This window comes from Rattus norvegicus, chromosome 2 (assembly GCF_021556685.1).
Source record: "Rattus norvegicus strain SHRSP/BbbUtx chromosome 2, alternate assembly SHRSP_T2T, whole genome shotgun sequence".
NCBI classification, from domain to species: Eukaryota; Metazoa; Chordata; class Mammalia; order Rodentia; family Muridae; genus Rattus; species Rattus norvegicus.
The window spans coordinates 149,993,251-150,137,429 of NC_141535.1; the positions used below are offsets into that span (position 1 = coordinate 149,993,251).

General features: G+C 40.2%; 3 protein-coding genes and 1 pseudogene across 4 annotated transcripts in view; 1 reads left to right on the top strand and 3 right to left on the bottom strand.

Moving 5' to 3' along the window:
- Positions 1–1,928, bottom strand: part of Vom2r46 (vomeronasal 2 receptor, 46) — a 39,145-nt gene extending 37,217 nt beyond the window's left edge. The window contains exon 1 of one of the 2 annotated variants that reach the window (NM_001099502.2): positions 1,549–1,928. In NM_001099502.2, the coding sequence (NP_001092972.2) occupies positions 1,549–1,784 (236 nt within the window). In that variant the 5' untranslated portion in view covers positions 1,785–1,928. The remainder of the gene's footprint in view (positions 1–1,548) is intronic. The other variant, XM_087619476.1, reaches the window with a different exon arrangement.
- A 4,052-nt stretch (positions 1,929–5,980) lies between these two features.
- On the bottom strand, positions 5,981–76,200 carry LOC120101015 (vomeronasal type-2 receptor 1-like; annotated as a pseudogene).
- Positions 66,135–70,617, top strand: Spin1-ps3 (spindlin 1, pseudogene 3). The gene has a single exon (XM_087637457.1). It carries the CDS (start codon positions 66,354–66,356, stop codon positions 67,140–67,142), a length of 789 nt encoding a protein of 262 aa, XP_087493583.1. The 5' UTR covers positions 66,135–66,353; the 3' UTR covers positions 67,143–70,617.
- Positions 76,201–108,054: 31,854 nt separating the features above from the next.
- Positions 108,055–127,504, bottom strand: LOC120100835 (vomeronasal type-2 receptor 1-like). Its single transcript, XM_087640960.1, has 5 exons — positions 127,232–127,504; positions 123,312–124,181; positions 119,591–119,821; positions 110,441–110,564; positions 108,055–109,088 (listed from the first exon to the last, which is right to left on the bottom strand). The coding sequence occupies exons 1-5, from the start codon at positions 127,487–127,489 to the stop codon at positions 108,055–108,057; spliced, it is 2,517 nt and encodes an 838-aa protein (XP_087497086.1). The 5' UTR covers positions 127,490–127,504.
- Positions 127,505–144,179: the final 16,675 nt, after the last annotated feature.

Below are 144,179 nucleotides of genomic sequence, written 5' to 3' on the forward strand. Positions count from 1 at the left end.
CTTTTTTATAATTGATTTATTTTATTTGCATTGGTGTTTTGCCTTCCTCTATGTCTGTATAATGATGTTGCGGACAGTTGCGAGCTGCCATGTGGGTACTGGGAATAGAACTGATGTCTTCTTGCAGAGCAACCAGTCATCTTAACTACTGATCCATCATCTACCCAGATCCACCAAATTATTTGTAATAGACAAAGAATTAATATTGAAATACTTGAAAACCTAGAATATGATGTACATACTTCTAATCAAAGCATAAGGCAGAATGAGGAGGAATTTTATAATTTCTAGGTGAGCCTAGTCTACATTGTAATTTACTGGCACACTAGGGTTAATGGTAAGATCTATCTCTGCAAGCTAAATAGAAAAATAATATCAATAAAAAGGGATTATTGCATTTCACATGTGACCTTTTGATGAAAATAATCTTCCAAAGTTCTAATAAAAATTAGAGACTAAACCAAGTAATTCAAATCTTGGAAATTTAGTGTGGGGCATTATGGTAAAGAGGTGGCAGCTGTGATTAAGGGATGATCTGCTGCTGTGATATCAGAATCATCTCTCACTCCTTCTAGTTCCTTTCACTGTAAAATGGGAATCTTTTAGTGAGATGAGGAAAGTGTCAGCTAGGGACTCATCACAAATCTCACTTCTTTGGTTCTGAAAATTACTCCTTTTAATAATTACTTGGATTTGGAACATGTATGAAAGTAAAGGAGTTGTGATTGAAATAGATATAATGATGTAGGAAACTGCAATAGCTAAAATGACCACATAACATCATGGAAAGTTCTGCTATAAAATATACAATGTCCAATATAATTACTTACTCTAGTCCCCTCATACTATTAGCAATAATAACTTTATTCTTAAAAGATGCAAAAAAATGGATATACAAATAAAAATGCAGTTTTGTGATGGCCATGTTATTGGAGATTATTGTTTTCATTTTCTTTTAATTTCTGGCATTATTTATTATTATTTATGTCTAATTTGTATATGCTTGTATGTGTGTTAGATACATATAAAACAGACATATGGGCTGTCAATAATTGCTATATTTGAGTATTAGTAATTCCAGTTTTTTGATATGGTACAGCAGGAGACAGCAGTAGGGACAGATTTTCCTAAAGTCAGAATCCTATCATGAACCTTTCCTCAGACACAAGGCAGAGTTCCTGACTGCGCACTTGAACTTTATCTTGTAACAATGAACAGTGAAGCTGCAGCACCTCTGCTTCTCAGATCTCAGTGTTCACACACAACAGCAGAGGTCTGAATGTGTAAGTTTTCTTCTGCTAAGGAGGTATGCAATTCCTGGTTCTATGTGTCTAACAAGCTTTTAGATACTGCTGCTGCTGGTCCAAGAGAACCTCTGAGGAGCGAATTTCTGAGAACCTACCACAGCAAACCACTCTCCCTATAAACTGAGATAAAGGCAGATATTACCAAAGTGAGAACTTCAACTGAAATCTAGGTTTCAAGCAATCCATTCTTTTCTGCCCACACAAATTAATGTGAAAAAGGAAAGATTTAACAGTGACTTACCCCTCACACATGGGTGATTCTATTTCCTCATCAGAGTCACTTGTTGGCATGGTCCTATAGTGAACAGGAAATAGCCCTCCAATAACAACAGTATGGTTTTCAGCTTCTACGTATCCAGTCAAATTAAATTTGCGCAGCAACCTGCATGTCTCATTCTGGTTTACATTTTGAGCATACAATCCAAGCCACAAAAATACAGTTAATCCCAGAATCAAGCACTTCTTTCTGCTAGCCATCTTAATTTGGTGATCCTGAGGATAATGAAAGTGTTGAAGTGACACAGGTTTTAAGAAAGCACAGTAATGGAGTGTTGGAGTGTGCGTGTGCCTAACCTAGTGACCTGCTTGCTGCTCCTGAGGAAATCATTTCATGTTGTAGACACAGATGTCACAATCAGTTGCAATTTATGGATCTGGAATAGGAGCTGAGCAATCCTCTGAGAGGAGCTACCTGGTTATCCTGTATGCTTTGCAATGGTAGGGACGGACTCATGGGATTGAGTTTGAATGCTACTTTAAGTGGTAGAGACTGTTCCCACTTGTATGGTTTTGTCAGCCTCATCAAGTCTCACTGCAGCCAACTCCATGATCTTATGCTGGGCAGGCAATCCGGTGTGGAGCCACATCTCCAGCCATTTCTGCTCCCTTGCTTGCTATCCTCTCACTCAGAGGCAAATTTTTTGTTTCTAGGTCAATGTATCATGGTTCCAAGACTCCCAGTCTTCCTCTCTCCTCATTTTCAAACATTTCCCCTCTCCTTCTTAGAATAAAATTCATAGAATGTTATCAAAATGAAATTCAGTACAAGTTTTGGATCATGAAAAATGTGTGGAACATTTGATCACATGGTTTTTCTCCCAACAACATTTTAAAGAGCCAGTAGAAATCTAAGAAAAAAAAACCCTTGATGTATAAATTTTACATAGAATGTTGAATTTATGCACTGTACCATATGGAGCTCCGGGAGTCTTGTGGAATATTTGAGGGTTGTAGTGGAGGCTTACTGAGACTAAACCACCAACCAAAGTGAGAGTGTGGCCTGGACCTATGTTGCTTGCACACATGTAGAACCAGTGCAGTTTGGGCTTCATGTGAGTCAGTCGAAATCTGAATTGGAGTCTGACCTTGTATCTGTTACCAGCCTCTGCACCCTGTTTCCCTAACTGGACAACCTTGTCTGGCTTCTGTGGGAAAGGATATGCTTAATCCTGCAGTGACTTGATATGTGGCTGTGGGAATGGGGTGGGGTAAAAGGACTGAGAGGAACCTGATAAGAAGATGACCTGAGGGGCTCTTCCCCTTCTCTAAAAAGGGAGCAGGGAATGGGAAGATCAGTGTGAGGGGACACTGGGAGGAGAAGTAGGTGCTGATGTTAGGATGTAAGGTGAATGAATAAAAAAAATTTAAAAAATCCTTGTTGTGTAAGTTTTACTTATAATATTAATATTGATAATAAAATGAATGTACTACATAGAGAACTTAGAATCAGGTATAATCTAGTTACACACTAGGCTATAAGGGTCTTGTATCATACTCCTGAGTTCATTCACTGACTAAAGCATAACCCAATACAGTAAAAATAGAAAGAAAAGATAACAAAAGAACACTTAAAATTAAACTCCCAATTTCTCAAATTTACCCACATTTTCTACTTCTTCGCCTCTCTAGTATCTTTTTTAAAAAACAGACTCATTTATTTTTATGTAAGTACACTATAGTTCTTTTCAGACAGAGCAGACAAGGGCATCTAATCCCATTACAGATGGTTCTGAGCTACCATGTGGTTGCTGAGAATTGAACTCAGGACCTTTGGAAGAGCAGTCAGAGTTCTTACCTGTTAAGCTATTTCTCCAGCCCTCTAGTATCTTTATTAGGGGAAAAAAGCAGTCACCATGAGTAAGATGTTAAAAGTTGTGCCTTTCCTCTTTCTTATAGTTTTACAGCCAGTTACCTTGTGTTTCCATACTCATTTTAGTTATAATCAATGCTTACACAACACAATAGAGCTCTATATGTTATGCAAATTTTAACTATCTCATATTTCTCTATATTATCTCAATGAATAAGAGAACATGGCCTCTATTTCTATAAGGAATAAAAATATACTAGTGAATAAAATCCCTTCTCATTTTAAAAACAATTCTTTCACAAGTACTTTTCTTACTGTAACCCAACATGCATTTGTTTTCCACATGATATCGTCAGAATCATCAGTCATCCTGGCTACACCACACTATGAAGTACATTTACTTCACTATCCTCTTTGAAAGGTTTATTAGGTGTTGGTTAAGCATAGTTCATGTCCCACTGACTCCAGAGTTTCCCAAAGAGGGGATCTTATTTCTAACTTACTGGTGAATAGGAGTCTGTGCTCATTTCCCTATAGCTGGCTCAATCCTCAAAATCACCCTGAAGTGACACTCTTGCATTGACCAAGTGCTATCGGTGTGCCATGTGTCTACAGAGACTTTATTTTTCAAAGTGTGTGGGCCTCACATAATCTACCTTATACTTTCAAAGTATTGCTGACCAGACATAGTGAATAGCCTGAACCCTACATGATATTCAGAGTTCGGTTTCATCTAATCAAATGTCTCACTGGTTAGGGACCATTCCTCAGTGCTAATAGCATGAGAATCTCTACTGAGGTTTTGGGATCAGTCCATAACCTAACCAGAATACCTCAGAAAGATGTCTCACTCAAGTTGGCCTCTCTCTCTTCACAGAGGGCAGCTGTGTTGAGACAATTATCATTTGGTTGCCAAGGATACCTCTTGGCAAATTATGTTTATCATCCACAGTGACTTGTCCTAATCCTCACAGGAAATGGTGTCCTAGAGACGATAATATTAAGACATGCTGTTTAAGTTATATTGTTATTTTAAAATGACTATTTTATACTTTAAATTGGTATCCTCATGACTTAGTCTTTCTTGCATTGAGAATTAGATTCAGGTTGAAGAGGCTTCTGATTTTTGTAGCAGCATTTAGTATCCAATTTGAAACCCTTCAGAATACTGGTTTATTTCTATCAGAGGAACAGTAATTTCATCCTAAAGTCATAGAAGTCAACAAAGGTCAACAAAAGGTGACAAATGCTACCTCTGTACTCTCACAGGGAGGAGTTTTGTGAAATGTCCACTTATTAGAGCTTAATGCCTCATTCCAAGTATGCCACCTCAGGTGACTGTTTCGGTTTTCTTTTCATAGATGAGAAGACATACGTTTCCAAGTCAAATGCAAGCTAGGATAGGGATACAAAAGCCCATGTCTTCTTTTAGTCCCCAAAAATAAAGGACATGAGTGAATTCCAAGTACTTAGAATGTAGCTCTAGTCTCTTCAGTATTTGTCTCTCTTTTCTCCTCAATATCCCAGCACTCCTTCATTTTTACTCTGAGTGGCATGCATTCTCTGTCTTTGGGTGCATATTTCCAAGAGTCAAACTCAATGCTATACTATTATAAATGCTGCAGAGTTAGCAGTAGGAAACTTGTTTTATTCCCTATCAAGATGACATTGTTTCTCTCAAAGCATTTTGAACTTAGGTTTAAGAATCCCTGAACTCAGGCAAATGATGCCATATGGATGTTGATATAGTAACCATCATGATTAATTGCATATAAACACTCATAGCCTCCTGGGTCTGAGATGTGACTATGTGCTCCTCCAATGTCCCTTGCTGGGTTTCATCCTTGCAGGTTTCTAAGAGCCTGGCAGTAATCAGTTTGTCCTCTAAAAATAGGGAGAGATTCTGTCCAGACTTGTCTTTGCCAGTAAGCACGGAGAACATCTGAGCCCACTATACTCTACTCAACATATACAAAGAGTATTTAAAGGTTGTATGAATTTAGTGAAAGCTCATGACCCATGTACACTGCTGAAGAATGGTGTCGGGTTTTCTGAGAAGACAGACCTTCATATCTACCGTAGTGAACTCATAGTGGACCATATCCCTTGTCCAGTCACAGCTCATCAGACATCGCCTGTTATATTTCCCAATATAATTTCTGCAGGTTTTTACCAGTTTAAATCCCAGTTATGTTTTGAATACCAGGAAATGCTTGTGCTATGACAGTATATGGATGGACACAATAAATATTACCTTGTTTCCTATGCAGAACTTTCTGAATTGGTAAGGAAGTCAACACTGAACTTAGTTTCATGTATCCTGGGTACTCTTATTATTTAGGAAGATGTTGAGATCAGGTTTTCTCCTGCTCTAAGTCACTCCATACTCTGTAAAAAGAATGTTCTTTCAGACTTTGCTGTGCACCATGGTACTTCTTAGAAGCAACTTTTCTTTTCTTTTCTTTTTTTTTTTTTGACAATGGAAAATGTTTGTGTGCCTTGTTTGATTTTGCTAGAAAAAAGAGGGTATACCATTGGCTTGTTTGTACATACATGTAACAGAAATTTACCCTTTAGAAATTCATTACTTTAGGAGAGAAGGTCTTTCATCCTTGGGAGCCAAATCAGGCCTTGAAGGGAAAGAACAGAACACAGGGAGAATGTCCTGGTTAAGACATCACAGTGTGGCTTTACAGATATAGAGAACAAGGGAGGAGCTTCATTACAAAAATATTTTATTTACAGTAAAAAAAAGTTTGTCACAATAGACAGGGTATAACCTGGTAAGTTTTGCTATCTTGACACAAACTATTCTCACCCCGGAAGAGGGAATTACAAGCATGGAATTGCCTTCTTAAGGTTGTTTTGTGGTCATATCTTGTTGGGTAATCGACATAGGAGAGAGTCCAGCACATCATGGAAAATACAATCCTTTTACAAGTGCATATGGGGTGATTAAGATAGGTAGCTGAGAAATTCAGGGAGAGCAAGCTGGTAGTGGGCATTCCCTGTGGTTTCTAATTTATTCTGTATCTTCATATTGCTACTTTGGCTTATCTCAATGACAACTTGTATCATGTAAGACAAATCAACCATTTTCTTTCATTTGTCCTTTTTCATAGTGTTTACTAGTAAAGAGGGAACCAAATTAGAACAGGACAACATGGTATGGTAGATGAATGAAGCCTTTCACTATTCTTGCAGTGGACCCAGCTTTCCTCCTTCCTGCAGATACCCTCAGCCTGCTCTCATATCCCATTTCAGTATCTTTTGTACAAATGTCAATATCTACATTACTCTTTTCCTGGAAATTCAGGAAAATCAGGGCTGGAAGTAAGAGAGTTCATACATATCACCTTGAGTACTATAAAGTCAAGCTTTTGCCAAACTGGACCATTTACCCCTACTGGTAATAGAACATACTCTTCATATTAATCAGAGGACATCCGGTTACAAACACTTCTATCTACAGTGGTGACCTGCCTGCACAATATTTTAGTTCAACATTGTCCCAACATTTTTGAAGAAATCAAGCACTCTCTGGTAGTATTTAGGGTCTATACCATGAGATGGAAGCAAGGCCTGACAATGCTTGTGTGGTCAAGAACATAAAAGCAGATAGGGGAAGGTCAACTGTTCTGCTAAAGGAATGTAGGTGTAAATGATTTCTAATGAGACTCTTCTATACCCATAGATCAATGTGTGACTCAGAGAAGCTTGCTCCTGAAAATACATGGGAAGTCATAAAGTGACCCACAAAGGAACAATGTGCAGAATGTAAGAGATTTTGTAGCCCTCAGTACTAAGTGGGACGTTTCCATGTAATCCCTCCCCTTAGGGATATGGGAAGTATATGGATATTGCAATACAGAAGTTGTAATAGCCAGTGGGGATGGAAGCCAACAGAGAAATAATGCCTTGATTATTTTTGAGGGTACAAAGATATCTTCACAGGTTTTTTTTTTTTTTTTTTTTTTTTTTTTTTTGTAGAGAATTTTTTGTAGCAGGGAAGACTACTCCACAGGACATAACCTAAATGAGCAGAAATGGGTCATTGTTGGGATTCTAGTCACTAAGTGAAGCCGAAGAAGCAAATCCTCAGAGCTTCTTGGATACAGCTCAGCTAGCTCTTTGGCCTTAAGTCTATGGAGCTGAGTTACACTATGCTTTTCAAATACATAACAGAGGAAGTAGATAGAAAGTAAATAGGAAGGTTTTTATAGTGGCAACCAGTAAGGCAGTAATGAGTGACAAGCGACCTAAAATGTGCGTATAGTGATGAAATAACCTGGAAATCCTAAAGTAGTGGGTAATTAGAAATGTTTCAAGAAAACGATTGCATATCAAACTTTTCTTACTTTTGCTTTCCCTTTTTCTTTTTGGTTGTTTGTTTGATTCCATTTAGTTTTTCAGACAGAGTTTCTTTGTGTGGCCCTGGCTGTCCTGGAACTCACTCTGTTGCTCAGGCTGGCCCTGAGTTATGCCTCCCTCTCTCTTTCATTTAAAATCTGGGTCTCAGTGTATATCATGATATTGTGTTCCTCAGTTGATAAATCAAACTCAGAGATTCTCCCACTTCTGTCTTCTGAGTGCTAGAAAGAAAGGTGGCTGATCTTTTCCTTAAAAAAGTTTGTATGAAAGTGACGTGTAGGCTCTTGCCAAGTCAGAAAAGTACATAATGGAAATGAAATACTTTAAACCAATTTTTATTCAATTTTCATGATTTTAAGGATATATATTTTAGCGAAGTAAGTGAGAAATGGCATTGAAAAAATAAGTAATGAAATGTCATGACAGGGAAAGGCTTGGGCATTGTTAGAACTCAATAGGAGTGACTTCTTTCTAAATTCTTTGAACACAGAAAAGGGTGAACTGTTAATTCATCAGATTTTCAAGGACTTTCTTGTGTTTATACACGTCTGAATTTAAAAAATCTCTCTCTCTCTCTCCCTCTCTCCCTCCCTCCCTCCCCCTCTCTCTCCTCTCTCTCTCCCCTCTCTCCATATATATATACATATATATATACATATATATATATACTTTATATACTTTATATATATACTTCTCTCTCCATATATATATGTATATATATATATATATATATATATATATATATATATACTTTATCCATGTAGAGTGAAATAACAGACTTCCTGCTTCTTCATACATGTCTCTTTTGTATCATGGTTCATTTTCTACTATATTTATTTAATCAAGAGAAATTTTGTGCTTCCTCCCTTTATTGAATATTAGTAACACAGTTGTACAGTTGCCTGGGGTGTGTCGTCTGTCATGACTTAAATCCTGGAACACTGGCTAGTATTGATGTTAGAAGGAAGAAAAGACAGACACATAGACACATGTGTATAAAGTGACACTGATATCATGTTGAGTTTTGCACCACTACCTCTGCACCTGGGCCATCCTTATGATTACTAGCTATAGCATGGGTGGGGGAATCCATTATAGTAAGATCTCTCTTTTAGTGAGCAGTCTCAGGCTATAAATATGCACAAAGTGGAAGCTTCAGGTGCTAGTCTCTGCACACACAGATCAACTGTCCACAAACACACATACACGGCCTCCTGAGAAATAGTTATAATTTCTTTTGATACTGTGTTATTAATATGGCTAGTAACAAATGACTGAAACAGTTTGGTTAGATCTTGTCAAAGTGTGACATACATCCTAAGCTGGACATTAAAAATATTATGAAGAGGTTGCCTCATTTCTTCATTAAGGTTATCTGCCAATCAGACACTGTTTTAGCACTCCTCACTTACTGGTGATGGAGCAATGGTCATGCCAAGGCATCTGCAAGTAGACAGAATTTGCTTGATGTAGTTTGAGCAATCAGATTCTGTGATTTTTGACCAAATGCAGAATCACCTAGGAATGCATTTCTCACAATATATATGTCATCAGGTGGTAATTTCAAATGATGGCTTTAACTTCAAATGATGACCTGTGATTGGAGGCAGGTAGAAGCTACAGAGAAAGATGACATGATTATACATTAGAAATCTCCATGGTGCTTCCTGGTTGCTGCCGCCGCAGAGAGCCCTTGGGCAGCACCCCGCGAGCAAACTTGAGCCTGGGGACCACAGGTAAGACCAACTTGTCTGCTGCAAGAAAGCTGCCTGGTGAGAAAAAAAAAAGAAATCTACATGGTAACTATGTTAGCTTTTTTTTTTATAATTGAGGACTTTTTTATTGGTAGCAATGTATAGGAGGTAATTCTTAAATTCAATTCCTTTACACACACAAAAATTATTCTTGAACAGTTCAAGTAAGGTCAGTGCTAGACTAAACATCTATCAGATACTCATAAGAGAATATGAAAGAAAGTCAAACTTCAAAAGGGAAAAATTGTGTTATTACAAATAACTCCTGGTTGTGATAAGATGGTTGAAATACATAGCCTGATATATGTGAGGAACTTTAAAGTGATTACTCATGTCTAACAGAAAACTGTGCATACCCATAAACACACAAGCCTACCAGCCCAATGATGTATAAAATGTCAACAACTCCATCATTTGTGTTTTATTTCGTTTATCTGTATTCCTCATGTTAGCATCTTGAATGAGGAAAGATGATTCATCCTTTCAACCTCTATAAAATATGTACTTTATTTTCATACAGAATATACTATTGCTTAGTGGACAATAAATAGGTGTTTCAACCAAGACAGAATATTCTGTAACATCAGACTTCCCCCATTAGATAAGGTATTTGTAAAAACCCAACATTGATTTACATGTTAACTATGTTAGCTTTAAAGAGAACACCCGATACATGTGTCATAGTTCAAACCCTTTCTCACCTAAAGAGTCTGAACTAATAAAATGTAGGATCAATATAAAAAATTTAGTTCAGGACTATAGAGATGGATCAGTGGTTAATGGATATACTGCTCTTATAGAGAACCCGACTTTGATTCTCAGCACACATTTGTGCAGCTCATAAGCATCTGTAGGTCCACTTTATGTGAACTCAGTGGGTCTAGTGTCCTGGAAAACCTGCAATCATGTTTATATACACCTTACATAAACATATATTAAAGTATTTTATTAGTAACATGTCAATCTGTAAGAATCTTAGCATATTGACTTAAAAGTTAATTTCTTTAATTCTTTCTAATTCATTACTAAATGCATAAACTGCTAGAATCTTGCTTTGCATACCTCCATTGACATTGTAGTATGTTGTTTTATCTATTCTTAGGCACCTGGAAATTTCACTAACTATATAGGTCTCAGACATGAACTGACCAGGGAAATCCTGCCTCTATGCCCAAAACCACACTTCTGATCTCAGTTTGGGTTGTTTTTACATGCTTGGGGCACTAAATTCTTGTGTGCTTATGTCTGTCAGGAAAAGATGATTCCAAAGATGCCTTCATTTATATATAAAGAAATAGGCAATTATTTCCCCAATTACATAATTTATTATAATTATAATTTGTCCCTAAACTCCATTTGTAAGAATTCACATATTTTTTCCCAATTAGATTGTATTTAAAGGGTGCAGAGGACAGTGATCAATAGTCTTGTTTGATGTATACTTTCAGCTTTCTAACACATGTGGTCTGTGTTGAATCTCTGATGCCACCAAGTGGCAAGAAACTGCCATAGATGTGTAAATTATTAGGTATGGCCATATTCCAATGAGAATTCTTTGAAGGAAAAGACAGTGACTATTTTGGATCTGAACCTGCAGCTTTCTTTCATTAGAGAACCTATAAGGAAGGCAAAGGTCCTGGCCCAAATGTAGACATTGATTCTGATATACTAGGGCTGGAGTCCTGTATTCTATTTAAAGATATATCCTGGTGATTCTGGTATTCCAGTACAAATATTTGGATAGGCATTCCACACACATTTGGCCTGATGTCCACATGCACAGACCATGTTAAGGACCATTAATGAATAACTATTTTTCTGTACATGGGATGTGAGGATGGGTCTTGTGGTCCTAAGAACACAAAGCAGGTTTTGGGCAGGAAGTCCTGCGTTTTTCTCTAATTGAATCCTTTCTGGGGTCAGGAGTCCATAGAGAGAAATGAAAACTAGGTTATCATATGACTTTGGGGACTGTGGAGTCCAAATTGAATCACAATGGATTGTGTACAGATGATGATTTTATTTTGATTTTTGTGGGGAGTTTGTCTACTCACCCATTGCAGGTGTTCAAAAGAATGAAAGGTATTTGAGTCCCTTGCATGGAAGTAGGTGAGTGAACTGTATTATCTATTCTTTTTCTGGTATATTCCATTTTTCTGCTTGTCTTTTTGTGAGTGACTGGAATAAAGGGGTGTTTAACCAATGTCCAACAAATTTCTTTTTTTTTTCTGTTAATGTAAATTATTGTATCACCACATTTTATTTTATGTCATTTAAATTAAACTATTATGTACATATAATATGTTTCATTTTGATGTTTTCATGCCTGTCCAGTCATAGTTACCTGTTCATTTTCTCTTGTTTGTCTTTTCTATTTTCTACTTTGATATCTTTTCTGTCTCTCTCTGTCTTTCTTTCTGTTTAAGAGAAGAGAGAGAGAGAGAGAGAGAGAGAGAGAGAGAGAGAGAGAGAGAATCACCATTAGGGCTGTTTATAGGATACGTGGGGGTGAGAGTTTGTTTACAGAAGCATGGACACCTTACCACTGATTCATTACTGAAGAGTAAGCCTCTTTTCCTAGCAACCAGCAACTACATAAATATCCTTGGGAGAGATTAGGAGTGCATGGTCTTCTCTCCCTTTTATGAGGTAGGGAATTGTATAGCTTTGTACAAATAATATGTGAGTTCAAGTGTAATTAGCTATTTTTATATTGTGTTTCAAATGTGTCTTCTGATTTCAAAATTCTTTCATTGACAGGGCTACTGATGAAGGCTTTGTTCCCAGTACTGCTCAGTAAGGAGAATTTACACTGTTGAAACAGAAATAAAATAAACCCAGGACAGGTCTAGGAATAAAGCATGACATTGATGGCAGCCCAGTGATCCATTATCATAGTCATTAAACTAAAAACAGAAAAGCTACTAAGAAGTATGTTATAAATTAATAGTAATATTTAGGGCAGGTATGAAAATTGTAAATGGCTAGGTTATATAAAACAGGTTAGGGCCTGGAGAGATAGCTCATAGTTTAAGAATAGTTCCTGCTCTCCCAAATTTCCTGAGTTCAATTCCCAGCAACCACATCTTGGCTCACAACCATTTATGTGAGATTTTGTGCCCCTTTTGGTTGCTAGGCATCCGTGTAGGCAGAATACTGTATAAAAATGAAAAGAAAACAGCTGGGGCACGATCCTTGCTGATACTGGCCTACAGCTCCCTGCTCCCAAACCCCGTGGGAGAGAGAGCTCACTGCCCAGGCAGGTAGGCACTCCTGAGACTGCAGAGCGGGAGAGACCACCAGCAATACCCAACCCTGTCTACAAGCCTGGCCCAAGAGGAAACTATATAAGGCCTCTGGGAACAGTAATATATGGGCACTAAAACGCTGTGGTCCAGACACCACCCGGATCTGAAGGGACCCAATCAAACAGCTCCCTCACCCAAATCCCGTTGGAGGGAGAGCTACACCTTCAGAGGGGCAGACATGCCTGGGAAGTCAGAGGAGACTACTCTTTGCCCACATTTCTGACTCTACAGGAAAACGCCTAGTGCCATCTGGGCCCCCTGTGCACAGGGTCCTGAGTGATGGCAGGGCAGGCCCTTCTGGTTGCTGCCCTCATGGAGAGTTGAAACCCAGATCTGAGAAGTGACTCCAGGCTCTGGATGAGAGGGAAGACCAACTTTTCTGCTCCAAGTGACTTGCTTGGTGGACTTAGAACACACGCCCTGAAGACCAGGTGTAGACAGGAATGGCTACTCGCCGGAAAGCAGAACACTCTGTTCCCATAACTGGCTGAAAGAGAACAGGAAATCAGGTCTACAACATTCCTGAAAAACAGGCCTACAGGACGTTCTAACCACTGTCAGAAAGAGCAGAACAAGGTAACACCAGAGACAACCTGAGGCAAGTGCAGGAACCCAAGCATGGCATCATCAGAGCCCAACTGTCCCACCAAAGCAAACACTGACTATCCAAATACACCAGAAAAGCAAGATCTAGATTTAAAATATCATTTGATCATGATGATGGAGGACTTCAAGAAAGACATAAAGAACTCCCTTAGAGAAATGCAGGAAAATGCAAATAAGCAGGCAGAAATGTATAGAGAGGAAATGCAAAAATACCTGAAAGAATTCGAGGAAAACATAATCAAACAGGTGAAGGAATTAAAAATGGAAACAGAAGCAACAAAGAAAGGACACAGGGAAACAACGCTGGATATAGAAAACCAAAGGAAGAGACAAGGAGCCGTAGATACAAGCATCACAAACAGAATACAAGAGATAGAAGAGAGAATCTCAGGAGCAGAAGATTCCATAGAAATCATCAACACAACCGTCAAAAATAATGTAAAACGGAAAAAGCTACTGATCCAAAACATACAGGAAATCCAGGATTCAATGAGAAGATCAAACCTAAGGATAATAGGTATAGAAGAGAATGAAGACTCCCAGCTCAAAGGACCAGTAAATATCTTCAACAAAATCATAGAAGAAAACTTCCCTAACCTAAAGAAAGGGATGCCCACAAACATACAAGAAGCCTACAGAACTCCAAATAGATTGGACCAGAAAAGAAACACCTCCCGTCACATAATAGTCAAAACACCAAATGCACAAAACAAAGAAAGAATATTAAAAGCAGTAAGGGAAAAAGGTCAAGTAACATATAATGGCAGAAGAATCAGAATTGCAACAGATTTCTCACCAGAGACTATGAAAGCCAGAAGATCAAGGACAGATGTTATACAGACCCCAAGAGAACACAAATGCCAGCCCAGGTTACTGTATTCTGCAAAACTCTCAATTAACATAGATGGAGAAACCAAGATATTCCATGACAAAACCAAATTTACACAATATCCTTCTACAAATCCAGCCCTACAAAGGATAATAAATGGTAAAGCCCAACACAAGGAGGCAATCTACACCCTGAAAAAGCAAGAAACTAATCATTTTGCAACAAAACAAAAAGAGAAGACAAGCAGACAAACATAATCTCACATCCAAATATAACAGGAAGCAACAATCACTATTCCTTAATATCTCTCAACATCAATGGACTCAATTCCCAAATAAAAAGAAACAGATTAACAAAATGGATATGGAATGAGGAACTAACATTTTGCTGCCTATAGGAAACACACGTCAGAGACAAAGAGAGACAGTACCTCAGAGTAAAAGGCTAGAAAAAAACTTTCCAAGCAATTGACCTGAAGAAGCAAGCTGGAATAGCCATTCTAATATCCAGTAAAATCGATTTTCAACCAAAAGTCAACAAAAAAGATAAAGAAGAATATTTCATATCATTCAAAGGAAAAAATCCACCAAGATGAACCTTCAATCCTAAATATCTATACTCCAAATACAAGGGCACATACATACATAAAAGAAACCTTACTAAAGCTCAAAGCACACATTGCACCTCACACAATAATAGTAGGAGATTTCAACACCCCACTCTCATCAAAGGACAGATCATGGAAACAGAAATTAAACAGAGACATAGTCAGACTAAGAGAAGTCATGAACCAAATGGTTTTAACAGATATTTATAGAACATTCTGTCCTAAAACAAAAGGAAATACCTTCTTTTCACCACCTCATGGTACTTTCTCCAAAATTGACCATATAATTGGTCATAAAACAGGCCTCAACAGATACAGAAAGGTAGAAATAATCCCATGGGCCTTATAAGACCACCGTGGGCTAAAGCTGGTCTTCAACAACAATAAGGAGAGAATGCCCACATAGGGATGGAAGTTGAATAATGCTCCACTCAATGATAACCTGGTCAAAGAAGAAATAAAGAAAGAAATTAAAGACTTCTTAGAATTTAATGAAAATGAAGGTACAACATACCCAAACTTATGGGACACAATGAAAGCTGTGCTAAGAGGAAAACTCATAGCTCTGAGTGCCTGCAGAAAGAAACAGGAAAGAGCATATGTCAGCAGCTTGACAGAACACCTAAAATCTCTAGAAGAAAAAGAAACAAACACACCCAGGAGGAGTAGAAGGCACGAAATAATCAAACTCAGAGCCGAAATCAACCAAGTAGAAACAAAAAGGACTGTACAAAGGATCAATAAAACCAAAAGCTGGTTCTTTGAGAAAATCAACAAGATAGATAAACCTTTAGCCAGACTAATCAGAGGACAAAGAGAGTGTGTCGAAATTAACAAAATCAGAAATGAAAAGGGAGGCATAACAACAAAGCCAGAGGAAATTCAAAAACTCCTCAGATCCTACTACAAAAGCCTATATTCAACAAAACTTGAAAATCTGGAAGAAATGGACAATTTCCAAGACAGATACCAGGTACCGAAGTTAAATCAGGAACAGATAAACCAGTTGAACAACCCCATAACTCCTAAGGAAATAGAAGCAGTCATTAAAGTTCTCCCAACCAAAAAGAGCCCAGGCCCAGATGGGTTCAGGGCAGAATTCTATCAGACCTTCATAGAAGACCTCATACCAATACTATCCAAACTATTCCACAAGATTGAAACAGATGGATCACTACCGAATTCCTTCTATGAAGCCACAATTACTCTTATACCTAAACCACACAAAGACCCATCAAAGAAAGATGACTTCAGGCCAATTTCCCTTATGAATATCGTTGAGAAATACTCAATAAAATTCTTGCAAACAAAATCCAAGGGCACCTCAAAACAATTATCCATCATAAACAAGTAAGCTTAATTCCTTGGATGCAGGAATGGTTTTATATACGGAAAACCGTCAATGTAATCCACTCTATAAGCAAACTGAAAGATAAAAACCACATGATCATTTCATTAGATGCTGAGAAAGCATTTGACAAAATTCAATACCCCTTCATGATAAACGTTCTGGAAAGAACAGGATTTCAAGGCCCATACCTAAACATAGTAAAAGCCATATACAACAAACCAGTAGCTAACATTAAACTAAGTGGAGAGAAACTTGAAGCAATCCCACTAAAATCAGGGACTAGACAAGGCTGTCCACTCTCTCCCTACTTATTCAATATAGTTCTTGAAGTTCTAGCCAGAGCAATCAGACAACAAAAGGAGATCAAAGGTATACAGATTTGAAAAGAAGAAGTCAAAATATCACTATTTGCAGACGATATGAATGTATACTTAAGTGATCCCAAAAGTTCCACCAGAGAACTACTAAATCTGATAAACACCTTCTGCAAATTGGCGGGGTCTAAAATTAACTCAAATAAATCAGTAGACTTCCTCTACACAAAATGGCCATTTTTACTATGTTAATCCTGCCAATCCATGAGCATTGGAGATCTTTCCATCTTCTGAGGTCTTCTTCAATTTCTTTCTTCAGAGGCTTGAAGTTCTTATCATACAGATCTTTTACTTGCTTGGTTAAAGTCACACCGAGGTATTTTATATTATTTGGAACTATAATGAAGGGTGTCGTTTCCCTAATTACTTTCTTGGCTTGTTTTTCTTTTGTGTAAAGGAAACCTACTGATATATTTGAGTTTATTTTGTACCCAGCCAATTTGATGAAGCTGTTTATCAGGTTTACAAGTTCTCTGGTGGAACTTTTGGGATCACTTAAATATACTATCATATTGTCTGCAAATAGTGATATTTTGACTTCTTCCTTTCCAATATGTATCCCTTTTATCTCCTTTTGTTGTCTGATTGCTCTGGCTAGAACTTCAAGAACTATATTGAATAAGTAGGGAGAGAGTGGGCAGCCTTGTCTAGTCCCTGATTTTAGTAGGATTGCTTCTACTTCCTTTCCGGTTAGTTTAATATTAGCTACTGGTTTGCTGTATATGGCTTTTACTATGTTTAGGTATGGGCCTTGAATTCCTGTTCTTTCCAGGACTTTTATCATGAAGGGTTGTTGAATTTTTGCCAAATGCTTTCTCAGCATCTAATGAAACGATCATGTCGTTTTTATCTTTCAGTTTGTTTATATAAAGGATTACGTTGATGGTTTTCCATCTATTTAACCATCCCTGCATCCCTGGAATGAAGCCAACTTGATCATGGTGGATGATTGTTTTGATGGGCTCTTGCATTCGGTTTGCAAGAATTTTATTGAGTAACTTTGAATTGATATTCATAAGGGAAATTGGCCTGAAGTCATCTTTCTTTGATGGGTCTTTGTGTGGTTTAGGTATAAGAGTAATTGTGGCTTCATAGAAGGAATTCGGTAGTGCTCCATCTGTTTCAATTTTGTGGAATAGTTTGGATAGTATTGGTATGAGGTCTTCTATGAAGGTCTGATAGAAGTCTGCACTAAACCCATCTGGGCCTGGGCTCTTTTTGGTTGGGAGAACTTTAATGACTGCTTCTATTTCCTTAGGAGTTATGGGGTTGTTCAACTGGTTTATCTGTTCCTGATTTAACTTCGGTACCTGGTATCTGTCTAGGAAATTGTCCATTTCCTGCCGATTTTCAAGTTTTGTTGAATATAGGCTTTTATAGTAAGATCTGATGATTTTTTGAATTTCCTCTGAATCTGTAGTTATGTCTCCCTTTTCATTTCTGATTTTATTAATTTGGACACACTCTCTGTGTCCTCTCGTTAGTCTGGCTAAGGGTTTATCTATCTTTTTGATTTTCTCAAAGAACCAACTTTTGGTTCTGTTGATACTTTCTATGGTCCTTTTTGTTTCTACTTGATTGATTTCAGCTCTGAGTTTGATTATTTCCTGCCTTCTACTCCTCCTGGGTGTATTTGCTTCTTTTTGTTCTAGAGCTTTTAGGTGTGCTGTCAAGCTGCTGACACATGCTCTTTCCTGTTTCTTTCTGCAGGCACTCAGAGCTATGAATTTTCCTCTTAGCACAGCTCTCATTGTGTCCCATAAGTTTGGGTATGTTGTACCTTCATTTTCATTAAATTCTAAAAAGTCTTTAATTTCTTTATTTCTTCCTTGACCAGGTTATCATTGAGTAGAGCATTGTTCAATTTCCACGTATATGTGGGCATTCTTCCCTTATTGTTATTGAAGACCAGTTTTAGGCCGTGGTGGTCCGATAGCACACATGGGATTATTTCTATCTTTCTGTACCTGTTGAGGCCCGTTTTTTGACCAATTATATGGTCAATTTTGGAGAAAGTACCATGAGGAGCTGAGAAGAAGGTATATCCTTTTGCTTTAGGATAGAATGTTCTATAAATATCCGTTAAGTCCATTTGGCTCATGACTTCTCTTAGTCTGTCGACATCTCTGTTTAATTTCTGTTTCCATGATCTGTCCATTGATGAGAGTGGGGTGTTGAAATCTCCCACTATTATTGTATGAGGTGCAATGTGTGTTTTGAGCTTTAGTAAGGTTTCTTTTATGTATGTATGTGCCCTTGTATTTGGGGCATAGATATTTAGGATTGAGAGTTCATCTTGGTGGATTTTTCCTTTGATGAATATGAAGTGTCCTTCCTTATCTTTTTTGATGACTTTTAGTTGAAAATTGATTTTATTTGATATTAGAATGGCAACTCCAGCTTGCTTCTTCCAACCATTTGCTTGGAAAGTTGTTTTCCAGCCTTTCACTCTGAGGTAGTGTCTGTCTTTGTCTCTGAGGTGTGTTTCCTGTAGGCCTCAGAATGCAGGGTCCTCGTTGCATATCCAGTTTGTTAATCTATGTCTCTTTATTGGGGAGTTGAGGCCATTGATGTTGAGAGATATTAAGGAATAGTGATTATTGCTTCCTGTCGTATTCATATTTTGATGTGAGGTTAAGTTTGTGTGCTTTTCTTCTCTTTGTTTTGTTGCCATGACGATTAGTTTCTTGCTTCTTCTAGGGTATAGCTTGCCTCCTTATGTTGGGCTTTACCATTTATTATCCTTTGTAGTGCTGGATTTGTAGAAAGATATTGTGTAAATTTGGTTTTGTCATGGAATATCTTGGTTTCTCCATCAATGTTAATTGAGAGTTTTGCTGGATACAGTAACCTGGGCTGACATTTGTGTTCTCTTAGGGTCTGTATGACATCTGTCCAGGATCTTCTGGCCTTCATAGTTTCTGGCGAGAAGTCTGGTGTGATTCTGATAGGTCTCCCTTTATATGTTACTTGACCTTTTTCCCTTACTGCTTTTAATATTCTTTCTTTATTTTGTGTGTTTGGTGTTTTGACTATTATGTGACGGGAGGTGTTTCTTTTCTGGTCCAATCTATTTGGAGTTCTGTAGGCTTCTTGTATGTCTATGGGTATCTCTTTTTTTAGGTTAGGGAAGTTTTCTTCTATGATTTTGTTGAAGATATTTACTGGTCCTTTGAGCTGGGAGTCTTCACTCTCTTCTATACCTATTATCCTTAGGTTTGATCTTCTCATTGAGTCCTGGATTTCCTGTATGTTTTGGACCAGTAGCTTTTTCTGCTTTACATTATCTTTGACAGTTGAGTCAATGATTTGTATGGAATCTTCTGCTCCTGAGATTCTCTCTTCCATCTCTTGTATTCTGTTGGTGAAGCTTGTATCTACAGCTCCTTGTCTCTTCTTTTGGTTTTCTATATCCAGGGTTGTTTCCATGTGTTCTTTCTTGATTGCTTCTATTTCCATTTTTAATTCCTTCAACTGTTTGATTGTGTTTTCCTGGAATTCTTTCAGGGATTTTTGTGACTCCTCTCTATGGGCTTCTATTTGTTTAATTATGTTTTCCTGGAATTCTTTCAGGCATTTTTGCGATTCCTCTCTGTAGGCTTCTACTTGTTCTCTAAGGGAGTTCTTCACGTCTTTCTTGAAGTCCTCCAGCATCATTATCAAATATAATTTTGAAACTAGATCTTGCTTTTCTGGTGTGTTTGGATATTCCATGTTTGTTTTGGTGGGAGAATTGGGCTCCGATGATGCCATGTAGTCTTGGTTTCTGTTGGTTGGGTTCCTGCGCTTGCCTCTCGCCATCAGATTATCTCTAGTGTTACTTTGTTCTGCTATTTCTGACAGTGGCTAGACTGTCCTATAAGCCTGTGTGTCAGGAGTGCTGTAGACCTGTTTTCCTGTTTTCTTTCAGCCTGTTATGGCAACAGAGTGTTCTGATTTCGGGCGTGTAGTTTTCCCTCTCTACAGGTCTTCAACTGTTCCTATGGGCCTGTGTCTTGAGTTCACCAGACAGGTCACTTGCAGCAGAAAAGTTGGTCTTACCTGTGGTCCCGAGGCTCAAGTTCGCTCGTGGGGTGCTGCCCACGGGCTCTCTGCAGCGGCAGCAACCAGGAAGATCAAATTGATCTATTCTTATCTCCTTGTACAAAAGTCAAATCTAAGTGGGTCAAGGACCTCCTATAAATCCAGATATTCAGAATTTAATTGAATTGAAATCTGGAAATGTCCTCAAACACATTTGCACAGGGGAAAATTTCTCAACAGAACACCAATTGCTGAGGTTCTAAGATAAACTATAGACAAATGGGATCTTCTAAAACTGCAAAGCTTCTATAAGGCAAAAGACACTGTCAATAGGACAAAGGGCAACCTACAGATTGGGGTAAGGTCTTTACCAACCCTACATCCGATAAATGGCTAAAAATATAATATATAAATAAAGAATTTATCCTCTGGGGAACCAAATAGCCACACTGAGAATGGAATATAGAGCTAAGCAAAATATTCTCATTTGAGCAATCTCGAATGACTGAGAAGCACCTAAAGAAATGTTCAACATTCTTAGTCATTAGGGAAAGGCAATTCAAAACAACCATGAAAATGCATCTCACACCAGTCACAATGGCTTAGATAAAAACCTCAGGTTAGAGAAGATGCTGGCAAGGATCACTCCCTCCAAAGTTGGTGGGATTGAAAACTGGTTTAATTATTCTGGAAATCAGTCTGGTGACTCCTCAGAAAATTAGTCATAGTACTACCTGAGGACCCAGCTATACCACTCCTGGGCATACACCCAAAAGATGCTCCAACACATAACAAGGACACATGTTCCACTATGTTCACATCAGCCTTACTTATAATAGCCAGAAGCTGGAAAGAACCCAGGTGTTCCTCAACAGAGGAATGGATAAAGAAAAATGTAGTACATTTATACAATGGAGTACCACTCAGCTGTTTTAAAACAATGACTTCATGAAACTTGCAGGCAAATGGATGGAAATAGAAAATATCATCCTGAATTAGGTAACCTAGTCACAAAAGCACACATATTATATGTACTCACTGATAATTAGATATTAGACAAAAAGCTCTGAATAAGTATGATACAACTCATAGACCATATGATGCTGAAGAAAATTAAGACCAAAGTGTAGATGCTTCAGTTATACTTAGAAGGGGGAACAAAGTAATCACAGGAGGTAGAGTAAGAGAGGGATCTGGGATGGAGAGATGAGGGAGAGGGAAAGGGGGCAGGTTCAGGTGTGGGAGGAGGAATGGGGGAAGAAGTACAGAGGATCAGGAAACTGAATTGAGGTATGTAGTAGTGGGGGATGGGACATTGGGGGTAGCAACCAAAAAGTCCCAGATCCCAGGAAAGTAAGAGGCTCCCAGGACCCAACAGGGATGACATTAGTTGAAATACCCAACAAAGGGGAGAGAGAACCTATAGAGACCATATCCAACAGTTAGCACGTCCTCTGTTTAAAGGATGGGCCCACCCACCCTTTTCTAAAATATTAATCTGGAATTGCTCCTCTCTTAAAGAAAGGCAGGGATTTTTAGTAGAGTGAATGAAAGGCCATCCAGAGATTAATCCTCTTAGGGATTTATTCCACCTGCAGACACCAAACTCTGAGGCTATTGCTGATGCCAACGAGTGCATGTTGACAGGAGTCTGATATAATTGTCCCCTGAGAAGCGCTGCCAGAGCCTGACCAGTAGAGATGTGGATGTTTACAGCTAACCATCAGATTGAGCAGGGGACCTCATAGGAGGAGTTAGGGGATGTACTGAAGGAGCTGAAGAACATAGGAAGGAGAAAAATATCAAGCATCCAGAACCTCCAGAGTCCCAGGGACTAAACCACAAATCAAAGAGTACACATGGAGGGACTCATGGCTCCAGACGCATATGTAGGAGAGGATTGCCTTATCTGGCATCAATGGGAGGTGAGTACTTGGTCCTGTGGATGCTCAATGCTCCAGTTTGGGGGTTTTATGGTAGTGAGGCAGGAGAGAGTGGGTGTGTGGATGGGTGAGCACCCTCAGAGACACTGGGCCTGGTAACTAACAGATCCCACAGCTCCATGCACACAAATCCCCTGGGGGAGAGAGCTGTACATGCAAAGTACTGACATTTCTGAGACTACAGGACAGATCACGACTTCTGCCCACCTCTGCCCACATCGCTGGCCTAAGAAAGACCTGCACAGTTCCTCCTGATTCAAGAATATAGGAGCAGACAGAGGCAGGAACCTGCTGGTTTGAGCCTGCACCAGGAACTGAACCGAACTGGTCACACAGCTCCCTGTACCCAAATCCAATGTGGGAGAGAGCTGGACACTCAGAAGTGCAGACACTCCTGAGAAATCAGAGGAGACTACTCTCTGCCCACATTCCTGGACAAAGAAGATATTGCTTAGTGCCATCTGTGTGCCCTGGGCACGGGGTCCTACGAGTAATCAAGGGCAGGACCCTGGGTTTCTGCCTGTGCAGAGAGCTGAGAGCCAGTTGCCAGGATGGAAACCGGTGCAGGCTCAAATCCAAAGCGAAACATTGGGATGGGGGTGGGGGGCTCAGGAAATCCTGCACAAGAGGATGAAAGTAGAGATTCTAGTAGTTAGAGGGGTCAAAAACAACACATGAAACTCACAGAAGCGAGTAACCTGGGCTCTTAGGAACTCCAGCAGTCTGAATCAACAACCAGGTGGCCTGCCTGGGCCTGACTTAAACCCTCTCCATATATGCTAGAGTTGTATAGCTTGCTCTTCTTGTGGGAGTTCTAACAGTGGTATCAACTTCAGTCTAATTCTTTTGTTGCCGTTTGAGATTCTTTGTCTCATACTGAGTTGCCTTTCCAGCAGTAATACAAGTGGAGGTGTCTAGATTGACTGTTCTTTGATATGTCATGTTTAGTTGATATCCATAGGAGGCTTGCCATTTTCTGAGGAGAAAGAAAGGAGGAGTGGATGTGGGTTGGGCTGAAACAAGGTGGTGTTAGGGTAGGGGAAGGATAGAAGAACACTGCAGTTGGGATGTAAAAAAATCACATAAAAGGAAATGAATATGTTAAATAAATACATATTAATATAGTAAAAGTAAAAATTAGGGAATATATGAACCTTTTTTATTTCAGAAGATAATAAAATTACTATGTTCCATTGAAACATTCTCAAAATATCAAAATACTACTAAATCATATTAAAATCTTATGTGTTTTAATTTAACATGGAGTCTTTATATTCTATTTTTTTTTATTTTTTAAAATTATCTTTAATCTTTTTTTCTTTTTTCTTTTTTATTAACTTGAGTATTTCTTTTTATTTTATTTTATTTTTTTTTTATTAACTTGAGTATTTCTTATATACATTTCGAGTGTTATTCCCTTTCCCGGTTTCCGGGCAAACATCCCCGTCCCCCCTCCCCTTCCTTATGGGTGTTCCCCTCCCAACCCTCCCCCCATTGCCGCCCTCCCCCCATAGACTAGTTCACTGGGGGTTCAGTCTTAGCAGGACCCAGGGCTTCCCCTTCCACTGGTGCTCTTACTAGGATATTCATTGCTACCTATGGGGTCAGAGTCCAGGGTCAGTCCATGTATAGTCTTTAGGTAGTGGCTTAGTCCCTGGAAGCTCTGGTTGCTTGGAATTGTTGTACTTTTGGGGTCTCGAGCCCCTTCAAGCTCTTCCAGTTCTTTCTCTGATTCCTTCAATAGGGGACCTATTCACAGTTCAGTGGTTTGCTGCTGGCATTCGCCTCTATATTTGCTGTATTCTGGCTGTGTCTCTCAGGAGCGATCTACATCCGGCTCCTGTCGGTCTGCACTTCTTTGCTTCATCCATCTTGTCTAATTGGGTGGCTGTATATGTATGGGCCACATGTGGGGCAGGCTCTGAATGGGTGTTCCTTCAGTCTCTGTTTTAATCTTTGCCTCTCCCTTCCCTGCCAAGGGTATTCTTTTTCCTCATTTAAAGAAGGAGTGAAGCATTCACATTTTGATCATCCGTCTTGAGTTTCGTTTGTTCTAGGGATCTAGGGTAATTCAAGCATTTGGGCTAATAGCCACTTATCAATGAGTGCATACCATGTATGTCTTTCTGTGATTGGGTTAGCTCACTCAGGATGATATTTTCCAGTTCCAACCATTTGCCTACGAATTTCATAAACTCGTTGTTTTTGATAGCTGAGTAATATTCCATTGGGTAGATGTACCACATTTTCTGTATCCATTCCTCTGTTGAAGGGCATCTGGGTTCTTTCCAGTTTCTGGCTATTATAAATAAGGCTGCGATGAACATAGTGGAGCACGTGTCTCTTTTATATGTTGAGGCATCTTTTGGGTATATGCCCAAGAGAGGTATAGCTGGATCCTCAGGCAGTTCAATGTCCAATTTTCTGAGGAACCTCCAGACTGATTTCCAGAATGGTTTTACCAGTCTGCAATCCCACCAACAATGGAGGAGTGTTCCTCTTTCTCCACATCCTCGCCAGCATCTGCTGTCACCTGAGTTTTTGATCTTAGCCATTCTCACTGGTGTGAGGTGAAATCTCAGGGTTGTTTTGATTTGCATTTCCCTTATGACTAAAGATGTTCAACATTTCTTTAGGTGTTTCTCAGCCATTCGGCATTCCTCAGCTGTGAATTCTTTGTTTAGCTCTGAACCCCATTTTTTAATAGGGTTATTTGTTTCCCTGCGGTCTAACTTCTTGAGTTCTTTGTATATTTTGGAAATAAGGCCTCTATCTGTTGTAGGATTGGTAAAGATCTTTTCCCAATCTGTTGGTTGCCGTTTTGTCCTAACCACAGTGTCCTTTGCCTTACAGAAGCTTTGCAGTTTTATGAGATCCCATTTGTCGATTCTTGATCTTAGAGCATAAGCCATAGGTGTTTTGTTCAGGAAATTTTTTCCAGTGCCCATGTGTTCCAGATGCTTCCCTAGTTTTTCTTCTATTAGTTTGAGTGTGTCTGGTTTGATGTGGAGGTCCTTGATCCACTTGGACTTAAGCTTTGTACAGGGTGATAAGCATGGATCGATCTGCATTCTTCTACATGTTGCCCTCCAGTTGAACCAGCACCATTTGCTGAAAATGCTATCTTTTTTCCATTGGATGGTTTTGGCTCCTTTGTCAAAAATCAAGTGACCATAGGTGTGTGGGTTCATTTCTGGGTCTTCAATTCTATTCCATTGGTCTATCTGTCTGTCTCTGTACCAATACCATGCAGTTTTTATCACTATTGCTCTGTAATACTGCTTGAGTTCAGGGATAGTGATTCCCCCTGAAGTCCTTTTATTGTTGAGGATAGCTTTAGCTATCCTGGGTTTTTTGTTATTCCAGATGAATTTGCAAATTGTTCTGTCTAACTCTTTGAAGAATTGGATTGGTATTTTGATGGGGATTGCATTGAATCTGTAGATTGCTTTTGGTAAAATGGCCATTTTTACTATATTAATCCTGCCAATCCATGAGCATGGGAGATCTTTCCATCTTTTGAGGTCTTCTTCAATTTCTTTCCTCAGTGTCTTGAAGTTCTTATTGTACAGATCTTTTAGTTGCTTGGTTAAAGTCACACCGAGGTACTTTATATTATTTGGGTCTATTATGAAGGGTGTCGTTTCCCTAATTTCTTTCTCGGCTTGTTTCTCTTTTGTATAGAGGAAGGCAACTGATTTATTTGAGTTAATTTTATACCCAGCCACTTTGCTGAAGTTGTTTATCAGCTTTAGTAGTTCTCTGGTGGAACTTTTGGGATCACTTAAATATACTATCATGTCATCTGCAAATAGTGATATTTTGACTTCTTCTTTTCCGATCTGTATCCCCTTGACCTCCTTTTGTTGTCTGATTGCTCTGGCTAGAACTTCAAGAACTATATTGAATAAGTAGGGAGAGAGTGGGCAGCCTTGTCTAGTCCCTGATTTTAGTGGGATTGCTTCAAGTTTCTCTCCATTTAGTTTAATGTTAGCAACTGGTTTGCTGTATATGGCTTTTACTATGTTTAGGTATGGGCCTTGAATTCCTATTCTTTCCAGGACTTTTATCATGAAGGGGTGTTGAATTTTGTCAAATGCTTTCTCAGCATCTAATGAAAGGATCATGTGGTTCAGTTTTTTCAGTTTGTTTATATAATGGATCACGTTGATGGTTTTCCGTATATTAAACCATCCCTGCATGCCTGGGATGAAGCCTACTTGATCATGGTGGATGATTGTTTTGATGTGCTCTTGAATTCGGTTTGCCAGAATTTTATTGAGTATTTTTGCGTCGATATTCATAAGGGAAATTGGTCTGAAGTTCTCTTTCTTTGTTGTGTCTTTGTGTGGTTTAGGTATAAGAGTAATTGTGGCTTCGTAGAAGGAATTCGGTAGGGCTCCATCTGTTTCAATTTGGTGGAATAGTTTGGATAATATTGGTATGAGGTCTTCTATGAAGGTTTGATAGAATTCTGCACTAAACCCGTCTGGACCTGGGCTCTTTTTGGTTGGGAGACCTTTAATGACTGCTTCTATTTCCTTAGGAGTTATGGGGTTGTTTAACTGGTTTATCTGTTCCTGATTTAACTTCGATACCTGGTATCTGTCTAGGAAATTGTCCATTTTCTGAAGATTTTCAAATTTTGTTGAATATAGGTTTTTATAGTAAGATCTGATGATTTTTTGAATTTCCTCCGAATCTGTAGTTATGTCTCCCTTTTCATTTCTGATTTTGTTAATTTGGACACACTCTCTGTGTCCTCTCGTTAGTCTGGCTAAGGGTTTATCTATCTTGTTGATTTTCTAAAGAACCAACTTTTGGTTCTGTTGATTCTTTCTATGGTCCTTTTTGTTTCTACTTGGTTGATTTCAGCTCTGAGTTTGATTATTTCCTGCCTTCTACTCCTCCTGGGTGTATTTGCTTCTTTTTGTTCTAGAGCTTTTAGGTGTGCTGTCAAGCTGCTGACATATGCTCTTTCCTGTTTCTTTCTGCAGGCACTCAGCGCTATGAGTTTTCCTCTTAGCACAGCTTTCATTGTGTCCCATAAGTTTGAGTATGTTGTATCTTCATTTTCATTAAATTCTAAAAAGTTTTTAATTTCTTTCTTTATTTCTTCCTTGACCAGGTTATCATTGAGTAGAGCATTGTTCAATTTCCACGTATATGTGGGCATTCTTCCCTTATTGTTATTGAAGACCAGTTTTAGGCCGTGGTGGTCCGATAGCATGCATGGGATTATCTCTATCTTTCTGTACCTGTTGAGGCCCGTTTTTTGACCAATTATATGGTCAATTTTGGAGAAAGTACCATGAGGAGCTGAGAAGAAGGTATATCCTTTTGCTTTAGGATAGAATGTTCTATAAATATCCGTTAAGTCCATTTGGCTCATGACTTCTCTTAGTCTGTCGACATCACTGTTTAATTTCTGTTTCCATGATCTGTCCATTGATGAGAGTGGGGTGTTGAAATCTCCCACTATTATTGTGTGAGGTGCAATGTGTGTTTTGAGCTTTAGTAAGGTTTCTTTTACGTATGTATGTGCCCTTGTATTTGGGGCATAGATATTTAGGATTGAGAGTTCATCTTGGTTGATTTTTCCTTTGATGAATATGAAGTGTCCTTCCTTATCTTTTTTGATGAATTTTAGTTGGAAATTGATTTTATTTGATATTAGAATGGCTACTCCAGCTTGCTTCTTCTGACCATTTGCTTGGAAAGTTGTTTTCCAGCCTTTCACTCTGAGGTAGTGTCTGTCTTTGTCTCTGAGGTGTGTTTCCTGTAGGCAGCAGAATGCAGGGTCCTCGTTGCGTATCCAGTTTGTTAATCTATGTCTTTTTATTGGGGAGTTGAGGCCATTGATATTGAGAGATATTAAGGAATAGTGATTATTGCTTCCCGTTATATTCATATTTGGATGTGAGGTTATGTTTGTGTGCTTTCATTCTCTTTGTTTTTTTGCCAAGACGATTAGTTTCTTGCTTCTTCTAGGGTATAGCTTGCCTCCTTATGTTGGGCTTTACCATTTATTATCCTTTGTAGTGCTGGATTTGTAGAAAGATATTGTGTTAATTTGGTTTTGTCATGGAATATCTTGGTTTCTCCATCAATGTTAATTGAGAGTTTTGCTGGATACAGTAATCTGGGCTGGCATTTGTGTTCTCTTAGGGTCTGTATAACATCAGTCCAGGATCTTTTGGCCTTCATAGTTTCTGGCGAGAAGTCTGGTGTGATTCTGATAGGTCTCCCTTTATATGTTACTTGACCTTTTTCCCTTACTGCTTTTAATATTCTTTCTTTATTTTGTGCGTTTGGTGTTTTGACAATTATGTGACGGGAGGTGTTTCTTTTCTGGTCCAATCTATTTGGAGTTTTGTAGGCTTCTTGTATGTCTATGGGTATCTCTTTTTTTAGGTTAGGGAAGTTTTCTTCTATGATTTTGTTGAAGATATTTACTGGTCCTTTGAGCTAGGAGTCTTCACTCTCTTCTATACCTATTATCCTTAGGTTTGATCTTCTCATTGAGTCCTGGATTTCCTGTATGTTTTGGACCAGTAGCTTTTTCTGCTTTACATTATCTTTGACAGTTGAGTCAATGATTTCTATGGAATCTTCTGCTCCTGAGATTCTCTCTTCCATCTCTTGTATTCTGTTGGTGAAGCTTGTATCTACAGCTCCTTGTCTCTTCTTTTGGTTTTCTATATCCAGGGTTGTTTCCATGTGTTCTTTCTTGATTGCTTCTATTTCCATTTTTAATTCCTTCAACTGTTTGATTGTGTTTTCCTGGAATTCTTTCAGGGATTTTTGCGATTCCTCTCTGTAGGCTTTTACTTGTTTATTAATGTTTTCCTGTGCTTCCCTAAGTGTGTTCATGTCTTTCTTGAAGTCCTCCAGCATCATGATCAAATATGATTTTGAAACTAGATCTTGCTTTTCTGGTGTGTTTGGATATTCCATGTTTGTTTTGGTGGGAGAGTTGGGCTCCGATGATGGCATGTAATCTTGGTTTCTGTTGCTTGGGTTCCTGCGCTTGCCTCTCGCCATCAGATTATCTCTAGTGTTACTTTGTTCTGCTATTTCTGACAGTGGCTAGACTGTCCTATAAGCCTGTGTGTCAGGAGTGCTGTAGACCTGTTTTCCTCTCTTTCAGTCAGTTATGGGGACAGAGTGTTCTGCTTTCGGGCGTGTAGTTTTTCCTCTCTACAGGTCTTCAGCTGTTCCTGTGGGCCTGTGTCTTGAGTTCACCAGGCAGCTTTCTTGCAGCAGAAAATTTGGTCTTACCTGTGGTCCCGAGGCTCAGGTTCGCTCGTGGGGTGCTGCCAAGGGGCTCTCTGCAGCGGCAGCAACCAGGAAGACCTGTGCCGCCCCTTCCGGGAGCTTCAGTGCACCAGGGTTCCAGATGGTCTTTGGCTTTTTCCTCTGGCGTCCGAGATGTGTGTGCAGGGAGCAGTCTCTTCTGGTTTCCCAGGCTTGTCTGCCTCTCTGAAGGTTTAGCTCTCCCTCCCACGGGATTTGGGTGCAGAGAACTGTTTATCAGGTCTGTTTCCTTCAGGGTCCTGTGGTGTCTCTGGCAGGGGTCCTGCCGCTCCTGGGCCCTCCCCCTCGGGAGCCCAGAGGCCTTATACAGTTTCCTCTTGGGCCAGGGATGTGGGCAGGGTTGAGCAGTGTTGGTGGTCTTTTCCGCTCTGCAGCCTCAGGAGTGCCCACCTGACCAGGCGGTTGGGTCTCTCTCTCACAGGGTCTGGGAGCAGAGAGCTGCTGAGGGCCGGGATCCACGGGTGTGGGACTTCCGGTAAACACAGAACGTGCCCGGTCCTAGAGAAATTCTGCTTCCGGGTGTCCCAAGCTCACCAGGCAGCTTTCTTGCAGCAGAAAAGTTGGTCTTACCTGTGGTCCCGAGGCTCAGGTTTGCCCGTGGGGTGCTGCCCACGGGCTCTCTGCAGCGGCAGCAACCAGGAAGACCTGTGCCGCCCCTTCCGGGAGCTTCAGTGCACCAGGGTTCCAGATGGTCTTTGGCTTTTTCCTCTGGCGTCTGAGATGTGTGTGCAGGGAGCAGTCTCTTCTGGTTTCCCAGGCTTGTCTACCTCTCTGAAGGTTTAGCTCTCCCTCCCTCGGGATTTGGGTGCAGAGAACTGTTTATCCGATCTGTTTCCCGAGTATTTCTTATATACATTTCAAGTGTTATTCCCTTTCCCGGTATCCGGGCAAACATCCCCCTCCCCCCTCCCCTTCCTTATGGGTGTTCCCCTCCCAACCCTCCCCCCATTGCCGCCCTCCCCCCACCAGTCTAGTTCACTGGGGGTTCAGTCTTAGCAGGACCCAGGGCTTCCCCTTCCACTGGTGCTCTTACTAGGATATGCATTGCTACCTATGAGGTCAGAGTCCAGTGTCAGTCCATGTATAGTCTTTGGGTAGGGGCTTAGTCCCTGGAAGCTCTGGTTGCTTGGCATTGTTGTACATATGGAGTCTCGAGCCCCTTCAAGCTCTTCCAGTTCTTTCTCTGATTCCTTCAACGGGGGTCCTATTCTCAGTTCAGTGGTTTGCTGCTGGCATTCGCCTCTGTATTTGCTGTATTCTGGCTGTGTCTCTTAAGAGCGATCTACATCCGGCTCCTGTCGGTCTGCACTTCTTTGCTTCATCCATCTTGTCTAATTGGGTGGCTATATATGTATGGGCCACATGTGGGGCAGACTCTGAATGGGTGTTCCTTCAGTCTCTGTTTTAATCTTTGCCTCTCTCTTCCCTGCCAAGGGTATTCTTGTTCCCCTTTTAAAGAAGGAGTGAAGCATTCACATTTTGATCATCCGTCTTGAGTTTCATTTGCTCTAGGCATCTAGGGTAATTCAAGCATTTGGGCTAATAGCCACTTATCAATGAGTGCATACCATGTATGTATTTCTGTGATTGGGTTAGCTCAGTCAGGATGATGTTTTCCAGTTCCAACCATTTGCCTACGAATTTCATAAAGTCGTTGTTTTTGATAGCTGAGTAATATTCCATTGTGTAGATGTACCACATTTTCTGTATCCATTCCTCTGTTGAAGGGCATCTGGGTTCTTTCCAGCTTCTGGCTATTACAAATAAGGCTGCAATGAACATAGTGGAGCACGTGTCTTTTTTATATGTTGGGGCATCTTTTGGGTATATGCCCAAGAGAGGTATAGCTGGATCCTCAGGCAGTTCAATGTCCAATTTTCTGAGGATTCTCCAGACTGATTTCCAGAATGGTTGTACCAGTTTGCAATCCCACCAACAATGGCGGAGTGTTCCTCTTCCTCCACATCCTCGCCAGCATCTGTTGTCCCCTGAGTTTTTGATCTTAGCCATTCTCACTGGTGTGAGGTGAAATCTCAGGGTTGTTTTGATTTGCATTTCCCTTATGACTAAAGATGTTGACCATTTCTTTAGGTGTTTCTCAGCCATGCGGCATTCCTCAGCTGTGAATTCTTTGTTTAGCTCTGAACCCCATTTTTTAATAGGGTTATTTGTTTCCCTGCGGTCTAACTTCTTGAGTTCTTTGTATATTTTGGATATAAGGCCTCTATCTGTTGTAGGATTGGTAAAGATCTTTTCCCAATCTGTTGGTTGCCGTTTTGTCCTAACCACAGTGTCCTTTGCCTTACAGAAGCTTTGTAGTTTTATGAGATCCCTTTGTCGATTCTTGATCTTAGAGCGTAAGCCATTGGTGTTTTGTTTAGGAAATTTTTTCCAGTGCCCATGTGTTCCAGATGCTTCCCTAGTTTTTCTTCTATTAGTTTGAGTGTGTCTGGTTTGATGTGGAGGTCCTTGATCCACTTGGACTTAAGCTTTGTACAGGGTGATAAGGATGGATTGATCTGCATTCTTCTACATGTTGCCCTCCAGTTGAACCAGCACCATTTGCTGGAAATACTATCTTTTTTCCATTGGATGGTTTTGGCTCCTTTTCAAAAATCAAGTGACCATAGGTGTGTGGGTTCATTTCTGGGTCTTCAATTCTATTCCATTGGTCTATCTGTCTGTCTCTGTACCAATACCATGCAGTTTTTATCACTATTGCTCTGTAATACTGCTTGAGTTCAGGGATAGTGATTCCCCCTGAAATCCTTTTATTGTTGAGGATAGCTTTAGCTATCCTGGGTTTTTTGTTATTCCAGATGAATTTGCAAATTGTTCTGTCTAACTCTTTGAAGAATTGGATTGGTATTTTGATGGGGATTGCATTGAATCTGTAGATTGCTTTTGGTAAAATGGCCATTTTTACTAAATTAATCCTGCCAATCCATGAGCATCGGAGATCTTTCCATCTTCTGAGGTCTTCTTCAATTTCCTTCTTCAGTGTCTTGAAGTTCTTATTGTACAGATCTTTTACTTGCTTGGTTAAAGTCACACCGAGGTACTTTATATTATTTGGGTCTATTATGAAGGGTGTCGTTTCCCTAATTTCTTTCTCGGCTTGTTTCTCTTTTGTGTAGAGGAAGGCTACTGATTTATTTGATTTAATTTTATACCCAGCCACTTTGCTGAAGTTGTTTATCAGCTTTAGTAGTTCTCTGGTGGAACTTTTGGGATCACTTAGATACACTATCATATCATCTGCAAACAGTGATATTTTGACTTCTTTTTTTCCGATCTGTATCCCCTTGACCTCCTTTTGTTGTCTGATTGCTCTGGCTAGAACTTCAAGAACTATATTGAATAAGTAGGGAGAGAGTGGGCAGCCTTGTCTAGTCCCTGATTTTAGTGGGATTGCTTCGAGTTTCTCTCCATTTAGTTTAATGTTAGCAACTGGTTTGCTGTATATGGCTTTTACTATATTCAGGTATGGGCCTTGAATTCCTATTCTCTCCAGGACTTTTATCATGAAGGGGTGTTGAATTTTGTCAAATGCTTTCTCAGCGTCTAATGAAATGATCATGTGGTTTTGTTCTTTCAGTTTGTTTATATAATGGAACACGTTGATGGTTTTCCGTATATTAAACCATCCCTGCATGCCTGGGATGAAGCCTACTTGGCCATGGTGGATGATTGTTTTGATGTGCTCTTGGATTCGGTTTGCCAGAATTTTGTTGAGTATTTTTGCATCGATATTCATAAGGGAAATTGTTCTGAAGTTCTCTTTCTTTGTTGTGTCTTTGTGTGGTTTAGGTATAAGAGTAATTGTGGCTTCGTAGAAGGAATTCGGTAGGGCTCCATCTGTTTCAATTTTGTGGAATAGTTTGGATAATATTGGTATGAGGTCTTCTATGAAGGTTTGGTAGAATTCTGCACTAAACCCGTCTGGACCTGGGCTCTTTTTGGTTGGGAGACCTTTAATGACTGCTTCTATTTCCTTAGGAGTTATGGGGTTGTTTAGCTGGTTTATCTGTTCTTGATTTAACTTCGGTACCTGGTATCTGTCTAGGAAATTATCCATTTCCTGAAGATTTTCAAGTTTTGTTGAATATAGGTTTTTATAGTAAGATCTGATGATTTTTTGAATTTCCTCTGAATCTGTTGTTATGTCTCCCTTTTCATTTCTGATTTTGTTAATCTGGACGCACTCTCTGTGTCCTCTCGTTAGTCTGGCTAAGGGTTTATCTATCTTGTTGATTTTCTCAAAGAACCAACTTTTGGTTCTGTTGATTCTTTCTATGGTCCTTTTTGTTTCTACTTGGTTGATTTCCGCTCTGAGTTTGATTATTTCCTGCCTTCTACTCCTCCTGGGTGTATGTGCTTCTTTTTGTTCTAGAGCTTTTAGGTGTGCTGTCAGGCTGCTGACGTATGCTCTTTCCTGTTTCTTTCTGCAGGCACTCAGCGCTATGAGTTTTCCTCTTAGCACAGCTTTCATTGTGTCCCATAAGTTTGAGTATGTTGTATCTTCATTTTCATTAAATTCTAAAAAGTTTTTAATTTCTTTCTTTATTTCTTCCTTGACCAGGTTATCATTGAGTAGAGCATTGTTCAATTTCCACATATATGTGGGCATTCTTCCTTGATTGTTATTGAAGAACAATTTTAGGCCGTGGTGGTCCGATAGCACACATGGTATTATTTCTATCTTTCTGTACCTGTTGAGGTCCGTTTTTTGACCAATTATATGGTCAATTTTGGAGAAAGTACCATGAGTAGCTGAGAAGAAGGTATATCCTTTTGCTTTAGGATAGAATGTTCTATAAATATCCGTTAAGTCCATTTGGCTCATGACTTCTCTTAGTCTGTCTACATCTCTGTTCAATTTCTGTTTCCATGATCTGTCCATTGATGAGAGTGGGGTGTTGAAATCTCCCACTATTATTGTGTGAGGTGCAATGTGTGTTTTGAGCTTTAGTAAGGTTTCTTTTATGTATGTAGGTGCCCTTGTATTTGTGGGCATAGATATTTAGGATTGAGAGTTCATCTTGGTGGATTTTTCCTTTGATGAATATGAAGTGTCCTTCCTTATCTTTTTTGATGACTTTTAATTGAAAATTGATTTTATTTGATATTAGAATGGCTACTCCAGCTTGCTTCTTCTGACCATTTGCTTGGAAAATTGTTTTCCAGCCTTTCACTCTGAGGTAATGTCTGTCTTTGTCTCTGAGGTGTGTTTCCTGTAGGCAGCAGAATGCAGGGTCCTCGTTGCGTATCCAGTTTGTTAATCTATGTCTTTTTATTGGGGAGTTGAGGCCATTGATGTTGAGAGATATTAAGGAATAGTGATTATTGCTTCCCGTTATATTCATATTTGGATGTGAGGTTATGTTTGTGTGCTTTCATTCTCTTTGTTTTGTTGCTAAGACGATTAGTTTCTTGCTTCTTCTAGGTTATAGCTTGCCTCCTTATGTTGGGCTTTACCATTTATTATCCTTTGTAGTGCTGGATTTGTAGAAAGATATTGTGTAAATTTGGTTTTGTCATGGAATATCTTGGTTTCTCCATCTATGTTAATTGAGAGTTTTGCAGGATACAGTAACCTGGGCTGGCATTTGTGTTCTCTTAGGGTCTGTATGACATCAGTCCAGGATCTTCTGGCCTTCATAGTTTCTGGCGAGAAGTCTGGTGTGATTCTGATAGGTCTGCCTTTATATGTTACTTGACCTTTTTCCCTTACTGCTTTTAATATTCTTTCTTTATTTTGTGCATTTGGTGTTTTGACTATTATGTGACGGGAGGTGTTTCTTTTCTGGTCCAATCTATTTGGAGTTCTGTAGGCTTCTTGTATGCCTATGGGTATCTCTTTTTTTAGATTAGGGAAGTTTTCTTCTATGATTTTGTTGAAGATATTTACTGGTCCTTTGAGCTGGGAGTCTTCACTCTCTTCTATACCTATTATCCTTAGGTTTGATCTTCTCATTGAGTCCTGGATTTCCTGTATGTTTTGGACCAGTAGCTTTTTCCGCTTTACATTATCTTTGACAGTTGAGTCAATGATTTCTATGGAATCTTCTGCTCCTGAGATTCTCTCTTCCATCTCTTGTATTCTGTTGGTGAAGCTTGTATCTACAGCTCCTTGTCTCTTCTTTTGGTTTTCTATATCCAGGGTTGTTTCCATGTGTTCTTTCTTGATTGCTTCTATTTCCATTTTTAATTCCTTCAACTGTTTGATTGTGTTTTCCTGGAATTCTTTCAGGGATTTTTGCGATTCCTCTCTGTAGGCTTTTACTTGTTTATTAATGTTTTCCTGTGCTTCCCTAAGTGTGTTCATGTCTTTCTTGAAGTCCTCCAGCATCATGATCAAATATGATTTTGAAACTAGATCTTGCTTTTCTGGTGTGTTTGGATATTCCATGTTTGTTTTGGTGGGAGAGTTGGGCTCCGATGATGGCATGTAATCTTGGTTTCTGTTGCTTGGGTTCCTGCGCTTGCCTCTCGCCATCAGATTATCTCTAGTGTTACTTTGTTCTGCTATTTCTGACAGTGGCTAGACTGTCCTATAAGCCTGTGTGTCAGGAGTGCTGTAGACCTGTTTTCCTCTCTTTCAGTCAGTTATGGGGACAGAGTGTTCTGCTTTCGGGCGTGTAGTTTTTCCTCTCTACAGGTCTTCAGCTGTTCCTGTGGGCCTGTGTCTTGAGTTCACCAGGCAGCTTTCTTGCAGCAGAAAATTTGGTCTTACCTGTGGTCCCGAGGCTCAGGTTCGCTCGTGGGGTGCTGCCAAGGGGCTCTCTGCAGCGGCAGCAACCAGGAAGACCTGTGCCGCCCCTTCCGGGAGCTTCAGTGCACCAGGGTTCCAGATGGTCTTTGGCTTTTTCCTCTGGCGTCCGAGATGTGTGTGCAGGGAGCAGTCTCTTCTGGTTTCCCAGGCTTGTCTGCCTCTCTGAAGGTTTAGCTCTCCCTCCCACGGGATTTGGGTGCAGAGAACTGTTTATCAGGTCTGTTTCCTTCAGGGTCCTGCGGTGTCTCTGGCAGCGGTCCTGCCGCTCCTGGGCCCTCCCCCTCGGGAGCCCAGAGGCCTTATACAGTTTCCTCTTGGGCCAGGGATGTGGGCAGGGTTGAGCAGTGTTGGTGGTCTTTTCCGCTCTGCAGCCTCAGGAGTGCCCACCTGACCAGGCGGTTGGGTCTCTCTCTCACAGGGTCTGGGAGCAGAGAGCTGCTGAGGGCCGGGATCCACGGGTGTGGGACTTCCGGTAAACACAGAACGTGCCCGGTCCTAGAGAAATTCTGCTTCCGGGTGTCCCAAGCTCACCAGGCAGCTTTCTTGCAGCAGAAAAGTTGGTCTTACCTGTGGTCCCGAGGCTCAGGTTTGCCCGTGGGGTGCTGCCCACGGGCTCTCTGCAGCGGCAGCAACCAGGAAGACCTGTGCCGCCCCTTCCGGGAGCTTCAGTGCACCAGGGTTCCAGATGGTCTTTGGCTTTTTCCTCTGGCGTCTGAGATGTGTGTGCAGGGAGCAGTCTCTTCTGGTTTCCCAGGCTTGTCTACCTCTCTGAAGGTTTAGCTCTCCCTCCCTCGGGATTTGGGTGCAGAGAACTGTTTATCCGATCTGTTTCCCGAGTATTTCTTATATACATTTCAAGTGTTATTCCCTTTCCCGGTATCCGGGCAAACATCCCCCTCCCCCCTCCCCTTCCTTATGGGTGTTCCCCTCCCAACCCTCCCCCCATTGCCGCCCTCCCCCCACCAGTCTAGTTCACTGGGGGTTCAGTCTTAGCAGGACCCAGGGCTTCCCCTTCCACTGGTGCTCTTACTAGGATATGCATTGCTACCTATGAGGTCAGAGTCCAGTGTCAGTCCATGTATAGTCTTTGGGTAGGGGCTTAGTCCCTGGAAGCTCTGGTTGCTTGGCATTGTTGTACATATGGAGTCTCGAGCCCCTTCAAGCTCTTCCAGTTCTTTCTCTGATTCCTTCAACGGGGGTCCTATTCTCAGTTCAGTGGTTTGCTGCTGGCATTCGCCTCTGTATTTGCTGTATTCTGGCTGTGTCTCTTAAGAGCGATCTACATCCGGCTCCTGTCGGTCTGCACTTCTTTGCTTCATCCATCTTGTCTAATTGGGTGGCTATATATGTATGGGCCACATGTGGGGCAGACTCTGAATGGGTGTTCCTTCAGTCTCTGTTTTAATCTTTGCCTCTCTCTTCCCTGCCAAGGGTATTCTTGTTCCCCTTTTAAAGAAGGAGTGAAGCATTCACATTTTGATCATCCGTCTTGAGTTTCATTTGCTCTAGGCATCTAGGGTAATTCAAGCATTTGGGCTAATAGCCACTTATCAATGAGTGCATACCATGTATGTATTTCTGTGATTGGGTTAGCTCAGTCAGGATGATGTTTTCCAGTTCCAACCATTTGCCTACGAATTTCATAAAGTCGTTGTTTTTGATAGCTGAGTAATATTCCATTGTGTAGATGTACCACATTTTCTGTATCCATTCCTCTGTTGAAGGGCATCTGGGTTCTTTCCAGCTTCTGGCTATTACAAATAAGGCTGCAATGAACATAGTGGAGCACGTGTCTTTTTTATATGTTGGGGCATCTTTTGGGTATATGCCCAAGAGAGGTATAGCTGGATCCTCAGGCAGTTCAATGTCCAATTTTCTGAGGATTCTCCAGACTGATTTCCAGAATGGTTGTACCAGTTTGCAATCCCACCAACAATGGCGGAGTGTTCCTCTTCCTCCACATCCTCGCCAGCATCTGTTGTCCCCTGAGTTTTTGATCTTAGCCATTCTCACTGGTGTGAGGTGAAATCTCAGGGTTGTTTTGATTTGCATTTCCCTTATGACTAAAGATGTTGACCATTTCTTTAGGTGTTTCTCAGCCATGCGGCATTCCTCAGCTGTGAATTCTTTGTTTAGCTCTGAACCCCATTTTTTAATAGGGTTATTTGTTTCCCTGCGGTCTAACTTCTTGAGTTCTTTGTATATTTTGGATATAAGGCCTCTATCTGTTGTAGGATTGGTAAAGATCTTTTCCCAATCTGTTGGTTGCCGTTTTGTCCTAACCACAGTGTCCTTTGCCTTACAGAAGCTTTGTAGTTTTATGAGATCCCTTTGTCGATTCTTGATCTTAGAGCGTAAGCCATTGGTGTTTTGTTTAGGAAATTTTTTCCAGTGCCCATGTGTTCCAGATGCTTCCCTAGTTTTTCTTCTATTAGTTTGAGTGTGTCTGGTTTGATGTGGAGGTCCTTGATCCACTTGGACTTAAGCTTTGTACAGGGTGATAAGGATGGATTGATCTGCATTCTTCTACATGTTGCCCTCCAGTTGAACCAGCACCATTTGCTGGAAATACTATCTTTTTTCCATTGGATGGTTTTGGCTCCTTTTCAAAAATCAAGTGACCATAGGTGTGTGGGTTCATTTCTGGGTCTTCAATTCTATTCCATTGGTCTATCTGTCTGTCTCTGTACCAATACCATGCAGTTTTTATCACTATTGCTCTGTAATACTGCTTGAGTTCAGGGATAGTGATTCCCCCTGAAATCCTTTTATTGTTGAGGATAGCTTTAGCTATCCTGGGTTTTTTGTTATTCCAGATGAATTTGCAAATTGTTCTGTCTAACTCTTTGAAGAATTGGATTGGTATTTTGATGGGGATTGCATTGAATCTGTAGATTGCTTTTGGTAAAATGGCCATTTTTACTAAATTAATCCTGCCAATCCATGAGCATCGGAGATCTTTCCATCTTCTGAGGTCTTCTTCAATTTCCTTCTTCAGCGTCTTGTAGTTCTTATTGTACAGATCTTTTACTTGCTTGGTTAAAGTCACACCTAGGTACTTTATATTATTTGGGTCTATTATGAAGGGTGTCGTTTCCCTAATTTCTTTCTCGGCTTGTTTCTCTTTTGTGTAGAGGAAGGCTACTGATTTATTTGATTTAATTTTATACCCAGCCACTTTGCTGAAGTTGTTTATCAGCTTTAGTAGTTCTCTGGTGGAACTTTTGGGATCACTTAGATACACTATCATATCATCTGCAAACAGTGATATTTTGACTTCTTTTTTTCCGATCTGTATCCCCTTGACCTCCTTTTGTTGTCTGATTGCTCTGGCTAGAACTTCAAGAACTATATTGAATAAGTAGGGAGAGAGTGGGCAGCCTTGTCTAGTCCCTGATTTTAGTGGGATTGCTTCGAGTTTCTCTCCATTTAGTTTAATGTTAGCAACTGGTTTGCTGTATATGGCTTTTACTATATTCAGGTATGGGCCTTGAATTCCTATTCTCTCCAGGACTTTTATCATGAAGGGGTGTTGAATTTTGTCAAATGCTTTCTCAGCGTCTAATGAAATGATCATGTGGTTTTGTTCTTTCAGTTTGTTTATATAATGGAACACGTTGATGGTTTTCCGTATATTAAACCATCCCTGCATGCCTGGGATGAAGCCTACTTGGCCATGGTGGATGATTGTTTTGATGTGCTCTTGGATTCGGTTTGCCAGAATTTTGTTGAGTATTTTTGCATCGATATTCATAAGGGAAATTGTTCTGAAGTTCTCTTTCTTTGTTGTGTCTTTGTGTGGTTTAGGTATAAGAGTAATTGTGGCTTCGTAGAAGGAATTCGGTAGGGCTCCATCTGTTTCAATTTTGTGGAATAGTTTGGATAATATTGGTATGAGGTCTTCTATGAAGGTTTGGTAGAATTCTGCACTAAACCCGTCTGGACCTGGGCTCTTTTTGGTTGGGAGACCTTTAATGACTGCTTCTATTTCCTTAGGAGTTATGGGGTTGTTTAGCTGGTTTATCTGTTCTTGATTTAACTTCGGTACCTGGTATCTGTCTAGGAAATTATCCATTTCCTGAAGATTTTCAAGTTTTGTTGAATATAGGTTTTTATAGTAAGATCTGATGATTTTTTGAATTTCCTCTGAATCTGTTGTTATGTCTCCCTTTTCATTTCTGATTTTGTTAATCTGGACGCACTCTCTGTGTCCTCTCGTTAGTCTGGCTAAGGGTTTATCTATCTTGTTGATTTTCTCAAAGAACCAACTTTTGGTTCTGTTGATTCTTTCTATGGTCCTTTTTGTTTCTACTTGGTTGATTTCCGCTCTGAGTTTGATTATTTCCTGCCTTCTACTCCTCCTGGGTGTATGTGCTTCTTTTTGTTCTAGAGCTTTTAGGTGTGCTGTCAGGCTGCTGACGTATGCTCTTTCCTGTTTCTTTCTGCAGGCACTCAGCGCTATGAGTTTTCCTCTTAGCACAGCTTTCATTGTGTCCCATAAGTTTGAGTATGTTGTATCTTCATTTTCATTAAATTCTAAAAAGTTTTTAATTTCTTTCTTTATTTCTTCCTTGACCAGGTTATCATTGAGTAGAGCATTGTTCAATTTCCACATATATGTGGGCATTCTTCCTTGATTGTTATTGAAGAACAATTTTAGGCCGTGGTGGTCCGATAGCACACATGGTATTATTTCTATCTTTCTGTACCTGTTGAGGTCCGTTTTTTGACCAATTATATGGTCAATTTTGGAGAAAGTACCATGAGTAGCTGAGAAGAAGGTATATCCTTTTGCTTTAGGATAGAATGTTCTATAAATATCCGTTAAGTCCATTTGGCTCATGACTTCTCTTAGTCTGTCTACATCTCTGTTCAATTTCTGTTTCCATGATCTGTCCATTGATGAGAGTGGGGTGTTGAAATCTCCCACTATTATTGTGTGAGGTGCAATGTGTGTTTTGAGCTTTAGTAAGGTTTCTTTTATGTATGTAGGTGCCCTTGTATTTGTGGGCATAGATATTTAGGATTGAGAGTTCATCTTGGTGGATTTTTCCTTTGATGAATATGAAGTGTCCTTCCTTATCTTTTTTGATGACTTTTAATTGAAAATTGATTTTATTTGATATTAGAATGGCTACTCCAGCTTGCTTCTTCTGACCATTTGCTTGGAAAATTGTTTTCCAGCCTTTCACTCTGAGGTAATGTCTGTCTTTGTCTCTGAGGTGTGTTTCCTGTAGGCAGCAGAATGCAGGGTCCTCGTTGCGTATCCAGTTTGTTAATCTATGTCTTTTTATTGGGGAGTTGAGGCCATTGATGTTGAGAGATATTAAGGAATAGTGATTATTGCTTCCCGTTATATTCATATTTGGATGTGAGGTTATGTTTGTGTGCTTTCATTCTCTTTGTTTTGTTGCTAAGACGATTAGTTTCTTGCTTCTTCTAGGTTATAGCTTGCCTCCTTATGTTGGGCTTTACCATTTATTATCCTTTGTAGTGCTGGATTTGTAGAAAGATATTGTGTAAATTTGGTTTTGTCATGGAATATCTTGGTTTCTCCATCTATGTTAATTGAGAGTTTTGCAGGATACAGTAACCTGGGCTGGCATTTGTGTTCTCTTAGGGTCTGTATGACATCAGTCCAGGATCTTCTGGCCTTCATAGTTTCTGGCGAGAAGTCTGGTGTGATTCTGATAGGTCTGCCTTTATATGTTACTTGACCTTTTTCCCTTACTGCTTTTAATATTCTTTCTTTATTTTGTGCATTTGGTGTTTTGACTATTATGTGACGGGAGGTGTTTCTTTTCTGGTCCAATCTATTTGGAGTTCTGTAGGCTTCTTGTATGCCTATGGGTATCTCTTTTTTTAGATTAGGGAAGTTTTCTTCTATGATTTTGTTGAAGATATTTACTGGTCCTTTGAGCTGGGAGTCTTCACTCTCTTCTATACCTATTATCCTTAGGTTTGATCTTCTCATTGAGTCCTGGATTTCCTGTATGTTTTGGACCAGTAGCTTTTTCCGCTTTACATTATCTTTGACAGTTGAGTCAATGATTTCTATGGAATCTTCTGCTCCTGAGATTCTCTCTTCCATCTCTTGTATTCTGTTGGTGAAGCTTGTATCTACAGCTCCTTGTCTCTTCTTTTGGTTTTCTATATCCAGGGTTGTTTCCATGTGTTCTTTCTTGATTGCTTCTATTTCCATTTTTAATTCCTTCAACTGTTTGATTGTGTTTTCCTGGAATTCTTTCAGGGATTTTTGCGATTCCTCTCTGTAGGCTTTTACTTGTTTATTAATGTTTTCCTGTGCTTCCCTAAGTGTGTTCATGTCTTTCTTGAAGTCCTCCAGCATCATGATCAAATATGATTTTGAAACTAGATCTTGCTTTTCTGGTGTGTTTGGATATTCCATGTTTGTTTTGGTGGGAGAGTTGGGCTCCGATGATGGCATGTAATCTTGGTTTCTGTTGCTTGGGTTCCTGCGCTTGCCTCTCGCCATCAGATTATCTCTAGTGTTACTTTGTTCTGCTATTTCTGACAGTGGCTAGACTGTCCTATAAGCCTGTGTGTCAGGAGTGCTGTAGACCTGTTTTCCTCTCTTTCAGTCAGTTATGGGGACAGAGTGTTCTGCTTTCGAGCGTGTAGTTTTTCCTCTCTACAGGTCTTCAGCTGTTCCTGTGGGCCTGTGTCTTGAGTTCACCAGGCAGCTTTCTTGCAGCAGAAAATTTGGTCTTACCTGTGGTCCCGAGGCTCAGGTTCGCTCGTGGGGTGCTGCCAAGGGGCTCTCTGCAGCGGCAGCAACCAGGAAGACCTGTGCCGCCCCTTCCGGGAACTTCAGTGCACCAGGGTTCCAGATGGTCTTTGGCTTTTTCCTCTGGCGTCCGAGATGTGTGTGCAGGGAGCAGTCTCTTCTGGTTTCCCAGGCTTGTCTGCCTCTCTGAAGGTTTAGCTCTCCCTCCCACGGGATTTGGGTGCAGAGAACTGTTTATCAGGTCTGTTTCCTTCAGGGTCCTGCGGTGTCTCTGGCAGCGGTCCTGCCGCTCCTGGGCCCTCCCCCTCGGGAGCCCAGAGGCCTTATACAGTTTCCTCTTGGGCCAGGGATGTGGGCAGGGTTGAGCAGTGTTGGTGGTCTTTTCCGCTCTGCAGCCTCAGGAGTGCCCACCTGACCAGGCGGTTGGGTCTCTCTCTCACAGGGTCTGGGAGCAGAGAGCTGCTGAGGGCCGGGATCCACGGGTGTGGGACTTCCGGTAAACACAGAACGTGCCCGGTCCTAGAGAAATTCTGCTTCCGGGTGTCCCAAGCTCACCAGGCAGCTTTCTTGCAGCAGAAAAGTTGGTCTTACCTGTGGTCCCGAGGCTCAGGTTTGCCCGTGGGGTGCTGCCCACGGGCTCTCTGCAGCGGCAGCAACCAGGAAGACCTGTGCCGCCCCTTCCGGGAGCTTCAGTGCACCAGGGTTCCAGATGGTCTTTGGCTTTTTCCTCTGGCGTCTGAGATGTGTGTGCAGGGAGCAGTCTCTTCTGGTTTCCCAGGCTTGTCTACCTCTCTGAAGGTTTAGCTCTCCCTCCCTCGGGATTTGGGTGCAGAGAACTGTTTATCCGATCTGTTTCCCGAGTATTTCTTATATACATTTCAAGTGTTATTCCCTTTCCCGGTATCCGGGCAAACATCCCCCTCCCCCCTCCCCTTCCTTATGGGTGTTCCCCTCCCAACCCTCCCCCCATTGCCGCCCTCCCCCCACCAGTCTAGTTCACTGGGGGTTCAGTCTTAGCAGGACCCAGGGCTTCCCCTTCCACTGGTGCTCTTACTAGGATATTCATTGCTACCTATGAGGTCAGAGTCCAGTGTCAGTCCATGTATAGTCTTTGGGTAGGGGCTTAGTCCCTGGAAGCTCTGGTTGCTTGGCATTGTTGTACATATGGAGTCTCGAGCCCCTTCAAGCTCTTCCAGTTCTTTCTCTGATTCCTTCAACGGGGGTCCTATTCTCAGTTCAGTGGTTTGCTGCTGGCATTCGCCTCTGTATTTGCTGTATTCTGGCTGTGTCTCTTAAGAGCGATCTACATCCGGCTCCTGTCGGTCTGCACTTCTTTGCTTCATCCATCTTGTCTAATTGGGTGGCTATATATGTATGGGCCACATGTGGGGCAGACTCTGAATGGGTGTTCCTTCAGTCTCTGTTTTAATCTTTGCCTCTCTCTTCCCTGCCAAGGGTATTCTTGTTCCCCTTTTAAAGAAGGAGTGAAGCATTCACATTTTGATCATCCGTCTTGAGTTTCATTTGCTCTAGGCATCTAGGGTAATTCAAGCATTTGGGCTAATAGCCACTTATCAATGAGTGCATACCATGTATGTATTTCTGTGATTGGGTTAGCTCAGTCAGGATGATGTTTTCCAGTTCCAACCATTTGCCTACGAATTTCATAAAGTCGTTGTTTTTGATAGCTGAGTAATATTCCATTGTGTAGATGTACCACATTTTCTGTATCCATTCCTCTGTTGAAGGGCATCTGGGTTCTTTCCAGCTTCTGGCTATTACAAATAAGGCTGCAATGAACATAGTGGAGCACGTGTCTTTTTTATATGTTGGGGCATCTTTTGGGTATATGCCCAAGAGAGGTATAGCTGGATCCTCAGGCAGTTCAATGTCCAATTTTCTGAGGATTCTCCAGACTGATTTCCAGAATGGTTGTACCAGTTTGCAATCCCACCAACAATGGCGGAGTGTTCCTCTTCCTCCACATCCTCGCCAGCATCTGTTGTCCCCTGAGTTTTTGATCTTAGCCATTCTCACTGGTGTGAGGTGAAATCTCAGGGTTGTTTTGATTTGCATTTCCCTTATGACTAAAGATGTTGACCATTTCTTTAGGTGTTTCTCAGCCATGCGGCATTCCTCAGCTGTGAATTCTTTGTTTAGCTCTGAACCCCATTTTTTAATAGGGTTATTTGTTTCCCTGCGGTCTAACTTCTTGAGTTCTTTGTATATTTTGGATATAAGGCCTCTATCTGTTGTAGGATTGGTAAAGATCTTTTCCCAATCTGTTGGTTGCCGTTTTGTCCTAACCACAGTGTCCTTTGCCTTACAGAAGCTTTGTAGTTTTATGAGATCCCTTTGTCGATTCTTGATCTTAGAGCGTAAGCCATTGGTGTTTTGTTTAGGAAATTTTTTCCAGTGCCCATGTGTTCCAGATGCTTCCCTAGTTTTTCTTCTATTAGTTTGAGTGTGTCTGGTTTGATGTGGAGGTCCTTGATCCACTTGGACTTAAGCTTTGTACAGGGTGATAAGGATGGATTGATCTGCATTCTTCTACATGTTGCCCTCCAGTTGAACCAGCACCATTTGCTGGAAATACTATCTTTTTTCCATTGGATGGTTTTGGCTCCTTTTCAAAAATCAAGTGACCATAGGTGTGTGGGTTCATTTCTGGGTCTTCAATTCTATTCCATTGGTCTATCTGTCTGTCTCTGTACCAATACCATGCAGTTTTTATCACTATTGCTCTGTAATACTGCTTGAGTTCAGGGATAGTGATTCCCCCTGAAATCCTTTTATTGTTGAGGATAGCTTTAGCTATCCTGGGTTTTTTGTTATTCCAGATGAATTTGCAAATTGTTCTGTCTAACTCTTTGAAGAATTGGATTGGTATTTTGATGGGGATTGCATTGAATCTGTAGATTGCTTTTGGTAAAATGGCCATTTTTACTAAATTAATCCTGCCAATCCATGAGCATCGGAGATCTTTCCATCTTCTGAGGTCTTCTTCAATTTCCTTCTTCAGCGTCTTGTAGTTCTTATTGTACAGATCTTTTACTTGCTTGGTTAAAGTCACACCTAGGTACTTTATATTATTTGGGTCTATTATGAAGGGTGTCGTTTCCCTAATTTCTTTCTCGGCTTGTTTCTCTTTTGTGTAGAGGAAGGCTACTGATTTATTTGATTTAATTTTATACCCAGCCACTTTGCTGAAGTTGTTTATCAGCTTTAGTAGTTCTCTGGTGGAACTTTTGGGATCACTTAGATACACTATCATATCATCTGCAAACAGTGATATTTTGACTTCTTTTTTTCCGATCTGTATCCCCTTGACCTCCTTTTGTTGTCTGATTGCTCTGGCTAGAACTTCAAGAACTATATTGAATAAGTAGGGAGAGAGTGGGCAGCCTTGTCTAGTCCCTGATTTTAGTGGGATTGCTTCGAGTTTCTCTCCATTTAGTTTAATGTTAGCAACTGGTTTGCTGTATATGGCTTTTACTATATTCAGGTATGGGCCTTGAATTCCTATTCTCTCCAGGACTTTTATCATGAAGGGGTGTTGAATTTTGTCAAATGCTTTCTCAGCGTCTAATGAAATGATCATGTGGTTTTGTTCTTTCAGTTTGTTTATATAATGGAACACGTTGATGGTTTTCCGTATATTAAACCATCCCTGCATGCCTGGGATGAAGCCTACTTGGCCATGGTGGATGATTGTTTTGATGTGCTCTTGGATTCGGTTTGCCAGAATTTTGTTGAGTATTTTTGCATCGATATTCATAAGGGAAATTGTTCTGAAGTTCTCTTTCTTTGTTGTGTCTTTGTGTGGTTTAGGTATAAGAGTAATTGTGGCTTCGTAGAAGGAATTCGGTAGGGCTCCATCTGTTTCAATTTTGTGGAATAGTTTGGATAATATTGGTATGAGGTCTTCTATGAAGGTTTGGTAGAATTCTGCACTAAACCCGTCTGGACCTGGGCTCTTTTTGGTTGGGAGACCTTTAATGACTGCTTCTATTTCCTTAGGAGTTATGGGGTTGTTTAGCTGGTTTATCTGTTCTTGATTTAACTTCGGTACCTGGTATCTGTCTAGGAAATTATCCATTTCCTGAAGATTTTCAAGTTTTGTTGAATATAGGTTTTTATAGTAAGATCTGATGATTTTTTGAATTTCCTCTGAATCTGTTGTTATGTCTCCCTTTTCATTTCTGATTTTGTTAATCTGGACGCACTCTCTGTGTCCTCTCGTTAGTCTGGCTAAGGGTTTATCTATCTTGTTGATTTTCTCAAAGAACCAACTTTTGGTTCTGTTGATTCTTTCTATGGTCCTTTTTGTTTCTACTTGGTTGATTTCCGCTCTGAGTTTGATTATTTCCTGCCTTCTACTCCTCCTGGGTGTATGTGCTTCTTTTTGTTCTAGAGCTTTTAGGTGTGCTGTCAGGCTGCTGACGTATGCTCTTTCCTGTTTCTTTCTGCAGGCACTCAGCGCTATGAGTTTTCCTCTTAGCACAGCTTTCATTGTGTCCCATAAGTTTGAGTATGTTGTATCTTCATTTTCATTAAATTCTAAAAAGTTTTTAATTTCTTTCTTTATTTCTTCCTTGACCAGGTTATCATTGAGTAGAGCATTGTTCAATTTCCACATATATGTGGGCATTCTTCCTTGATTGTTATTGAAGAACAATTTTAGGCCGTGGTGGTCCGATAGCACACATGGTATTATTTCTATCTTTCTGTACCTGTTGAGGTCCGTTTTTTGACCAATTATATGGTCAATTTTGGAGAAAGTACCATGAGTAGCTGAGAAGAAGGTATATCCTTTTGCTTTAGGATAGAATGTTCTATAAATATCCGTTAAGTCCATTTGGCTCATGACTTCTCTTAGTCTGTCTACATCTCTGTTCAATTTCTGTTTCCATGATCTGTCCATTGATGAGAGTGGGGTGTTGAAATCTCCCACTATTATTGTGTGAGGTGCAATGTGTGTTTTGAGCTTTAGTAAGGTTTCTTTTATGTATGTAGGTGCCCTTGTATTTGTGGGCATAGATATTTAGGATTGAGAGTTCATCTTGGTGGATTTTTCCTTTGATGAATATGAAGTGTCCTTCCTTATCTTTTTTGATGACTTTTAATTGAAAATTGATTTTATTTGATATTAGAATGGCTACTCCAGCTTGCTTCTTCTGACCATTTGCTTGGAAAATTGTTTTCCAGCCTTTCACTCTGAGGTAATGTCTGTCTTTGTCTCTGAGGTGTGTTTCCTGTAGGCAGCAGAATGCAGGGTCCTCGTTGCGTATCCAGTTTGTTAATCTATGTCTTTTTATTGGGGAGTTGAGGCCATTGATGTTGAGAGATATTAAGGAATAGTGATTATTGCTTCCCGTTATATTCATATTTGGATGTGAGGTTATGTTTGTGTGCTTTCATTCTCTTTGTTTTGTTGCTAAGACGATTAGTTTCTTGCTTCTTCTAGGTTATAGCTTGCCTCCTTATGTTGGGCTTTACCATTTATTATCCTTTGTAGTGCTGGATTTGTAGAAAGATATTGTGTAAATTTGGTTTTGTCATGGAATATCTTGGTTTCTCCATCTATGTTAATTGAGAGTTTTGCAGGATACAGTAACCTGGGCTGGCATTTGTGTTCTCTTAGGGTCTGTATGACATCAGTCCAGGATCTTCTGGCCTTCATAGTTTCTGGCGAGAAGTCTGGTGTGATTCTGATAGGTCTGCCTTTATATGTTACTTGACCTTTTTCCCTTACTGCTTTTAATATTCTTTCTTTATTTTGTGCATTTGGTGTTTTGACTATTATGTGACGGGAGGTGTTTCTTTTCTGGTCCAATCTATTTGGAGTTCTGTAGGCTTCTTGTATGCCTATGGGTATCTCTTTTTTTAGATTAGGGAAGTTTTCTTCTATGATTTTGTTGAAGATATTTACTGGTCCTTTGAGCTGGGAGTCTTCACTCTCTTCTATACCTATTATCCTTAGGTTTGATCTTCTCATTGAGTCCTGGATTTCCTGTATGTTTTGGACCAGTAGCTTTTTCCGCTTTACGTTATCTTTGACAGTTTAGTCAATGATTTCTATGGAATCTTCTGCTCCTGAGATTCTCTCTTCCATCTCTTGTATTCTGTTGGTGAAGCTTGTATCTACAGCTCCTTGTCTCTTCTTTTGGTTTTCTATATCCAGGGTTGTTTCCATGTGTTCTTTCTTGATTGCTTCTATTTCCATTTTTAATTCCTTCAACTGTTTGATTGTGTTTTCCTGGAATTCTTTCAGGGATTTTTGCGATTCCTCTCTGTAGGCTTCTACCTGTTTATTAATGTTTTCCTGTGTTTCCCTAAGGGAGTTCTTCACATCTTTCTTGAAGTCCTCCAGCATCATGATCAAATATGATTTTGAAACTAGATCTTGCTTTTCTGGTGTGTTTGGATATTCCATGTTTGTTTTGGTGGGAGAATTGGGCTCCGATGATGCCAAGTAGTCTTGGTTTCTGTTGCTTGGGTTCCTGCGCTTGCCTCTCGCCATCAGATTATCTCTAGTGTTACTTTGTTCTGCTATTTCTGACAGTGGCTAGACTGTCCTATAAGCCTGTGTGTTTGGAGTGCAGTAGACCTGTTTTCCTGTTTTCTTTCAGCCAGTTATGGGAACAGAGTGTTCTGCTTTCGGGCGTGTAGTTTTTCCTCTCTACAGGTCTTCAGCTGTTCCTGTGGGCCTGTGTCTTGAGTTCACCAGGTAGCTTTCTTGCAGCAGAAAAGTTGGTCTTACCTGTGGTCCCGAGGCTCAGGTTCGCTCGTGGGGTGCTGCCCACGGGCTCTCTGCGGCTGCAGCAACCAGGAATACCTGTGCCGCCTCTTCCGGGAGCTTCAGTGCACCAGGGTTCCAGATGGCCTTTGGTGTTTTCCTCTGGCGTCCGAGATGTGTGTGCAGAGAGTAGTCTCTTCTGGTTTCCCAGGCTTGTCTGCCTCTCTGAAGGTTTAGCTCTCCCTCCCACGGGATTTGGGTGCAGAGAACTGTTTATCTGGTCTGTTTCCTTCAGGGTCTGGCGGTGTCTCTGGCAGGGGTCATGCCGCTCCTGGGCCCTCCCCCACGGGAGCCCAGAGGCCTTATACAGTTTCCTCTTGGGCCAGGGATGTGGGCAGGGGTGAGCAGTGTTGGTGGTCTCTTCTGCTCTGCAGCCTCAGGAGTGCCCACCTGACCAGGCAGTTGGGTCTCTCTCTCACAGGGTCTGGGAGCAGAGAGCTGCTGCGGGCCGGGATCCGAGGGTGTGGGACTTCTGGTAAACACAGAACGTGCCCGGTACTAGAGGAATTCTGCTTCCATGTGTCCCAAGCTCACCAGGCAGCTTTCTTGCAGCAGAAAAGTTGGTCTTACCTGTGGTCCCGAGGCTCAAGTTCGCTCGTGGGGTGCTGCCCACGGGCTCTCTGCAGCGGCAGCAACCAGGAAGACCTGTGCCGCCCATTCCGGGAGCTTCAGTGCTCCAGGGTTCCAGATGGTCTTTGGTGTTTTCCTCTGGCGTCCGAGATGTGTGTGCAGAGAGTAGTCTCTTCTGGTTTCCCAGGCTTGTCTGCCTCTCTGAATGTTTAGCTCTCCCTCCCACGGGATTTGGGTGCAGAGAACTGTTTATCAGGTCTGTTTCCTTCAGGGTCTGGCGGTGTCTCTTGCAGGGGTCCTGCCGCTCCTGGGCCCTCCCCCTCGGGAGCCCAGAGGCCTTATACAGTTTCCTCTTGGGCCAGGGATGTGGGCAGGGGTGAGCAGTGTTGGTGGTCTCTTCCACTCTGCACCCTCAGGAGTGCCCACCTGACCAGGCGGTTGGGTCTCCGAGTCTTTATATTCTAAATAGACAAAGAACAACACAAAAAACCCATATGCTACATTATGTAAAATGATTTGGAATATGGTAAAAACTTTAGTTGTTTTACCTTTATTTAGTGCCTGAAAAATATACTTTTCCCTCTATATATAAACAAAAATATGTCAGACCAACTAACCTTGTAAGATTCAGTCTTCCAAAATAGCGTTGAGTTCGTTGGCAGAATAAATTCATATTTTCAAGTTGTGAATTTATATTCTCCAACTTTGACAAAGGTGATTTCTCCAGCGTTATCCACGTGCCAATTGAGTATCTCATAATACCTACTTTCTATGTCTCCGTATAAATCAGTCTCTATTTTTCTTCCATCATGGGTAGTAAATTGTATATTCCTAATGTAATCCCTTATCTAATACTGAGGAATAAGAGAGGAGTTAAAAAGTAAAAAAAAAAAAGTAATTTGTAATTATTTAAATAGTTAGAAAATAAAGATTTGTGAAGAAAGTAGACTGATTTCATATGTAAGCCATATATAATTCATAGTATTCTCTTTATTCTAATGCTGTTTTTGTTACCAACTCTTATATACTTTAGCCATAGGTGACAAAAAAGAAAGAATGATTTGATAAATTGAGATATGCTATGCATGTAACATGCATACTGGGTTCTAAAATTTTAAAGGATGAAATCTGTCTCATAAATAATTTCACATTATTATTTTATTACCATGACAACATATTAAATTATTACAACACATTAAATAGTATTTTAGATATACTAGGTTAAACAATATGTGACGTTTAATTTTACCTATATGTCCTTACTTTCTGGACAATTTTAATATGCCATTGATGTATACTACAATTGTATGTACTTGCTAGAGTAAAATAAGCATATACTACCATTTTCCACTATAATATCTCCATTTCAAGAGACAAGAGACAAGAGAATGTTTAGAATAATTTCATTCCCTTTACTCCAGTTTGCTTAAGTAAAGATACAAAGGTCCACAACTGATTCATTCTTTTGAAACTCTCAGTCTAGTAAAGAGACTGGGCAATTAGAATTTAAAGTTAAATACAAGAAGTTTATGTAGTTGTCGTATCACAATTTCCTCCCAAATTTAATCATATCATCACTTCAGGGAGGCTTTTTAAGTAATAAAGTAAATGTCTGAAAATAGCTTTAGGGAAGTCCATGTAACTGAGTACTTTCACTAGGTAGCTCCCTGACAGAGAAAGCAAGGAAAGCTGAAAGTCCTTCTCAGCCTCTGTTAAATTGCAAAGAAGAATCAGACAAGACAAGGTACAAAGAAGACTCTTGAGATCAGTCCATCTGCTGGGAGAAAAAGAAGCCAGCTGAGGTACCTGGAAGTTATTTAGACCAACTAGGGAAGGACACACCATTGAGCGGCCTGAAAGCTATTCTCAAGGTTCAAAGATTGATTTGTGAGCTGTCACCCATGCTAGGTAGGCCTAGGTGTTGTACCTGTCTTAGAGTCATTTCTGTTCCTGTACCTAACTCTTCACCCATATTCCTTTAGGTTACCCCAATAAAATCCATTGGTTGAGTGATTTGGTCATTGGTGGTGTCTGATTGTGGTGTGTTTAGGGATCCCTATGTGGGTGAGTAGATGTGTGTGTTACATCTCCATAGGAAAAGTTGTATCACATCACAGTTGCTTTTGTAGAAAAACTGTTGAAAGGGGCACGAAGAGGTGAGAGCTGGCTGACTTTGGAAACTGGAAATTCTTTATTTCTCAGAAAAATTCCACTTTAGCTGGGTTATAAAAGATTAGCAGGACATTTTTCTGAGAGTATGCTTCTGAATTGTTAGTTTCCATTATGCAGAAATGGCCTTGGTGAGTGGTACAATAGTTTGTAGGACTGACTTTTAATCTATAGGATCAAAGAGACTTTGAGAATTCTTTATTCTCAATGAGAAAACAACCTCTTTCTAACTTGCTCTTCTCTGCATTAACATTAGGTAAGTGAGAGCATGCTTTCCTTAGCATGAAAGAAATTCATCACACAGGGCATATCCTTGGTCTTCATCTGCCCTACCTGCTGTACTTGAATTTCTTAAAAAAAAAGGCCTTAGTGTAGTCAAAACCTCTCCATAGACCAGCAAGACTGGAATCTGGAGTCTTTTGGTTCCATTAAATATTGTGATGACAAGGGAGGAATACATTTATCAAACATTATTTGCCTTTGTTGTAAAGAGATGATTATTATTCTTCCTAATTTTTATAATAGGGATTAAGGCTATATACCTGAAATATTTACTAACTGGATATATTAAAGTGTTTTAGTTACCATCTACTACTTTGTGTTACCTGGCCTCTTGTTTTCTTCTATCTTTTTTCTTGTCTTTCTCAATGCCCATGAAATAAATGACAAAAGTCATGAAAATTTAACACATATGCTAAATCCATGAAATGTTCTCCCTAGTCCTTATCAATAGTAAAGCACATAAATGGTCAAAGATTTCCACAGTCTGACCCTTTCCTTGATCAGCCTTCCTACAGTTTCATTAGTTTGAATTTTCTGGTTAGTAGGACATATTTCTCTAACTTCATATAATTCTCAAAAATTTAGAAATGACAGGTGGCTATTGGGCATAGCTCTAGTCCCACAGATGGATTCAGGGTACACAGTGCAAATTTGTCTCACAAAGAGAAAGATGAGAAGGAACAGGAGAAGTAAAATAAGAAGGAGACAAAAAACAGTGTAATTTAGAAATGTTCAAGTAAAGAACAGAACTTCAAATTGTTCCTAGTCTTGTCTATTGGTAGGATAGTCTTGAAATATAAGTAAATATTGGGTATAGCTTTTGTTTCTTTTTTAAAAAATGAAAACTCTATATTGAGACATTTACCAGCTTTTTAGATTCACAGAATGAAGAGTTACCTGGGTGACTAAGAACATTTAACACTGAATGCAGTGCGGGCCAACCTGGAAATGAAGGTTAAGTGGAAATGCAAGGGTCCCAGCCTCTGGCAAATTAACAGTGTTTTATATAAGTGTAAAGGGTAATGATCAGGTGAGTAAGAAGTAACACATTAGTGATGTTAAGTGGGCCTCTTGTGGGGCTGGCAAGAACAAAACAGGGATGCTCAAGTTTTATCTTTTGTAAATGGGGGAGGAGAGCGGGTAGACAAAAACAAGCAGGAATTAAATGGATGAGACCAGTTTGGCAAGATTGCTCATGTTTACCAACATGAATCTTTTGACAGGTGATGAAGGAAGGCAGAGTAGATGTGAGTCTCAGATACAGTTATAATCTTTATCCCCTGACATCTATCCTTTGTCTGTGTCTTGATATATTGTATAAAGACCTCATTCTCTAGTCTTTCCCTTGAATATATAAGACATGTTGTTAAGACAGAAGTTCTGAAGTGTAAGAAAAATTGTGTAAAATATCCAGGACTCATCCTAACCTGGAGGGATATAAAAGTCTTTGCATCACATGAAGCTGATGTTTTGGAATCCAAGTAGTGATCTTAGATTACAAGATGCATGCTGGAAACAGGAAAGAGACCAAAGGAAGAAACCAGAGTCACTACCACATGCTTTATTCCTAGACACATTTACATTTCATTTTTTTAAAGAATAACAGATTATTTTGTAAAATGCATTATTAATTTTTGTGAAACAGGTTTGTTATTGTTGAAAACAAACCTAGTAATTTGGTAAGAAATGTGGACTTAAAAGGAACAATCAAGTCATCCAGACAAGTTGTGATGGTATAAAATCATACAGAAGCAAGTCAGCAATTTCAGTGGTATGAACATGGGAGTAAAATCTTGATTTTACAACATGCTACATCATAAGATCAAATAACATACCTTCTTGGACTCAAAGTCAGGTACAACTGGACATGCTATAGTTTTCCTATGTTCTTCTGTTGTGTCAGCTCTGCTTAATTCATCAATGGCATAAGCTATAAGATACACAGCTTGTTTGACATTGTTTGTGATTCTTAGCTGAGATGTGTCCGGATAGGTATTTTTCAGATCCTCCAATTTCTCCTCTCCAGTGCAGAGCTGATCAGACATGGCATACAATCTGTCTTCTTTTCCAGTCATATTCATTCTGTGGTCCACATTGTAAGGCACAATGCTGTTGGGCCAGGTACAGTTAAAAGCAGTGTGCCAGAATTCAATGGTCAAGGCATCATTTGGATCCTTGCTAGGGTGTACATCATAAAAAAATTCTTTTAATCCTGGTATAACACTTCTCGGGATTGCAAATCCAATGGTTCCACCAAAATAGGGAAAATACTCAGGCTTTGCAATGAGAGCTGAGGTAATCCAGGCTTCACTGGCTATCCATGTCCTGTCAGTTATGTTATGATGAACCACTTCCAGCACAAAGGGGCTGAGATGAATGTCAGTTGCATAAAGCACAATGACTTTGGCAGTGGAACTCTTTACTGCATCAACAGCTATTTGCATTTTCTCATTGGAGCAGACTTTTGGAATGGTTTCAGTGAAAGCAACGCAGAGGTCGGACTTCTCCATTCTTTCCTTAAATAATTTTACTCCCTGTTTACCATAATCACCACCAGTTGCAATAGCACCTACCCAGACCATCCAAAATGTATAATCAGTTTCACGATTGCCTCATACTGGAACTTATCACTGGGTATTGTGCAAACAGTGTTGGCATAATTAACAATATTAGTGAGAATTGGGGAGGATGAAGCATAGCCCACCTAAAATTGGAAATGTTTATAGTTACTGGCAAGAAGGAGCCAAAAATTAAATGAAAATTATAGTCTCAGGATATTTGAGAAGGGGCTGAATAGTGATCCCTTTGCACTTCCTTCCTTCCATAGACAATGTCTTTCTATTTGTTGTTGTACTAACTGGGTAGGGATGGGGACAATTCTGACAACACTTTGGATGCCCTTCAACAAAAAGATTTCAGGACTGCCAATTGTTAAGATAAAGATCCCTAGTATCACAAGTGTTCAGGGGTAGGACCCCAGCAGTTTCAGGAAGGTCTCTCCCAGTTTCCTTCATCGTGCTGGACATTTTTCACTTCCCTGAGTCAGGATATCCAATCTCTTCTTCAGCTTTATCAGCTCACGTGCAGAGATGATGGCCTAATTCCAAGTTTTAATCTGCACACTCATACGACTTTGTCTCTATGCGCTCTCCTTGTCTTACTTCTGATTTCTTAACCGTGTTCTGTCTTTTTCATTTGTCTTTATTTTCCTGCTATCAAGACTCCTGTGCATGCAGGTTCTAAATCTTGAACAACATGAAAGAATGGATACTCAATAATAGAGTTTAGGGCCGATAGAACTCAATAGCCGCTGCAATTTAGATGAGCTACATGAAACTCAGCCTGAAGATATGTGCCAAGTTGCCCACCATTCCTTGTATTTTTTTTTTTTTTGATCATATTTTTTTTTATTAACTTGAGTATTTCTTATATACATTTCGAGTGTTATTCCCTTTCCCGGTTTCCGGGCAAACATCCCCCTCCCCCCTCCCCTTCCTTATGGGTGTTCCCCTCCCAACCCTCCCCCCATTGCCGCCCTCCCCCCATAGACTAGTTCACTGGGGGTTCAGTCTTAGCAGGACCCAGGGCTTCCCCTTCCACTGGTGCTCTTACTAGGATATTCATTGCTACCTATGGGGTCAGAGTCCAGGGTCAGTCCATGTATAGTCTTTAGGTAGTGGCTTAGTCCCTGGAAGCTCTGGTTGCTTGGCATTGTTGTACTTTTGGGGTCTCGAGCCCCTTCAAGCTCTTCCAGTTCTTTCTCTGATTCCTTCAATAGGGGACCTATTCTCAGTTCAGTGGTTTGCTGCTGGCATTCGCCTCTATATTTGCTGTATTCTGGCTGTGTCTCTCAGGAGCGATCTACATCCGGCTCCTGTCGGTCTGCACTTCTTTGCTTCATCCATCTTGTCTAATTGGGTGGCTGTATATGTATGGGCCACATGTGGGGCAGGCTCTGAATGGGTGTTCCTTCAGTCTCTGTTTTAATCTTTGCCTCTCCCTTCCCTGCCAAGGGTATTCTTTTTCCTCATTTAAAGAAGGAGTGAAGCATTCACATTTTGATCATCCGTCTTGAGTTTCGTTTGTTCTAGGGATCTAGGGTAATTCAAGCATTTGGGCTAATAGCCACTTATCAATGAGTGCATACCATGTATGTCTTTCTGTGATTGGGTTAGCTCACTCAGGATGATATTTTCCAGTTCCAACCATTTGCCTACGAATTTCATAAACTCGTTGTTTTTGATAGCTGAGTAATATTCCATTGTGTAGATGTACCACATTTTCTGTATCCATTCCTCTGTTGAAGGGCATCTGGGTTCTTTCCAGTTTCTGGCTATTATACATAAGGCTGCGATGAACATAGTGGAGCACGTGTCTCTTTTATATGTTGAGGCATCTTTTGGGTATATGCCCAAGAGAGGTATAGCTGGATCCTCAGGCAGTTCAATGTCCAATTTTCTGAGGAACCTCCAGACTGATTTCCAGAATGGTTTTACCAGTCTGCAATCCCACCAACAATGGAGGAGTGTTCCTCTTTCTCCACATCCTCGCCAGCATCTGCTGTCACCTGAGTTTTTGATCTTAGCCAATCGCACTGGTGTGAGGTGAAATCTCAGGGTTGTTTTGATTTGCATTTCCCTTATGACTAAAGATGTTGAACATTTCTTTAGGTGTTTCTCAGCCATTCGGCATTCCTCAGCTGTGAATTCTTTGTTTAGCTCTGAACCCCATTTTTTAATAGGGTTATTTGTTTCCCTGCGGTCTAACTTCTTGAGTTCTTTGTATATTTTGGATATAAGGCCTCTATCTGTTGTAGGATTGGTAAAGATCTTTTCCCAATCTGTTGGTTGCCGTTTTGTCCTAACCACAGTGTCCTTTGCCTTACAGAAGCTTTGCAGTTTTATGAGATCCCATTTGTCGATTCTTGATCTTAGAGCATAAGCCATTGGTGTTTTGTTCAGGAAATTTTTTCCAGTGCCCATGTGTTCCAGATGCTTCCCTAGTTTTTCTTCTTTTAGTTTGAGTGTGTCTGGTTTGATGTGTAGGTCCTTGATCCACTTGGACTTAAGCTTTGTACAGGGTGATAAGCATGGATCGATCTGCATTCTTCTACATGTTGCCCTCCAGTTGAACCAGCACCATTTGCTGAAAATGCTATCTTTTTTCCATTGGATGGTTTTGGCTCCTTTGTCAAAAATCAAGTGACCATAGGTGTGTGGGTTCATTTCTGGGTCTTCAATTCTATTCCATTGGTCTATCTGTCTGTCTCTGTACCAATACCATGCAGTTTTTATCACTATTGCTCTGTAATACTGCTTGAGTTCAGGGATAGTGATTCCCCCTGAAGTCCTTTTATTGTTGAGGATAGCTTTAGCTATCCTGGGTTTTTTGTTATTCCAGATGAATTTGCAAATTGTTCTGTCTAACTCTTTGAAGAATTGGATTGGTATTTTGATGGGGATTGCATTGAATCTGTAGATCGCTTTTGGTAAAATGGCCATTTTTACTATATTAATCCTGCCAATCCATGAGCATGGGAGATCTTTCCATCTTCTGAGGTCTTCTTCAATTTCTTTCCTCAGTGTCTTGAAGTTCTTATTTTACAGATCTTTTACTTGCTTGGTTAAAGTCACACCGAGGTACTCCATATTATTGGGGTCTATTATGAAGGGTGTCGTTTCCCTAATTTCTTTCTCGGCTTGTTTCTCTTTTGTATAGAGGAAGGCAACTGATTTATTTGAGTTAATTTTATACCCAGACACTTTGCTGAAGTTGTTTATCAGCTTTAGTAGTTCTCTGGTGGAACTTTTGGGATCACTTAAATATACTATCATGTCATCTGCAAATAGTGATATTTTGACCTCTTCTTTTCCAATCTGTATCCCTTTGATCTCCTTTTGTTGTCTGATTGCTCTGGCTAGAACTTCAAGAATTATATTGAATAAGTAGGGAGAGAGTGGGCAGCCTTGTCTAGTGCCTGATTTTAGTGGGATTGCTTCAAGTTTCTCTCCATTTAGTTTAATGTTAGCAACTGGTTTGCTGTATATGGCTTTTACTATGTTTAGGTATGGGCCTTGAATTCCTATTCTTTCCAGGACTTTTATCATGAAGGGGTGTTGAATTTTGTCAAATGCTTTCTCAGCATCTAATGAAATGATCATGTGGTTCTGTTCTTTCAGTTTGTTTATATAATGGATCACGTTGATGGTTTTCCGTATATTAAACCATCCCTGCATGCCTGGGATGAAGCCTACTTGATCATGGTGGATGATTGTTTTGATGTGCTCTTGAATTCGGTTTGCCAGAATTTTATTGAGTATTTTTGCGTCGATATTCATAAGGGAAATTGGTCTGAAGTTCTCTTTCTTTGTTGTGTCTTTGTGTGGTTTAGGTATAAGAGTAATTGTGGCTTCGTAGAAGGAATTCGGTAGGGCTCCATCTGTTTCAATTTTGTGGAATAGTTTGGATAATATTGGTATGAGGTCTTCTATGAAGGTTTGATAGAATTCTGCACTAAACCCGTCTGGACCTGGGCTCTTTTTGGTTGGGAGACCTTTAATGACTGCTTCTATTTCCTTAGGAGTTTTGGGGTTGTTTAGCTGGTTTATCTGTTCTTGATTTAACTTCGATACCTGGTATCTGTCTAGGAAATTGTCCATTTCCTGAAGATTTTCAAATTTTGTTGAATATAGGTTTTTATAGTAAGATCTGATGATTTTTTGAATTTCCTCCGAATCTGTAGTTATGTCTCCCTTTTCATTTCTGACTTTGTTAATTTGGACACACTCTCTGTGTCCTCTCGTTAGTCTGGCTAAGGGTTTATCTATCTTGTTGATTTTCTCAAAGAACCAACTTTTGGTTCTGTTGATTCTTTCTATGGTCCTTTTTGTTTCTACTTGGTTGATTTCAGCTCTGAGTTTGATTATTTCCTGCCTTCTACTCCTCCTGGGTGTATTTGCTTCTTTTTGTTCTAGAGCTTTTAGGTGTGCTGTCAAGCTGCTGACATATGCTCTTTCCTGTTTCTTTCTGCAGGCACTCAGCGCTATGAGTTTTCCTCTTAGCACAGCTTTCATTGTGTCCCATAAGTTTGAGTATGTTGTATCTTCATTTTCATTAAATTCTAAAAAGTTTTTAATTTCTTTCTTTATTTCTTCCTTGACCAGGTTATCATTGAGTAGAGCATTGTTCAATTTCCACGTATATGTGGGCATTCTTCCCTTATTGTTATTGAAGACCAGTTTTAGGCCGTGGTGGTCCGATAGCACGCATGGGATTATTTCTATCTTTCTGTACCTGTTGAGGCCCGTTTTTTGACCAATTATATGGTCAATTTTGGAGAAAGTACCATGAGGAGCTGAGAAGAAGGTATATCCTTTTGCTTTAGGATAGAATGTTCTATAAATATCCGTTAAGTCCATTTGGCTCATGACTTCTCTTAGTCTGTCTACATCACTGTTTAATTTCTGTTTCCATGATCTGTCCATTGATGAGAGTGGGGTGTTGAAATCTCCCACTATTATTGTGTGAGGTGCAATGTGTGTTTTGAGCTTTAGTAAGGTTTCTTTTACGTATGTAGGTGCCCTTGTATTTGGGGCATAGATATTTAGGATTGAGAGTTCATCTTGGTTGATTTTTCCTTTGATGAATATGAAGTGTCCTTCCTTATCTTTTTTGATGACTTTTAGTTGGAAATTGATTTTATTTGATATTAGAATGGCTACTCCAGCTTGCTTCTTCTGACCATTTGCTTGGAAAGTTGTTTTCCAGCCTTTCACTCTGAGGTAGTGTCTGTCTTTGTCTCTGAGGTGTGTTTCCTGTAGGCAGCAGAATGCAGGGTCCTCGTTGCGTATCCAGTTTGTTAATCTATGTCTTTTTATTGGGGAGTTGAGGCCATTGATATTGAGAGATATTAAGGAATAGTGATTATTGCTTCCCGTTATATTCATATTTGGATGTGAGGTTATGTTTGTGTGCTTTCATTCTCTTTGTTTTGTTGCTAAGACGATTAGTTTCTTGCTTCTTCTAGGGTATAGCTTGCCTCCTTATGTTGGGCTTTACCATTTATTATCCTTTGTAGTGCTGGATTTGTAGAAAGATATTGTGTAAATTTGGTTTTGTCATGGAATATCTTGGTTTCTCCATCAATGTTAATTGAGAGTTTTGCTGGATACAGTAACCTGGGCTGGCATTTGTGTTCTCTTAGGGTCTGTATGACATCAGTCCAGGATCTTCTGGCCTTCATAGTTTCTGGCGAGAAGTCTGGTGTGATTCTGATAGGTCTCCCTTTATATGTTACTTGACCTTTTTCCCTTACTGCTTTTAATATTCTTTCTTTATTTTGTGTGTTTGGTGTTTTGACAATTATGTGACGGGAGGTGTTTCTTTTCTGGTCCAATCTATTTGGAGTTCTGTAGGCTTCTTGTATGTCTATGGGTATCTCTTTTTTTAGGTTAGGGAAGTTTTCTTCTATGATTTTGTTGAAGATATTTACTGGTCCTTTGAGCTGGGAGTCTTCACTCTCTTCTATACCTATTATCCTTAGGTTTGATCTTCTCATTGAGTCCTGGATTTCCTGTATATTTTGGACCAGTAGCTTTTTCCGCTTTACATTATCTTTGACAGTTGAGTCAATGATTTCTATGGAATCTTCTGCTCCTGAGATTCTCTCTTCCATCTCTTGTATTCTGTTGGTGAAGCTTGTATCTACAGCTCCTTGTCTCTTCTTTTGGTTTTCTATATCCAGGGTTGTTTCCATGTGTTCTTTCTTGATTGCTTCTATTTCCATTTTTAATTCCTTCAACTGTTTGATTGTGTTTTCCTGGAATTCTTTCAGGGATTTTTGCGATTCCTCTCTGTAGGCTTTTACTTGTTTATTAATGTTTTCCTGTGCTTCCCTAAGTGTGTTCAGGTCTTTCCTGAAGTCCTCCAGCATCATGATCAAATATGATTTTGAAACTAGATCTTGCTTTTCTGGTGTGTTTGGATATTCCATGTTTGTTTTGGTGGGAGAATTGGGCTCCGATGATGGCATGTAGTCTTGGTTTCTGTTGCTTGGGTTCCTGCGCTTGCCTCTCGCCATCAGATTATCTCTAGTGTTACTTTGTTCTGCTATTTCTGACAGTGGCTAGACTGTCCTATAAGCCTGTGTGTCAGGAGTGCTGTAGACCTGTTTTCCTCTCTTTCAGTCAGTTATGGGGACAGAGTGTTCTGCTTTCGGGCGTGTAGTTTTTCCTCTCTACAGGTCTTCAGCTGTTCCTGTGGGCCTGTGTCTTTAGTTCACCAGGCAGCTTTCTTGCAGCAGAAAATTTGGTCTTACCTGTGGTCCCGAGGCTCAGGTTCGCTCGTGGGGTGCTGCCCAGGGGCTCTCTGCAGCGGCAGCAACCAGGAAGACCTGTGCCGCCCCTTCCGGGAGCTTCAGTGCACCAGGGTTCCAGATGGTCTTTGGCTTTTTCCTCTGGTGTCCGAGATGTGTGTGCAGGGAGCAGTCTCTTCTGGTTTCCCAGGCTTGTCTGCCTCTCTGAAGGTTTAGCTCTCCCTCCCACGGGATTTGGGTGCAGAGAACTGTTTATCCGGTCTGTTTCTTTCAGGTTCCGGTGGTGTCTCAGGCAGGGGTCCTGCCGCTCCTGGGCCCTCCCCGACGGGAGCCCAGAGGCCTTATACAGTTTCCTCTTGGGCCAGGGATGTGGGCAGGGGTGAGCAGTGTTGGTGGTCTCTTCCGCTCTGCAGCCTCAGGAGTGCCCACCTGACCAGGTGGTTGGGTCTCTCTCTCACCGGGTCTGGGAGCAGAGAGCTGCTGCGGGCCAGGATCCGCGGGTGTGGGACTTCCGGTAAACACAGAACGTGCCCGGTCCTAGAGAAATTCTGCTTCTGAGGGTGTGGGACTTCCGGTAAACACAGAACGTGCCCGGTCCTAGAGAAATTCTGCTTCCGTGTGTCCCAAGCTCACCAGGCAGCTTTCTTGCAGCAGAAAATTTGGTCTTACCTGTGTTCCCGAGGCTCAGGTTCGCTCGTGGGGTGCTGCCCAGGGGCTCTCTGCAGCGGCAGCAACCAGGAAGACCTGTGCCGCCCCTTCCGGGAGCTTCAGTGCACCAGGGTTCCAGATGGTCTTTGGCTTTTTCCTCTGGTGTCCGAGATGTGTGTGCAGGGAGCAGTCTCTTCTGGTTTCCCAGGCTTGTCTGCCTCTCTGAAGGTTTAGCTCTCCCTCCCACGGGATTTGGGTGCAGAGAACTGTTTATCCGGTCTGTTTCCTTCAGGGTCCGGCGGTGTCTCTGGCAGGGGTCCTGCCGCTCCTGGGCCCTCCCCCACGGGAGCCCAGAGGCCTTATACAGTTTCCTCTTGGGCCAGGGATGTGGGCAGGGGTGAGCAGTGTTGGTGGTCTCTTCCGCTCTGCAGCCTCAGGAGTGCCCACCTGACCAGGTGGTTGGGTCTCTCTCTCACCGGGTCTGGGAGCAGAGAGCTGCTGCGGGCCGGGATCCGCGGGTGTGGGACCCATTCCTTGTATTCTTTACCACTGTACTTTGTTTTCTATTCTTCTCACTCACATTTCAAGCTCTCTAAATTAAATACTGTAGTTGATGGACATTATGGGTAATTAACTCAGCACTTGTCTACAAGGAACCAGTCCCTGGGTTTTATCTAGAGTATAACAAAGAAAAGGAAAGCAAGGAATGATGGAAGTTAGAAATGAAGGATTGGATGGGTAAAGAAAGAATAAAAGAGATAAAGGAAGACAGAAACAAAGAAGAAAGAAGGAAGAGAAAAGGAGGGAATATAGGATAGAGGAAGGAATGGTGAGTGATAATCTGCCATTATTTTGGGGTCACCAATAATCTTGCTCACCATTCATATCCACACATCCTGACCCATTCCTGCTGCAGGCTTTGAAATTATTCTAGATATTTTTTCTAATCAGTAATGCTTTGCACTTACTTATTCTTGTATTTACAGGTATCATTCTGTCTGGGTTTAAAATAACCTATTAAGTTAGCTAATGTCAAGTCCCAATCTCATTTTAGCATGTCAGTATGATGATTTTGCTTATGACTTTCAAGCATCAACAGAGACCAAAAGGAAAGCATGTTCTTTATTCCAGCCACCAACCAACTACCAACTATTTATGAATAACCTCTAACCTGCTCCACACAGTGCTCTGAGCCCAGTGAACATGTGAGTCAGTTCGAGCGTGATGCTCCAGCATTTTGAGCAATTTCAAGTTCCTTCTAAATAGGCAGGGATTCACATTGCAAGGGCTTGGCTGAAAAAAGTAATTTGGAGAACCTGGACTGATTCTGTCTTTTCTCTGCATCTTACTGCAGCATCTCAGGACTTCATAGAAAGTTGCAATAATTTCTATAGGCTCTTTGTATTTCTCTTTCTCTTTTTTTTCCTTCTGGTCTTTTTGAGACAGCATTTCCTTGTACAACGTCCCTGACTCTGTTGGCAGTCACTTTCTTAAACAGGCTGTCTATAAATGAATAGAGATTCACCTCCTTCTACATCCTAAGTTCTAAAGACATGTGTCACCCCTCCTGGCAAGTCTTTGTATTTATTTTTAAGCACACTATTTCAAGATACCTGAGGTACATTAAAATCATTTAGAATTCTTGAAACTGCAATTGACATAGTTGATCCTCCTGCTCCAATAACTCCAACGAGATATTTTCCAGTGCTGTTCCTAAGGTTAGGCTTGTATTCTTCCTGCCCTGTTAGAAACACCAAAGCTGACTCCATTGCTTTGGTGGTGGAGAAACAGTTGTCAAATATCTGGTAGCCCAGTGTGTGTTCAGGCAAAATGTCCTTTCTCTCATTAATCTCCTTGATGGTGTGGATCATGGTTTTCATTCAGCGGAAACCCCGGAAATTAAACCTGGAAAGGAAAAGACTTTATGAGCCTTTGACCACTAAGGGGGTTAGGAAAAGAGGAAGCAGGTCAGAGAAGAAGCTTCAGTTGAGTGAGTGATTACAGCATTTGCTGAAGGAACAACAGTTGCCTCAGTTTTCTGTACACATCAAAGTGTTAAGTCATTATAAGTGACTGGTTTACATTTTCTTGGCCTATATGTCTCTTTTATTCTACTACATTTGGAAATTCATTCTTATTTTGCCTACATCTTTATTAAATTGGGTAGTTCTTATTTACATTTTGATTGTTATTCCCCTTCTTGGTTTCCAGGCCAACATTCCTCTAACCCCTGCTCCTCCCATTCTATATGGGTGTTCCATCCCCATCCTCCCCCCACTGCCACCCTCCCCCTCCAACAATCATGTTCACTGTGGGTTCCGTCTTAGCAGGACCCAGGGCTTCCCCTTCCACTGGTGCTCTTACTAGGCTATTCATTGCTACCTATGGGGACAGAGTCCAGGGTCAGTCCATGTATAGTCTTTAGGTAGTGGCTTAGTCCCTGGAAGCTCTGGTTGGTTGGCATTGTTGTTCATATGGGGTCTCAAGCCTCTTCAAACTCTTTCAGTCCTTTCTCTGAATCCTTCAACAGGGGTCCCGTTCTCAGTTCAGTGGTTTGCTGCTGGCATTCGCCTATGTATTTGCCTTATTCTGGCTGTGTCTCTCAGGAGAGATCTACATCAGTTCCTGTCAGCCTGCACTTCATTGATTCATCCATCTTGTCTAGTTTGGTGGCTGTATGTGTTTGGGCCACAAGTGGGGCAGGCTCTGGATGGGTGTTCCTTCAGCCTCTGTTCTAAACTTTGCCTCCCTATTCCCTCCCAAGGGTATTCTTGTTCCCCTTTAAAAGAAGGAATGAAACATTCACATTTTGGTCATAATTGGTTATAAAACAGGCCTCAACAGATAGAGGAAGATAGAAATAATCCCATGTGTCCTATAAGACCACCACAGGCGAGGGGGCGGGCGGCGGCCTCGGCGAGGAGCGGGGGTGGGGAGGCGCCGTCTGGCTCGGGCTGGGCCGGCGGGGAGCACGAGCGAGCCAGGGCGGCCCCGTTGGCAGCCTCGGTGGCCTACAGAGTGCTTGGGATTCCATGTGTTTTTGCTGAACTTGTAAAGGCGACACCTGGATGGTGGATTAACAAGAACACTGACCTGTGGGCAGCCTCAGCTGAGAACATTGGATTTTCACCCTAGTCCAGCAGCTCTGCTGCTCACATAGATGCAGATGAATGAAGACCCCATTCGGGAAGACACCTGGCCAGCGGTCCAGAGCTGATGCAGGCCATGCTGGAGTCTCTGCAAACATGATGAAGAAGAGGACATCTCACAAAAAACATCGGACCAGTGTGGGACCAAGCAAACCTGTGTCCCAGCCCCGGCGGAACATCGTAGGCTGCAGGATCCAGCATGGGTGGAGAGAGGGCAACGGCCCTGTCACCCAGTGGAAGGGGACTGTCCTGGACCAGGTGCCTGTGAACCCTTCCCTGTATCTCATAAAGTACGATGGATTTGACTGTGTCTATGGACTAGAGCTGAACAAGGATGACAGAGTCTCTGCACTTGAAGTCCTCCCTGACAGAGTTGCAACATCTCGGATTAGCGATGCACACTTAGCGGACACAATGATTGGCAAAGCGGTGGAGCACATGTTTGAAACAGAGGATGGCTCTAAAGATGAGTGGAGGGGGATGGTCTTGGCACGGGCACCTGTCATGAACACATGGTTTTACATCACCTATGAGAAAGACCCTGTCTTGTACATGTACCAGCTCCTAGATGATTACAAAGAAGGCGACCTCCGCATTATGCCCGATTCCAATGATTCGCCTCCAGCAGAAAGGGAGCCAGGAGAAGTTGTGGACAGCCTGGTAGGCAAGCAAGTGGAATATGCCAAAGAAGACGGCTCGAAAAGGACTGGCATGGTCATCCATCAAGTAGAGGCCAAGCCCTCTGTCTATTTCATCAAGTTTGATGACGACTTCCATATTTACGTCTACGATTTGGTGAAAACATCCTAGATGTCATCACAAACTCTGCCAAATTTGTGGAACTATTAAATGTATAATTTGTAGACATAAAGACTCGATTGCTTTCCAGTTTAATGAAAGCTTAGATGTCCCTGCGAACCCACAATCTCCACCAGCAGAGCTGGTGTTGTTCTGAATAGTGCAGACTGATTCAAACACAAGGCATCTGTGAGGGGTCCTCCCTCTTCAGAGCGTCTGTGTGAGGGGTCCTCCCTCACAGGAAGGCTGTCTGTTGGGGGTTACAAGCAAGGTGGTAAAGTTAAGCTAGCATCATAGTCATTTAAACCTGGATAGGTTGTACCCATTTCCCCTTCACTCTGACACTGTCTTATTCTGCTGCCACAATGCAAGCATAGTTTGTTATTTTTGTTACTGCCTTTTTTGAGAGATTATGTATCTATATAGCTACCTGTCTAGATCTGCATCTGTGTGCCTATGTATATATTATACACACACAGAGGCACTCACCACTGACACGCCTTTCCTTGCGGATTGGGGTGGGGGTGAAAATGTTTTCTCCAGTTCAACAGGAGTGCTCGATCCAAGTCAGTCATATTTATAATATGCCTGCTCTTTGTTTGAAATTAAATTTGGGCACAGGAAGCACACAGAGACATTTAGGTTGTTTCAAAAGTCAATTTCTGAGTACCATTTCAATCCGGAGGCTTTTGGCTGAGTCCAGGTATAAATTAGCCATAAACAGTCAATGACCCACAGTAGAATTCTGGTAAACTGTTGAGAAATCTGGGTAAAAGGCTGCCTTCAATTCTAAGCTTTATTTTTTTTTGTGGTTTTTGTTGTTATTGTTTGTTTCTGTTATCGTTGTTGTTTACTCTTTAATCATAACTACTTTGACAATAGAGCCCGGGTCCTTGGTTCACATGGAATAATATAGATGTGCTTCTAGACGGCGCATTAGTCCATTTGTTCACACCTGTCAGCGGGGTTTTACTACATGGACTTAAAAGGCAACAATAAATCCAGGGTTTGTATGTGCCGTAGATCCCCGCAAGAACAGTGCATTTGTATTAGAGATGTAAGTTTTAAGTATGGCATTGTTGCCTTCTCTCAAGTTCTCTGGGACTTTTTAATTTTTATTACTACTATTGTTGATATATGATTATGGTCAGAAGGCCTCTTCTCCCCTTCCTTACTCTCTCCCACTCTTCCTGGCTTTCCCCCACAGAGAATGCTAGACCAATATGGCTTTTTGCCTTGACCCTGTTGTGGCAGTGTCTGTTCTTGCTCCAAGTGTGTTATTCATGCAGGTTTATCCCCTCCGTGGCCTCCGGGCTCTGCATGTCTATGATGTGTCACTGGACGGTCATCCTTACTGGTTATGGGTGGATCGCAGCTCTTCGCCATCAAGTGCATTCATGATTTGCTCCTGTGAGGTGGTTTGAAGCTGAAATAGAACTGACATGCAGTTGGTTGACTAGCCAAACCTCTGCTCGCTCTCACTTTGTCTTGTAGGAAGCCTGGTAGCTTGTCAGCTGGAGAAAGACGGTTTGTAGAATCAGTCTCGTGGTGGTTGGAAATCTATCTGTGGCTGCACAGTATTGATGCTGTCAAGCAAACAGCAGAGGCGTGGCCAAGTGTAGGCATGCTTAACTAGTTGGGGTTCTTCCTGATGACCAAGTGTAGGTATGCTTAACTAGTCGGGGTTCTTCTTGATGACCAAGTGTAGGTATGCTTAACTAGTTGGGGTTCTTCCTGATGCAAGAAGTCAGTCACGGTTCAAGGCGCATGGCTATTGGATATCCATTTAGTCTTCACAGAGGCTGACCGCCCTGTGCTGCAGGCAGGGTGGTCACAACTGCTCACCATGTGAACACAGTACCTCAGTTCCGTCCCTGGCTGCAGTCACCGTGTGCTCAGTGTTTTCTCCTAGGCACCAGGGACAAGCTTCTCAAAGCCGTGTGATCTACCCTAGTCTTGGGTGCCTCTAGTATACGTGACCAGGTGTTGTCCTGCATGTAAATCTCCGAGCAGAGTCTGTCTCTTCCAGCCCATACTGGTAATCTGTGGCACAAGTGGATGAGAGTGTCCTGCATGCACCAATGGTGCAGAACATGCACGGTGACTGGAAAGTCAAACTCCTTTTGAAATGTCCCGAGGACTGGATCAGTTCCAACATGTCTGCCATTATCTGATGCCTTGCATTGTGGTTTTCTGCAAGCAACCTAGGTTGGCTTTGGTTACCCGTGACCTCCCGGTCTGGGGTTGCAACAGAAGACAGGGATGACTTTGCTCACTATTCCAAATACTGCCTTTATGTAAGGCAGAGGGAAGGGGAAGGTTTTTATTTGTTTGTTTGTATTTTAATTGTTTCACCCCTCCTCCCACTCTTTTCTTTTGGTGGCTTCCACCACCCTGAATGGTGACGGACTCCTGAGCCTGCCGCCTTGGGCTCCCCTTAGGCTCACAATTCAGATCTGCATGCCTTGCTTGCATTGCCCTGGTATCTGAATGTTGACTCCTCATTTAGGAGTTGAACATGAATTTCCAAAATTTTCATGGGGCTTGTGGCAACACAAGCAGTGAATCTGTGTATAAAATTTACTGGCCTTCCTCACTTACCTGCTCTAGTATCGTATCGTGTGTGCGTGCGTGTGTGACGTCAGGCTGCCACGTAAACTTCAGAGAAGAACCTTAAAGCAGACCATCCATTTTTGCATGCTCTCTTCTAAGTAGAATGTTCAATGTAACTAACTAAACCTGCATGTTAAAGAGACCTAGGTTCTTTCTTTCTTGCTTTCTTTCTTTCAATTTGCTTTTGGTTTCCTGTATATTTGCTTACTGTGCTGTTCTAGTGGTTGTAGGGTAAAGACACACTGGTGAAGCAGTCGTAGCGCCGACAGAAGGTGATTCCAGTTGTATATGTCACGCAGCATTCGAAGGGACTGTGCACGCTCTAAAAATCACAGTTGCTTCTAAGCCAGATTTCATTTCTATTCTTGTTTTATGTGCCAAACCCCAAAGTGCATTGGGCCTGAATCTCTGAACTCTGTAGACCCATTAGAAAGAAGACTGTTCTGAGCAACACAAACTGTAGTGCCTGAAAACACTTAACACTGATTGTCTGAGAGATGGAGGTCCTCCAAAGATGACACAGGGAAAATACTCAAAATAATCATGGCCGAAATGTCTGTGTTCCTTGGGAATGCTGTGCTCTCTGTATTCTCCACCATTGGTGCAGTTCGAACGAACGAACGAACGAATAGAGTTCAGAGGTCTTCGTGTTCACATTTAAAACTAGAAAAACGACCTCATTTTTTGAGCTTGAATTCATTTTTGATTTTAATTTTATTTTATACAACGTGTAGACAGTTCCCTGTTCTCTGCATTTAGAAGTATACACAGTACAACTCTGTTAATTCTGTAAGTAATTTTTATAATTATGATGTAACTCTATCCTCCCTTAAAACATTCAAAATAAACCCTTTATGTGCAAAAAAAAAAAAAAGACCACCACAGGCTAAAGCTGGTCTTCAATAACAATACGGGCAGAACGCACATATACACATGGAAGTTGAACAATGCTCTACTCAATGATAACCTGGTCAAGGAAAAATAAAGAAAGAAATTAAAGACTTCTTAGAATTTAATGAAAATGAAGGTACAACATACCCAAATTTATGGGACACAATGAAAGCTGTGCTAAGAGGAAAACTCATAGCTCTGAGTGCCTGCAGAAAGAAACAGGGGAGAGCATATATCAGCAGCTTGATAGCATACCTTAGAGCTCTAGAACAAAAAGAAGGAAATACATCCAGGAGGAGTAGAAGGCAGGAAATAATCAAACTCAGAGCTGAAATCAACCAAGTAGAAACAAAAAGGACTATACAAAGAATCCACAGAACCAAATGTTGGTTCTTTGAGAAAATCAACAAAATAGATAATTCTTTAGCCAGGCTAACAAGAGAACACAGAGAGTGTGTCCAAATTAACAAAATCAGAAATGAAAAGGGAGACATAACTACAGAATCCGAGAAAATTAAAAAAAATCATCAGATCCTACTACAAAAGCCTATATTCAACAAAACTTGAAAATCTGGACAAAATGGACAATTTCCTGGACAAATACCAGGTACCAAAGTTAAATTAGAAACAGATAAACCATTTAAACAACCCCATAACTCCTAAAGAAATAGAAGCTGTCATTAAAAGTCTCCCAACCAAAAAGAGCCCAGGTCCAGATGGGTTTAATGCAGAATTCTATCAGACCTTTGTAGAAGACCTCATACCAATACTGTCAAAACTTTCCACAAAATCTAAACAGAGAGAGAACTACCAAATTTCTTCTATGCAGCCACAATTATGCTTATACATAAACTACACGAAGACCCAAGAATGAATTTCAGACCAATTTCCCTTATGAATATAGACTCAAAAATACTTAATAAACTCTCGCAAACCAAATCAAAAAACACATCAAAACGATCATCCATCATGATCATGTAGGCTTCATCCTAGGGATGCAGAAATGTTTCAGTATATTGAATCCATCAACATAATCCACTATATAGACAAACACAGCAAAAAATACAACATTATCATTTCATTAGATGCTGAGAAAGATGTGACACAATTCAACACCCCTTCACTGTAAAAGTCTCGGAGAGATCAGGTATTCAAGACTCATACCTAAACATAGTAAAAGCAATATACAGCAAACAGTAGCTAACATTAAACTAAATGGAGAGAAACTTGAAGCAATCCCACTAAAATCAGGGACTAGACGATGCTGCCCACTCTGTCCCTACTTATTCAATATAGTACTTGAAACCCTAGCCAGAGCAATCAGACAGTGAAAGGTGGTGAAAAGAATACAAATTGGAAAGGAAGAAACCAAAATACCACTATTTGCAGATGATATTGTAGTATACTTAAGGGACACCAAAAATTCCACCAGAGAACTACTAAGCCTGAAAAACAACTGCAGTAAAGTGGTTGGTTACAAAATTAACTCAAACAAATCAGTACCTTTCCTCTTCTCAAAGGATAAACAGGCAGAGAAAAAATAAGGAAATGACAGCCTTCATAATAGGCCCAAATAACATAATATACCTCGACATGATTCTAACCAAGCCAGTGAAAGATCTGTGTGACAAGTACTTCAAGTCTCTGAAGAAAGAAATTGAGGAAGCTCTCAAAAGATGGAAAGACCTCCCATGCTCATGGATTGGCAGAATTAATATAGTAAAAATGACCATTTTAACTGCAATCTACAGATTAAATGCAATGCCCATCAAAATTGTAACTCAATTTTTCATAGAGTTAGAAAGAGCAATTTGAAAATTCATTTGGAATAACAAAAAGCCAGGAGAGCAAAATCTAAACTCAACAATAAAAGAACTTCTGGGGAAATCATCATTGCTGACCTCAAGCAATATTACAAAGCAATAGTGATAATAACTATAGAATTGGTACAGAGACAGGCTGGTAGATGAGTGGAATAGAATTGAAGACCCAGAAATGAACCCACACACCTATGGTCACCTCATCTTTGACAAAGGACCTAAAACCATCCAATGGGAAAAAGACAGCATTTTCAACAAATGGTGCTGGTTCAACTGGAGCTCAGCATGGAGAAGAATGCAGATCGATCCATGCTTATCACCTTGTAAATCCAAGTGGATCAAGGACTTCCACATCAAACCGGATACACTTAACCTAATAGAAGAAAAAGTGTGGTAGGGTCTCAATATCATGGAAACTGGGAAAGTTTCCTGAACAAAACACCAATGGCTTATGCTCTAAGATCAAGAATGGACAAGTGGGACCTCATAAAACCATAAGGCAAAGACACAGTCATTAGAACAAAATGGCAACAAACAGATTGGGAAAATATCTTTATCAATCCTACATCTGATAGAGTGCTAATATCTAAAATATATAAAGAACTCAATAAGTTAGACTCCAGAGAACTAAATAACCATACTAAAAATGGGGTACAGGGCTAAACAAAGAATTCTCGGCTGAGGAATATCGAAAGGAGAATTACCTAAAGAAATGTTCAACATTCTTAGTCATCAGGAAAACGCAAATCAAAACAACCCTGAGATTCTCCCTCACACCAGTCAGAATGGCTAAGATCAAAAACTCAGGTGACAGAAGATGCTGGCAAGGATGTGGAGAAAGAGGAACACTCCTCCATTGTTGGTGAGATTGCAAAATGGTATAATCACTCTGGAAATCAGTCTGGAGGTTCTTCAAAAAATTGGATGTTGCACTACCTGAGGACCCAGCTATTCCTTTCTTGGGCATATACCCAAAGGATGCTCCAACATGTAACAAAGACACATGCTCCACTATATTCATAGCAGCCTTATGTATAATAGCCAGAAGTTGGAAAGAACCCAGATGTCCTTCAATAGAAGAATGGATACAGAAAATGTGGTACACAATGGAGCTATCAAAAACAATGACTTCATGACATTCATAGGCAAATGGATTGAACTTGAAAATATCATCCTGAGTGAGGTAACCCAATCACAGAAAAACACACATGGCATGCACTCACTGATATGTGGATATTAGCCCAGAATCTTGGATTACCCATGGACCACATGAAGCTCAAGAAGAAGAATGACCAAAGTATGCTTCGATCCTTCTTAAATGGGAGAGTAAAAGTTTAGAGCAGAGACTGAAGGAATGGCCATTCACAGCCTGCCCCACATGGGGCTCATATAGATACAGCCACCAAAACTAGATAAGATTGATGAAGCTAAGAAGTCCATGCTGACAGGAACCAGATATAGATCTCTCCTGAGAGACACAGCCAGAGCATGTGAAATACAGAGGTGAATGCTAGCAGCAAACAATTGAAATGAGAACTGGACACTCATTGAAAGAATGAGAGAAAGGATTGGAAGAGGTGAAAGGACTTGTAATCACATAAAAACAACAATGCTAACCAACCAGAGCTCCCAGGGACTAAAATGCTACCCAAAGACTATACATGGACTGACCCTGGGCTCCAGCTGCATAGGTAGCAGAGGATGGAAGGAGAAGCAATTGGTCCTGCCAAGCTTGGACCTCCAGTGTAGTGGGATGTCGGGGGTTAGTTGGCTGGAAGGGAGGGTGGATGGGGAGGGAACATCCTTTTAGAAGAAGGGGAGGGGCTTATGTCCTGGAAAACAAGAAAGGCAATAACATTTGAAATGTAATTTAAAAAATCCAATAAAGGAAAAAACAAAACCATAGTGATGAAATAATTTTTCCCAGAGGATATTTTTACTTTTTACATCATTTCTCTCATAGGATATACAGAATTAATTCTTTTTTTATAATTGACTTATTTTATATGCATTGGTGTTTTGCCTTCCTCTATGTCTGTATAATGATGTTACAGACAGTTGTGAGCTGCCATGTGGGTACTGGGAATTGAACACTTGTCCTCTGGAAGAGCAATCAGTCATCTTCACTACAGATCCATCATCTTTCTAGATCCGCAAATTTATTTGTAATAGGCAAAGAATTTATATTCAAATACTTGAAAACCTGGAATATGATGTACATACTTGTAATAACAGCATAAGGCAGAATGAGGAGGAATTTTATAATTTCTAGGCAAGCCTAGTCTACATTGTAATTTACTGGCACACTAGGGTTAACGGTAAGATCTATCTCTGCTACAAAATAAAAAGATAATATCAATAAAAAAGTATTATTGCATTTCACATGTGATGTTTTGTAGAAAATAATCTTTCAAAGTTCTAGTAGAAATTGTTGACTAAACCAAGTAATTCACATCATGGAAATTTAGTGTGGGGCATTATGGTAAAGAGGTGGCAGCTGTGATTAAGAGATGATCTGCTGCTGTGATATCAGAATCATCTCTCACTCCTTCTAGTTCCTTTCACTGTAAAATGGAAATCTTTTAGTGAGATGAGGAAAGTGTCATTAGGGACTCATCACAAATCTCACTTTGTTAGCAGTGGTTCTGAAGGTTGTTCCTTCCAATAATAACTTGGATTTGGAACATGTATGAGAGTAAAGGAGTTGTGATTGAAATAGATACAATGACATAAGAAACTGCAATGGCTATAATGACCACAAAGCATTATGGAAATTTCTGCTGTTAAATATGTCCAAAATAATTACTTCCTCTGGTCCCCTCATACTATTGATGATCATATGTTTTTTCTCAAAAGACTCAAAAAATGGATATAAAAATAAAAATTCAGTTTTGTGATGACCATGGAATTGAAGATTATTGTTTATGTTTTCTTTTAATTTCTGGCATTTTTTATGTCTAATCTGTTTGTGTTTCTATGTGTGTAAGATACATATAAAACAGACATGTGGCCTGTCTCATCTTTCTTTTTCTGACAATAATTGCTATATTGGAATATTAGTAATTTCCCTTTTTGATATGATATCTCTCAGGAGACAGCAGTAGGGGCAGATTTTCCTACAGGTCAGAATCCTGTCATGAACCTTTCCTCAGACACAAGGCAGAGTTCCCGACTGCCCACTTGAACTTTATCTTGTAACAATGAACAGTGAAGCTGCAGCACCTCTGCTTCTCAGATCTCAGTGTTCACACACAGCAGCAGAGGTCTGATCGTGTAAGTTTTCTTCTGCTAAGGAGGTATGCAATTCCTGGTTCTATATGAGTTCTATATGGTTCTAATTCCTCTGAGGAGCGAATTTCTGAGAAACAACCACAGAAAACCACTCCCCCTATAACATGAGATAAAGGCAGATAGTGCCAAAGTTAGAACTTAAACTGAAACCCAAGCTTCAAGCTATGCATTCTTTTCTGCCTACACAAATTAATGTGAAAAAGGAAAGATTTAACAGTGACTTACCCCTCACACATGGGTGATTCTATTTCCTCATCAGAGTCACTTGTTGGCATGGTCCTATAGTGAACAGGAAATAGCCCCCCAATAACAGCAGAGTGGTTTTCAGCTTCTACATATCCAGTCAAATTAAATTTGCACAGCAACCTGCATGTCTCATTCGGTTTTTCATATTTTTGAGCATATAATTCAAGCCAGAAAAATGCAGTTAATCCCAGAATCTTTCTGCTAGCCATCTTAATCTGGTGAGCTTGAGGATAATGAAAGTGTTGAAGTGACGCAGGTTCTAAGGAAGCACCGTAACGGAGTGTTGGAGTGTGCGTGTGCCTAACCTAGTGACCTGCTTGCTGCTCCTGAGGAAATCATTTCATGTTGTAGACACAGATGTCACAATCAGTTGCAATTTATGGATCTGGAATAGGAGCTGAGCAATCCTCTGAGAGGAGCTACCTGGCTATCCTGTATGCTTTGCAATGGTAGGGACGGACTCATGGGATTCAGCTTTAGTGTTATTTTTCATCAAGTCTCACTGCAGCCAACTCTGTGATCTTATGCTAGGCAGGCAATCCAGTGTGGAGCCACATTTCCAGTCATTTCTGCTCCCTTGCTTGCTATCTCCTCACTCAGAGGCAAATTTCTTGTTTCCAGGTCAATGTACCATGAGTCCAAGTCTCCCAGTCTTCCTCTCTGCTCATTTTCAAACATTTCCCTTCTCCTTCTTAGAATAAAATTTATAGAACGTTATCAAGATGAAATTCAGTACAAGTTTTTGGATCATGAAAAATGTGTGGAACATTTGATCACATAGTTTTTCTCCTAACAATATTTTAAAGAGATGTATATATCTAAGAAAAAAAATACCTTGAAGTATAAGTTTTACTCAGAATGTTGTCATTTATGCATTGTATCATATGGAGCTCAGAGAGTCTTGTGGAATATTTGTGGGCAGTAGTGGGGTCTCACAGAGACTAAATCCCAACCAAAGAGAGAGTGTGACTTGGACCTATGTTGCCTGCACACATGTAGCCCCAGTGCAGCTTGGTCTTCAAGTGAGTCAGCCAACATCTGAATTGGGGTCTGATCTTGAATCTGTTACCAGCCTCTGCACCCTGTTTCACTAACTGGACAACCTTGTCTGACTTCTGTGGTAAAGGATATGCCTAATCCTACAGTGACTTGATGTGTGATTGTGGGAATGGAGTGAGGCAAAGGGACCTGGGAGGAACCTGATAAGAAGATGACCTGAGGGGTTCTTCCCCTTCTCCTCTAAAAAGGGAGCAGGGAAAGGGAAGATCAGTGTGAGGGGGCACTGGGATGAGAAGCAGGGGCTGATGTTAGTATGTAAAGTGAATGTTTATATATTTTTAAAAAATCCTTGTTGTACAAATTTTACTTATAATATTAATATTAATAATAAACTGAAAGTACTACATAGAGAACTTAGAATCAGGTATAATCTAGTTACACACTAGGCTATGATTGTCCTGTATAATACTCCTGAGTGCATCACTGACCAAAGCAAAATCTAAGACAGTAAAAGTAAAAAAAAAAATAACAAAGCAACACTTAATATTACATTCACAATTTCTAACGTTTACCCATATTTTCTACTTCTTTACCTCTCCTGTATCCTTTTTAAAAAAGATTTATTTATGTGAGTACACTGTACCTGTTTTCAGAAAGAGCATAAGAGGGCATCAGATCTCATTACAGATGTTGTGAGCCACCCTGTGGTTGCTGGGAATTGAAGTCAGGATCTTTGGAAGAGCAGTCAGTGCTCGTAACTGCTGAGGCCTTTCTCCAGCCCTCTAGTATCTTTAATAGTCAGTGTAAGAAGTCAAAAGCGGTGCCTTTTGCTCTGACAGCCAATTATATTTTTGTTTCCGTATTCATTTCAGTTATAATCAATGCTTACACAGCACACTAGAGGGCTATATGTTTTACAAGTTTTAACTTTTTCATATTTCTCTGTATTACCTCATTACGTGTGAGAATGTGGTCTCTATTTCTACAGAAGCAGCTTTTCCCTTTTTTTGACAGTGGATAGTGTTTGTGTGCCTGGGTTAATTTTGCTAGAAAAAAGAGGGTATACCATTGGTTTGTTTGCAAATATAGTTAACAGGAATTTACCCTTTTGAAAGCCATTACCTTAGAAGAGAGGGTCTTGCATCCTTGGGAGCCAAATCAGGCCTTGATGGGTAAGAACAGTACACAGGGAGAATGTCATGCTCGAGACATCATGATGAGGTAGAGACTCTTCCTTTTAAAAACAAAGGAGGAGCTTCACTATAAGGAATACTTCAGTAAAAGAATGATGGGCACAACAGACAGTGTGAATCCTGGGTAAGATAATACCTAGTACATGTGTCATAGTTCAAACCCTTTCTCACCTAAAGAGTCTGAACTAATAACATTTCAGATCAATATAAAAATTTAGTTCAGGGCTATAGAGATGGATCAGTGGTTATACTGTATACTGCTCTTGTAGAGAACCCAAGTTTGATTCTCAGCACACATTTGTGCAGTTCATAGTCATGTGTAGGTCCACCTTTATGTGGACTCAATTGATCTAGTGTCCTGGACATCTGTAACTATGTTTCTATACAACTCACATAAGAATATATTAAAAATATTTTTATTGGTAACATGTCAGTCTGTAAGAATCTTAACACATAGACCTAAATGTTAATCTGTTTAATTCCTTTCTATATCATTACTAAATGTGCAAAGTGCTAGAAACTTGCTCTGCATGCCTGCATTGACAATGTGGTATGTTGGTCTATCTATTCCTAGGCACCTGCAAATTTCACTAACTATATAGGTTTCAGACCTGATCTGACCAGGGAAATACTGCTGATATACCTGAAACCACACTTCTGATCCCAGTTCGGCCTGTGTTTACATGCTTGGGGCACTAAATTCTTGTGTGCTTATGTCTTTAAGGAAAAGATGATTCCAAAGACACTTTTGTTTATATGTAGAAGAAATAAGCAATTATTTCCCTATTACATATTTTTTTTATAATCTAATTTGTCCCAAAACTCCATTTGTATGGAGTCACATACTTTGTCCCAATGAGATTATATTTATAGGAGGCAGAGGACAGGGATCAATGGTCTTATTTGATGTATACTTTCAGCTTTCTAACACATGTGGTCTGTGTTGAATCTCTAATGCCACCATGTCGCAAGAAACTGCCACAGATGTGTAAATTATCAGGTGTGGCTGTATTCTAATGAGAATTCTGTGAAAGAACACACAGTGGGCTGTTTTGGACCTGAACCTGTAGCTCTCTTTCATCAGAGAACCTATAAGGAAGGCAAAGGTCCTGGCCCAAATGTAGACATTGGTTCTGACAGTAGAGTTGAAGTCCTTTATTCTTTTTAAGGATATGTCCTGGTGATTCTGGTATTCGAGTACAAACATTTCGGATAGGCATCCGAACACATTTGACCTGATGTCCACATGCACAGACCATTTTCAGGACCATTAATAAATAACTATTTTTCTGTACATGGGATGTGACGATGGGTCTTGTGGTCCTAAGATCACAAAGCAGATTTGGGGAAGGAATTCTTGCTTTTTTCTCTAATCGAATACTTTCTGGGGTCGGGGCTGTATAGTCAGAAATGAAAACTGGGTTATTATACAACTTAGGGGACAGTGGAGTCCAAATTGAATCAGAATATATTATGTACAGATGATCATTGTATTTTTATTTTTAAGGGGAATTTATCTACTCACCCATTGGAGGTGTTCAAAAGAACTAAAGACATTTGAAGCCCTTGCATGGAAGTAGGTGAGTGAACTGTATTATCTAATCTTGTTCTGGTATACTCCATTTTTCCACTTGTCTTTTCCTGAGTGACTGTGATAAAGGGGTGTTTTACCAATGCCCAGCAAATTTCTTTTTTTTTTTCTGTTAATGTACATTATTGTATCGCCACATTTTATTTCACGTAATTTAAATTAAACAGAAATAGTTCCTATTATGTACATATAATACATTTCACTTTGCCGTTTTTGTGTGTGTCCAATCATACATAGTTACCTGTTTATCTTCTCTACTTTCTACTTTGATACCTTTTCTGTCTCTGTGTGTAGGTGTGTATGTGACAGCCAGACAGACTGACTGACACACACACACACACACACACACACACACACACACACACCGAGAGAGAGAGAGAGAGAGAGAGAGAGAGAGAGAGAGAGAGAGAGAGAGAGAGAGAGAGAGAGTCATTAGGGCTGTTTATAGGATACATGGGGGTGAGAGTTTGTTTACAGTAGCAAGGACACCTTACCACTGATTCATTACTGAAGAGTAAGCCTCTTTCCCCTAGAGACCATCAACTACATACACATCCTGGGAGGGATTAGGGTACATGGCCTTCCCTCCCTTTTATGAGGTAGTGGAATGTCTAGCTTTGTGCAAATAATATGTGAGTTAAAATGTAATTAGTTACTTTGAGCTCGGAAATCAGCATTCCATACCACTTCCTACGGATCCCTCTCATTGTTTTTGTGTTGTGTTTCAAATGTGTCTTCTGATTTTATTTCAAAATTCTTTCATTGACAGGGCTACTGATGAAGGCTTTGTCCCCAGTACCACTCAGTAAGGAGAATTCACACTGTTGTAACAGCAATAAAATAAACCCAGGACAGGTCTAGAAATAATGCATGACATTGATTGCAGCCCCTTGATCAATCATCACTAGTGATTAAACTAAAAATAGAAAAGCTACTAAGAAGTATATACATATTAACAGTAATATTTAGGGCAGGTGTGAAAATTTTAACTGGCTGGAGAGATAGCTCAGAGTTTAAGAATACTTGCTACTCTCCCATGTTTCCTGAGTTTAATTCCCAGCAACCACATGGTGGTTCAGAACCATTTATATGAGATTTTGTGCCCCTTTGGACTGCCAGACATACATGCAGGCAGAATACTGTATTAAAAAATACACAGAAATCATCCTCAAAGCCTTAGGGGGAGGGGGAGAGGGTTTGGAAGAGAAGGGAAAGGGGATAACATTTGAAACGTAAAAACATATAATATCGAAGAGAAATAATATTAAAAAAATGTTTAAAAAGATTTAGACATAGAAAGTGAAAAAATAGAGAAATAAGGTTAGAAGAAATAAAGAAAATCAGTGAAAAAGGTATAGGAGGAAAAGAGAAATAGGAATTGATTTGAATAAAAAATCAAAAACTGCAAAAAGAATATAATGACAAAACACAATATTAAACAGCTTCAAAACCAAAAAATACATATATACTTGAGCCTAAAAATATGAAAACAATTAAGTAAGGTCATTTACAAGGTAATCAGTTAAAGTGGAAATATTAAAGATAGAGATGGTGTGGTAAAAGCAGAAACAATGAGAAAACTCCACATCCAGCCAACCTACTAAGCAACAAAGAACAGAAAAAAATCAAAAGCAAGCAAAGCAAATATACACAAAATGGCACCAAGGAAAAGAGGCACCAACAATCACAAGAATGAAAAATTTATAGACAATTTAATACATTTTGAAGGAGAATAACAGATAAGCACAAATTTAAATAATATAATAAAGTAAGAAAAGTGATGAAATTGTATTATACAGAAAAGTATAGTAAAAAAGGAAAAAAGAAAACCAAGAGAGAATGGATACAGGGAGAGAGAGAAAGAGGGAGGAAGATAGTAGTTTCTTCTAGAGAATTCCAGCCGTATGCATAGTGGGAAAATATCTATTAAATATGTAGACTCTTTCTTTCCTACAGTTTATGTTGTTGTGATCAATTCAGGACAGTTGTGGTAATATAGCATAAGAGCTGTTTTTACCTCACTGTCATTACTTGTGTGCTTACAGGTGCCTCAGCTGTCTGCATTTGGTTTTACAGGGCATAGACTGTGAAGGTGCTCTTCTGCCCTTCTCCCAAGCCTCCATGAGACTATACTGCATTCTCTGGGTGACAAGTGCTTAACTGAGACATGCCCAATGTATACAGCAAATTTGAGAAGCACCCTCACTACTGGGATTGATTTCGTACCATGAAGAGCTTCTCAATAACCCTTCTGGAAACACGCAACTGTAGCTATTATACATACCCATGGAACTTCAGTCCTCCAGCCCTGAAGAACAGAGAGATTACTATAGACTTTGGAAAACCCATTGGCCTTGGGCTGAAAGTTATTAACTCCAGGGTTAGTCTCAACTGGCAAAATCTACTCTTGACTCAGGCTGGGGCTACCCCTCCCTATGCACTTCTTAGCAATGCTGTGGCTCCTGCTCCTAATCTGTCAGTGTCAGCTACCGTGCTCTACACACCTGACAACTTCATCCTTCCCTCACTCTGGACCTGTGATGGGGCAAGTTGAACCTGATTGATATGTGGTTATTCCCTAATCTAAGGCACCTGATGTGGAAGGTGGTTGTAATGCTTTGATCTGGAATGTGTGTTTAGTTTATTGATGCTGAAAGTCCTTGTTCCCAGTAGAATTTTTCCATATAGTTCATTTTTTTAATTTTTAAATTTTGTATTATTGGATATTTTTTATTTATATTTCAAGTTTTATTCCCTTTCCCAGTTTCCTGGCCATAAGCCCCCTATCCCATCCCCTCCACTTCATCTACAAGGGAGTTCCGCTTCCACAAATACTCCCTCTTTCAGCCTCCCCCCTGACATTCTCCTACACGGCTGGGGTCCAGTCATGTAGGACCAAGGGCTTCTTTTTGTGTCCAACAAGGCCATCCTCTGCTTCATATGCAGCTGGAGCCTTGGGTCTGTCCATTTGTCGTCTTTGGGTAGTGGTTTAGGCCATGGTAGCCCTGGTTGGCTGGTATTGTTTTTCTTATGGGGTTGCAAGCCTCTTCAGCTCCTTCAGTCCTTATTCTAACTCCTCCAACTGGGACCCTCTTCTCAGTTAAATAGTTTGTTGCTAGCATTTGCTATTTGACATTATCTGGCTGAGCCTGTCAGGAGACAGCTAAATCAGGCTCCTGTCAGCGTGCACTTTTGTCTTCATCAATATTATCTAGTTTGGGTGACTGTATATAGATTGTGCTGTATCGCCAGTTGGGTCAGGCACTGAATAGCCATTCCTTCAGTCTCTGCTCCAAACTTTGTCTCCATATCCCCTCCTATGAATATTTTTGTTTTCCACTTTAAGAAGGACAGAAGCAACCACACTTGGTCATCATCCTTCTTCTTGAGCTTCATGTGGTCTGTGGTTTGCATCTTGGTTAATTTGGTCTTTTGGGATAATATCCACTTATCAGTGAATGCATACCATGTGTGTTTTTTTGTGATTCGGTTACCTCACTCAGGATGATATTTACTAGTTCCATCCATTTGCCTATGAATTTCATGAAGTAATTGTTTTTGATAGCTGAGTAGTACTCCATTATGTAGATTAGGATATTTTCTGTATTCACTTCACTGTTGAAGGGCATCTGAGTACTTTCAAACTTCTGACTATTATAAATAAGCCTGCTATGTACATAGTGGAGCATGTGTGTTTGTTACTTCTTGGAGCATCTTTTGGTTATATGCCCAGGATTGGTATAGCTGGGTCCTCATGTATACAATGTCCAATTTTCTGAGGAACATGCAGACTGATTTCCAGAATGGTTGTACCAGTTTGCAATCCCACCAACAATGGAGGAATGTTCCTTTCTCCACATCCTCAGCAGTATCTCTTGTCACCTGAGTTTTTGATTCTAGCCATTCTGACTTGTGTGAGGTATAATCCTATTGTGATTTTGTTTTGGATTTCCCTGATGACTTAGGGTATTGAACTTTTCTTTAGGTACTTCTCAGCCATTTCATATTCCTCAGCTAAGATTACTTTGTTTAGCTCTGTACACCATTTTTAATAGGCCTATTTAGCTCTCTGGAGTCTAAGTTCTTGAGTTCTTTGTGTATATTAAATATTAGTTCTCTATTGGATGTAGTGTTGGTAAAGATCTTTTCCCAATCAGTTGGTTGCTGTTTTGTCCTAATGACAGTGTTCTTTGCCTTACAGAAGCTTTGCAGCCTTATGGGGTCCCATTTTTTGATTCTTGATCTTAGAGCAGCATAAGCCATTGGTGATTTTTTAGGACTTTTCCCCCAGTTTTCATGTGTTTGAGGCTCCTCCCAACTTTTTCTTCTATTAGTTTGAATGTATCTGGTTTGATGTGGAGGTCCTTGATCCACTTGTACTTAAGCGTTGTACTGGGCAATAAAAATGGGTTGACTTGTATTCTCCTATATGCTGACCTCCATTTGAACCAGCACAATTTGGTGAAAATGCTATCTTTTATTCATTGGATGGTTTTAACTACTTTGTTAAAGATCAGGTGACCAAAGGCATGTGGCTTCATTTCCAGGTTTTCAATTCTATTCCACTCACCTACCTGCTTGTCTCTTTACCAATTCTATAGAGTTTTTATCACTATTGCTCTGTAATACTGCTTGAGATCAGGGATGGTGATTCCCCCAGAAGTTCTTTTATTGTTGAGTTTAGTTTTTGCTCTCCTGGCCTTTTGCTATTCCAAATGAATTTTCAAATAGCTCTTTCTAACTCTATGAAGAATTGAGTTGGAATTTTGATGGGGATTGCATTTAATCTGTAGGTTGCTTTTGGCAAACTGGCCATTTTTACTGTATTAATCCTACCAATGAGCATGGGAGATCTTTCCATCTTTTGAGATCTTCCTCAATTTCTTTCTTCAGAGGTGTGAAGCTCTTATCATACAGATCTTTCACTTGGCTGGTTAGATTCACTCCGGATGTATTTATATCATGAAAGGTTTCATTTCCTTAATTTTTGTTGTCAGAGGTGGAATTTTGCTTGTCTCTCTTCTGTTGGTTTCATTACAAAGAGATTACTTTCTTGATTTTTCTAGGGTGTGGTCTTCCTCCTTGTTTTGGATTTTCCATCTATTATCCTTTGTAAGGCTGAATTTGTGGAAAGATATCGTGTACATTTTGTTTTGTCATGGAATATCTTGTTTCTCCATCTATGTTGAGAGTTTTGCTTGATATAGTAGACTAACATGTTATTAATGTTCTCTTAGTGTCTGTATGATATCTGCCCAGGATCTTACGGCTTTCATATTCTCTTGCGAAAAGTATGGTATAATTCTGATAGTTCTGCCTTTATATGTTACTTAGCCCTTTTCCCTTTCTGTTTTTAATAATCTTTCTTTGTTTTGTGCATTTGGTGTTTGGACTATTATATTATGGAGGCATTTCTCTTCTGGTCGAATATACTTGCAGTTCTGTAGGCTTCTTTTATATTTATGGTTATCTATTTTTTTTTAGGTTAGAGGTTTTCTTCTATATTTTGTTGAAGATATTTACTGGACCTTTAAGTTGGGAGTCTTCAGTCTCTTCTGTATGTATTATTCTTACATTTGATCTTCTCTTTGTGCCCTGGATTTCCTGGATGTTTGGGGTTAGGAGCTTTTGGCATTGTACATTTTGTTTGACTGTTATGTCAATGATTTTTTTTTTATTAACTTGAGTATTTCTTATATACATTTCGAGTGTTATTCCCTTTCCCGGTTTCCGGGCAAACATCCCCCTCCCCCCTCCCCTTCCTTATGGGTGTTCCCCGCCCAACCCTCCCCCCATTGCCGCCCTCCCCCCATAGACTAGTTCACTGGGGGTTCAGTCTTGGCAGGACCCAGGGCTTCCCCTTCCACTGGTGCTCTTACTAGGATATTCATTGCTACCTATGGGGTCAGAGTCCAGGGTCAGTCCATGTATAGTCTTTAGGTAGTGGCTTAGTCCCTGGAAGCTCTGGTTGCTTGGCATTGTTGTACTTTTGGGGTCTCGAGCCCCTTCAAGCTCTTCCAGTTCTTTCTCTGATTCCTTCAATAGGGGACCTATTCTCAGTTCAGTGGTTTGCTGCTGGCATTCGCCTCTGTATTTGCTGTATTCTGGCTGTGTCTCTCAGGAGAGATCTACATCCGGCTCCTGTCGGTCTGCACTTCTTTGCTTCATCCATCTTGTCTAATTGGGTGGCTGTATATGTATGGGCCACATGTGGGGCAGGCTCTGAATGGGTGTTCCTTCAGTCTCTGTTTTAATCTTTGCCTCTCCCTTCCCTGCCCAGGGTATTCTTTTTCCTCATTTAAAGAAGGAGTGAAGCATTCACATTTTGATCATCCGTCTTGAGTTTCGTTTGTTCTAGGGATCTAGGGTAATTCAAGCATTCGGGCTAATAGCCACTTATCAATGAGTGCATACCATGTATGTCTTTCTGTGATTGGGTTAGCTCACTCAGGATGATATTTTCCAGTTCCAACCATTTGTCTACGAATTTCATAAACTCGTTGTTTTTTTTTTTTTTATTAACTTGAGTATTTCTTATATACATTTCAAGTGTTATTCCCTTTCCCGGTATCCGGGCAAACATCCCCCTCCCCCCTCCCCTTCGTTATGGGTGTTCCCCTCCCAACCCTCCCCCCATTGCCGCCCTCCCCTCACCAGTCTAGTTCACTGGGGGTTCAGTCTTAGCAGGACCCAGGGCTTCCCCTTCCACTGGTGCTCTTACTAGGATATGCATTGCTACCTATGAGGTCAGAGTCCAGGGTCAGTCCATGTATAGTCTTTGGGTAGGGGCTTAGTCCCTGGAAGCTCTGGTTGCTTGGCATTGTTGTACATATGGAGTCTCGAGCCCCTTCAAGCTCTTCCAGTTTTTTCTCTGATTCCTTCAACGGGGGTCCTATTCTCAGTTCAGTGGTTTGCTGCTGGCATTCGCCTCTGTATTTGCTGTATTCTGGCTGTGTCTCTTAGGAGCGATCTACATCCGGCTCCTGTCGGTCTGCACTTCTTTGCTTCATCCATCTTGTCTAATTGGGTGGCTATATATGTATGGGCCACATGTGGGGCAGACTCTGAATGGGTGTTCCTTCAGTCTCTGTTGTAATCTTTGCCTCTCTCTTCCCTGCCAAGGGTATTCTTGTTCTCCTTTTAAAGAAGGAGTGAAGCATTCACATTTTGATCATCCGTCTTGAGTTTCATTTGCTCTAGGCATCTAGGGTAATTCAAGCATTTGGGCTAATAGCCACTTATCAATGAGTGCATACCATGTATGTCTTTCTGTGATTGGGTTAGCTCACTCAGGATGATGTTTTCCAGTTCCAACCATTTGCCTACGAATTTCATAAAGTCGTTGTTTTTGATAGCTGAGTAATATTCCATTGTGTAGATGTACCACATTTTCTGTATCCATTCCTCTGTTGAAGGGCATCTGGGTTCTTTCCAGCTTCTGGCTATTACAAATAAGGCTGCAATGAACATAGTGGAGCACGTGTCTTTTTTGTATATTGGGGCATCTTTTGGGTATATGCCCAAGAGAGGTATAGCTGGATCCTCAGGCAGTTCAATGTCCAATTTTCTGAGGATTCTCCAGACTGATTTCCAGAATGGTTGTACCAGTTTGCAATCCCACCAACAATGGAGGAGTGTTCCTCTTCCTCCACATCCTCGCCAGCATCTGTTGTCCCCTGAGTTTTTGATCTTAGCCAAAAAGAACACCTTTTTAATTGTGCAAATTATTGTTAAGAAAACTCAAGTGTGCTTACTTAGTTTGGCACACTAAAGCCACAGTAAGCACCATTTACACTTCTCTGAGTGGCGCAAGGCCCAAGGTTGGCGCTTTCATTGGCACGGCTATGAGGAAGCATTCTCGTGTTTTACAGGCCAGGGGTCAGAGCTGGCAATGTACCGTTTATGTACTCAGATTACAGAGACATGCTTTTCGGTCCTGCGGCATCGTTCGTGCTGTGAGTTGCCATGTGAACAAGGTGGTTCACAATGGCATCACTTGAGTTAGCAAAATCGTATAAACAAATCATAACATTCTCATATGACAGAAATGAAGAAATAAAGGCTGGATACATGAGGGACATCTATAAATGTGAGCAGATCTCCCCCCGCCCCACAAAAAAAGTGCACCATCCTTGTGTTTTGAATGGAATTGGCAAATGAAACGGATTAGTTTTTTTGCACTGTCAAGTCTCCGAAAATTGGCTTTCTCATCAATTGGATTGGACAATGTCATTTGCTTTAATCTCTTAAATTGAAATTTATGAGAATGCCTTAGAAAGTAGTAAGCCCGGAGTAAGGATCCAGCCTCTTCAGATTAGTACTATGTCACCTGCCTCCCTTGGGACTCAGCAGAGAACCAAATGCAGCTTCTACATGTTCTTAGGACAGGCCACCATTAAAGCTTTGTGTATATGTGCAGTACATGTTCTTAGGACAGGCCACCATTAAGGCCTTGTGTATATGTGCAGTTGCATCCCGCACACTAGCAGAGATGGGTTAGCACAGCAATGACCACATGACCCTGCAAAACCTAAAATATTTACTCCCTGGTGCTTTTCAGCATTAAAAGCCACACACGCCCATGTCTGACTGCTCACCCCCACCCGCCCCCACCTTCACACAATTCTCCCAGCACGGTGTGAGGGAATTTTATACACCAGATCTCCCTCCTGTAATGGCCAACCTGGCTCACCGATGCCTTCCCTCCTGTCTCTGCAAAGGTCTTCCAAAGGCTGCAACCATTAATCACCATCGCCTCTGGTATGGGACCAGCCTTGCCCTGAGGTCCGGAATTAAGGCTCATGACGTCATCTACACCACCATGCCCCTGTACCACAGCGCGGCGCTCATGATTGGCCTCCACGGATGCATTGTGGTTGGTAAGTTCAATTTCTCTGCAGGTATCAGCAGTTGACACACACGTCTGCTCACAGGGAAAAACAAATCTAGCTACTATCCCATCCACCAGAGACAGTATTTACTTCTGCATTGATTACAAAGCCTTATGGCTCACATGTCATGAGAAAGCACCTAAAATAATTCCCATCTCCCTATGCCCTAATTGTTCAATATATCTAGGAAGAAATTCCTGTGAAATGATTTATGCCTTGCCTTCACCCAGGTTGAACACCAGATTCTTAGATTCTGTACATCACTTTCCAGTGTCAGGAGCTTGCCCATCACCTCTGCCAGCATCTGACTGAAACTTCTCTCACCGTTGTCCTTTCTTTGTCCATCCTTACTTCCAGTTTCCCGGTGTTAGTCGGCATAACTGCCCTGCCGTCAGCTCCTCTTTCCTTCTCTAACATCACCATCCAAATAGGAGTTGGCATCGTCTGTCCCTTCGGGAGAGCTTACATTGCTTTTACTCATGGAGGTTCAGCCCCATAGTCCCCTCTTTGAAAAAACTATTCCTTATTCTTTTTTTTTTTTGATTTTTTTTTTATTAACTTGAGTATTTCTTATATACATTTCGAGTGTTATTCCCTTTCCCTGTTTCCGGGCAAACATCCCCCTCCCCCCTCCCCTTCCTTATGGGTGTTCCCCTCCCAAACCTCCCCCCATTGCCGCCCTCCCCCCATAGACTAGTTCACTGGGGGTTCAGTCTTAGCAGGACCCAGGGCTTCCCCTTCCACTAGTGCTCTTACTAGGATATTCATTGCTACCTATGGGGTCAGAGTCCAGGGTCAGTCCATGTATAGTCTTTAGGTAGTGGCTTAGTCCCTGGAAGCTCTGGTTGCTTGGCATTGTTGTACTTTTGGGGCCCCTTCAAGCTCTTCCAGTTCTTTCTCTGATTCCTTCAATAGGGGACCTATTCTCAGTTCAGTGGTTTGCTGCTGGCATTCGCCTCTGTATTTGCTGTATTCTGGCTGTGTCTCTCAGGAGCGATCTACATCCGGCTCCTGTGGGTCTGCACTTCTTTGCTTCATCCATCTTGTCTAATTGGGTGGCTGTATATGTATGGGCCACATGTGGGACAGGCTCTGAATGGGTGTTCCTTCAGTCTCTGTTTTAATCTTTGCCTCTCCCTTCCCTGCCAAGGGTATTCTTTTTCCTCATTTAAAGAAGGAGTGAAGCATTCACATTTTGATCATCCATCTTGAGTTTCGTTTGTTCTAGGGTGTCGCGCCCACCTCGACCGGCAAGGAAGACGCAACACCGTTGGATCCTTCTCAATCAGCCTTTATTGCAGGAACACCTAGTTGGTGATACGGGGACCCCGGGGAACAAAGGCACTCGCCTTAAATACAAAACAGGCTGTGGCTGTAAATTTGTCCACTTGGGATTGGTGGAGCATGAAATACCTATTTAGCATGAATATCACCCTGGCCTTGTAGGTGCTGGGGGTCTGCCAACACATGCGCTGTAGGTGTTTACCACAAACGACCACCGGATGTCGGCGCCATCTTTAGCCGCTCCCTACATCTCCCTCTTTTTTGTTTTTTTTTTAAAAATGAACCCATTAGGTGGAGGTAGTGGTCTGAGAGAGGTCAGACATGCCTCACAGAGTGCCCAGCTCGGCCATGGCGAACCACTCTTGCAGTTAGGACTGCACCCCAATGGCTAGAGATGACTTATGTACAACACACCGTCCTGGGCTATACGTGTGTGTTTAATATTAGGGGAGAAGCAGAGCAGAGGGGCATAGGACCAGACCGAATGTTCAAACAGGGCAAGGTCACCTCTGTCTATGACTGGTCTAGATCTGGGTGTCACGTCAATACACGTCATTGCTCCTGTCTTAGGTCGTTCCTCTCTAAAAACTCGGCCTTACCCGTCACTGGAAATTAACCCTATCGCCACCGGGCTCCTGGCTTAGGTTGGTCCGAGCCTGAGGAAAGTTGCCCGTCTCTGGATACAATGACTTCACATGACAGTGACAAAATATGATCTAGGGTGAACTCTCAATCTATCAGAGAGGCCAGCCATACACTGGGAGAAGCACCGCTTTCAATGGCCGCCATAGCTTGGTAAACAATCGCTTTGTGTCTGGCATGCTCTCGTTGTAAACGGCAAAAAAGCCATAGACATACTCCACATCCCAAGAGGACAATGGCCCCCCAGGCAAACATGCCAGCCCAATCTTTAAAAAATGAGAAAGCATTAGTGATCCACGAGGTGAAATCTCCAAACGTGATGGGTTCCATTCTGGTGTTGTTAAGGACAGCAATCAGCAATTGTCTCAATAATTGTTCCGCTTCCATGGACCAGTTTCCTTTCAAATAATTTGAGATTTCTTTGCTCTGTTGAAAATACTGAGAAAAGTTAGCTTGCAATGGAATAACACATAAGCCTCTAAGAGAGGAAACGCAGGACAGCTGCGTCATATGATATAATGCCTCAATTTGTTCTTGAATCAAATCTATTCGTTGGTTAGCTAATAGAAAGCCAGATGCCAAGTGGGCATTAAATTCTTCTTGTATCTCTAATGCCACTGCGGTTCTGTCTACAATCTGATTGATAGTCTCAGCTGTCTGTATTTGATTAGTCATAGGTTGAGTAGCAGCATGGCGATCCGCAGCAGAGCGGCCATGCATATCCAAAATTAAGAAATTTAGAGTAAAAAGAGCTAAAGACAACTGTTGTCTTGGTGTTTTGCCATAGGCAATTCCCCCTTTTTGTTTTTGTAAGAGCTCTTTTAAAGTACGATGTGCTCTTTCTACAATTCCTTGACCTTGGGGATTGTATGGCAATCCTGTATATGTTTGACCTGTATTGTTTGGCAAAATGTCTGAAAAGACTTTGTAGTGTAGGCAGGTCTGTTGTCTGTCTTGAGGCTGTCAGGCTTTCCCCAGACTGTCCACGCCTCTAAGCAATGACTAATGGCATTACGAGCCTTTTCACCAGTCATCAGAGTGGCATGTATAATGCCAGAACAGGTATCAACAGAAACATGTGTATATTTTAAATTTCCAAATTGAGATATGTGTGTGACATCCATCTGTCAGAGCTTTAATGGAATCAGGCCACGAGGGTTAATTCCCACCTGAGGAGGGTGGTGAAACTGAACACAATTCTGGCAACGTAATACTACATCACGAGCTGTAGCTCTAGAGATTTTAAATTTTTGTTGAAGAGTGAAAGCAGGAACATGAAACTTTTGATGAAATTCTCTAGCAAGATCAACTGGAGCTGCATGAAAAATAAATTCTCTGCGAGTACTAGCATCCACCAAAGCGTTATTACTGGCCATGGGACCAGGCAAATTAGTATGAGCTCGAATATGTTGTATGAAAAACTTATTTTTTCTTGGTCCAAATTAATTTTTGTAATTCTAAAAGAATTTGACATATAGTACTAGTCAACCTAATTGGCCCTGTAATTTCAAGTGAGCGCACAGCGTTAACTACATAAGCAGAATCAGAAATTAAATTGAAAGAATCATGAAATCTTTTAAAAACTTCTAACACAATTTTACATTCTGTAATTTGGGGGTGCCTGGCTTCTAGGATAAGAGTTCTATAAAAATATTATCTCAATTTAGACCTGTTTCTCTAGGTTGGCTCATGTCACATATTGTCTAGAATGACTTTATCTAAATTATCAGTTTTATGTCAACTTCTTGTTATAGATGTTATAATTTTTTAACCATATCTAATAACTTAAAGGCCAATAATCTATGACCAAGGCATGTAGAACATATTTATACATTTAAAACCAGTCAGAAACAAAATTGAAGTGGTTAACACATGTCTTTAATATTTAGACCAAGCACCATTTTTGCTTTTCTAGCTGTGATTTTAAAAGAAACACCTTGTCACCTGTTAAGTCTAATAACAACTCAGGGATTTTTCTAAGAGAAACAGACATCAGCTCCCATACCAAGAAGCTGAGGAGCTGTTGGCGCCTTTAAGATCAGCTCCTGTAGATGTTCTGCCCCCGGGCAGCTTGTCCAGCTGACCTAGGCTCTTTGCTGTAGGTACAGGGCTCCAAAGGCCGATTGAAACTGCTTTTTATTCATTTGTTCTCTTTTCAGAAACGAGTTAAGACCAAATCAAGGTGTGAATGACCGGCAGATAAAGTTTTTACCATTTTTTCTTTTGAACATGAAACATAAAACATTTAAACAATGAGAAACAAAAACCACAGACATAAACTGACAGACATGGACAGCTTGGTGCACCAAGGACAGACAATAGACATAGAGGGAAAAACTAGATGGTGTCCCACCGAAGGGACCCAGATATCCTACCTATGGAACCCAGAACCAGAAATAAGCATTTCTCCAATAGGAGCCAGCAGAGAGGCAGGACGTCTCCTACCTTTCTTCTGTTCCCAGGAGAGCTCTGAAAGTTTTTCTCTTTCTCCAAAGCATCTGTGGAGAGTCTGGGAGGACTGTTTGTCTCAAACCCATTCTCTCTCATGTCTAGGGTGTAAACTGTCTCTAATCAGGGTCCAAAGACTAAAACATAACTCTAAAAGAATGTATACACAAAAACACTTTACCATTACCTTGTCTCTTTTTTATTACAAGTTTTACTCATGCTAGCCCAAATCATCGAGGCCTTTTCTAGCCCATCTTACCCCAATATGTCCCTGTTTTATGGCTCCAGGAGATAAGGGCCAAAAGGTTTTATGGACCCGGTTCTTGGAACAGAGCTACTAAATCAGGAGAAGGATCGGATCTTCAAGTCTTTATTATTTTTATCTCGTCCTGTCGGAGTAAAAGTTGGTCAGAGTTGATGAAGCATCTGCATTTGAAACACATCTGGTTAGGCTTGGGCCTGGAATGTTCTCTGTTTTAACTTTTACCTTTGGCTGTTGGCAGTTTTGTAGTCCAAGGGGCTTCTTTGTCCCCCAACCTGGGGCATTTTGACCACAGGGGCAGGAACTGGCTGCTGTGGGGATAGGATCAAAGGCACTCTCCATGTTAATGATGACTAACGAGAAAAATAACTTAATGCTGGAGACTGACTCCTCTCTTGGAATAAAACCAACAGATAAGGCAGGCTCCCTGAAAGAACTTCTCTTAATGAGCACTCTCTTTCTGTGAGCAAAAGTTGAAGGTCAGGCCACTAAAGTTAGCAACTGGAATTTTATTTTTTTTTTTGACCTTGTTCTTTGAGGGATGGATAAATTCCTTTCTTGTTCTTGTTTTCCTTAGAGTCCTCCCCCACCTCACTCTCAGCCTTTTCAAATTGTTCCTCCTGTAGCATTTCTACTGTAGCCTGTCCCTTTAAGGTTCCTTGTTCCCAAGCAAAATTTAAATCTTTCCCAGCTTTTCTTAGCTGTCCACCTCGAGATTCCCAGAGAGCGAGCCAAGGTGCAATGGCAATCGCACTCACTAAGAAATCTCTCTATAGTGTTTCTTTTTATCCTAAGCCTTTTTCTTTTAAACAGCTCTTGAAGAGCCAGAAAAATTGGGTGAGACTGAGCAGTCTCCATGTTCACTGTAGCAGCTCCGCAGCTAGTTTCGCTCCCCCTACTGTGTGGGTTGGGAGCAAAAGCACAGATAAAACACTATGCTTCAAAAATTAAGGTTGGCTATCAACCAACACACCGCCACTAGAGCGGGGTCCATAAAATTAAGTTTCCTTTCTCACTACACTTGCTCCATAGCCGGAGAAAGGCAGGCTCTGGTTAAACTCCCCCAGTCTCCAGGGGTGAGACAGTATCTGCCAAGAGCCTCAATTTGAGCAATAACAAAAGCTGAGTTGACTCTATAGGTTTTGACTGACTCTGTTAATTGTTTTATTGTCTTAAAGTCAACAGGTTCATGATGTCGCTGCCCGTTTGCATCCAGAAAAACTGGAAAACTCAATCCTAACTCTTTCCATACTTCCGGGCAAAAAGAAGTACTTTCCTTGGCTTGTTTCTGCACATCGTAAGTGTTTGGCCAGTCAGAATGATAAATCTCTTTCTCATAATGAGCTACCTCCTCCTCAAGGTCAGCTAGGTCACTATCACTAAATTCTGAATCACTAGACATCTCCAAGGTCAATGCCTTTAATGAGGGATAAATTTTCTTTATTCCTTGATCTTGATTACTTTTCCCGCCTTTGTCTGTCCTCTCCTTGATCTTTTCTGTCTTTTCTCTTACCTCTTTTCCTCCTTTTCCTTTCTTTCCCTCCTTCAAAACTCTCTCTCCTTCTGACATACTCTCCTGTTGTTCTGTAAGGATTCTCTGACCTGTCCTAACAGCTTCTTCACATCTTTTATCTTCCAAGCAGGCACGGATTATACGCCAAAGCGGCTTTGTCCCTGGTTTAAGCTTGCCCACTGTAGTCTCCTTATCCAGATCTTTTCCCAGCCTCTCCCATGCTCTCAAAGTGAGTGACCCTGACACTATAAACCACAGGGCACAACGGTTACACTCATCAAGAAAACTCAGCAGGATTTTCTTTTCAATTTTAAGCTTACGCTGACCAAGAAGCTCCTGAAGAGCTGACAGGAGCGGGGTGGAGTGCGAGCTTCCAATGCTTTTACGACCTTATTTACGATCGATTTACGAGCAAGGCGAGCTGGCGAGCTGGCGTGTTTATTTACACACGATCTTGTGGCTCATCAGTGGACTCTTCCCAACAAATGCATTCGTGCCCTGGGCGGTGGCAATTCAGACAGAAGCAACACCACAACACAAAAAGAGTATAAGGCAAAAGTGCTAGTCCAACCCACAAAGGATCAAATGGAAAAGACAACATTACCGTGCTCCACAACCCCTTTTTGCCTCTAAATCAAGGCTATCATTGTCCCTGCTTTTCCAGAGAACTTTATTGTCCTACCAGGGAAGTTTTACAATCCCTTATCCCGGAGCTTTACAGTTCCAATTCTAGGAACTTTACCAGTTCCACTTCTAGGAACTCTATTGTCCCAATTCCGGCAACTAATTTGCCCCTACTGGGAACTTACCGGCGCCGACCGTCCTGAGGCTGAAAAAGTTCTGGATCCAGACGAGAAAAGATAATTTTCTCGGGTCCCCGTACGGGCCACCAGTTGTCGCGCCCACCTCCACCGGCAAGGAAGACGCAACACCGTTGGATCCTTCTCAATCAGCCTTTATTGCAGGAACACCTAGTTGATGATACGGGGACCCCGGGGAACAAAGGCACTCGCCTTAAATACAAAACAGGCTGTGGCTGTAAATTTGTCCACTGGGGATTGGTGGAGCATGAAATACCTATTTAGCATGAATATCACCCTGGCCTTGTAGGTGCTGGGGGTCTGCCAACACATGCGCTGTAGGTGTTTACCACAAACGACCACCAGATGTCGGCGCCATCTTTAGCCGCTCCCTACACTAGGGATGTAGGGTAATTCAAGCATTTGGGCTAATAGCCACTTATCAATGAGTGCATACCATGTATGTCTTTCTGTGATTGGGTTAGCTCACTCAGGATGATATTTTCCAGTTCCAACCATTTGCCTACGAATTTCATAAACTCGTTGTTTTTGATAGCTGAGTAATATTCCATTGTGTAGATGTACCACATTTTCTGTATCCATTCCTCTGTTGAAGGGCATCTGGGTTCTTTCCATTTTCTGGCTATTATAAATAAGGCTGCGATGAACATAGTGGAGCACGTGTCTCTTTTATATGTTGAGGCATTTTTTGGGTATATGCCCAAGAGAGGTACAGCTGGATCCTCAGGCAGTTCAATGTCCAATTTTCTGAGGAACCTCCAGACTGATTTCCAGAATGGTTTTACCAGTCTGCAATCCCACCAACAATGGAGGAGTGTTCCTCTTTCTCCATATCCTCGCCAGCATCTGCTGTCACCTGAGTTTTTGATCTTAGCCAATCGCACTGGTGTGAGGTGAAATCTCAGGGTTGTTTTGATTTGCATTTCCCTTATGACTAAAGATGTTGAACATTTCTTTAGGTGTTTCTCAGCCATTCGGCATTCCTCAGCTGTGAATTCTTTGTTTAGCTCTGAACCCCATTTTTTAATAGGGTTATTTGTTTCCCTGCGGTCTAACTTCTTGAGTTCTTTGTATATTTTGGATATAAGGCCTCTATCTGTTGTAGGATTGGTAAAGATCTTTTCCCAATCTGTTGGTTGCTGTTTTGTCCTAACCACAGTGTCCTTTGCCTTACAGAAGCTTTGCAGTTTTATGAGATCCCATTTGTCGATTCTTGATCTTAGAGCATAAGCCATTGGTGTTTTGTTCAGGAAATTTTTTCCAGTGCCCATGTGTTCCAGATGCTTCCCTAGTTTTTCTTCTATTAGTTTGAGTGTGTCTGGTTTGATGTGGAGGTCCTTGATCCACTTGGACTTAAGCTTTGTACAGGGTGATAAGCATGGATCAATCTGCATTCTTCTACATGTTGCCCTCCAGTTGAACCAGCACCATTTGCTGAAAATGCTATCTTTTTTCCATTGGATGGTTTTGGCTCCTTTGTCAAAAATCAAGTGCCCATAGGTGTGTGGGTTCATTTCTGGGTCTTCAATTCTATTCCATTGGTCTATCTGTCTGTCTCTGTACCAATACCATGCAGTTTTTATCACTATTGCTCTGTAATACTGCTTGAGTTCAGGGATAGTGATTCCCCCTGAAGTCCTTTTATTGTTGAGGATAGCTTTAGCTATCCTGGGTTTTTTGTTATTCCCGATGAATTTGCAAATTGTTCTGTCTAACTCTTTGAAGAATTGGATTGGTATTTTGATGGGGATTGCATTGAATCTGTAGATTGCTTTTGGTAAAATGGCCATTTTTACTAAATTAATCCTGCCAATCCATGAGCATGGGAGATCTTTCCATCTTCTGAGGTCTTCTTCAATTTCTTTCCTCAGTGTCTTGAAGTTCTTATTGTACAGATCTTTTACTTGCTTGGTTGAAGTCACACCGAGGTACTTTATATTATTTGGGTCTATTATGAAGGGTGTCGTTTCCCTAATTTCTTTCTCGGCTTGTTTCTCTTTTGTATAGAGGAAGGCAACTGATTTATTTGAGTTAATTTTATACCCAGCCACTTTGCTGAAGTTGCTTATCAGCTTTAGTAGTTCTCTGGTGGAACTTTTGGGATCACTTAAATATACTATCATGTCATCTGCAAATAGTGATATTTTGACCTCTTCTTTTCCGATCTGTATCCCCTTGATCTCCTTTTGTTGTCTGAATGCTCTGGCTAGAACTTCAAGAACTATATTGAATAAGTAGGGAGAGAGTGGGCAGCCTTGTCTAGTCCCTGATTTTAGTGGGATTGCTTCAAGTTTCTCTCCATTTAGTTTAATGTTAGCAATTGGTTTGCTGTATATGGCTTTTACTATGTTTAGGTATGGGCCTTGAATTCCTATTCTTTCCAGGACTTTTATCATGAAGGGGTGTTGAATTTTGTCAAATGCTTTCTCAGCATCTAATGAAATGATCATGTGGTTCTGTTCTTTCAGTTTGTTTATATAATGGATCACGTTGATGGTTTTCCGTATATTAAACCATCCCTGCATGCCTGGGATGAAGCCTACTTGATCATGGTGGATGATTGTTTTTATGTGCTCTTGAATTCGGTTTGCCAGAATTTTATTGAGTATTTTTGCGTCGATATTCATAAGGGAAATTGGTCTGAAGTTCTCTTTCTTTGTTGTGTCTTTGTGTGGTTTAGGTATAAGAGTAATTGTGGCTTCGTAGAAGGAATTCAGTAGGGCTCCATCTGTTTCAATTTTGTGGAATAGTGTGGATAATATTGGTATGAGGTCTTCTATGAAGGTTTGATAGAATTCTGCACTAAACCCGTCTGGACCTGGGCTCTTTTTGGTTGGGAGACCTTTAATGACTGCTTCTATTTCCTTAGGAGTTATGGGGTTGTTTACCTGGTTTATCTGTTCCTGATTTAACTTCGATACCTGGTATCTGTCTAGGAAATTGTCCATTTCCTGAAGATTTTCAAATTTTGTTGAATATAGGTTTTTATAGTAAGATCTGATGATTTTTTAAATTTCCTCTGAATCTGTAGTTATGTCTCCCTTTTCATTTCTGATTTTGTTAATTTGGACACACTCTCTGTGTCCTCTCGTTAGTCTGGCTAAGGGTTTATCTATCTTGTTGATTTTCTCAAAGAACCAACTTTTGGTTCTGTTGATTCTTTCTATGGTCGTTTTTGTTTCTACTTGGTTGATTTCAGCTCTGAGTTTGATTATTTCCTGCCTTCTACTCCTCCTGGGTGTATTTGCTTCTTTTTGTTCTAGAGCTTTTAGGTGTGCGGTCAAGCTGCTGACATATGCTCTTTCCTGTTTCTTTCTGCAGGCACTCAGCGCTATGAGTTTTCCTCTTAGCACAGCTTTCATTGTGTCCCATAAGTTTGAGTATGTTGTATCTTCATTTTCATTAAATTCTAAAAAGTTTTTAATTTCTTTCTTTATTTCTTCCTTGACCAGGTTATCATTGAGTAGAGCATTGTTCAATTTCCACGTATATGTGGGCATTCTTCCCTTATTGTTATTGAAGACCAGTTTTAGGCCGTGGTGGTCCGATAGCACGCATGGGATTATTTCTATCTTTCTGTACCTGTTGAGGCCCGTTTTTTGACCAATTATATGGTCAATTTTGGAGAAAGTACCATGAGGAGCTGAGAAGAAAGTATATCCTTTTGCTTTAGGATAGAATGTTCTATAAATATCCGTTAAGTCCATTTGGCTCATGACTTCTCTTAGTCTGTCGACATCACTGTTTAATTTCTGTTTCCATGATCTGTCCATTGATGAGAGTGGGGTGTTGAAATCTCCCACTATTATTGTGTGAGGTGCAATGTGTGTTTTGGGCTTTAGTAAGGTTTCTTTTACGTATGTAGGTGCCCTTGTATTTGGGGCATAGATATTTAGGATTGAGAGTTCATCTTGTTGGATTTTTCCTTTGATGAATATGAAGTGTCCTTCCTTATCTTTTTTGATGACTTTTAGTTGGAAATTGATTTTATTTGATATTAGAATGGCTACTCCAGCTTGCTTCTTCTGACCATTTGCTTGGAAAGTTGTTTTCCAGCCTTTCACTCTGAGGTAGTGTCTGTCTTTGTCTGTGAGGTGTGTTTCCTGTAGGCAGCAGAATGCAGGGTCCTCGTGGCGTATCCAGTTTGTTAATCTATGTCTTTTTATTGGGGAGTTGAGGCCATTGATATTGAGAGATATTAAGGAATAGTGATTATTGTTTCCCTTTATATTCATATTTGGATGTGAGGTTATGTTTGTGTGCTTTCATTCTCTTTGTTTTGTTGCCAAGACGATTAGTTTCTTGCTTCTTCTAGGGTATAGCTTGCCTCCTTATGTTGGGCTTTACCATTTATTATCCTTTGTTGTGCTGGATTTGTGGAAAGATATTGTGTAAATTTGGTTTTGTCATGGAATATCTTGGTTTCTCCATCAATGTTAATTGAGAGTTTTGCTGGATACAGTAACCTGGGCTGGCATTTGTGTTCTCTTAGGGTCTGTATGACATCAGTCCAGGATCTTCTGGCCTTCATAGTTTTTGGCGAGAAGTCTGGTGTGATTCTGATAGGTCTGCCTTTGTATGTTACTTGACCTTTTTCCCTTACTGCTTTTAATATTCTTTCTTTATTTTGTGCGTTTGGTGTTTTGACAATTATGTGACGGGAGGCGTTTCTTTTCTGGTCCAATCTATTTGGAGTTCTGTAGGCTTCTTGTATGTCTATGGGTATCTCTTTTTTTAGGTTAGGGAAGTTTTCTTCTATGATTTTGTTGAAGATATTTACTGGTCCTTTGAGCTGGGAGTCTTCACTCTCTTCTATACCTATTATCCTTAGGTTTGATCTTCTCATTGAGTCCTGGATTTCCTGTATGTTTTGGACCAGTAGCTTTTTCCGCTTTACATTATCTTTGACAGTTGCGTCAATGATTTCTATGGAATCTTCTGCTCCTGAGATTCTCTCTTCCATCTCTTGTATTCTGTTGGTGAAGCTTGTATCTACAGCTCCTTGTCTCTTCTTTTGGTTTTCTATATCCAGGGTTGTTTCCATGTATTCTTTCTTGATTGCTTCTATTTCCATTTTTAATTCCTTCAACTGTTTGATTGTGTTTTCCTGGAATTCTTTCAGGGATTTTTGTGTCTCCTCTCTATGGGCTTCTACTTGTTTATTTATGTTTTCCTGGAATTCTTTCAGGGATTTTTGCGATTCTTTCAGGCATTTTTGCGATTCCTCTCTGTAGGCTTCTACTTGTTCTCTAAGGGAGTTCTTCATGTCTTTCTTGAAGTCCTCCAGCATCATGATCAAATATGATTGTGAAACTAGATCTTGCTTTTCTGGTGTGTTTGGATATTCCGTGTTTGCTCTGGTGGGAGAATTGGGCTCCGATGATGCCATGTAGTCTTGGTTTCTGTTGCTTGTGTTCCTGCGCTTGCCTCTCGCCATCAGATTATCTCTAGTGTTACTTTGTTCTGCTATTTCTGACAGTGGCTAGACTGTCCTATAAGCCTGTGTGTCAGGAGTGTTGTAGACCTGTTTTCCTCTCTTTCAGTCAGTTATGGGGACAGAGTGTTCTGCTTTCGGGCGTGTAGTTTTTCCTCTCTACAGGGCTTCAGCTGTTCCTGTGGTCCTGTGTCTTGAGTTCACCAGGCAGCTTTCTTGCAGCAGAAAATTTGGTCTTACCTGTGGTCCCGAGGCTCAAGTTCGCTCGTGGGGTGCTGCCCAGGGGCTCTCTGCAGCGGCAGCAACCAGGAAGACCTGTGCCGCCCCTTCCAGGAGCTTCAGTGCACCAGGGTTCCAGATGGTCTTTTGCTTTTTCCTCTGGCGTCCGAGATGTGTGTGCAGGGAGCAGTCTCTTCTGGTTTCCCAGGCTTGTCTGCCTCTCTGAAGGTTTAGCTCTCCCTCCCACGGGATTTGGGTGCAGAGAACTGTTTATCCGGTCTGTTTCTTTCAGGTTCCGGTGGTGTCTCAGGCAGGGGTCCTGCTGCTCCTGGTGGGCCCTCCCCCACGGGAGCCCAGAGGCCTTATACAGTTTCCTCTTGGGCCAGGGATGTGGGCAGGGGTGAGCAGTGTTGGTGGTCTCTTCTGCTCTGCAGCCTCAGGAGTGCCCACCTGACCAGGCGGTTGGGTCTCTCTCTCACTGGTTCTGGGAGCAGAGAGCTGCTGCGGGCCGGGATCTGCGGGTGGAAAATGGCTTTTCTTATGGTAACGTAAATGGAAGAGCACCGAATGTTACAGAATTTTACTAGCCTGCCATCTTGTCCTTCCACAGCTTCTGGCTTCTCCCCTCTTCCCTCCTGTCTCTTCCTCTCTCCCCATGTCAATGATTTTTATAGTATCTTCTGCCCCTGATATTCTCTCTTTTATCTCTTGTATTCTGTTGGTGATACTTGCATCTATAACTCCTGATCTGTTTCCTCAGTTTTCTCTCTCCAGGGGTGTCTCCTTTTGTGCTTTCTTTAATGTTTCTATTCCCATTTTAAAATCCAGGATGGTTTTGTTTAATTTCTTCACCTGTTTGTCTTTTTCTGTAATTCTTTTAGAGATATTTGTGCTTTCTCTTTAAGGTCTTCTACTTGTTTACCTGTGTTGTCCTATATTTCTTTAAATGTTGTCCTGTATTTCTTTTATGTCCTTCTTAATATACTCTATCATCATCATGAGATGTGATTTTACATCCACATCTTGCTTTTCTTGTGTGTTTGAATATCCAGTATTTGCTTTGGTGGGAGAACTGGGCTCTGATGATGCCAAGTAGTCTTGGTTTCTGTTGCTTAGGTTCCTGTGCTTGCATCTTGCCATCAGGTTGTCTCTAGTATTAGCTTGTCTTGCTGTCTCTGACAGTGGCTTAACCCTCCTGTAAGCCTGTGTGTCAGCACTCCTGTAGACCAGTTTTCTTTCAACTGTATTTGGGAACAGAGAGCCGTGGGACCCGGTCAACTGCAGGTGCAGGTAGATACTGGAAAGGTCCTGTCCCAGACTTCTCCTGGGTTTCTGTGTCTTGAAACTTTCAGGCAGTTCACTTAAAGCAGAAGAGTTGATCTTACCTATGGTCTCTGATGTTTCAGTTCTCCTGGCACATGGCTTTCAGCTCTGGGCACAGGAAGAAACCAGAAGGGTCCTGTCCCTTACTATTCCTAGGTTCTTGTGCTCAGAGTGTGCAGAGGGCAGTAGGAAGGTTCCTCTTGGTCCAGGAATGTGAGCAGAATTGGCAGTCTTCCCTGAGCACTCAGGATTGTCTGCACTTCTGATAGTCTGTCTCTCTGCTCCATGGGTATATTTGGGTATAGAGAGCTTTCGAACTGGTTCTACTCTGGGCCCAGGTTGTCTTCTTTCTTCTTGAGCTTTATATGATCTGTGGATTTTTTTTCTTAGGTGTTTGAAGCTTTTGGGCTAATACCTACTTACCACTGAATACATGTCATGTGTGCTCTTTTGTGACTGGGTTACCTCCATCAGGATGATATTTTCTAGTTCCATCCAACTCCCTAAGAAGTTCATGTAGTCATTGTTTTAATAGCCAAGTAATACTCAGTTGTGTAAATGTATCACATTTTCTGTATCCATTCCTCTGTTGAAGGACATCTGTGTTCTTTCCAGCTGCTGGCTATTATAAATAAAGCTGCTATGAACATAGTAGAGTATGTGTTCTTGTTATATGTGGAGCATCTTATGGGTTTATGCCCAGGAGTGGTATAGGTGCAGTGCAGGAAGTGCAATGTCCAATTTTCTGAGGAACCTCCAGACTGATTTCCAGAGTGGTTGTACCAGCTTGCAATCCTACCAACAACGGAGGAGTGTTTGCTTCCTCTACATCCTCACCAGCATCTGCTGTCATTTTATCTTAGCCATTCTGACTGGTGTGAGGTGGAATCTCTGTGTTGTTTTGATTTGTATTTCCCTGATGACTAAGGATATCGAATATTTCTTTAGGTGCTCCTCAGCCATTTGATATTCCTCAGTTCATAGTTCTTTGATTATCTCTGTACCCCATTTCTAAATAGATTATTTCATTTTTCTGGAGGCTGACTTCTTGAGTTCTTTGTATATACTTGATATTAGCCCTGTATCAGATGTAGGGTTGGCTAAGATCTTTTCCCAATCTGTTGGTTGCTGTATTGTCTTATTTACAGTGTCCTTTGCCTTACAGAAGCTTTGCAATTTTATGAGGTCCTATTTGTCAATTCTTGATCTTAGAGCATTAGCAATTGATGTTCCCTTCAGGAACATTTCTCCTGTGCCTATGTGTTTGAGGCTCTTCCCCACTTTTTCTTCTATTAGTTTAAGAGTATCTGGTTTTAGTGGAAGTCTTCAATCTGCATGAACTTTGCTTTGTACATAAAGATAAGAATGGGTTGATTTGCATTCTTCTAAATGCCGAGCTGCAGTTGAATCAGCACCATTTGTTGAAAATGTTGTCATTTTTCCATTGGATAGTTTTAGCCCCTTTTTAAGAGATCAAGTGACCATAGGTGTGTGGGTTCATTTCTGGGACTTTAGTTCTATTCCTTTGATCTACCTGCCTGTTCTTGTACCAATACCACACAGTTTTTTAATTACTATTTCTCTGCAATTCCACTTGAGGTTGCAGATGGTGATTCTCCAGAAGTTCTTTTATTGTTGGGGATATTATTCACTATCCTTGGATTTTTGTTATTCTAAATGAATTTGCAAATTGCTGTTTCTAACTCTATGAGGAATTGAGTTGGAATTTTGATGAGGATTGCCTTGATCCTATAGATTGTTTTTGGCAAAATGGCCATCTTTACTATATTAATCCTGCCAATCCAGGAGCATGGAAGACCTTTCCATCTTCTGTGATCTTCCTCAATTTCTTTCCTCAGAGACTTGAAGTTCTTGTCATACAGATCTTTCGCTTGCTTGGTTAAAGTCACACCGAGTTATTTTATATTGTTTGTGGCAATTGTGAAGAGTGTCTTTCAGATATCCAGTATTTGCTGTGGGAAAACTGTGTTCTGATTATTCCAAGTAGTCTTGATTCCTGTTGCTCAGGTTCTTGTGCTTTCCTCACTCCATCTGGTATCTCTGATATTAGTTGGTCTGGTTGGAGCTTGTCCTTCTTGTTACCCTATGAGCCTGTGGGCCTGTGACCCTGTGATCTTAGGAGTGAGAGCATTCCTGGGAGAACTCTCTGGACATGTTGGTACTGATGGGGACTGGAAGGGTCTTGTTGCAGGTCACCCTGTGGCTCCCATGTCCTGTGCACTCTCCGCAGTTGTGTCCTTTAACAGTCAGTTAGGGAAAGTGGAATCCTATCTGTGGACTTAGGAGTAAGAATGTTCTTGGCAGACCAACTCTCTGCAGGCAGGTTTTGGGCCTTAGGGCTACAGGATAGCCAAGCGCTGGGTGCAGATGGAGTGAGAACAATCTTTTAGAGGTATGCTCAGAGTTGAGCATATTCTGTCAGTCTGAGAACACAAACCACTATAAAGCTTCTGAAGTTGTAGTTCATAGGGTAGAGTGAGGAGATAGAGAATAGTCTAATAGAAAACAGCATCCCCAGTCACTGCCTGGAGGAGGCCAACAAGAATTCCTTCATGTTCTCTATATTCCTTCCTGACTCTAGATTCCTGTTGTGTGCTACTGCCTTAAGATACCAGAGTGATGGAGTGCTACCTGAGAGGTGTTAGATAAAATAAATCCTGTCCCCTAAGTTGTTTTTGGTCATTTTTTAAACCACAATCGAGAAGCAAACTAGCCAACAAGTGACAGGAATGTTTGGGAGTTGTAGAAATTGACCCGAGTTATGTAACATGCTTGTGAGTATGAAAGGGCAACTGTTGAAATCAGGAAGCTGTTTGGAGAGTGTTTAATATCTGGCTGTATCAGCTGATATTTCCATTGATGATGGAGAGTCATGGGGAAGTGAAAAGCAGACAAGAGATGTGACTACGGCTGGTTTAAGGAGCTTCAGCTGAGATTTATCACCTGTTTTGTTGGCATATTTTCTCATATTGAGTATTTTCTTGAAAGAATTAACTACCATATAATGAGCCAAGAGGTTTAATTAATGTGGATATGTCTTCTGTGGGTTTATATAGCTCTAATAATCAAAACTGAATAGAATGGATATTTATCCTGCATATATTTTTCAGCCCTAGGAAAGATGTTTTGCAATTTTGTTTGCCATGTGATTAATCTTCACATTAATTCTCAAGACAACAATCACATAATTATGATTCAACCTGATGAAATTAATTTTAATCTGATCCCCAATGCCTAGTCAAGGTCTACACAGATGCCCACCCACAGAAAGAAATCTCACCCCCAATTTTTGAGATTCTTTTTACAAGAAAACTTACTTAGAATGTTTCCCTAAAGGAATATATATTTCAATGCTGTAATAAGTATTATAATACATTGTAAGTCATAGATTACAGAAATTAAATAATACTAGGGTATTATCATCTTTACAGAAAGATATTTTTATTTTAGCAATAATTAGACAGTTTTATAGGAATGCATTATCTTTAATAAACAAAAGTTAGATTGACTGAAAATTTCATAAAAATTTTACTCTAAGACTCTAAAGTTACACATGAAAATAGTTCCATTACTTGTGGGTGTATAAATGATAATCTTTTAATCTTGAAATTATAAGCTCAAATATTCCCCTGTAGTTTTGATTGGTTATTATTTATGAAATTGTGTTTTCAGCCTTTTTTTTTTAGTGAATGAATTATTTTATTTTTAAAGAGAAGAACGAATGCTTCTTTTCCCCAGAATAATTTACATTTTTAGGGCTTTAACATGCATTTAAATTTAAAACAATATTTTTTCATCATAACAACCGTGTTATAAATTTTAAAGTAATATATAAAAATAATAGAAAACTTTTTTAATTTTTTTATTAACTTGAGTATTTCTTATTTACATTTCGAGTGTTATTCCCTTTCCCAGTTTCCGGGCCAACATCCCTCTAACCCCTCCCCCTCCCCTTCTTTATGGGTGTTCCCCTCCCAATCCTCCCCCCATTGCCGCCCTCCCCCCAACAATCACGTTCACTGGGGGTTCAGTCTTAGCACGACCAAGGGCTTCCCCTTCCACTGGAGATCTTACTAGGACATTCATTGCTACCTGTGAGGTCAGAGTCCAGCGTCAGTCCATGTATAGTCTTTAGGTAGTGGCTTAGTCCCTGGAAGCTCTGGTTGCTTGGCATTGTTGTACATATGGGGTCTCAAGCCCCTTCAAGCTCTTCCAGTTCTTTCTCTGATTCCTTCAACGGGGGTCCTATTCTCAGTTCAGTGGTTTGCTGCTGGGATTCGCCTCCGTATTTGCTGTATTCTGGCTGTGTCTCTCAGGAGAGATCTACATCCGGCTCCTGTCGGCCTGCACTTCTTTGCTTCATCCATCTTGTCTAATTGGATGGCTGTATATGTATGGGCCACATGTGGGGCAGGCTCTGAATGGGTGTTCCTTCTGTAGTTTTGGTTGGTTATTATTTATAGAAATTGTATTTTTAGCCTCTTCTATCAAACATCTATCAGTTCCTTTATCCATCTATCTATCTATGGATCTATCTATCAATGGATCTATCTATGTATGTATCTATGTATGTATCTATGTATGTATCTATGTATGTATCTATGTATGTATCTATGTATGTATCTATGTATCTATGTATCTATGTATCTATGTATCTATGTATCTATGTATCTATGTATCTATCTATGTATCTATGTATCTATCTATCTATCTATCTATCTATCTATCTATCTATCTATCTATCTACCTACCTATCTACCATCTATAATCTATCTATATCTATATGGCATTCTTCTAGAATAGGTCATTGAAAACATTTTATAACATTCTACAGTATGATTAGATCCTACTTTACTCTGCAAAATTTCCCGCCAAATATCCCTGACCTTTTTTCCTCCATACTTTCATCTTCCTTGTTCTGGGTAATGGTTAGTGAACTTTGAAATCAAGATCTTTTCTAGAGAAGAGACTTAAGTGCTATGCTGTCATCTTAATTCCCCTTGTTTTTCTTTCTTAGAATAATGTTTTAAAACTGACATTTTCCTAGTTATAGAAAAAATGGGACACATAGGATTTCCTAGAACATCCCAGAGCAGGCAGTATCCCTTTGAGAAGTTTTTCTTTTCCGATAACCTATTAAAGAAGAAAATAAATTCTAAAAATATCTTCTTGAGCTTTTTCTTATTATTTTAGATATTAATATCTGTTATATCTTCTACTCAAAAATCACTATAAAATGTTCTAATGAAATTGTATTCAATTTCAATGATGTCATATTATCATCCTTGCCATTTGGCATTTAATAGAATAAGAATTTATTTACCATGCTAAGATTATTTTATAAAGGACCAAAATCCCAAAATTATCCCTGAGCATTAGTAGCTGCTTAAAAACGACATTAAGAGAAAATTTATCTAGGTCATTATCCATCTTTGCATGTCCCTTGGAGCTCACAGTTCTCCTCATCCAGAACAGTAGACACTGTGATGTTGTTAAGCTCACTACTCACAGAGGTTGAGGTCATTTGGATGCTCCTGTCAACCAGTTGACTGACAGTTGGTGGTACTCTTCCACCAACAGTTTCATCAGTGTTCCTCTTTGGCCTCAGCAAGATAATGAAACACTTGGGAAGAAATAGACAGCCTAACAAACCATAGCTGGATGCCAAAATGGCAAATATTTCCACAGCCACTTTGAATTTCCCTTTGGTGCTCAAGTAAGCAGGGACAAAAGAGATCCAGACAATGAAAAAGACCAGCATCCCCAAAGTGATACATTTCCCTTCGTAATAGTTATCTGGCAGCTTGCGAGCCACAAAGGTTGTAAGGAAACACAGCAGAGCCAGAAGGATATCAAAGGCAAATATAGAGCAAAGAAACTCTATAGAACCTTCATTACATTCAAAGATGATCTTTACATTCTGAGGTTCAATGTTCTTGACCATCTTTGGAGGCTTCAACATCAAGTAAGCTGTGCATACACCAATCTCCCCTACAACACACATCAGCATAATGAGTTTACGAAAAATAGGATGCATAGATATAAGCCGGGTTTTGGATTTTGAAATTCTATAGGCAAAAAAGAGTGAAATAGTCTTTCCAAGAATGGAAGACAGACAAAGGCAAAATCCCAGTGCCAGAGTGACCTGGCGGGCCATGCAGGTCCAATTGCATGGCTTGCCTATGAACAGCATGGATGAGAGCACCGTGATAACCAGAGACATCTGAATGAGGAAGCTCAGCTCCTGGTCATTGGCTTTTGCCAATGGAGTATGCCTATGGATTATATAGATAACAGTGACAGCCAAGACCACAAGTGCTCCAAATATTGAAAGGATGACAAGTGCATAGCCCAGAGCCTCATCATAAGTGAGGAATTCCACAAGTTTTGGCACACACTTGTTCTTCTGTGGATTGGACCAGTTATCTTCACCACATGGGTCACAGAGTCTTTGGCCTATTGAGAAAAGAATAAAAAGTAGATGATTAACTTCAATAAATTTGTCATATTTAACAGTGAACAGTCTGGTGCAGTTAGAGACCTGAATAAGGTTTACTGGAAATCTAATATACAATTTATATAATATCTTAAATTTACAATTATAAACGTGACCTTGGTGCAGATGCTGTGACAGATTGTGAGTTGTTTTCAATATCAGGAAGTGATCACATCTCAAATTGAGCTGTTCATATTTGTTTTTTCCATTGGTAAGCTCCTTTCTTTCTCCTGAGTATATTGAATAAAGATGCCTCTGTCTTCGTCAACTTGAGAATAGCCACGTAATGAGAAACACTTCCTCTAATATGAAACAATCGAAACAACTAGCACGCAACAGGTTAAAATCCTATCATTTTCATTCCGTCATGTATTATTCCCTAATGGATGAGTATTATGTACTTGTCTACTGAAAAGTGCCCAACATTAAATGCTTCATCATTGAGTACTGAGGATGATGATGGAAAGGAAATCAGAACCACCAATCCTGGTCCCTGAGCTTCAAAAGGGTAATTCTCAAGGGAGGCTCTAAAAGCAAGTATTGTTGAACAAGGAAAAGTTAGCTGAGGTGAGATTATGAAAGATGATAGAATGGGTCAATTCAGTGTTAATTTAAAGTTTAGAAGAAAACAAACATTTGCTTTAAACACCTCTGGTTTGTACAGTTCTGGATGGAATTCTTTGTGGAGTGTGTGGGACCTTTAGCAAGGGAATTGTGCAAGGCTCAGGGTACTTTATTCCATCCAGTCTGTTTTATCATTTTACATGATTACTCTTAGGGGTTATATGACAAAAGACAAGTGAATTTTAGTTTCTTCACCAAAAAATAAATACACATATAAAGAAATTTGCTCTAACATATTTCTAGAGATGAAGCCTCTCTATGTCCCCTCCTCTGAGAAGCAACTGAGCTCCTTGTTACATCAGTCCAAGTCTCAATCAATCACTGTGCAATGCACGTGCCTTCAGTGCTTAGTACCTTAGGACAATTTGAAGACTTTTCTCTAACTACTGCTAGTGTTCAGTCTAGTTCAAAAATAAATACTTACAAGATTTTATGACTTTAGTCATATTTCATATCTTATATTTTTTGGTGTTTCCTTATGTACATGTTTGTAAGTCTTTCCCAACTGTAGTAGTGAAAACAATATTATCCTTCATTCATGCTGCACAGAATATTTTGTAATTTAATAAATGTTAATTATATTGCCATGTATTTCTTATATATTTTATAAAAATGATTTCAGGATTTCTTTTTCAGGATATGTTTAATCTAATTGCATTACTATTCATGGAAAAGTGACCATCTCTACCTGGTTTCTCTGACACATATCCATCCTCACACGGGATGCAATCAAAGCAGCATAGGGGTTGTCCTGGGCGATTTTTCCTCCGGGTCCCTGGAGAACACACTTTTGTGCAGAATGATTCTGGAAGCTAGAGGAGACATAGAAGGTGGACATAACAAGACCTTGAAACAGTTACACCTTTGAAATGGAGAACATTTTGATTTGCATATCCATGGAGACATGTGTCCCGTTTATAAAGACAATGAACCCAGGATACTAAGCAAACATAGCATAGAAAGCACGATAATAAGGAGACCCTCATATGGAGAACTTCATCTAAAGGAGAGTCTTGTGTTTGACTCTGGAAATGTCAAACAATCTCTAATGACAGTTCTTCATCACCTTGGTGATCAAGGCCAAACTACTGTCACATCTGTTACCTTAGATGTGTCAGCTTTCTAAGACTGTTTATGGTTTGATGAGAGCTGTGACATCATAACTCTCTTCAGCTCCCGAAGGATATTTTCTTCCATACCTGCATCCCAAAATATTTTTTATTGTATTTAGACATCTATTCTCAGTGGTTGGCAGAAAATGAAAAAATGAATGAACTGTTCAATGTGAACTATTAATGTAAACAATTAATGTAGAGCAAGCTTAGCTTGGCATGTTTGTTGCTCACTACATATAGAAATTTCAATAGCAAGTACAGGCCTTTTTTGTTTTATACTCTACATGGATGTGCACCTGAAATTCAGAATAAATTAGGCACTTACATATTAATCTAGGGAGATAAATATTTACAAGCAGATAAAATAGGTTTTGTGACCAATGCTTAGTGACACCTTATACATACTATTAAGATCTCAGCTCAGAAAACGAAACCAAAGAATCTCAATCCAAAAGCAAAATAAAAACCTAGAACAGTGAAGCTTACAACACAATAAACTGTTTAAGACATAATACACATTTTTGTGCTATTTAGGAATTTTAAATTTGTGTGAATTCCATTTAAAGCACCTTCCTTATATGAATATAACGTCAATTTAGGCCTCTCCTGAATTCCATAGTCTGAAACCAATGATAGAAAAAGACTCTTCCTCTAGCTGAGGCTATGCAGGTATTAGAAACCTCAGGAACCAGAGGTCCAGGGAATCCCATAAACTAAACCAGTATTCAGAATTCCTCAGACCATGCCATTTTCCAGAACCCCAGATGCAACGGGAACCAAAACCACAAAATCCAGAAGTTACGTAGGTCCCAAGTACCCCAGTGGAGAGATGCCACTAGAGCTAAGGACTCTCTGATAACCACAAACACAGGCTCTTCAAGGCCGAAGATTACAGAAGTAACAAAGCAAGGGGAAATCATCCTCCCACCAAGATAAAGCCAAAATTAGCACTTAACCCTACGCAATCCCCAAACCCATATGACTATATGTCAGTGTAAGTAACAAACAAAAGCACCCAGGGCATTATGGTATAACCAGAGCCCATCTATCCTTCTCCCGCAAACTCTAGGTATTGGTAACACAGCTGAAGCTCAAGGAAAATACCTTATGAAGATGATACAACGTCTTAAATAGGAAACAAACAAATCCCTTAGGGAAACCCAGGAAAAGAGAAAACTCTTTTGGGCTACAAGAAACTCAACCATTAGGCAATAGCATATATAGGCTAGACCTAGAACCCCTTCACATATATGAAAGATGTGTAGGTTGTTCTTTATGCAGGTCCACCAAGACTGGAGTGTGGGATTTCCCTGACTCTGTTGATTGCCTCTGGATTCTATTCCCCTAACTGGGCTGTCTTATCTGGCTTCAGTGAGTGAGGATGTGCATAGTTCTGTAGAAACTTGATGTAGATGTTGGTTTGTACTTAGTTACCTCTTTTCAAAAGAGAAAGGAACGGGGGATAATGGGAGTGTTTAAAGGAAGGGGTGAATAAGAGATGAGGACATGCTATGAATTGGATGTAAAGTGAATGAATAAATAAATGAATAAATAAATATGTACATAAGTGAATAAATCAAAAGAAATCTAGAAAAACAAGTATGAGAAATGAATGAATATGTTCAAGACCTCAATATAGAAATGTTTTTGCACAGAATCCTATGTGAGTTTCAAAGAGCTAATGTTTACTCCTGAAATTGTTCCCCAAAACAAAAAATAGAAGCCACAATCACCCTGATACCAAAAAACAAAGAAAGCTTCAACGAAGAAATACACATCAATATTCCTCATGTACACATGCCAAAATATGTATTAAAATATTTGCAAACCAAATTTAAGAGTATGTCAAATATATCCTTCAACATGATCACGTAGGTTTTATCCCAGGGACGGAGGTATGTTTTAACATGTGAAAATCTTTTAATGTAAACCACCATGTAAACAAACAAAAGGAAAAACAACACAATCATTTCATTAGATGCTGAAGACGCCTTTGAAAGTGTCCAACACACATTCGTGATAAAAGTCTTGGAGAGATCCAGGATACAGGGACATACCTCCAGGAAACTGATACCTAGCCTCAAATTAAATGGAAAATTCTCAAAACAATTCTTCTAAAATGAGGCGCCAGACAAGACTGCACAGTCTCCCCATGTGTATTTAATGTCGTAGTCAAAGTTCTACCCTGAGCAATACTAGAACTAAAAGAGATCAATGGAACACAAGTTCTAAAGAAGTCAAAATATTCTTTTTTGGAGATGATGTGATAGTATATTTAAGTAACTCGAAAAATTCTCCCAGAGAACTCCTATAGCTGATAAACAGCTTGTCCAAAATGTCTGGATAGAAGACTAACTTAAAAACAAAATCAGTAACCTTCCTGTATACAAAAGACAAAGGGCTGAAGAAGAAATCAGGAAAAAATACCCTTTATAGTAGCCACAATAATGTAATATTTTTTCACAGAACTCTAACGAAGCAAATGAAAGAGATATATGAGAAGAATTTGACGTCTGTGCAAAAAGAAATACAAGAAATTATCAGAAGATGATCAATATGGTAAAAATGGCCTTACAAAGGCATTCTCCAATCCTACATAACACTAGAACGTTGCTCAATTATGTTTATAGTAGCTTTATTTGAAATAGCCAGAAACAAGAAAGAACATAGATATTCCTAAACCAAAGGATGTATTAAAAATGATAATTCTGTATAATGTGAGTATTGGTCAACTATGGCACATTTGTAGCAGAGGACTGCCTTGTCTGAATGAGAGAGCATACAATTAACCCTGTAGAAACTTGATGTCCCAGGAAAGGAGGATGCTGACAGGTGTGAAGTAGGGGTTGCTACATGGATGGGCAAACTCTTTCAGAAGCAAAATAGATGGGAGATTGGGTGAAGTACTCAGGGAGGGCAGACCATAAAAAGGGGCAATATTTGGAATGTAAATATATAAAATAATTTAATAAAAATACAATGACATAATAAGATTTGCAAATGAGTTGAACTCTAAGAAATAATCCTGAATGTGATAAACCAAGCCCCAAAGACACTGATTTTATGTACTCACTTATTAGTGAATGTTAGCTTTCAAGTAAATGATAACCATGTTACCATCCAAAGAAACAGAGAGGCCACATAAGGATAGTTCAAAGGGGTCCCTATGAATCTCCTTGGGAAGAAGAAATAGAAAAGACCCCTGATGTGTGGAAGAGACTAGGGAATTGGAACCTGATTGTTTATGTTGGGTGAGGAAGGAGGGAGAAAATACAGGGACAAACAAATGGAATTTTGTGCTATTTTGGGAAAAAGCTAGAAACCCAGTGCAATGGAAACTCCTGGAAATCTAAGAAGTGACTATAGCCAGAACTCCTATAGATTGGGATTGTGAAGCCTTAACTAGCAACCTCCTTTAATCAGGAGAGGCCATTAGTGAAGGTATTTGGGCACTGATCTAGATATATAATCTTCAACCTACAATTTGTCCTACCTATAAGATGTTCTGTATTAAAGGCTGCCCAGAAATAATGGGAGTGGCCACCAATTGCTGGTGCCGACTGAGACACATACCACAATGGAATCCTACACATGATAATGCCTGAAATGCCAGGATCTAGAGTGTGGATAGCCAAGAGAATAGAATAGAACCCAGAAAAAAACCAAAAGGACTGCCATCTGACCACCTAAAAGTCTTGATTTTTTTTTCCTTTCTCGTTTGTATCCCTTTGAACTACTTTGTTGTCTAATTGCTCTGGCTAGAACTTTGAGTACTATATTGAGTAGATAGGGAAAGAGTGGGCAGCCTTGTCTACTCTCTAATTTTAGAGGGGTTGCTTCAAGTTTCTCTCCATTTTGCTTGATGCTGGCTTTTTGTTTGCTGTTTATTGCTTTTGTAATGTTAAGGAATGGGCCTTGAATTCCTGATTTTTAAGACTTTTCACTTGAAAATATGTTGTATCTTTTCAAGTCCTTATACTACTTGAAAGTTCTAGACAGGACAATTAGACAACAAAAGGAGGTCAAAGCGATATAAATTGGAATGGAACGATTCAAGATATAGCTATTTACAGATGAAATGATAGTATACTTATGTGATCCCCGTATTCCACCAATGAACTCCTACAGCTGATAAACAACTTCAGTGAATGGCTTCATATAAAATTAACACAAAGAATTCAGCAGCCTTCCAATACTCAAAGGATAAATAGGCTGAGAAAGAAATTAGAGGAAAGATACCCTTCACACTAGGCACAAATAATATAAAGTATCTTGGTGTCACTCTATCCAAGGAAGTAAAAGATCTGTACAATGAGAACTTCAAGTCTGTGAAGAATGAAATTGAAGTAGACCTCTGAATCTAGAAAGATCTCCTATGCTCATGGATTGGCAGGATTAACATAGTAAAAATGGTAATTTTACCAAGGACAATATGCAGATTCCATGCAATCACCATCAAAATTCCAACTCATTTCCTCATAGAGACTGAAAGAAGAATTCACAAATTCATCTGCAGTAACAAAAAACCTACAACAGTGAAAACACCATCCCTGACCTAAAGCTATACTGCAGAGCAGTAGTGATAAAAGCCACACAGTATTGAAACAGGATAGACAGGTAGATCCATGGAATAGATCTGAAGACCCATAATTAAATCCACACACCTAAAGTCACTTGATCTCTGACAAATAAGCCAATACCATCTAGTTGAAAAAATGTACAAGAATGCAAATTGATCTATTCTGATCTCCTTGTACAAAGCTCAAGTCTAAGTGTATCAAGAACCTCCATATAAAACCAGATACTCTAAATTTAATTGAGGAGAAAGCTGTAAAGATGCTCAAACACATTGGCTCACAGGAAAATTTCTGAATAGAACACCAAAAAATTGCTCAGGTTCTAAGATAAACTATAGACAAATTGGATCGCCTAAAATTGCAAAGCTTCCGTAAGGCAAAGGATACTGTCACTAGGACAAACAGCAACCTACAGTTTGGGAAAAGATCTTTACCAACCCTATGTCTGCTAAAGGGCTAAATATAAAATATACAGAAACAAATAAAGAATTTAGCCTCTGGAGAACCAAATAACCCTATTAAAATGGGATTCAGAGCTAAACAAAATATTCTCATCTGAGAAATCTCAAATGAATGAGAAGCACCTAAAGAAATATTAAACATTCTTAGTCATTAGGGAAAGGCAATTCAAAATGACCATGAAAGTGCATCTCATTCCAATCACAATGTCTTAGATCGAAAGCCTAGATTAGAAAAGATGCTCACAAGGATCACTCCTCCATTGCTGGTGGGAGTGAAAGCTGGTTCAAGCATTCTGGAAATCAGTCTGGCAGCTCCTCAGAAAATTAGACATAGTACTATCCGAGGACCCAGCTATACCACTCCTGGGCATATACCCAAAAGATGCTTCAATATACAACGGGGACACATATTCCACTATATTCATAGCAGCCTTATTTATATTAACCAGAAGCTGGAAAGAACCCAGGTGTTCCTCAACAGAGGAATGGATACAGGAAATGTGGTACATTTACGCAATGGAGTACTACTCAGCTGTTAAAAACAATGACTTCGCTCTGGGAATCGGAAGATAGGGGCACTCAAGCATCAGGTTCCTTGCGGTCCAGAAGGGACCTGAAGGGACCCAGTCAACAGTTCCCTGCACCCAAATCCCGTGGGAGGGAGAGCTAAACCTTCAGAGGGGCAGACACGCCTGGGAGGCCAGAAGAGACTACACTCTGCCCACATTTCTGACTCCAGAGGAAAACACCTAAGGCCATCTGGGACCCCAGTGCATTGAGACCTTGAGAAAAGGTGGCACAGGCCCTCCTGGTTGCGGGTGAGGGGTTAGGGGGATGTTGGCCTGGAAACCGGGAAAGGGAATAACAATTGTAATGTAAATAATAAGTACCCAAGTTAATAAAGATGAAAAAAAAAACAAAACAAAAAAAAGAAAAAAAAATCAAAACAGAATGAAATCCTATTTGGGACATGAATCTGCAAGGCCACATTGAGGCACATCTGCCATGACTCTATTAAGAGCTCATACTTGAAGACATATGATAGGCACTTAGCTTTCAAATGATTTAAAGTGGTCTTGAAGACACATAGTAGGCCCTTCTTTTTCATATAGTATCAAGAATGAGCTATAGTCAGCAAAGGAGCTCACAAGGGACCATGAGTCTAAGTCAGGGAGGCCACTAAAGGGGTCCAGACTAAAAGGCCAGGGGTTTAGTTGGTCTGCAGAGGAGAGACACGTGAGGGAAACTGACTTCTTAGCTTTACGCTTTGTCCAATATAACCGCTGCTTGTTAACACTTGAAATTCTCCAAATTTTTTTGAAACCTATAGGCCATTTTTGAATGTGCTTTGAAAACACTGCCTACTTCTTTTGTGGTAAGTATGTGTTAGTCATAGTCTAAGCTACAGGCCCTACTTTCACTCACCTGACCTTGCATTTGGTGAATGGTGCCAAAATGAAAACTACCCTGTCGGCAATTTTAAATAAAGCTGTAGGTTAATGATTGAAAACAAAAAACAAAAAACAACGACTTCATGAAATTTGCAGGCAAATGGATGGAACTAGAAAATATCATCCTGAATTAAGTAACTTAGTCACAAAAGCCCACACATTGTATGTACTCACTAATAATTAGATATCAGACAAAAATCTCAGAATAACTATGATACAACTCATAGACCATATGAAACTGAAGAAAATTAAGACCAAAGTGTTGATGCTTCAGTTATACTTAGAAGGGGGAACAAAGTAATCGCAGGAGGTAGAGTAAGAGAGGGATCTGGGATGGAGAGATGAGCAAGAGGGAAAAAGAGGCAGGTTCAGGTGTGGGAGGAGAGAATGGGGGAAGAAATACAGAGGATCAGGAAATTGAATTGAGGTATGTAGTAGTGGGGGATGGTGCACTGGGGGCAGCAACTAAAAAGTTCCAGATTCCAGGAAATTAAGAGGCTCCCAGGACCCAACAGGGATGACATTAGCTGAAATACCCAACACAGGGGAGAAAGAACCTGTAGAGACCATATCCAGAGGTTAGGCATGACCTCTGTTTGAAGGATGGGGCCACCCAACCATCTCAAAAATATTAACCTGGAATTGCTCTTGTCTTAAGGATGCAGGGGCAAAGAGTAGACTAGAGACTGAAGGCCATCCAGAGACTGCCCTTCCTAGGGTTTTATCCCACCTACAGACACCAATCCCCGACATTATTGTTGATGCCAACAAGTGGATGCTAACAGGAGCCTGACAGAGTTGTCCCCTGAGAGGCACTGCCAGAGCCAGACCAATACAGATGTGGATGTTTGCAACCAACCTCAGACTGAGAAGAGGGACCCCATAGGAGGAATTAGGGGAAATACTGAAGGAACTGAAGAACATAGGAAGAAGAAAAATATCAACCAGTCAGACCCTTCAGAGCTTCCAGGGACTAAACCACCAATAAAAGAGTATACATGGAGGAACCCATGGCTCCAGCTGTATATGGCATATATAGCAGAGAATTGTCTTATCTGGCATCAATGGTAGGTGAGGCACTTGGTCCTGTAGATGCTCAATGCTCCAGGGTAGGGGAATTCTAGAGTTGTGAGGTAGGAGTGGGTGGGCATGAGAGTGGGTGAGGACCCTAAGAGGAACAGGGCCTGTGGCAGTGGTATAGCAGATTTGTGGTGGGTAAACTGGCAAAGAGGATAACATTTGAAATGTAAATAAATAAAATAAACAATAAAAAGGTAAATGAAATGATGTGTACTGGTCTTCTGCTATACTCTCGTTGGTGCCTAGTTCAGTTTTCATTAGAGTGGTTGCATCCAGCAACTGATAGAAACTGGTGTAGACACTTGAATCAAAAGCCAAACATTAGGCAGAGCTCAGGGAATCCTGCAGAAGAGGAAGAAAGTAAGGATTCTAGGAGCCAGAGGTGTCAAGAACAACACAAGAAACTCAAAGAATCGAGTAACCTGGGTTCTTAGGAACTCCAACAGTCTGAACCAACAACCAGGGAGCCTTCCTGGGACTGACCTAGGCCCTCTCAACATATCTAAGAGTTGTACTGCTTGCTCTTATTGTGGGAGTCCTAATGGTGGGATCAGGGTCAGTCTAAATCTTTTGTTGCTTTTTAAGATTCTTTGTCTCATACTGAGTTGCCTTTCCAGCAAAAATACAAGTGGAGGTGTCTACATTGACTGTCCTTTGATATGCCATGTTTAGTTGATAGACATGGGAGGCCTGTCCTTTTCTGATGAGAAAGAAAGGAGGAGCGGATGTGGATGGGGTAGAAACAAGATGGAGTTAGGGTAGGGGAAGGATGAAGGGACACCACAGTTGGGATGTAAAAAAACCACAAAAAGGAAACAAATATGTTAAATAAATACATATTAATATAGTAAAAGTAAATATTAGGAAAATATGACCCTCTTTCAATTTCAAAAGAAAATAAAATTATGATGTTCCATCGAAACATTCTCAAAATATCAAAACACTACTAAATTATGTTAAAGTTCTTATGTTTTTGGGTTTAACATGGACTCTTTACATTATAAATAGACAGAGAACAAAACAAAAAACCCATATGCTACATTAAGTAAAAAGATTTGGAATATGGTAAAAGCTTCAGGTGTTTTGCATTTATTTAGTGCCTGAAAAATACTTTTCTATATATATAAAAACAAAAATTTGTCAGACCAACTAACCCTGTAAGATTCAGTCTTCCAAAATAGTGTTGAGTTCGTTGGTAGAACAAGTTCATATTTTGAAGGTGTGAATTTGTATTCTCCAACCTTGACAAAGGCAACTTCTCCAGCATTATCCATGTGCCAACTGAGTATCTCATAATATGCACTTTCTATGTCTCCGTATAAATCAGTCTCTATTTTGCTTTCATCATGTGTAGTGAATTTGATTTTCCTAAAGTAATTCCATAGCTAATAATGAGGAGTAAGAGAAGAGTTAAAAAAGTAAAAATACAAGTAATTTGTAAACATTTAAATACTTAAATAAAGATTTGTGAAGAAGGTAGATTGATTTCATATATAATTCATACTATTTTCTTTTTTTCTAATGCCGTTTTTGTTCACACACTCTGATATTCTTTAGCCACAGGTGACAATTAAAACAGAATGATTTGATAAATTGAGACATACTGTGCATGTAGCATGCATACTGGGTTATAAAGTTTTAAAAATGATGGAATCTATCTCATAAATAATTTTACATTATACTTTATTACCATCACAATATATTAAATTATTACAACACAACAAATAGTATTTTAGACATACTAGATTAAACAATTTGTGAAATTTAATTTTACCTATATTTCCTTGCTTTTGGTCTCTGGACAATTTTAATATGCCACTGATGTATACTAAAATTGTATGTATTTGCTAGAGGAAAATAAGCGTATATGACAGTTTTACAGTATAATATCTCTGTATCAAGAGACAAGGAACAAGAGAATGTTTAGAATAATTTCATTCCCTTACTCCACTTTCCTTGTGTAAAGATGCAAAGGTCTACAACTGATTTGTTCTTTTGAAACTCTCAGTCAAGTAGAGAGACTGGGAAATCAGACTCTAAAAGTTAAATTCAATAAAGTTAAGTTGTTGTCTTGTCATAGTTTCCTCCTAAATTCAACCATATCATCTTTTCAGGGAGCCTCTTTAAGTAGTAAGGCAAACATCTCAAAATAGCTTTAGGAAGTCCATGTTACTGAGTACTTTCACTAGGTAGCTTCCTGACAGAGTAAGCAAGGAAAGCTGAAAGTCCTTCTCAGCCTCTGTTAAATTGCAAAGAAGAATCAGACAAGACAAGGTGCAGAGAAGACTTTTGAGATCAGTCCATCTGCTGGGAGAAAAAGAAGCCAGCTGAGGTACCTGGAAGTTATTTAGACCAACTAGGGAAGGACACACCATTGAGCGGCCTGAAAGCTATTCTCAAGGTTCAAAGATTGATTTGTGAGCTGTCACCCATGCTAGGTAGGCCTAGGTGTTGCACCTGTCTTAGAGTCATTTCTGTTCCTGTACCTAACTCTTCACCCATATTCCTTTAGGTTACCCCAATAAAATTCATTGGTTGAGTGAGTTGGCCTTCGGTGGTGTCTGATTGTGGTGTGTTTAGGGCTCCCTATGTGGGTGAGTAGATGTGTGTGTTGCATCTCCATAGGAAAAGTTGTATCACATCACAGTTGCTTTTGTAGAAAGAATGTTGAAAAGGGCACAGAGCAGGTAATGGTTGACTGACTTTGGAAACTGGAAATTCTTTATTTCTCAGAAAAATTCCACTTTAGCTGGAATAAAAGAGATTAGCAGAATATTTCCTTGAGAACATGCTTCTGAATTGTTAGTTTCCATTATGGCCTTGGTGAGAGGTACAATAGTTCATGGGACTGACATTTAATCTATATGATCAAAGAGACTTTGAGAAGAATTCTTTCTTCTCAATGAGAAAACAAACTCTATCCAACTAGCTCTTCTCCTCATTAATATTAGGTAAGTGAGAGTATACTTGTTTAGCATAAAGGAAATAAATTACACAAGACATATGCTTGATCTTCATCTAACCTACCTGCTGTACTTGGATTTCTTTTTTTAAAAAAAAGGACTTATTGTGGTCAAAACCTCTCCATAGACCAGCAAGACTGGGATCTGGAGTGTTTTGGTTCTGTTAAATATTGTGACCACAGCAAGGCATACATTTATGAAACATTATTTACCTTTGTTTTAAAAAGAGTATTATTATTTTTCCTGACCTTTATACTAGTGATTAAGGCTATATCCTGAAAAAATTTACTAACTGGATATATTAAGAAAGTGTTTTAGTTACCATTTACTACTTTGTGTACCTGGCCTCTTGTTTCCTTCTATCTGTTTTCCTGTCTTTCTCAATGTGTATGAAATCAATGTCAAAAATCATGAAAATTAAACACATATTCTAAGTCCATGAAATGTCCTCCCTTCTCCTTATCAACAATCAAGCAAATACATGTTCAAAGATTTCCACAGTCTGAACCATGCCTTAATCAGCCTTCCTTCAGTTTCACTGGCTTGATTTTTTGGGTAGTGGCACATACATATTTCTCTAACATAATAATAATTTTCAAGAATTTAGAAATGCCAGGTGGCTATTGGGCATAGCTCTAGTCCCCCAGACTGATTCAGGGCACACAGTGTAAACTAGTCTCGTGAGGGGAATGATGAGAAAGAACAGGAGAGTTAAAATAAGAAGGAGACAAAAACACAGTGTAATTTAGAAATGTTCAAGTAAAGAACAGAATTTCAATGGTTTTCTAGTCTTGACTATTGGTAGGATAATCTTAAAACATAAGTAAATACTGCGTAAAGCTTTGGTTTCGTTAAAAACTACTCTATATTGATACATTTACCAGCTTTTTAGATTCACAGAATGAAGAGTTACCTGGGTGACTAAGAACATCCAACACTGAATGCAGTGCAGGCCAACCTGAAAATGAAGGTTAAATGGAAATGCAAGGGTCCCAGCCTCTGGCAAATTAACAGTGTTTTATATAAGTGTAAAGGGGTAATGATCAGGTGAATAAGAAGTAACACATTAGTGATGTTAAGTGGGCCTCTTGTGGGGCTGGCAAGAACAAAGCAGGGATGCTCAAGTTCCCTTTCTTTTCTAAATATGTGTGTGTGTGTGTGTGTGTGTGTGTGTGTGTGTGTGTGTGTGTGTGTTTGTGTATGGAGGGTGGAGATGGACACAAACAAGCAAGAATTAAATGGATGATACAAGTCTTTGCAAGACTGCTCATGTTTTACCAACATAAATTGTTTGACAGATGATTGAGGAAGACAGAGTAGATGTGGATGTCATAGATACCAGCTATACTCTTTATCCCCTGATATCCATTCTTTTTTTTCTAGATCATGTTATATTGTATTAAGACCTCATTCTCTAGTCTTTCTTTTAGATAGATAAGACAAATTGTTAAAACAAAGTTCTGAAGTGTAAGGAAAATTGTGTAAAATATCCAGGACTCATCCTAACCTGGAGGGACATAAAAGTCTTTGCCTCACATGAAGCTGATGTTTTGGAATCCAAGTAGGGATCTTAGATTACAAGATGCATGCTGGAAACAGGAAAAAGACCAAAGGAAGAAACCAGAGTCACTACCACATGCTTTACTCCTAGACACATTTACATTTCATTTTTGTGAAGAATAACAGATTATTTTGTAAAATGCATTATTAATTTTTTTGTGAGACAGGTTTGTTATCATTGAAAACAAACCTAGCAATTTGGTAGAAAATGTGGACTTGAGCAATCAAGTCACCCAGATAAGTTGTGATGGTATAAAATCATATGGAAGCAAGTCAGCAATTTCAATGGTATGAGCATGGGAGTAAAGTCTTGATTGTACATCATGCTACATCATAGGATCAAATAACATACCTTCCCGGACTCAAAGTCAGGTATAATTGGACATGCTACATTTTCCCTATAATCTTCTGTTATGCCAGCTCTGCTTAAAAGATCCATGGCATAAGCTATAAGATACACAGCTTGTTTGACATTGTTTGTAATTCTCAGCTGAGATGTGTCCAGATAGGTATTTTTCAGATCCTCCAGTTTCTCCTCTCCAGTGCAGAGCTGATCAGACATGGCATACAATCTGTCTTCTTTTCCAGTCATATTCACTCTGTGGTCCACATTGTAAGGCACACTGCTGTTGGGCCAGGTACAGTTAAAAGCAGTTTGCCAGAATTCAATGGTCAAGATATCATTTGGATCCTTGCTAGGGTGTACATCATAAAGAAATTCTTTTAATCCTGGTATAACACTTCTGGGGATTGCAAATCCAATGGTTCCACCAAAATAGGGAAAATACCCAGGCTTTGCAATGAGAGCTGAGGTCATCCAGGCTTCACTGGCTATCCATGTCCTGTCTGTTATATTATGATGAACCACTTCCAGCACAAAGGGGCTGAGATGAATGTCAGTTGCATAAAGCACAATGACTTTGGCAGTGGATTTCTTTACTTCATTAACAGCTATTTGCATTTTCTCATTGGAGTAGACTTTTGGAATAGTTTCAGAGAAAGCAATGCAGAGGTTGGACAACTCCATTTTTTTCCTAAGTGATTTTACTCCGTGTTTACCATAATCATCATCAGTTGCAATAGCACCTACCCAGACCCAGCCAAAATGTCTTATCAGATTCACGATTGCCTCGGACTGGAACTTATCACTGGGTATTGTGCGAAAAATGTTTGGAAATTGAATCCTGTCACTGAGAATTGGGGAAGATGAAGCATAGCCCACCTAAAATTGGAAATATTTATAGTTACTGGAAAGCAGGAGCTAAAAAGTAAATGAAAACAACAATCTGAGAGAGGGCTAAACAGTGATCCCTTTGTGCTCATATCCTTATGTAGACAATAACTTTCTACTGGATCTTCTACTTACTGGGTAGGGATGGGGACAATTCTGATAACACTTTGGCTTCAGCAGCAAACCACTGAACTGAGAATAGGACCCCCGTTAAAGGAATCAGAGAAAGAACTGGAAGAGCTTGAAGGGGCTCGAGACCCCATATGTACAACAATGCCAAGCAACCAGAGCTTCCAGGGACTAAGCCACTACCTAAAGACTATACATGGACTGACCCTGGACTCTGACTTCATAGGTAGCAATGAATATCCTAGTAAGAGCACCAGTGGAAGGGGAAGCCCTGGGTCCCGGTAAGACTGAACCCCCAGTGAACTAGACTGTTGGGGGGAGGGCGGCAATGGGGGGAGGGTTGGGAGGGGAACACCCATAAGGAAGGGGAGGGGGGAGGGGATGTTTGCCCGGAAACCAAAGAATTATTATTAAGTATTAAATAAATTAAAAAAAAATTGAAAAAAATACACTTTGGCTTCTCTTCAACAAAAAGATTTCAGGACTACCAATTGTTAAGATAAAAACCCTTGGGGTTGGGGACTTAGCTCAGTGGTAGAGCGCTTGTCTAGCAAGCGCAAGGCCCTGGGTTCGGTCCCCAGCTCCGAAAAAAAAAGAAAAAAAAAAGATAAAAACCCTTAGTATCACTAGTTTACATAGGTGGGACTCCAGCAGTTTCAAAATGCTCTCTTGCAGTTTCCTCCATCATGCTGGATATTTTTCACTTACTGAGTCAGGATATCCAATCTCTTCATCATCTGTAGCATCTCTTGTGCAGAGATGATGGCCTGATTCCAAGTTTCAATCTGCACACTTACATGACTTTGTCCCTGGGTATTCTTCTTGTTTTACTTTTGATCTCTTAATTATGCTGTTTTTTTCTTTTGTCGTTTAGTTTTCTGCTTTCAGGACTCCTGTATATGTAGGTCCTAACACTTGTTTTGAGCGACATGAAAGAATGGACTACTCCAATCAGAAGAGTGAACACCTTGTCCTACAAAGTTACCAGAAACTATCTTTTTAGTGCACGTTGTCAGAGAAACGAAAGGCATGCCTTCCTCATTTCCTCAGTAGTCCTCCTTTGCTCTTTGTATTTAAGGAGACCTCAGTATGGAGATCAGGTGAGCAGGCATTCCTGACAATCCTTCAGGTATCTTTGCGTAGCAAATCTTATAAGTGCGGACAAGTACCCTACATATTTTACCTTCTCACCATCCAATCTCATTCTCTTACAATATTACTTTCATTGTGATGTTCTATAACTCCCCAGGTCCAATTGATCTGTTCATTTACACTGTAATCCTGCTGTGTTGTTTTTCTCTTGTCATTTGTATCCTCTTATTCCGCCTTCTGATATTTGTAGTTTCCTTTCTAACCACACAAACAGCAGGTTTGTTGAAGCTATATTTTAGGAATGAATGCCAGTAAGAAGGAGTGCTATCAGATTTCTGAAGTTTAGTGAATTATTTATCATATAAAATCTTGTTACTTGGATCAACTCAGTCTTTGTTTCTTTCACAAGAAAATATCTTGATAACCTAAAATTTTTGTTTCTAAATATATACATTTTAAACATATGTTTTATTACTTTCTTATTTCTGAGAATGATTAAAAGTCATTATGAAGAAATATACTAAAGGTTTCCAGTCTATATATGAATTCATTAGAGTTTAGGGCAGATAGAACTCAATAGCAGCTGCAGTTTGAATGAGCTGCATGAAACTCAGCCCAAAGATATGTGCCAAGTTGCCCGCCTTTCCTTGCATTCTTTTCCACTGTACTTTGTTTTCTCTTCTTCTCACTCACATTTCAAGTTCTCTAAATTAAATACTGTAGTTGATGGACATTATGGGTCATTAACTCAGCACTTGTCTACAAGGAACCGTCCCTGGGTTTTATCTGGAGTGTAACAAAAGAAAAGGGAAAGAAAGGAATAATGGAAATTAGGAATGAGGGATTGGAAGGACGAAGAAAGAATGAAAGAGATAAAGGAAGACAGAAACAAAGAAGAAAGAAGAAGAGAAGAGGAGGGAATGTAGGATAGAGGAAGGAAAAGTTAGTGTAGAATCTTCCATAACTTCAGGTTCACCAATCATTTTGCTCAACAATCAGGTCAACACATCCCGACACTTTACTGACCCAGGCTTTGTAATAATTCTAGATACTTTTATTTTCCTAATAATTAATTCTTTGCCATTACTTATTCTTGTATTTACTTATATCAATCTCTCTGGGTTTAAAATATCCTATTAATGTCAAATCCCAATCTCATTTTAGCATGTCAGTATGATTTTGCTTATGACTTCAAGCATCAATAGAGACCCAAAGGAAACCATGTGCTTTATTCCAATCACCATCCAACTACCAAGTATTTATGGATGACCTCTAACCTGCTCCACACAGTGATCTCAGTCAATATGTTTGTCAGTTGAGCATGATACTATAGCAGTTTGAGCAATCTCCTTCTAAATAGGTTGTGATTCACACTGCCAGAGCTTGGGTGAACAGAGTAACTTGGAGAACCCGGACTGATTCAATCTTTTCTCTGTATCTTTTGGCAGCATCTAAGGACTCATAGATATGTGCAATAATTTCTATATACTCTTTGTATTTCTCTTTCTCCCTCCCTCCCTCCCTCCCTCCCTCCCTCCCTCTCTCTCTCTCTCTCTCTCTCTCTCTCTCTTTCTCTCTCTCTTTCTTTCTTTCTTTCTTTCTTTCTTTCTTTCTTTCTTTCTTTCTTTCTTTCTTTCTTTCTTTCTTTCTTTCTTTCTTTCTTTCTTGACAGCATTTCCTTGTACAACATCCCTGAATTTTGTGGCACTCACTTTGTTAAACAGGCTGACTCTACCTCCTAAGTTCTTGAATTAAAGGCATGTGCAGCCCCCTCCTGGTAAGTGTTTGTATTTCTTTTTAAGCACACTATTTCAAGATACCTGAGGTATGTAATAATCTCCTAGAATTCTCGAAACTGCAATTGACATTGTTGATCCTCCTGCTCCAATAATTCCAACGAGGTATTTTCCAGTGCTGTTCCTAAGGTTAGGCTTGTATTCTTCCTGACCTGTTAGAAACACCAAAGCTGACTCCATTGCTTTGGTGGTGGAGAAACAGTTGTCAAATATCTGGTAGCCCAGAGTGTGTTCAGGTAAAATGTCCTTTCTCTCATTAATCTCCTTGATGGTGTGGAGCATCCATCCAGCGGAAACCCCGGAAATTAAACCTGGAAACGAAAAGCCTTGGTGAGTCAGTGACCACTAATGGGCCTAGAAAAGAGAAAGCAGGTCACGGAAGAAGCTTCAGTTGAGTGAGTGATTATAGCATTTGCTGAAGGAACAACAGGTGTCTCAATTTTCTGTACACATCAAAGTTTTAATTCTTTATAAGTGATTGGCTTACATTTTCTTGGCTTATATATCTCTTTTATGCTACTACATTTTGAAATTTGTTCTTATTTCTTTTCAAAATTATTCTTTTATTGACAATTCTCTTAAGCAAACAAACTTAATCTCTCAGAACAGGCTTCCTCACTTCACTGCCTGTCACTGGAAACAATGATTTTCTCATTTTGGGCCTTTTTCCTTCCGAATAGTAATTATATCAATAAAATAATTATAATTCATTAAATCCTTACAGCAGACGTTACTAAAGTCGTAATTTAAATTTCTGTAGTCTATGCTTCAATTACAAAATACAACTTGCTGCTGACGTATGTTTAACTGAAGTTGTCTTCCTGTTACTCTCATGTAAAAATGTAGATATCAGCTTCCGATTTATTGTTTGGCGTCTTTTACAAAGGGACATACTGCCCCTGCATCTCATCACCACATTGCTTTCAAGGCCTTCAACATGAAACAACACCAAAACCTTCTCTTCATGTCCTCTTCTCAGCTGTATTCTAACCGTAATTTAGCAAAAACACATAGCAATCATGTGAATAACTGATTTTTTGCTATGCTCTGTAGCTAGCTGTACCATTTAATTTTATATCTTTACTTTAAATCATCCTGTAATTTAAATACATCAAAGTAATTCAGATATTTACTATTAACTTGTATTTTTCTTCCTGTCTATGTGAGTGCATATTCTGTTATGTGTGGAGAAGAGATGGCAATGATAAATGTCTTTCTCAATTACTCTCCACCTTAATGTAGGAGACAGTGTTCCTCACTGATTCTGGATCCTGACATGGCTAGCCCAGGCTTGCAGGAAGCCCTAGTGGTCTTCCTGATTCTGCTTACTGAGTCTTTGGGTAGCAGATTGCCACCATGCCAAGCTGGTTTCGGGTGGGACTTTAACTCAGGTTCTCTTCATTGCAAGGCAAGATCTTTACAAGATGAGGCTTCTCCCCAGGCCCTTCTATCGAATTTCTATTTTGGTACAGATTTTGTTTTCATTTAGTGTTCAGCTGTTGAGATCCTTTGGTGCTGTGTACTATAAATACAGTAACCAAGAAGCTATTCTCTGCCTCTTTATCCAGAAAATGTTGATCTCTTTAAGGAAGAAGAATCAATATATATATATATATATATATATATATATGTATATATATATGTGCATGCATTTATCTCAAACAAAACTGGGATGTGAATAGATGTATGAGCAAAGAAATTTAAAAGCCATGTATCTTAGACTATAACAGTTACACAGAGCTTGAAGGATGATAGAGAGCTGGGAGAGCACTGCAGACAGGGGTGAGAAGTTACTACAACCAGAGACAGACTACAAGTAGAAAAAGCAGTCAAGCATAGAAAAAAATCAGTAATTTTAAGACAGAGGTAGGGATGTAACAGGATAAAGGAGAAGCAGAAAGCAGAAGAGACTAGAACAGAACATTTTCTACCATCTTGTTACTTAATTTCCAACTTCACACTGATAACATTGTACATCTTCTAAATAAGTACTGCAGTACATTTTATTTTATTTTATTTCATTTTATTTTTCATCTTTATTAACTTGGGTATTTCTTACTTACATTTCGATTGTTATTCCTTTCCCGGTTTCTGGGCCAACATACCACTACTAACCCTTCTCCCTCCCTTTCTTTATGTGTGTTTTCCTCCTCATCCTCCCCCCATTACCGCCCTCCCCACAACAATCACATTCACTGTGGGTTCAGTCTTGGCAGGACCGAGGGCTTCCCCTTCCACTGGTGCTCTTACTAGGATATTCATTGCTACCTTTGAGGTTGGAGCACGGGGTCAGTCCATGTATAGTCTTTGGGTAGTGGCTTAGTCCTTGAAAGCTCTGTTTGGTTGGCATTGTTGTACATATGGGATCTCGAGCCCCTTCAAGCTCTTCCAGTCCTTTCTCTAATTCCTTCAACGGGGGTCCTGCTCTCACTTCAGTGGCTTGCTGCTGGCATTCGCCTATGTGTTTGCTGTATTCTGGCTGTGTCTCTCAGGAGAGATCTGCATCCGGTTCCTGTCAGCCTGCATTTCTTTGCTTCATCCATCTTATCTAGTTTGGTGGCTGTATATGTATGGGCCACATATGGGGCAGGGTCTGAATGGGTGTTCCTTCAGCCTCTGATCTAAACTTTGCCTCCCTATTCCCTGCCAAGGGTATTCTTGTTCCCCTTTTAAAGAAGGAGTGAAGCATTCACATTTTGGTCATCCTTCTTGAGTTTCATGTGTTCTGTGCATCTAGGGTAATTCAAGCATTTGGGCTAATATCCACTTATCAATGAGTGCATTCCATGTGTGTTTTTCTGTGATTGGGTTACCTCACTCAGGATGATATTTTCCAGTTCCAACCATTTGCCTACGAATTTCATAAAGTCATTGTTTTTTATAGCTGAGTAATATTCCATTGTGTAGATGTACCACATTTTCTGTATCCATTCTTCTATTGAAGGGCATCTGGGTTCTTTCCAGCTTCTGGCTATTATAAATAAGGCTGCTATGAACATAGTGGTGCACGAGTCTTTTTTATATGTTGAGGCATCTTTTGTGTATATGCCCAAGAGAGGTATAGCTGGATCCTCAGGTAGTTCAATGTCCAATTTTCTGAGGAACCTCCAGACTGATTTCCAGAATGGTTTTACCAGTCTGCAGTTCCACCAACAATGGAGGAGTGTTTCCATCTTCTGAGATCTCAATTTCTTTCCTCAGAGGCTTTAAGTTCTTATCATACAGATCTTCTACTTGCTTGGTTAAAGTCACACCGAGGTATTTTATATTATTTAGGACTATTATGAAGGGTGTCGTTTCCCTAATTTCTCAGCTTGTTTCTCTTTTTTTTGTAGAGGAAGGCTATTGATTTATTTGAGTTAATTTTATACCCAGCCACTTTGCTGAAGTTGTTTATCAGCTTTAGTAGTTCTCTGGTGGAACTTTTGGGATCACTTAAATATACTATCATATCATCTGCAAATAGTTATATTTTGACTTCTTCCTTTCCAATCTGTATCCCTTTCATCTCCTTTTGTTGTTTGATTGCTCTGGCTAGAACTTCAAGAACTATATTGAATAAGTAGAGAGAGAGTGGGCAGCCTTGTCTAGTCCCTGATTTTAGTGGAATTGCTTCAAGTTTCTCCCCATTTGGTTTAATATTAGCTACTGGTTTGCCGTATGTGGCTTTTACTATGTTTAGATATGGGCCTTGAATTCCTGTTCTTTCCAGGACTTTTATCATGAAGGGGTGTTGAATTTTGTCAAAAGCTTTCTCAGCATCCAATGATATGGCCATGTCGTTTTTAATCTTTCAGTTTGTTTATATAGTGGATTATGTTAATGGTTTTCCATATATTAAACATCCCTGCATGCCTGGGATGAAGCCTACTTAATCATGGTGGATGATTTTTTTGATGTGGTCTTGGATTCGGTTTGCAAGAATTTTATTGAGTATCTGTGTGTTGATATTCAGAAGGGAAATTGGTCTGAAGTTCTCTTTCTTTGTTGGGTCTTTGTGTGGTTTGGGTGTAAGAGTGAATTTGGCTTCATAAAAGGAATTTGGTAGCCCTCCGTCTGTTTCAATTTTGTGGAATAGTTTGGATAGTATTGATATGAGGTCTTCTATGAAGGTCTGTGAGAATTCTGCACTGAACCCACTGGACCTGGGCTCTTTTTGGTTGGGAGACCTTTAATGACTGCTTCTATTTCGTTAGGAGTTATGGGGTTGTTTAAATGGTTTATTTGTTCCTGTTTTAACTTCAGTACCTGGTATTTGTCTAGGAAATTGTCCATTTCCTCCAGATTTTCAAGTTTTGTTGAGTATTGCCTTTGTAGTAGGATCTGATGATTTTTTGAATTTCCTCTGATTCTGTAGTTATGTCTCCCTTTTCATTTCTGATTTTATTAATTTGGACACACTCTCTGTGTCCTCTCGTTAATCTGGCTAAGAGTTTATCTATCTTGTTGATTTTCTCAAAGAACCAACTTTTGGTTCTGTTGATTCTTTCTATGGTCCTTTTTGTTTCTACTTGGTTGATTTCAGCTTCTGAGTTTGATTATTTCCTGCCTTCTACTCCTCCTGGGTGTATCTGCTTCTTTTTTTCTAGAGCTTTTAGGTGTGATGTCAAGCTACTGATATATGCTCTCTCCTGTTTCTCTCTGCAGGCACTCAGAGCTATGAGTTTTCCTCTTTGCACAGCTTTCATTGTGTCCCATAAGTTTGGGTATGTTGTACCTTCATTTTCATTAAATTCTTAGCAGTCTTTAATTTTTTTCTTTATTTCTTCCTTGACCAGGTTTTCATTGATTAGAGCATTGTTCAACTTCCATGTATATATGGGTGTTCTTCCCTTATTGTTATTGTATACCAGTTTTTGCCCATGGTGGTCTGATAGGATTGATGGCATTATTTCTATCTTTTTGTGTCTGTTGAGGCCTGTTTTATGACCAATTATATGGTCAATTTTGGAGAAAGTATCATGAGGTGGTGAGAAGAATGAATATCCTTTTGTTTTAGGATAGAATCTTCTGTAAATATCTCTTAAGTCCATTTGGTTCATGACTTCTCTTAGTCTGTTTACGTCTCTGTTTAATTTCTTTTTCCATGATCTGTCCATTGATAAGAGTGGGGTTGTTGAAATCTCCTACTATTATTGTGTGAGGTGCAATGTGTGCTTTGAGCTTTAACAAGCTTTCTTTAATATATGTAGGTGCCCTTGTATTTGGAGCATAGATATTTAGGATTGAGAGTTCATCTTGGTGGATTTTTCTGTTGATGAATATGAAGTGTCTTTCCTTATCTTTTTTGATGACTTTTGGTTGAAAATCGATTTTAGTTGCTATTAGAATGGCTACTCCAGCTTGTTTCTTCCGACCATTTGCTTGGAAATTTGTTTTCCAGCCTTTCACTCTTAGGTAGTGTCTGTCTTTGTCTCTGAGGTGTGTTTCCTGTAGGCAGCAGAATGCAGGGTCCTCATTGTGTATGCAGTTTTTTAATCTATGTATTCTTATTGGGGAATTGAGTTCATTAATGTTGAGAGACATTAAGGAACAGTGATTGTGCTCTGCCCCCAGACCGGGTGAGAGAGAGACCCAACCGCCTGGTCAGGTGGGCACTCCTGAGGCTGCAGAGCAGAAGAGACCACCAACACTGCTCACCCCTGCCCACATCCCTGGCCCAAGAGGAAACTGTATAAGGCCTCTGGGCTCCCATGGGGGAGGGCCCAGGAGCGGCAGGACCCCTGCCTGAGACACCGCTGGAACCTGAAAGAAACAGACCGGATAAACAGTTCTCTGCACCCAAATCCCGTGGGAGGGAGAGCTAAACCTTCAGAGAGGCAGACAAGCCTGGGAAACCAGAAGAGACTGCTCCCTGCACACACATCTCGGACGCCAGAGGAAAAAGCCAAAGACCATCTGGAACCCTGGTGCACTGAAGCTCCCGGAAGGGGTGGCACAGGTCTTCCTGGTGAACTACTAGTTCTGGTGAACTAGTCAATGGGGGAGGGCGGCAATGGGGGGAGGGTTGGGAGGGGAACACCCATAGGAAGGGGAGGGGGGACGGGGATGTTTGCCCGGAAACCGGGAAAGGGAATAACACTCGAAATGTATATAAGAAATACTCAAGTTATTAAAAAAAAAAGGAACAGTGATTGTTGCTTCCTGTTATATTTGTATTTGGATGTGAGATCATGTTTGTGTGGTTTTCCTCTCTTTGTTTTGTTGCCCAGGTGATTAGTTTCTTGCTTATTCTAAGGTGTAGTTTGCCTCCTTTTATTGGGCTTTACCATTTATTATCCTTTGTAGGGGTGGATTTGTAGAAAAATATTGTGTAAATTTGGTTTTGTCATGTAATATCTTGGTTTCCCAATCTATGTTAATTGAGAGTTTTGCTGGATAAAGTATCCTGGGCTGGCATTTATGTTCTCCTATGGTGCGTATGACAGACATCTGTCCAGGACCTTCTGTCTTTCATAGTCTCTGATGAGAAGTCTGGTATAATTCTGATAGGTCTGCCTTTATATGTTACTTGACATTTTTCCCTTACTGCTTTCAATATTCTTTCTTTGTTTTGTGCATTTGGTGTTTAGACTACTATGTGATGGGAGGAGTTTCTTTTCTGGTCCAATCTCTTTGGATTTCTGTAGGCTTCTTGTATGTTTATGGGCATCTCTTTCTTTAGGTTAGGGAAGTTTTCTTCTATGATTTTGTTGAAGATATTTACTGGTCCTTTGAGCTGGGAGTCTTCACTCTCATCTATACCTATTATCCTCAGGTTTGATCTTCTCATTGAATCCTGGATTTTCTGTATGGATTGGACCAGTAGCTTTTTTGTTTTATATTATCTTTGACCTTTGTGTCGATGATTTCTATGGAATCTTCTGCTCCTGAGATTCTCTCTTCTATCTCTTGTATTTTGTTGGTGATGCTTGTGTCTACGGTTCCTTGTGTCTTCTTTTGGTTTTCTATATTCAGGGTTGTCTCCCTTTTTGCTTTCTTTATTGCTTATATTTCCATTTTTAATTCCTTCACTTGTTTAATTATTTTTTATTGTAATTCTTTCAGGTTTTTTTGTGATTCCTCTCTATAGGCCTCTATTTTTTTATTTATGTTTTCCTGTGTTTCTCTAAGTGAGTTCTTTATGTCTTTCTTGAAGTCCTCCATTATCATGGTCATTTGTGTTTTAAAGTCAAGATCTTGCTTTTCTGTCGTGGTTGGATATTCAGTGTTTGCCTTGGTGGGAGAATTGGGCTCCGATGATACCATGTATTCTTGGTTTCTGTTGTTTGGGTTCCTGCACTGGCCTCTTGCCATCAGGTTGTCTCTGGTGTTACCTTGTTCTGTTATTTCTGACAGTGGCTAGACCGTCCTATAGGCCTGTGTGTCAGGAGTGCTGTAGACCTGTTTTCCTGTTTTCTTTCAGCCAGTTATGGGAACAGAGTTTTCTTCTCTCAGGCGTGTCGTCTTTCCTGTCTACTGGTCTTCACCTATTCCAATGGGCATGTGTCCTGAGTCTACCAGGCATGTCACTTGGAGCAGAAAAGTTGGTCTTACCTCTGTTCCTGTGGCTGAAGTTGCTCCTGGCGGGCTGCGTTTGAGCTCTCTGTGAGGGCAGCAACCAGAAAGGCCTGCCCTGCTTTTTCCTGGGCCCTTGTGCACAGGGGTCCCAGATGGCGTTAGGTGTTTTCCTCTGGAATCAGAAATGTGGGCAGAGTGTAGTCTCTACTGGCTTCTCAGGCATATCTGCCCCTCTGAAGGTTTAGCTCTCTCTCCCTTGGGATTTGGGTCCAGGGAGCTGTTGACTAGGTCCCTTCAGATCTGGGCGGTCTTTGGACTGCAGGGGACCTGCAGCTTGAGTGCCCCTATCTTCTTGTTTCCAGAGGCCCTATACAGTTTCCTCTTGGGCCAGGGATGTGGGCAGGGGTGGGCAGTATTGGTGGTCTCTCGTGCTTTACAGTCTCAGGAGTGCCCACCTTTCCTGGCTGTGAGCTCCCTATCGCATGGGGTTTGGGAGCAGGGAGATGTGGGCCGGGATCAGCGAGGTTTGGGCTCCAGCTCAGTACATTTTAAAAGAAATATAGAATGTCTACTCCAGTGTGTTATTGTTTCTCATTGCTTAGAAAACTTTTTCCACCTTTTACTATGAGATAATATCCATTTTTTGTTGATGTGTGTTTCATGAATATAGCAGAATGTTTTTTCCTCTTTACACATGCATTCTGTTAGCCAGTGTTTTTTTAATAGGGGAATTGAGCTCATTGATGTTTAGAGATAATAATGAACAACAATCAGAAATTTGTTATTTTGATGTTGGTGTTATCATAGCATGTGTTGGTTTCTCTTCTCTTGGTTTTACTTGTGTGAAATTATTTCTTGTGTGTAGTTAGTCTCATTGTAGTGAAGTTCAATTTTAGTGCTTATTAAGGGCTGAGTTTTAGGATGTACGTTGCTTAAATTTGATTTTGTCACAGAATATCTTGATTTCACCATCTATGATGATGAAAGTTTTGCTTGTTATAGTAGTCTGTGCTGGTATTTGTGATCTCTTACAGTCTTCAAGACATGTGACCAAAGCCTCCTCTCTGCTGGCTTCAGTGTGAGAGGATGTACACAGTCCTGTAGTGATTTGAGGTTCCTGGATTCATTTAGAAGTTGAAACAATTCCAGATGTCTCTTAAATGCTTTCCAAACCAAAAAGGTTGTCACATCTCACACTAAAACTAATCAGCCAATCTTGACTCTTGGATGGTCCTATAGACTGAACTCCCAAACAAAGTGCATATGAGGTCTAGACCTGGGTTCCTGCACAATGTTGCAGACATAGTTTAGATTTCATGACAGTCTCTCAAGACTTGGACTAGGGGCTGACCCTGACTCTGTTGACTGCCTGTGGGTCCAGTTCCCTTAAATGGATTGTACTGTCTGACCTCAGGGGAAGAGAATATTTTTAGTCCTGCAGTGAATTGATGTGCCAGGGTGGGTTAATACCCAGGAGGTGGAGTGACATCCTCATTCTCACAGGTGAAAAAGTACTTATCTTACTACTAATGTTGGGAGATATTTTATGAGGGGAATTCTGTGAGAAAAGGAGGTGTGGTGGTCAGCCTGTAATGTCAATACAGAGATGATAGATAGATAAATATATAGATGATAGATGATAGATAGATAACAAACACACAAAATTAACATTAATTTCATTTCAAGGTCTACAAAATATCCACCTGCCTGAGCTTATAATTGTATCTTTAAATTAGTCAAAGTTATTTTTTTTCAGAATGAAAAAAGCTATCTGTCCCAAAATGGGTTATTTACAATATTGGAAAAACTGGAATAATCTTCAACATCCAGTGGTGTGGTGGCTTCTCAGCTGTATGGGAATATTTTCTACTTTGAAATAATTCTTCAATAGAGAGATGATACAGTAGTGTGAACTTAAAGGCATTGAAATAGGCAATAGCTATCCTACAATGATTAAAACTACATAGAAAGGATGGGGCATCCTTAAAGATTAACAAGGAAAACATCTCAAAGTAAATAGGTGAGGTTTGGGGGGAGATTTCTTCATTCCTTGGTTTCTATTATGATTGCCACAGTACTACTACATACTATGTGTCATTTTTCTTCAAACATTTCATAAATTTAATGTGTGTATGCCTAAACCAAAGCAAGATATATGAACCCTCTTCTTTGCATCATTTTGTTGTAATATTTGCAGAATAATAAAAATCTTCCTTTTTTATATAATTTAACCTATGGTCTCCTGAAACTCGTTTCTTACAATAGTTTTGGTTTCCATATCAAACATCTACAAAACCAATCTTGTATTTATGAAGCAGTCAGTTACTGTTAAATAAATGATGACACAATGAAATTAGCAGTATTTTTGATCCACTCTAGCTTCTGAATTCTACATAAAATGAATCATGTACAGGAGTTCTTACATTAGGAGATTTTTTTGTTACATGAAAAATATATAAAATATTTGGAGAACATTGGAACTGAGTGTGAATAGGGGAGCTGTGGAATGTTAATGGTGAAAATGAATTATGTGGAACTAATTTTAAAGATATATGTTAAAAATATAAAACTAAAGAATATCCACTCAAGTCATAATTTTAAATATTAAACAGATATTTAAAAACCATAGTGATGAAATTACTTTTTCCAAAGAATATTTTTAATTCTCACATCATTTCGCTCATAATATGCTGAATTAATTCTTTTTTATAATTGATTTATTTTATTTGCATTGGTGTTTTGCCTTCCTCTATGTCTGTATAATGATGTTACAGAGCGTTGTGAGCTGCCATGTGGGTACTGGGAATTGAACTCTTGTCCTCTGGCAGAGCAACCAGTCATCTTAACTACTGATCCATCATCTATCCAGATCCATAAATTTCTTTGTAATAGGCAAAGAATTTATATTGAAATACTCGAAAACCTAGAATATGATGTACATACTTGTAATCACAGCATAAGGTAGAATTAGAAGGAATTTTATAATTTCTAAACGAGCCTAGCCTACATTGTAATTTACTGGCACACTAGGGTTAATGATAAGATCTATCTCTGCACTGGAAGAGCTTGAAGGGGCTCGAGACCCCATATGTACAACAATCCCAAGCAACCAGAGCTTCCAGGGACTAAGCCACTACCTAAAGACTATACATGGACTGACCCTGGACTCTGACCTCATAGGTAGCAATGAATATCCTAGTAAGAGCACCAGTGGAAGGGGAAGCCCTGGGTCCTGCTAAGATTGAACCCCCAGTGAACTAGACTGTTGGGGGGAGGGGGACAATGGGGGGAGGGTGGGGAGGGGAACACCGATAAGAAAGGGGATGGGGGAGGGGGATGTTTGCCCGGAAACTGGGAAAGGGAATAACACTCGAAATGTATATAAGAAATACTCAAGTTAATAAAAAAAAAAGATCTATCTCTGCAAACCAAAAAGAAAAATAATATCAATAAAAAGGTATTATTACATTTCACATGTGACCTTTTGTTGAAAATAATCTTCCAAAGTTCTATTAAAATTGGAGACTAAACCAAGTAATTCAAATCTTGGAAATTTAGTGTTGGACATTATGATAAAGAGGAGACAGCTGTGATTAAGGGATGATCTGCTGCTGTGATATCAGAATCATCTCTCACTCCTACTTTCTTTCACTGTAAAATGGAAATCTTTTAGTGAGATTAACAAAGTAGCATTAGGGACTCATCACACATCTCATTTTTAGTAGTGGTATTGAAGATAGCTCCATCCAATAATAACTTGGATTTGAAACATGTATGACAGTAAGGGAGTTGTGACTGAAATAGATATAACAATGTAAGAAACTGTGACAGCTATAATGATCACACAGCATCATGGAAATTCTGCTGTATAATGTCCAATGTTGAATATAATTACTTCCCCTGGTCCCCTCATACTATTGATAATCATAAACTTATTCTCAAAAGACTCAAAAATGGATATAAAAATAAAAATGCTTTGTGATGGCCATGGAATCAGATATTATTACTTTTGTTTTCTTTTAATTTCTGGCATTATTTTTATGTCTAATCTGTGTATGTTTGTATGTTTGTAAGATACATATAAAACAGACGTATGGACTGTCTCACCTTTCTTTTTCTGACAGTAATTGCTATATTTCAGTATTAGTAATTCTAGTTTTTTGTTATGATATCTCTCACGACACAGCAGTAGGGACAGATTTTCCTAAAGTCAGAATCCTATCATGAACCTTTCCTCAGACACAAGGCAGAGTTCCTGACTGCGCACTTGAACTTTATCTTGTAACAATGAATAGTGAAGCTGCAGCACCTCTGCTTCTCAGATCTCAGTGTTCACACACAGCAGCAGAGGTCTGAATGTGTACCTTTTCTTCTGCTAAGGAGGTATGCAATTCCTGGTTCTATACGTCTAACAAGCTTTTAGATACTGCTACTGCTGGTCCAAGAGAAACTCTAAGGAGCGAATTTCTGAGAAACAACCACAGCAAACCACTCCCCATATAAAGTGAGATAAAGGCAGGTAGTGCCAAAGTTAGAACTTAAACTGAAATATAGACTTCAAGCTATCCATTCTTTTCTGGCCATAAAAATTATGTGAATAAAAAATATTATCATTGACTTACCCCTCACACATGGGTGATTCTAATTCCTCATCAGAGTCACTTGTTGGCATGGTCCTATAGTGAACAGGAAATAGCCCTCCAATAACAACAGTATGGTTTTCAGCTTCTACGTATCCAGTCAAATTAAATTTGCGCAGCAACCTGCATGTCTCATTCTGGTTTTCATTTTGAGCATACAATCCAAGCCACAAAAATACAGTTAATCCCAGAATCAAGCACTTCTTTCTGCTAGCCATCTTAATCTGGTGACCCTGAGGATAATGAAAGTGTTGAAGTGACGCAGGTTCTAAGGAAGCACCGTAACGGAGTGTTGGAGTGTGCGTGTGCCTAACCTAGTGACCTGCTTGCTGCTCCTGAGGAAATCATTTCATGTTGTAGACACAGATGTCACAATCAGTTGCAATTTATGGATCTGGAATAGGAGCTGAGCAATCCTCTGGGAGGAGCTACCTGGTTATCCTGTATGCTTTGCAATGGTAGGGACGGACTCATGGGATTGAGTTTGAATGTTACTTTAAGTGGTAGAGACTGTTCCCACTTGTATGGTTTTGTCAGCCTCATCAAGTCTCACTGCAGCCAACTCCATGATCTTATGCTAGGCAGGCAATCCGGTGTGGAGCCACATCTCCAGCCATTTCTGCTCCCTTGCTTGCTATTTCCTCACTCAGAGGCAAATTTCTTGTTTCCAGGTCAACGTACCATGATTCCAAGTCTCCCAGTCTTCCTCTCTGCTCATTTTCAAACATTTCCCTTCTCCTTCTTAGAATAAAATTCATAGAATGTTATCAAAATGAAATTCAGTACAAGTTTTGGATCATGAAAAATGTGTGGAACATTTGATCACATGGTTTTTCTCCCAACAACATTTTAAAGAGCCAGTAGAAATCTAAGAAAAAAAAACCTTGATGTATAAATTTTACTTAGAAGGTTGAATTTATGCACTGTATCATATGGAGCTCAGGGAGTCTTGTGGAATATTTGTGGGCAATAGTGGGGTCTCGCAGAGACTAAACTTCTAACTACAGAGAGAGTGTGACTTGGACCTATGTTGCCTGCACACATGTAGCCCCAGTGCAGCTTGGTCTTCAAGTGAGTCAGCCAATATCTGAATTGGGTCTGATCTTGAATCTGTTACCAGCCTCTGCACCTTGTTTCCCTAACTGGACAACCTTGTCTGGCTTCTGTGGTAAAGGATATGCCTAATCCTGCAGTGACTTGATGTGTGATTGTGGGAATGGGGTGAGGCAAAGGGACCTGGGAGGAACCTGATAAGAAGATGATATTGGGTGTTCTTCCCCTTCTCCTCTAAAAAGGGAGCAGGGAATTGGAAGATCAGTGTTGGGGGGGGGCACTGGGATGAGAAGCAGGGGCTGATGTTAGTATGTAAAATGAATGAATAATTTTTTTTAAAAATCCTTGTTGTATAAGTTTTACTTTAATATTAAAATTAATATTAAACTGAAAGTACTACACAGAGAAATTAAAATCAGCTATAATCTAGTTACACACTAGGATATAATGGTCCTGTATCTTACTTCTGAATGTATTCACTGACCAAAGCAAAGCCCAACACAGTAAAAGAAAAAAAAAGATAGCAAAGTAACACTTAAAATTAAACTCCCAATTTCTAAAATTTACCCACACTTTTTTACTTCTTCTCCTCTCTCATATCTTTTTTAAAGAAGATTTATTTATTTTATGTGAGTACACTGTAGCTGGTTTCCTATAGAGCATAAGAGGGCATCTGATCCCATACAGATGGTTGTGAGCCACAAGGTGGTTGCTGAAAATTTAACTCAGAACCTTTGGAAGAGCAGTCAGTCCTCTTCACTGCTGATCCATTTCTCCAGTCCTTTCGTAAAAAGCAGTCCCTGTGAGTAAGAAGTCAAAAGCTGGGCTTTCCTCTCTCTTATGGTTTTACAACCAGTTACCTTAGTGTTTCCATATTCATTTCAATGATAATCAATGCCTACACAACACACTAGAGGGATATATGTTATGCAAGTTTTAACCTTTTCATATTTCTCTATATTATCTCATTGAATATGAGAATATGACTTTTATTTCTACAATGAATAAAAATATAGCAGTGAAAGAAATCTTTTCTCATTTTAAAAACAATTTTTTCACAAGTACTTTTCTTACTGTAACCTTAACATGCATTTGTTTTTCACATGATATCATTAGAATTATCAGTCATCCTAGCTATAGCTCACTATGAAGTACATGACTACCTCTACCTGATCCTCAATGAAAGATTTATTAATTGTGGCTTAAGCATAGTTCATCTTCCACTGACTCCAGAGTTTCCCAAAAAGGGGATCTTTTTTCTAACCTACAGGTTACTAGGAGTCTGTGCTTCCCTAATGCTGGCTCAATTCTCAAAAGTCACCCTGCAGTGACGCTTTTGCCTTGACCAAGTGCTATCTGAATGCCATGTCTAGAGTCTTCATTTTTCAAAGTTTGTGGGCCTCACAAAATATCCTTTATACTTTCAAGGTATTGCTGACCAGATATAGTGAATAGCCTGATTCTCAGGGGCTCTCTATCTATATGCTCTTCAGAGTTTGTCTTCATCTAATCAAATGTCTTACTGGATAGGGAACCACTATCCAGTAGTTCCTCAGTGTTACCAATATGAGAATCTTTACTGAGCTTCTGGGATCAGTCCATAACCTAACCAGAATACCTCAGAAGGATGCCTCACTCAAGCTTGGCCTCTCTTTCTTCACTGAGGGCAGATGTGTTGAGACAATTATCATTTGGTTGCCAAGGATACCTCTTGGCAAATTATGTTTATCACCCACAGTGACTTGTCCTAATCCTCACAGGAAATGGTGTTCTTGAGTTGATAATATTATTAAGAAATGTTATTAAGTTATATTGTTTTTTAAATGAATATTTTATACTTTAAAATGGTTTCCTCGTGACTTCGTCTTTCTCAAATCATGAATTAGATTCAGATTGAAGAGGCTTCTGATTTGTTTAGCAGCATTTAGTGTCCAATTTGAAACCCTTCAGAATACTGGTTTATTTCTATCAGAGGAACAGTAATTTCATCCTAATGCCATGGAATTCAACAAAGGTCAACTAAGTTGACAAAAGGCCACCTCTCTACTCTCTTTGGGAGTAGTTTTGTGAAATGCCCAACTATTGGAACTCAATACTTCATTTTTAAGTACATCATGACAGCTGATTGTTTTGGTTTTCTTTTCATAAATGAGAAGACAAGTGTTTCCTTGCCAAATGCAAGCTAGGATAGGGATACAAAAGCCTGTGATCTCTTTTAGTCCCATAAAAGGAAAGAGCATGAGTGAAATCTGAGAGCTTAGAGTCTAGCTCTAGTCTCTTCACTAGTTGTCTCTTTATTCCCTTCAATATCCCAGCACTCCCAAGTTTTTACTCTGAGTGACAGAAAATCTCTGTCTGTGGGTGTATATTTTCCAGAATCAAACTCAATGCCGTACTACCATAAATACTCTCAGAGTTATCAGTAAGAAACTTGTTTTATTGCCTATTAAGATGACATTGTTTCTCTCAAAGTATTTTGAACTTAGCTTTAAGAATCCCTGAACTCAGACAAATGATGCCATAGGGATGTTGATACAAGTAACCATCGTGATTAATTGTGTAAAAACACTCATAGCCTCCTGGGTCTGAGATGTGACTGTGTGTTCCTCCAGTGTCCCTTGCTGGGTTTCATCCTTGCATATTTCTAAGAGCTCTGGCAATAATCAGTCAGTCCTCTATACATAGGGAGAGATTCTGTTCAGACTTGTCTTTGCCAATAAGCATAGAGAACACCTGAGCCTACTATAGTCTCCTCAATATATACAAAGAGTATTTAAAGGTTTTATGAATTTAGTGAAAGATCATAACCCATGTATATTGCTGATGAATGGTGTTCGGATTCTAAGAAGACAGAGCATCACATCTGCCATGGTAAACTCTTTGTGCATCACAGCCTTTGGCCAGCCACAGGTCATCAAACATCGCATGCCTGTTATATTTCCCAATAGAATTTCTGCAGGTTTTTAACCAGTTTGAATCCCAGTTAATTTTTGAATAGTTGTAATGCTTGTGCTTTGACAGTATATGCATGGACACAGTAAATACTGCCTTGTTTTTTTATGCAGAACTTTCTGTATTGAAAAGGAAGTCAACACTGCACTTGGTTTCATGTATCCTTGGTGCTCTTTTATTTAGGAAGATTTTGAGATCAGGTTACCTTTTGCTCTAAATCACTCCATACTCGGTAAAAGAATGTTCTTTCAGACTCTGCTGTGCCCTGCATGGTGCTTCCTTTTAGAAGCAGCTTTTCATTTAAAAAAATTATTAGATACATTTACTTAAATTTCAAATGTTATTCCCCTTCCTGATTTCCCATCCATAAACTGCCAACCCCTCCCATCCCCTTACCCCATAGGGTATTACCCCCACATACATCTCCCTTACTCCCTCCTATATTCCACTGCACTGGGGGTCCAACCTTGGCAGGACCAAGTGCTTCCCTTCCACTGGTGTTCCAACAGGTCTCTTCTCTGCTACATATGCAGTTGTAGCACTGGGTCAGTCCATGTATAGTTTTTTTGGTAGTGGTTTAGTTCCCGGAAGCTCTGGGTAGTTGGCATTGTTGTTTTTGTGGGGTTGTAAGCTCCGTCAACTCTTTCAATTCTTCTAATTTCCCTTAAGGGGGTCCTGTTCTCAGTTCAGTGGTTTGCTGCTAGCATTGACCTCTATATTGGACATGCTCTGGATGTGTCTCTCAGGAGAGCTCTATATCTGGTCCCTTTCAGCATTCATTTTTAGCTTCATCAATCTTATCTAGGTTTGGTGGCTGTATATACATG

Bases quoted from the DNA above. Each gene is read 5' to 3' on its own strand.
- Spin1-ps3 (XM_087637457.1), top strand. From the start codon at position 66,354: ATGAAGACCCCATTCGGGAAGACACCTGGCCAGCGGTCCAGAGCTGAT.
- LOC120100835 (XM_087640960.1), bottom strand. From the start codon at position 127,489: ATGCTCCACACCATCAAGGAGATTAATGAGAGAAAGGACATTTTACCT. The intron at 124,182-127,231 runs GTATCTTGAAAT...TTCCAATTTTAG, and splicing joins GAGATTATTACATACCTCAG to GTGGGCTATGCTTCATCTTC. The intron at 119,822-123,311 runs GTATGTTATTTG...CCTCATTATTAG, and splicing joins CTGACTTTGAGTCCGGGAAG to CTATGGAATTACTTTAGGAA.